Source organism: Ranitomeya variabilis, chromosome 1 (assembly GCF_051348905.1).
Source record: "Ranitomeya variabilis isolate aRanVar5 chromosome 1, aRanVar5.hap1, whole genome shotgun sequence".
Taxonomy (NCBI): Eukaryota; Metazoa; Chordata; class Amphibia; order Anura; family Dendrobatidae; genus Ranitomeya; species Ranitomeya variabilis.
In genome coordinates, this window is record NC_135232.1 from 503,735,534 (window position 1) to 503,879,712 (window position 144,179).

Here is a 144,179-nt window from a genome sequence, read left to right on the forward strand (position 1 = left end):
AAATTTGCCGCTGCGTGCTGCCAACTTTGTCCCTCTTTCCCTTCCTCAAAAATTGGGAGGTATGTCTGTACATGAGGCAGTACATGTTTGATATATTCTCTCCGTTTCTAACTCCTAAAACTAAAGTAAGGACAGTATGCACCTTGTGAATTAGGCTGTCAGCATCGCCTATGTGCCTCCTCAGCAGCACTCACACAAGCATTGCATTTCTTATTCATTAGCTGCATCTGTTTCCCGCCTAAACACAAGGACAATACTTTACAGTAAACGATGTGGTTCTGCTGCCATCTGCTGGCTGCATCCAGTATTAACATGAAGAGACCAGCCAAAGGAACGTCACATGACGACATTCATTCATACTAGATTCGAGGCTTGGAATGCAAAGCCCAATGCTTTACGGCACACTATGCATAGACGTGCTTCACGACAGCAGCATGTGGAGTCGTGTATTTTACGGCAACATGGTGCAGACAGTGTTATGTTCTGAGGTAGTAAGCAGGTGAGTTGTTTGACAGTCTCCTTCTATAGTGTGGTCGGTGAATATTTTTTTTTTTATCTTTAATTCTTCATAAAGTTATATGGAGGTTATGTGATTGCTACGGAAAGAGCTGTGACTGCAGCTCAGTATTGACCAGAATACAGTGCATTGGCCTCCCCATTCTTCCCCCCTGAGGGCTCAGAAATGTCCCTCTTCCTATGGAGTAGGTCCCATGGCAGCTGACCGCTTTCCGCCACCTTTTTTTTGGAGCACATATGGGGAATAATGAGAGCCCCTCAGTGCTTGGTTTTCAGCATTTAATGTGTGGTAAAAATGACCCGGCAGCATGATTCGTCAGTACCATTACAGAGCTATCCAGCTTGTAAGGTTTATTAGCTTTTAGCAGTTTGGGTCCGTTGTACGAAAAGCACTTCTGACAAAGTGGGCAGAACTGGGACAGGGCATGGCAACCCCTGCTTGGCAAATTTGTGATGAGTGGCGGAGTTCCTTATGCGACAAATCTTACTTCACTCTCTTATTGGAGTGCGATTAGTGGTGAGGCGCTCGCCACTTGTCAGCCATGTTGGCTTCAGTATGAGGTGTCTAATGAATCAGGAGCATCTGACTCCAACACGTCTCCTCATCAAGATTGACAGTTTTTATCAGGGCTCACGTTTTTGAGACGCTTTGTATTTTTGAGGAGGATTTTGAGCGTTTCCAGTTTCTGCTCCAAAAACACTTCACAAAGCTTAGTGTGCACATAGCCTAATAGTGGTTTGTCAGAATTTAGCTGATCAGTTCGTTAAAGCTCTTATAGCTGGGCATACAGATGCGTTTTGTGATATATTGCGCTTTCTGATGGAATTTAGCCTTTAATGTTTGATGCAATAAGGATGATGTGAGGAAAAAAAAAAGGTCCATTTGTTACGGATGTAAAAAAAAAAAAAAAAAGCAAAGGGATACGTGAATGAAGCTTTAGGCAAAGTTCACACTGGGTGTTTGTGCTGCGTTTTTTAATTTTTGTGCAGCAAAACCTGAGTGCTTGGCAGGAAAGAAGCTGGTTTTGCGGCGTTTTTTTTTTTTTTTTTTTCATGCGTTTTTAACATCTAATTTAATGGGTGAAAAATGCTGAAAGAAGTGACATGATCGATGTCCGAAAAACGCAGCAAAGCACAAAATCCTGATGACAAAAACCAATGTGTGTGCATGAGATTTCTGAAATCTCATAGACATAGCTGGTACTGTCAAATGCAGCTGAAAATTAGCATAACAACGTAGCAAAAAACGCCCAGTTTGAATATTTTTATTTATTTATAAAGCGCCATTAATTCCATGGTGCTGTACATGTGAAAAGGGGTTACGTACATGGTTATACTTATCGTTTACAGTAAACAAATTTACAATGACAGACTGTTACAGAGGGGAGAGGACCCTGTCCTTGCAGACTTACATTCTACAGATGAGCTTTTGATGCTGTATAGTTTCGCTTTTTCAATAACGCAGTATCTTACAGTTCCAGAAAAGTGGATGGGCTCTATAAAAATCTCTGGCCCTCTGAGCTCCTTTTGTGCTTGTTGGATGCAGAAAATTTGCACGGACAAACGATTTGTGTGTTTCCGCAGCAAAAATGCATATAATCCGCATATGACTGTATCAATAAAGTTTTGTTACGTCCTAATATTTGTCCTTATCAAAAACAAATCAGCTTTAATTAAAACATGACAACCGACAAGAGATAAAAGCCACAGCAATAAAAATACATGTAAAAAAACCATACGTTATCTAATTTACGTCACGGCTGCAGAAATGGGGCAGAACATCTGTAACTTCAAAAGTTCATTGTGCAAACATAGCCTAAGGCTACGTTCACATTTGCGGTCAGCGCCGCAGCGTCGGGCGCCGCAGCGGCGCCGCATGCGTCATGCGCCCCTATATTTAACATGGGGGCGCATGGACATGCGTTGTGCTGCGTTTAGCGCCGCATGGCCGCAAGCGTTGGACGCAAGAAACGCATCAAGTTGCATTTTTTTTGCGTCCAACTTGCGGCCAAAAACGACGCATGCGGCGCAAAACGCAGCGTTTTAGCGTGCGTTTTGCCGCGTTTTTGTTTGCGTTGTGCGCTGCGGCGCCGACGCTGCGGCGCACAACGCAAATGTGAACGTAGCCTTAGGCCTCTTTCACACTTCAGTTGTTTGGCGTCAGTCTAAATCCGCCATTTTCCTCAAATAACGGATCCGTTTTTTTTGTGACGGATCCGTTATTTTCCCCATAGACTTGCATTAGTGACGGATTGTGACGGATGGTCGTCCATTCCATCCGTCATGCGACGGATCCGTCAAAATTTGGCGGACGTCATCTAGACATTGACGGTCATTGCAACGTTTTTTGTCTGCGTTGAAATGACGGATCGCGACGGATCCGTCGCGTCTGTCATTTCATAGAATGGCCACCTATGGGCAACGGATCCGTCGCGACCGTCATTTCGGCGGATCCGTCGCCCCAATCCGTTTTTTCAATTGCGCATGCTCCAAAAAGTATATACAACCCCCGAGTAACGGATCCGTCAAAAAAATGGATCCGTTACATCCGTTTTTTCAACAATTGTGACGGATCCGTCGATCCGTCACTATGTCGGAAGTGACTGACGCCAAACAACTGAAGTGTGAAAGAAGCCTTAGAAGGGTAGGATAAGAGAAGCAGATAGAATAGTGGGTTCTTGTGGCATTGATCTTATTTTATTTCTTCTTGCAGGGTAAGTTCAGTTCTTCAGCGGGATGTTAAGCAGTTTGGTAAGCAGTTCCTCTTTGACCGTAAGGAAGAAACATGCTGGAACTCTGATCAGGTACAGTCATGTCAGATGTTGTTTGCTGTAGTAGAAAGTAGTCCTTAATATACACATGCTCAGCTCCTTATAAGTAAATGCATCCTTTACTGATTTTGTTGTGAAAAGTTCTGCAGTTGTCCCATTCATTTGAAACAACCCATTCAGATATACTAAACCAATTTTCAGTAGCAGAAATATGTGCAGCAATATCTGCAGTGTAAGACATTAACATAACAGTCATGGAAGGAGTTAGGCCATGTGCACATGTTCAGTATTTTTCGCGTTTTTGCGCTATAAAAACGTGATAAAAACGCAAAAAAAAACGCTAACATATGCCTCCCATTATTTTCAGGGTATTCCGCATTTTTTGTGCAAATGTTGCATTTTTTTCAGCAAAAAAATCGCATAGCGGAAAAAAGCAACATGTTCAATAAATTTGCGGAATTGCGGGGATTCCGCACACCTAGGAGTGCATTGATCTGCTTACTTCCCGCACGGGGCTGTGCACACCATGCGGGAAGTAAGCAGATCATGTGCGGTTGGTACCCAGGGTGGAGGAGAGGAGACTCTCCTCCACGGACTGGGCACCATATAATTGGTCAAAAAAAAAGAATTAAAATAAAAAATAGTCATATACTCACCTTCGATGGCCCCCGGAGTGTTCCCGCCTCTCACCGCTGCATGCTCTCTCTTCCGTTCCTATAGATGCTCTGTGTGAAGGACCTGCGATGACGTCGCTGTCTTGTGATTGGTCGCGTGACCGCTCATGTGACCGCTCACGTGACCGCGATGTCATTGAAGGTCCTTCACACACACCATCTATAGGAACGGACGCCGCTGAGGAGATCGGCTGTCTGCAGAGGGTGAGTATAAAAAAACCTAAACACCAAGGACCCCTAAAATCTAACTTTTATTAGACTACATATAAAAAATCTCTTAACAAAACAGAAGTAAGTAATTAACAAGTTGTGTACCTGTTGGATCCTAGGAAAAACTATACTTAGCCCTACCTAGCAGTAGGGGTTGGCACCCTAATGTACTGCAGTAGGTGCCCCCACTCACCGTAGGCTAACCCTCAAAAAGCCCTAGAATTCCCTAAATAAGGAACCCTGAGATAATACTAGAAAGTCCCTAGAGGGAAACAGACTGCCTAACAGTGGGGGTAGGCGTCCTAATGTGAAGCGGTAGACGCCCCCACTCCGCGGCGACTGTCCCTAGGATCCCTACAAAATCCCTAAATCGGGATAGAATAAAGAAATGTGTCCATAAATCCCAAAAACCCCAAAAAAAGCTTCTATCCCTTTTTTTTGCAGCTACATGTACCCCTGATGAACCCCCGATATACAAAATGGGGGGGAAACGCGTCGGGCATTGTGTTGGGGAGACTGCCGCTCAGCGCTTGTTGTGATTACTATCTTCATGCAGCGGTGCCACATGGTTACAACGAGCCTGTAGATAAGTATAGAAATCTTGGGTATTTTTTCTCTTAAATGGGGATGATTGTGTCCTTCCATAAGCAAATATTGCCTTTTTGGTGGCTGCAGGCTCGTTATTGTTTTTTCTTGTGACATGATAATATATAATCTGAATAGCTAGGGTATGATACATTGCTTTATCTATATGCCCTGTGGATTTTCCGTATGTAATATTTGACATGTCACATTGCAATATGCACTTTAAGTATAGGTATGCTATTTGTATGTCCTGGGCATTTGCTCATTAGTACTGTATAAGAGGTTGCTATAAGCCTATGCATTATTTGACCTGTTACGCTGCAATATGCACTCTAAGTACTGATATGCTATCTATATACATTGCCTTCTGGGGCTTCAGGCTTGTGATTTCATTCTTGATATATTAATATGCAATCTAAAAAGCAAGGGCATTATATATTGTCTCATTCATATGCCCTGGGTATTGGCTTTATTTAAAGTTATACGTGTCACATTGCAATATGCACTTTAGTTAGTATTGGCATGCTATACTCTTTTGAGCACCTGCTACTAATACTGTGCCATTAATGCTATAGGAGCGCTTTTGTTTGACCTTATATGGACAATTTTTGATATCTCTCATTTACCTACACTGAGACCATTTATGTCCCACTTATTTATCTGATCTAATCGCTGTGGGGCATAATTTGCTCCAGTTATAGTTGTTTGCTACATTAGTTTTGGGCATATTTATATAACTGGTGAGATTTTTTCTCACGATATCTGTGCAATTTTTCATATTTTCATTTTTTTGGTCTTCTATTTTTTTGGGTTTTTTTGGGATTTATGGACACATTTCTTTATTCTATCCTGATTTAGGGATTTTGTAGGGATCCTAGGGACAGTCGCCGCGGAGTGGGGGCGTCTACCGCTTCACATTAGGACGCCTACCCCCACTGTTAGGCAGTCTGTTTCCCTCTAGGGACTTTCTAGTATTATCTCAGGGTTCCTTATTTAGGGAATTCTAGGGCTTTTTGAGGGTTAGCCTACGGTGAGTGGGGGCACCTACCGCAGTAAATTAGGGTGCCAACCCCCACTGCTAGGTAGGGCTAAGTATAGTTTTTCCTAGGATCCAACAGGTACACAACTTGTTGTTTAATTACTTACTTCTGTTTTGTTAAGAGATTTTTTATATGTAGTCTAATAAAAGTTAGATTTTAGGGGTCCTTGGTGTTTAGGTTTTTTCATATTTGTCTAGGATTCCGAGGTATCCTGTTTTGTGGTTTACTTGAGGGTGAGTATAACCATTTTTTTAAATTTTTTTAACATTCTATCTTTTACTATTGATGCTGCATAAGCAGCATCTATAGTAAAAAGTTGGTCACACTTGTCAAACAGTATGTTTGACAAGTGTGACCAACCTGTCAGTCAGTTTTCCAAGCGATGCTACAGATCGCTTGGAAAACTTTAGCATTCTGCGAGCTAATTACGCTTGCAAAATGCGAAAAAAACACGAAAAAAACGCAAAAAAAAAATGCGGATTTCTTGCAGAAAATTTCCGGTTCTCTTCAGGAAATTTCTGCAAGAAATCCTGACGTGTGCACATACCCTTAGGGTATGTGGAGCGAATTTGGGACCTAAGCATATAGAGTAGATGCCAGTTGTGTTAAATAGCTGACATTCGCCTCAATTGCTGTTGTAAACCACTTAAATGCCTTTCTCAATCACTGACATTTAAGCGCCACAATCAGGTCCAAGCATTCATTTGGGTGCCCAGCTCCTCTTCCTCTTCAGTTTTAGATTTAAAAACCCTATCCTGGTGCCGCACAGCATCTCTTCATGATGGTGATTGGTGCTATTAGTCAGCGTTGATCACACCTCAAGCTACTATATATCTACAAAAACTTTCCAGTATTAGCCCCAGCGACCCCCAATCGCCATATATGGTATTTATAGACAAGTATAATTACTGGCCATTTAACCTCTTATCTCTGGATGGGCAATACAGCAGAGGTGACAGTGCTATGAGAGCAGGAGAGCTAATTGAAAGGTTTGTAATGTGACACAGCTAAACTCACCTGTGCTGCCCCTTCCACCACACTGATTTTGGACCTTACCTGAAAGCTGTGAGTTATCTGTGCTCCCAGAGCAGTCTAATCATGCAGAACGTTAGACCATAGGATCAGCTGTATTATAACATCTCACAGAGAAATCTGTTCTAAGCTATTGTGGTGGCGTGTTCTTTCTTTTTAAGTTTTGCTGCCTGCTTATGATTGGGCAACATGGTGCAGAAATACGTGCCACCAGTAAAAACTGTCTGATAACACACACTTGTATACTTGTATACTTTGATTGCTAATATCTCTGCAACGGAGTGGCAATTATTTTTCTCAACAATGTATCGCTTAGTTTAGTGGGTGCAGAAATGACACAGAGTTCTTAAATGTAGCAGAGTTCATAAAGCTAACTCTGCCTATGCCACAGCTTTGTATGTATATTGTCTACTGACAGTGACATGCTTATCAGAATAAGTGGTGTGGTTGGTCTAGTGTGAGCTGTATTCTCGACAGTGATAATCTCCTGCTTATGAAACTTTCATTGTAACTAAACAGCACACAACCAGAAAAGTGACACATCACTGAAATCTGTTTCAGACTCTCTTGCTGTCTTCAGATTACATAGCAAAATCCTGCTGACAGATTCCCTTTAAAAAGTTTTACTTTGCTCTGCAGCCACTATTACATGTGCGTCCAGTTAAACATGAAAAATAAATATGGAGAAAGTTCCTGTTTAACTAGCTGAGCCAGTGACATTTAGAATTTGTTTGCTTTCCTGCCCAAGGGATCATCTCAATGGATTACACTGGAGTTCCCGCAGAAAGTCTGCATATCAGAAATCCACATTCAGTTCCAGGGTGGTTTTTCAAGCCGTAGTTGCGTACTAGAAGGTAATAACTTTTCCTATGTAGAGTTATTACTACAGGACAAAGAAATCTTATTTTTATTGTTTTCATTTACAGGATGCCTTAAAGAAGGTGAACTAGTGAAAATTGCAGAATTTTACCCAGAAGACAACAGTGCCCTTCAGATATCCTTTTCAGGATGGTAACCATTAAACTAACAGCTTGTTATGGTCTATTTCCATTAATGCATATTGCCATGACCTTTATCTTTCTCCTGGTGATTACAGTGTACCATTCCTGTCTTTCATAATAGATCTGTATTTTATGGGCACTGTGTGAAGATTGTTCTGTTTTGTATCAGAAAATACTATGGATTCATCATTTGCTGTTTTTTTAACCCCTTCACGAACATGGTTTCCTTTTTTTGCGCCCCTTCTTCCAAGATCCATAACTTTTTATTCTTCGATCAATATGGCCATGTGAGGGCTTGTTTTTGGCGGGACAGGTTGTAGTTTTGAATGACACCATTGGTTTTACTATATCTTGTATTGGAAAATGGGGAAATATCTTCAAGTGCTTTGAAATTGCAAAAAAAAAAGTGCACAATTGCTTTTTATTTTTTGATCTGCCATTATGATTCTCCAGGTCATTACGAGTTCAGATACCTACCATGTCTAGGTTCTTTTTTACTTAAGTGGTGAAAAAAAATCCAAAGTTTGCAACAAAAAGCACGCCATTTTCAGAGATCCATAGTGTCTCCATTTTCCGGGATTTGTGGCTGTCGAGCTGACGTTTTTATTGATACCATTTTGGTGTGAATACGATCTTTTGATAGCCTGTTATTGCACTTTACTGCAATGTTGTGGCGACCACAAAAAAATTAATTCTGGCGTGTTTTAATATTTTTTTTTTCCTTACGCCGTTTAGAAAACTCATAAGATAGACTTTTTAAAAAATGGAGCAAATTAAATGAAGAATTTGGCACAAATTGTTGGTAAATACCCCTCCCCAAAATATACAAAAATGCTCAAATACAATAATAAATCTAGTCATATATCTTACCACCTTGCAATACTACGCAGATCGTAAAAGTACATTTTAATCGTTAGACATTGTTGCCACTGAGAAGTCCAGGGAACCTGCTCAGAATTGCCCAGCTCTGCTCCCAATTACATCATTGGGTACGAGCACATACAGTGGCTTGCAAAAGTATTCACACCTGCACACCCCTCCCCCCTTGGCTTTTTACCTATTTTGTTACAGTGTAACCTGTTTACAAAAATATTTAATCTGATTTGTGTGTGATGTATCAGCAATAAATAGTCTAAGTTGGTGAAGTGAACAAAATACAAGCATAAATTAAGTTTATGGGATCAAATAACTAATAATTGGCATGTGCCTATGTATTCACCTCTTTTGCTATGAAGCCCCTAAAAAACAAATTTTGGTGCAAGGAATAATAAGCCACATTCTTAGTGAAAGGAAGTGTCATGTCATGTGGTCTGTCAGCATATACACACCTTTTCTGAAAGGCCACAGAGGCTGTAACACCATTAAGCAAGAGTCACCACCATCAACACAAAGGAGACCTCCAAACAAGTCGGGGGCAAAGTTGTTGAGAAGTACAAGCCAGGGTTGGGTTATAACAGGAAAAAAAAATCCCAATTCTGAGGATCCTTTGGAGCACCATCAAATCCATTATTCTCATATGAAGAGAACATGGCACCACAACAAACCTGCCAGGAGATCCCAAGCAGGATTATCTGTCCATATGACCACAATAAGTCGTACACTTAGGTAGCCTTTATGCAAGAGTGGGCAGAAAAAAAGCCTTTACACATAAATTGTAAGTCTCATTTTAGTTTGCCAAAAGACATGTAGGAGACTCCACATGTGTGGAGGAAGGTGCTGTGATCAGATGAGACCAAAATTGAACTTTTTGGCCACCAAGGTAAACGCTAATGTCTGGCTCCAAACCAACGAAGCCCATCGCCCCAAGAACACCATCCCGACAGTGAAACATGGTAGCAGCATCGTTCTATAGGCAGCCGGGACAGGGAAAATGGACCGAGTCGAGAGGAAGGTAGATGGTGCGAAATACAGGGATATTTTTGAGCAAAACCTATCTGTCAGTGATTTGAGACTGGGACGGAGGTTCACCTTCCAACAAGACAATGACCTAAAGCAACAATCGAGTGGTTTAAGGGGAAACGTGTAAATGTTTTGGAGTGGCCTAGTCATAGCCCAGGCCTTAATCCAATTGAGAATCTATGGTCAGTCTTGAAGATTGCTGTACACCAGAGGAATCCGTCTAATATGAAGGAACTGGAGCAGTTTTGCCTTGAAGAATGGGCAAAAATCTCACTCAACCACCGGCCACCCCATCAACCACATCTACTGCTTCTTCCGCCTCTGTCACCGTGGTAAGTGTTCTCACACTGGTCTATTGCCACAGAACCTCCTTTACCCGCTACAGTCAGGTTGATAGACAGCCCGTCAGCTGTTACGGAAGTGAACATGACTGCTGTTTTTGACAATCTCAGACACCAAGCACATCACATCTTTCTCAATCCACCATAACATCCCTGCCTTCACCTCTTTCACAGTCCCACAGTTTGTCATGTTCACCCTACTCACCCCTCTCTCAGCACAGCAGCCGGCCCTCGGTCCTACAGTTGTCACGTAAAGGATTGCTTTCTCCTACACAAGACAAAGCTAAGAGCTTGAACTTCACCATCTGCAATCTGTTGGCCACGGAAATCCTGCTTTTCTGCCTGGCTTATACAGACTCTCCGAAAGCTGATGCCCGTCGCACTCCTCCCATTACCAGTTATCTAAGAAAGATGTCCCTGCGCTACACAAGCATGTCGCAGACAACATCACCCGTTCCTTGAAAAAAATCTGTCTGCCTGGATGCATTTCAGCACTGACACCTGGATGAGAAAGCATGGTTAGGGTCATTACATCTCATTGATGGGGTACTGGGTGACTGGTGGCTACTGGTGCAGACAGGGAAAGGGCTGCTTCACAAGTCTTGGAATCCCCAAGGCTTGCAGTGCGCTTGGGGTTGGAGAACTAAACCGATACACACCAAAAGATGGAGAACTAAAGTACCAGACAACAGGGGAGGAGGCTGTACAAAGTACTGACTTTAGGTGGGTGAATAGTCATGCACACTGAAGTTTTCAGTTCTTTTGTCCTATTTGTTGTTAGTTTCACAATAAAAAGAAAACCAAATGTTCACAGTTGTAGGTATAGTCTTTACAATAACTGATGCAAACCCTGAAAAAAATAAACCGAGATATTCCAGGATGTGAGTCAGCAAAACATGAAAAACTTCAAGGGGTGAATACAATTGCAAGCCACTATACCTAGCACAGGACAGGAAATCGTAATGCATTTCTTTTTTGAAGGGGGAAAAAAATCTGAAAGCCCTTACATGTGATGCTGTTATACACATAGATGTCTGCCAACAGTTATCTAATATGTCCTCACGCACGCCACTCAGCCAACTGCTTATGTATTTTCAGTGGCAGGAATGAAGAAAGCCACTGCCAGAAACTTCTGGCAGCGGCTTATCTTGCTTGAAAACTGCCTGATCTCTCTCTCTCTCCACTGACCTCTTCTATCGGAGTAGTAGTGGAAGGCCTTCCTATACACATTAGATGCTCGTCCTTTCCAGCCATAATCAGTAGCTTTGGCCAACTTTTAAACCGTCAATGGGTGCCTTCATTGGGAATTTACACAGCGCGATGATCAGGAATGATATTTGTCCGTTCATTGAATGAAATGATTTTTAGGCTTGATTAAAAAAAATCAAATCATTGTTCTTGGCAGCATGTCATCCTGTGTAAAGACATGCTGCCAAGAACAATGCCAGCCTAAACAATCTATTACTGTACACTGTAAGCATGTCAAAACAGTCTATTTAAGATTGCCAATCGGCAGGTTGTGTAAATAAGCCCTTAGATCTAACTTTCTGCTTTTTTGTCTTCTCGTTATATCCATTCTTCCTTAACTTTCTGAGCTGCACAGATTTGACTTTCCAGAGGAGTATGCTGAAAAGTTGCGTCTATGTTTCCCAAACAGTACAGATTTCTTTGGAAGGATTGTGGTTTACCACCTTGACCTGCTGGGCCGCAAGAACTGAAACTGCACTACAGCTAACCAATAGGTGCAGAGACATGGAATGAAATATGGTTATGTTCTCAGACATTGAAGCTCTGTGCCTTTTTTATGTCGGGCTCATCAAGAACATTATTAACTGTTAAAGAAATATGGTGCAGAAGCTCCATCTAACCATAAAGACAGTTCGCTAGTGTCTTCTGTTGTATAGACTTTTCTACTGAACCTTTACTGAAGCAAATGAGGACTTTGTACATTGAAGACTGTAACGTTCAAAACAAACATTGTCTCTAGCCACCTTCAAACATCAGCATTTTTCATGTACATGATAAAATGGTACTGGTGTCATGGTGTTGTCAGCGTTTTTCATGTATGGATGAATAAATAACCACTCTTCAACTACCCTTTTGCCATGTTAAACATAGACTGCACATGGATGCCATCCTTGTGCTGTTCGTGTTTTCACAGACCCATAGACTTGTATTGGCGCTTTTCATCCTTGCCATCAGACATGTCTCTGTGAGTTTTGCACAGACACATGGTCTGTGTAAAAACATGAAGACGTGAACAGCCACATAGACTATAATGGGTCTGTATTGTATCCATGAAAAACACTGAGAGCACAGCATCTGAATGAGGCCTTATCTTGTTATTCACGATGGCAAAATGTGCTGCAGGTTTGTCTTTGAGAGCAAGGCAGCAATATTATTTTATGGAAATGTAAAACATTTATATAAAAATGGCCAAAAAGCTTTATGGGAGTTTTTGTTTGCAGGGGACTGACTTCTAGGACCCACACAATTTCTAAAGATTGAGATTGTTTTGAGTGACAGCCTGTAACATCACTGGATCTCAAAAGGGTGGATTCGATTGACACAACACAGGACTTCTTGAATCTCCTTTCTTATAGGTTCCTATTTAATGCATTCTCTTACAGAAAAAGTAGAATCCTATGTTGCGAAAAGTGGAAGCCTTCATCTGTTACCTCATTTTCCATTGTGATGTGATCCAATCCCCTGTGCAATAAAAATTAAATTTTCATATATACAAAAGAAATTAAAATCATTGGTAAATATTTTTTTTCTAAGTTTTATTGGCTTTGTTCTTGATTCTCTTTTACAAAAAAAACAATAAGAGAAAAGAAAATGCAATACCATAAAATGGGTTATATAATGTATCTGAAACTGGGATAAAGAAGATGGTGTTCAACATAACTCGTTCACTTGAAACTATATATAAGTATATGTGCTAGTTGATAGATGGAGAAAGAAAGAGAAGCCAAATTAGACTAATGCGACCCATCAGTTCAATAGACAACCTGCAACACACTGTAGGAGGAGAGGGACCAACCAAAAGTCAGAAATGTTTTATTAGTGGGTCAGTCAGCAAAATGAAAAGTGATTGATCAATCTAGAAATCTACCGGTAAATCAAAATTTGGTAAGACACCCCATTTCCCCCTTTGCCTTCAAAACAGCATAATTTCTTCCAGGTACATATTTGACCAAAGTCATAGATTTTGTTATAGCCAGCCGTAGGAGTAACCAAATATATAAAAGAGGTGATAATGATCATCATTTTCATATGTAGGCTGAAATGCAGTGAGAAAAAACTATGCAGCAGGTTTAAAACTGGATTAAAAAAAACAGCCAAATTGCTACAAATGTGAGGTGGTAAAAGGCAATTTCGTGTCACCATACAGCTTGCGTCACATTTCAAAATCAATGGAGGACACGGGCAAAGATTTCAAAATACCGTATAAACTCAAGTATATGTTAAGCGCATTTTCTTTTTGTGCTGAAAACGTCTCCTTCGGCTTATGCTCAAGTCATTATCCCAGAAGATGGAGGGAGAGTGGCTGCGGCGAAGTAGCCGGTCATAGGAGGTAGGAGTCGGCTAGTGCGGCTATCTCCTGTGCCCGCTGTTAAAGAGAAATGAATACTCACTGTGCTGACAGTGAATATTCATTTCTCTGTAATAGCGCGTACAGTGTCAGCCGCAGGCTTCCAGCAGCTGCCTGGCTATCGGGTGTGCACTACTTGAGAAATAAATATTCACCTCTCTCCATTCCCATAGGCGTGGAGTGGAGTGAATATTCATTACTTTAATGACCGGGGGAACAAGATGATGCGAGCCCAGGGACGGTAAAGTAGGATGGCTTATTTTTTTTATGCTTTTCTGATGGGGGCCATACATACAAGGATAGGGATTAAGGTGCCATGCGTACCAGGATAGGGATGAGGAGGCCATGCATACAGGATAGGGATGAGGAACCATGGATACCAGAATAGGCTTGAGATGGCCATGCATACAAGGATGGGGATGAAGTGGCCATGCATACCAGGATAGGGATAAGGGGGCCATGCATACCAGGATAGGGATAAGGGGGCCATGCATACCAGGATAGGGATAAGGGGGCCATGCATACCAGGATAGGGATAAGGGGGTCATGCATACCAGGATAGGTATGAGAGGTGCCATGCATACCAGGATAGGTATGAGGGGACAATGCATACTCGGCTTACAATCGAGTCAATAAGTTTTCCCATTTTTTTGTGGCAAAATTAGGTGCTTTGGCTTATACTCGAGTATATACAGTAGATGGGGGACTTTAGATTATGAGCCCCAATGCGGAAAGTGACGGTACTTCCTGTAAATATCTTTGGAAACTAATGGAACTTTAAAAGCTATTAAAATCAATAAATATGACCCCAACATAACACTTATCTCAACATCATCAAGTCTGTTTGGGATTACATAGAGACAGAAGGATATGCGCAAGCCCTACATCTACAGAAGATCTGCTGTTAGTTCTCCAAGATGTTTGGAACAATCTCCCTGCTGAGTTTCTTTTAAACTACGCAAGTCTACATAGAATTGAGGTAGAGGGTGGTCACATCAAATTTTGAGTTAGATATCTTTTATTTATTCACTTTCCTTTTTGTTAACCCCTTTCTGACATCTGACGTACTATCCCGTCGAGGTGGGGTGGGCCCGTATGACCACCGACGGGATAGTACGTCATACGCGATCGGCCGCACTCACGGGGGGAGCGCGGCCGGGTGTCAGCTGCATATCGCAGCTGACATCCGGCACTATGTGCCAGGAGCGGTCACGGACCGCCCCCGGCACATTAACCCCTGGCACACCGTGATCAAACATGATCACGGTGTACCGGCGGTATAGGGAAGCATCGCGCAGGGAGGGGGCTCCCTGCGGGCTACCCTGAGACCCCGGCAGCAACGCGATGTGATCGCGTTGCTCCGAGGGTCTCCTACCTCCCTCCTCGCTGCAGGTCCCGGATCCAAGATGGCCGCGGCATCCGGGTCCTGCAGGGAGGGAGGTGGCTTACCGAGTGCTGCTCAGAGCAGGCGCTGGTAAGCCTGCAGCCCTGCACAGCAGATCGCCAATCTGACAGAGTGCTGTGCACACTGTCAGATCACCGATCTGTAATGTCCCCCCTGGGACAAAGTAAAAAGAGTAAAAAAAAAAATTTCCACATGTGTAAAAAAATTAAATAAAAAATAAATTCCTAAATAAAGAAAAAAAAAAAAATATTCCCATAAATACATTTCTTTATCTAAATAAAAAAAAAAACAATAAAAGTACACATATTTAGTATCGCCGCGTCCGTAACGACCCAACCTATAAAACTGTCCCACTAGTTAACCCCTTCAGTAAACACCGTGAGAAGAAAAAAAAAAACGAGGCAAAAAACGCTTTATTACCATACCGCCGAACAAAAAGTGGAATAACGCGATCAAAAAGACAGATATAAATAACCATGGTACCGCTGAAAACGTCATCTTGTCCCGCAAAAAACGAGCCGCCATACAGCATCATCAGCAAAAAAATAAAAAAGTTATAGTCCTGAGAATAAAGCGATACCAAAATAATTATTTTTTCTATAAAATAGTTTTTATCGTATAAAAGCGCCAAAACATAAAAAAATGATATAAATGAGGTATCGCTGTAATCGTACTGACCCGAAGAATAAAACCGCTTTATCAATTTTACCAAACGCGGAACGGTATAAACGCCTCCCCCAAAAGAAATTCATGAATAGCTGGTTTTTGATCATTCTGCCTCACAAAAATCGGAATAAAAAGTGATCAAAAAATGTCATGTGCCCGAAAATGTTACCAATAAAAACGTCAACTCGTCCCGCAAAAAACAAGACCTCATATGACTCTGTGGACTCAAATATGGAAAAATTATAGCTTTCAAAATGTGGTAACGCAAAAAATATTTTTTGCAATAAAAAGCATCTTTCAGTGTGTGACGGCTGCCAATCATAAAAATCCGCTAAATAACCCGCTATAAAAGTAAATCAAACCCCCCTTCATCACCCCCTTAGTTAGGGAAAAATAAAAAAATGAAAAAAATATATTTATTTCCATTTTCCCATTAGGGTTAGGGCTAGGGTTATTGCTATAGTTAGGGCTAGGGTTATTGCTAGGGTTAGGGCTAGGGTTAGGGCTAGGGTTATTGCTAGGGTTAGGGCTAGGGTTAGGGTTATTGCTAGGGTTAGGGCTAGGGTTAAGGCTACAGGTGTGTCAGGGTTAGGGGTGTGGTTAGGGTTACCGTTTGGATTAGGGTAAGGGATGTGTTTGGATTAGGGTTTCAGTTATAATTGGGGGGTTTCCACTGTTTAGGCACATCAGGGGCTCTCCAAACGGGACATGGCATCCGATCTCAATTCCAGACAATTCTGCGTTGAAAAAGTAAAACAGTGCTCCTTCCCTTCAGAGCTCTCCCGTGTACCCAAACGGGTTTACCATAACATATGGGGTATCGGCGTACTCAGGACAAATTGGACAACATCTTTTGGGGTCCAATTTCTCCTGTTACCCTTGGGAAAATACAAAACTGGGGGCTAAAAAATAAGTTTTGTGGGAAAAAAAAGATTTTTTATTTTCACGGCTCTGCGTTGTAAACTGTAGTGAAACACTTGGGGGTTCAAAGTTTTCACAACACATCTAGATAAGTTCCTTGGGGGGTCTAATTTCCAATATGGGGTCACTTGTGGGGGGTTTCTACTGTTTAGGTACATCAGGGGCTCTGCAAATGCAACGTGACGCCTGCAGACCAATCCATTTAAGTCTGCATTCCAAATGGCGCTCCTTCCCTTCCGAGCTCTGTCATGCGCCCAAACAGTGCTTCCCCCCCACATATGGGGTATCAGCGTACTCAGGACAAATTGGACAACAACTTTTGGGGTCCAATTTATTATGTTACCCTTGTAAAAATACAAAGCTGGGGGCTAAAAAATCATTTCTGTGAAAAAAAAGAGGAATTTTTATTTTCACGGCTCTGCGTTATAAACTGTAGTGAAACACTTGGGGGTTCAAAGTTCTCACAACACATCTAGATAAGTTCCTTGGGAGGTCTAGTTTCCAATTTGGGGTCACTTTTGGGGGGTTTCTACTGTTTGGGTACATCAGGGGCTCTGGAAATGCAACATAACGCCTGCAGACCAATCCATTTAAGTCTGCATTCCAAATGGCGCTCCTTCCCTTCCGAGCTCTGTCATGCGCCCAAACAGTGCTTCCCCCCACATATGGGGTATCAGCGTACTCAGGACAAATTGGACAACAACTTTTGGGGTCCAATTTATTATGTTACCCTTGTAAAAATACAAAGCTGGGGGCTAAAAAGTCATTTCTGTGAAAAAAAAGGAATTTTTATTTTCATGGCTCTGCGTTATAAACTGTAGTGAAACACTTGGGGGTTCAAAGCTCTCAAAACACATCTAGATAAGTTCCTTAGGGGGTCTACTTTCCAAAATGGTGTCACTTGTGGGGGGTTTTAATGTTTAGGCACATCAGGGGCTCTCCAAACGCAACATGGCGTCCCATCTTAATTCCAGTCAATTTTGCATTGAAAAGTAAAATAGCGCTCCTTCCCTTCTGAGCTCTGCTATGCGCCCAAACAGTGGTTTACCCCTACATATGGGGTATCGTCGTACTCCGGACAAATTGCACAACAACTTTTGTGGTCTAATTTCTTTTCTTACCCTTGGGAAAATAAAAAAATGGGGGCGAAAAGATCATTTTTGTGAACAAATATGATTTTTTATTTTTACGGCTCTGCATTATAAACTTCTGTGAAGCACTTGTTGGGTCAAAGTGCTCAACACACATCTAGATAAGTTCCTTAAGGGGTCTACTTTCCAAAATGGTGTCAGTTGTGGGGGGTTTCAATGTTTAGGCACATCAGGGGCTCTCCAAACGCAACATGGCGTCCCATGTCAATTCCAGTCAATTTTGCATTGAAAAGTCAAATGGCGCTCCTTTCCTTCCGAGCTCTGCCATGCGCCCAAACAGTGGTTTACCCCCACATATGGGGTATTAGCGTACTCAGGACAAATTGTACAACAACTTTTAGGGTCCATTTTCTCCTGTTACCCTTGGTAAAATAAAACAAATTGGAGCTGAAATAAATTTTGTGTAAATAAAAATGAACATTTAACTTTTTTTCAAACATTCCAAAAATTCCTGTGAAACACCTGAAGGGTTAATAAATTTCTTGAATGTGGTTTTGAGCACCTTGAGGGGTGCAGTTTTTAGAATGGTGTCACACTTGGGTATTTTCTGTCATATAGACCCCTCAAAATGACTTCAAATGAGATGTGGTCCCTGAAAAAAAATGGTGTTGTAAAAATGAGAAATTGCTGGTCAATTTTTAACCCTTATAACTCAATAACAAAAAAAAAATTTGGTTCCAAAATTGTGCTGATGTAAAGTAGACATGTGGGAAATGTTACTTATTAAGTATTTTGCGTGACATATGTCTGTGATTTAAGGGCATAAAAATTAAAAGTTGGAAAATTGCGAAATTTTCAAAATTTTCGCCAAATATCCGTTTTTTTAACAAATAAACGCAAGTTATATCGAAGAAATGTTACCACTATCATGAAGTACAATATGTCACGAGAAAACATTGTCAGAATCGCCAAGATCCATTGAAGCGTTCCAGAGTTATAACCTCATAAAGGGACAGTGGTCAGAATTGTAAAAATTGGCCTGGTCAAGGGGTCAAGGGGTTAATTGTTAAAAAAATAAAATTAACACTTCTATTATTGAAAGCATTCTCACTTTGTAGCATTTTTTCACATCTGCCCAAAATTTTTGCACAGTACTGTTTATCAATACATTTATATTTCCTGGGCAGACATAGCTTGCACTTATATGCTTATATTGTAGCAGGCTTTTCTGGATAGTAATGTCAATGAAAGACAAGTTTTTTGATGAAACATAATATACCTCTCTGGCAGATTCCTGGCCTGGTGCTAAGAAAAGTCACTGGGTATTCTTTATTCCTTCTCTCAAATAGCAAACAGTGACGTCCTATGTCTGTTTAGGTGGCGCTGAGTAGATTAGTAGGTTAAATTACCTTATCTACGCTAAAGTAATGCTTATGAAGCGTTTACTTACTACAGGGTATATGCCATTTTGTTTTTTTCCTAGGTCTTGTCTGTGACATGGCTACAATATGAACGTGCTTTTGTACATTGCATGTATACCAACTTATGCGCCGACTTATGTCTTTGGTTTTGCTACTCTTAGCGACCGCTGATATGCCTTTTAACAGCAGCATTTGAGTACTTATTCCTCAGTGCTGCTTTTTAAGAGATGAGAAATGCGTATAGTTTCCCCCAGCGTCGGAAAATCTCCGGGGTCTCGGCTACGGGGGGTAGTCGACACCACAGAGAACATGATTCGGGTCAGTTTTACCATCCCCAGTCTTGTGATCACTGTTATTCACCGCAAAAAAAAGGCAGATTTCCCATTCATTTCTCCTCTGATATGATCTAGAATACCAGAGGACAGAGAAATGGGGTCCCCCGAGCCCACCAGGTACTTTTGTTATCCTCGGACTCTCCGGCTCCGTCCCCCGGCCCTCTGCATCTTCTTCCAGGAAGAAAATGGCTGGCGCGTGCGCATTGCACCCACCGAGATCCGCCGGCCGTTACCTGGCAACAGTACATTTTTCCTATTGGTTCATTTTGATCACTGTGATAGACCCTAACACAGTGATCAAAATAAAAAAATAGTAAGTCAAACCCCCCCCTTTGTCACCCCCTTAGGTAAAAATTAATGCAGTTAGGGTTGGGGTTAGAGCTATGGTTAGGGTTGGGCTAGAGTTCGGATTGGGGTTAGAGCTAGGGTTGGGGCTAGGGTTAGGGTGTCGAAGTTACGGTTGTCACGGCGCTACATGCCGCCGCGCCTGCCACAGAATCTGCGTGCCGACATACCCGTCCCGGCGCGCTCCAGGGGTGTGCATGCGCCTTCCGGTCTCTTCCGACTCGCCGCTGGTCCCCGGCTCTCGTCGGGTGCGCGTGCGCACCTCTCTCTGCACACGCGCACTTCCTCTCTCTGGTCTGCAGACGCTCCGTTCCTCCACTCTATGATTCTGGAGGATCTTGACCCGGAAGTTCTGCAGCACTCGGTCTATTTAAGGTAACTCCTTCCTCTGCTCCATGCCTGATTGTCATTTGTCCTCACTTGGCCCAGGTCCCTCTGTGATTTGTTTCTCTTCAGTGCGATTCTCTGTCCGTCTTGTGTCTACGCCTTACCCTGTCAGTCCTGTCATCCCCCATATCCTGCCCGTCCTGTGTCTCCGCCATACCCTGTCTGTCCTGGGCGTCTGCCATATCCAGTCTGTCCGCCATATCCTGCCCGTCCTGTGTCTCCGCCATACCCCGTCTGTCCTGGGCGTCCGCCATATCCAGTCCACTCTGTTTCAGTCACTGTCACTGCCCTGTGTCTCCGCCTTAGCCACTTCCGCGTCTTTCCTACTTTCTGTTCCCCGGTATCAGCTTCTGCGGCAATAGTCTCCCTTGGGCCTGCCCCTAACGCTCCCTGTATTGGGGGTGGTCCACCAGGCCAGCTCACCCTTGGGAGGTTCGTTGTCCTGGTTCTGCGGGTTCACTTTTAGGAGATCCAAAAGATCACAGTTGTGGTTAGAGTTGTGTTGGGGTTAGGGTTGTGTTGTGGTTAGGGCTGTGTTAGGGTTGGAGTTAGAATTGGGGGGGGTTCCACTGTTTAGGTACATCAGGCGGTTTCCAAACGCGACATGGCGCCCGCAATTGATTCCAGCCAATTTTGCATTCAAAAAGTCATACGGTGCTCCTTCCCTTCCAAGCTCTGCCATGCGCCCAAACAGTGGTTTCCCCCATATATGAGGTATCAGTGTACTCAGGACAAATTCCACAACAACCTTTGGGGTCCAATTTCTCCTGTTACCCTTGGGAAAATTAAAAATTGGGAGCGAAAAGATCATTTTTGTGGAAGAAAAACAGGATTTTTGGTTGCTTACCGTAAAATCTGTTTCTTGGAGCCTTCATTGGGGGACACAGGAACCATGGGTATATGCTGCTGCCGCTAGGAGGCTGACACTATGCACAAAAAGAGTTAGCTCCTCTGCAGTGTACACCCCACCGACTGGCATTCTGAAACTCAGTTAGTGAGAAAGCAGTAGGAGAAAAACAGTAAAGCCGAAAGAACACAAACAGAAATCTGAACTAGTAACATGGAACATAAAAGAACCAAACATAGGAACAGAACACCAAGGAACTGAACAACATGGGAGGGCGTTGTGTCCCCCAATGAAGGCTCCGAGAAACAGATTTTACGGCAAGCAACCAAAAATCCTGTTTTCTCTATTGCTTCATTGGAATCACAGGAACCATGGGACGTCCCAAAGCAGTCCCTGGGAGGGAAAAACAGGTCAGAGGACTCACCTCTGCCACCAGCAAGATCCTTCTGCCTAGGCTGGCGTCCGCCGAAGCGGAGGTATGGACCTTGTAAAATTGGGCGAAAGTGTGGATGAAAGACCAGGTTGCCGCTTTGCAAAGCCGTAGGGCGGAAGCCCTGTGGTGCACCGCACAGGAGGCACCGACCGCTCGTGTAGAGTGAGCCTTAACCCCAGGAGGGGGCACTCTGTTCTTTACCCGGTAAGCCTCCAAAATTGCTGTTCTGATCCAGCGAGCAATGATCGCCTTGGAAGCCGGCAGGCCTCTACGCATGCCATCAGGAATGATGAAGAGAGAGTCCGTCTTCCGAAAAGAGGCCATTCTAGCCAGGTAGACCCTCACTGCCCTGACAAGGTCTAGGTTGTTCAAAGAACGCTCCAGAGGATGAGTCGGAGCTGGGCAAATAGGAGGGTAGGACGATGTCCTCATTGAGGTGGAAGGTGGATACCACCTTAGCAAGAAAGGAAGGCGGAGGTCTCAGGACCACCTTGTCCTGGTGGATAACCAAGAAAGGAGGTCGACAAGAAAGGGCCGCCAAGGACCACGCCAGATAGAGAAAAGTGACCTTCCAGGATAGAACTGACAGGGAAACCTAACCTCCTGAGAGGTTCAAAGGGGGGGACCCCTTAGGAATTCTAGAACAAGATTGAGATCCCATGAATCCACAGGAGCCCTGTACGGAGGAGCAGAATGCGCTACTCCCTGAAAGAAGGTCTTAACCTGCGGTCGGGATGATAATGTCCTCTGGAAAAGGATGGAAAGCGCTGACCCTTTAGGGAACTAAGGGCAAGACCCGCATCCAGTCCTGCCTGGAGAAAATCCAAGATAGAAGGCAGAGAAAAGGACATAGGTGAGACGTGATTGGACTCGCACCAAAGGAAATAGGCCCTCCAGGTTCGATAGTAGATCCTGGAAGATGACCGCTTCCTAGCCTGGATCATAGTGTGGATCACCCGATCTGAAAAGCCGGACGCTTTTAGAACCGCGGTCTCAACAGCCACGCCGTCAAACTGAGCGGCTGAGAATTCGGGTGGAAGATCGGCGTGAGAAGGTTGACGATCTCCGCAAACCAAGATCTTCTGGGCCAATCCGGAGCGATCAGAATGACCAGCACCCCTTCCGCCGTGATCTTTTTCAACAACTTGGAAAGAAGAGGAAGGGGTGGAAAAAGATAGCGGAGCACGAACTGCAACCAAGGAAGGGCCAGAGCATCGGCGCCCACCGTGAGAGGATCGCGGGACCTGGAGACGAACAGAGAGACCTTCCTGTTCAGTCGGGATGCCATGAGGTCCACATCTGGAGTCCCCCGGACTGGGGAAGCAGGGAACTTGTGCCCCCAGTGGCATCCTTAATGATTTCGTCAAGCTTGGAACCGAAGAGATGCAATCCCTGAAAAGGCAGGTTAGTAAGACTTTTTTGAGGACAAGTCTGCCTGCCAGGCCTTGAGCCAAACGGTCCAACGGATGGCAATGACATTACTGGATGCCTGAGCCGCACAAGAAGCGGCATCCAGGGAGGCGGAAACCAAATACTCTCCTGCATGAGAAATCTGGTTGGCAAGATCCTCCAGCTGTTGTGGCGGAGCCCCAGCCAGAATGCCCCGACAAAGTTGTTTGGCCCATTTGGCTATAGACTTAGAGACCCAAGTGGAAGCAAAAGCCGGACAAAGAGTGGACGAAGCCGCTTCGAAGGCTGACTTAGCAAAGGATTCTATAATTCTATCATTAGAATCTTTCAGGGATGCTGCGCCAGAGAACGAGAGGACCGTGTTAGTAGATAGTCTAGAGACTGGCGGGTCCACCGAGGGAGATGCTGTCCAGTTGGTGGTGAGCTCTGGGGAAAAAAGATATAGCACGCCAAGACGTTTCCCTCTTTGAAAGCATCTGGTTGGATTCTCTCTTTCTCTGGCCAGAAGTTCCTCGAATTCAGGATGAGGAGCAAAAACTTGGAAGGTGGTTTAGAGCGTCTAATCAAAACCGCCTGATTTGCGTGTTCCGTAGAAGAATCTTTGATGCCACAGGTCTGATTGATCGCTCCATTGAGACTCTGAACCATATCCCTCAAGCTAGCGATTTGGTTCGAATCCAGCTCCAAAACATCCTCCGAAGGCGCATATGAGAACACTTCCCTGACTCGGGGGAGGAAGATCGGGAAGAAGCAGACCGCTGAGAAGGACCGAGGGGTGAGATGGAATGGGAAGAGGACTCCAACCGGCATTCCTGTCTGAATCTCTGGTGGCTTAAATTGGAAGGCTTGGACGGAGCTTCCTGCGACCCGCTGGCTACTACAGGAGTCTGCAGGGGCAACCGATCAAGTACAGACACCAGGGTCTGAAACACCCTTGTCAGATCCGCTACCGATTGTGACAGCGAGGCCAAACCTGGGGTAGAGGCGTCACTCTCAAGCGGAGCAGCAGGGGGATCCTGGGCGTTGGGCACAGTGGGGTTGCTGCAGGCCTGACAGAGGGGAGGACTGACCAGAGGGAAGCCTGCCGTTACAAGAAGAACATACGAAGTGTTTGACTAGGGCAGAGGAAGTAGAGGAGGAAGCAGGGGGACAAGAACGACCTCCCTTAGAGTTAGACATGGTGAGCAAACCCACTAAGTGATGCCAGAAGGTTAGGGGACAGAGAAGCAGAGCAGGGCTACTCACAGTATTGTGCAGTCCTGTTTCAGCATCCAGGTGCAGGGCTGCTAGCAGGAAGAGGGTCTTCAGAAGAAGGCACGGTCAGGCTCCAGGAAAAAGCTGCCACAAAGGAATGCACAGGGGAGACAAAGCGCGCTGAAAAGCCCGCTCTTGAAGACAGGAAGAAGAGGGAGGCGGCGCCACAATGCTGTAACAGAGCAGGCTCCGGAGGGGGGCAGAACTAACCGCCATCAGGAAGGAGCTAAGAGACAGGCGGGAGAAAAGCCTGCCCAAAGAGCAGGAAAAAAGGGGGCGGAGCCAACGCTGCAGCTAGGCCCAGGAAAAGCTGGGACCTAAATTTGCAGCTGGTGCCCGCCGGAGTATGGGGGAACGGCGCGGTACAAGCTGGAGCGCCGAAAACAGGGCAATCGGGTCCCCAAAACCCCCCAGATCAAAAGGGGGAAGAAATAATCACTAAACACTGCAGCCAGGTCCCGGGGAAACCAGGACCCAGGCTACAGCTGACTGCCGGAGTATGGGAGAGTGGATCCGGAATCCCCCTGTGCAAGCCTCCAGGCACCGAAGGTAACTGAAATATAGAGAAGACCCCTAAGGCCCTGAATAAAGGAATTCCCTCTTTTTTTTTTCCTCTCTCTAAGGTTAAAGTTCCCATCTTCTTTCTTCTTTTCTTCACCACACCTGGGGGAGAAAAGGGAAAAATACCTCCCCGTCCAGGAAAGATCAGACGTCCGAAGATCTTGCGATGTGGGACGTCCTCGTCTCCTTCAACATAGGCTCTGTTGGGCGATTGGGTGGGAGACGGAGGCAGGACCGGGTCCGGATCACCTCAACACGCTGCTGTGTTAGGGGCCTCTGGTCCTGCCGAGTAGACGTATGAGGATACGGGGTGGCAGTACACACCGTACTCATAGCCTCTTTGTTTTCATGGCTCTACGTTATAAACTTCTGTGAAGCATTTGGGGGTTCAAAGTGCTCACCACACATCTAGATAAGTTCTTTGGGGGTCTAGTTTCCAAAATGGGGTCTCCACTGTTTAGATACATCAGGGGCTCTCCAAATGTGACATGGCGTCCGATCTCAATTCCAGCCAATTTTGTGACAGTGGTCAGAATTGTAAAGATTGGCTTTTTCATTAAGTACAAAATTGTCTCTGTCACTAAGGGATTAAGGTCTGTTTACGCTCAGTGGCATGATACGACCGCCAACTAGTAAACTTTTACTGATCTGCAATTGTTTGAATGCCTGTTTATAAAGTCAGACCAAAGTAAACGATCCATAAGGAGCAATCTATACTGGATCGCTCGGTGCGCATACTCTGTCATTGTTCTCAGCAGTCCGAGTCCCGTTTACACAGGATCACGCACCGCCAAGAATAATGATCTTTGGTGCTGCATAAAAGATCATTTTACCCAGTGAGCGATCATTTTTTGATATTCATTGTGTGAAATGACAAAAAAATGATGAAATGCAAATCTGCTGCACATTTTAAGGCTGAGGGTGAAAGCTGCAGTATAAATTGACATGCTGCAGATCTGAAATCCACATTGCAACTGTAATATGTAGCAGAATTTTGCATATAATCCCTGACTGCACTTACCCTTATAGGATATCTAAATGATGTTCTAGTAACTCAGGTTCCCTTTACCAATGAAACAAATTAAACATATTTGCAGACTTAGAAAACCATTTCCCATATTCAACCTATAAGTGTACATTAGAAATGCAAAAGAGGGATTTTTGGTACTTACCATAAAATCTTTCTTGGAGCCTTCATTGGGGGACACAGGACAACCATGGGTGTATGCTGCTGCTGCTATGAGGCTGACACTATGCAAAAAAGGAAAAAGGCGTAGCTCCTCCCCGGCAGTATACACCCACCGACAGGCACCAAGCACCTCAGTTAGTGCAAAAAGCAGTAGGAGAAGCGACAGAACTCATAACAGTAAAAGTACCAACTCAACTAGGGTCTCCAGGCCCCAAACACGGTACCAGAACAAACCAGTAGGGAGGGTACTGTGTCCCCCAATGAAGGCTCCAAGAAAGAGATTTTACGGTAAGTACCAAAAATCCCTCTTTCTTTATCGCTTCATTGGGGGACACAGGACAACCATGGGACGTCCAAAAGCAGTCCCGGAAAAGAGTGGGTAGAAAGGAAAAGAGAAAAAGGTCTCAGGTCGGCCGGTGTGCGACCGCCGCCTGCAGTACCTTCCTACCAAGACCTGCATCGGACGAGGCTTGTGTATGAACCCGATAGAACCTCGTAAACGTGTGCAAAGACGACCAGGTTGCGGCCTTGCAAACTTGTAAGGTGGAGGCCTGGTGGCGAACAGCCCAAGAAGCTCCGACAGCTCTGGTGGAGTGAGCTCGCACCCCCGGGGGAGGACGTGCCTCATGAACACGGTACGATTCTGAAATTGCCGAGCGAATCCAGCGCGAAATGGTGGATTTAGACGCTTGTAAGCCCTTCCGACGACCTTCAGAAACGACAAGGAGAGAATCGGATTGACGGAAGGGAGCGGTTCTAGAAAGATAGACCCGAATGGCCCTGACCACGTCAAGCTTGTGAAGAGACTTCTCCAAAGGATGAGCCGGAGAAGGGCAAAATGATGGAAGGACAATGTCTTCGTTGATGTGGAAAGCCGAGACCACCTTGGGAAGGAATTCAGGAACCGGTCGAAGAACGACCTTATCCTGATGAAGAATCAGGAAAGGGGAACGACATGACAGGGCTGCCAACTCGAAGACCCTCCTGATGGATGTAATGGCAATGAGGAAGGCGACCTTCCAAGAAAAGAAGGGAAAAGGGCACGTCATGAAGAGGCTCAAAGGGAGCAGCCTGAAGAGCGCCAAGGACCAGGTTAAGGTCCCAAGGTTCCAAGGGAGGACGGAAAGGAGCGGCGATATGCGCAACTCCCTGTAGAAAAGTCCGAACCTGGTGAATGGAGGAAAGGTCACTCTGGAAGAGAATCGACAGAGCGGACACTTGTCCCTTGAGTGTGCTGAGGGATAAGCCCGAATCGAGACCTGACTGGAGGAAACCGAGAAGATCCGGAAGAGAAAAGGACATTGCAAAAATTTCATTGGTTTCGCACCAGCGAAAGAACGCTTTCCAGTACCTATGGTAGATACGGGAAGAAGCCAGTTTTCTGGCTCTGATCATGGTCTGTATGACCTGGGAAGAGAGACCAGAGTTTTTCAAGACTGCGGCCTCAACGGCCATGCCATTAAACTCAGCGACTGAGAACTCTGGTGGTAGAGAGGTCCCTGCGAGAGGAGATCTGGCCGATCTGGGAGTCTCCAAGGAGTGTCCGCGAGCATGTTTACGAGCTCGGCGTACCACGGCCGCCTTGGCCAGTCCGGCGCTATCAGTATGACTGGAATCCCTTCCAACTTGATCTTCTTTACCACCCTTGGAATCAAGGGGAGGGGTGGGAACAGGTAGGGGAACTGAAACTGGGACTATGGAATTACCAGGGCGTCGTGGCCGACGGCAAGAGGATCCCGGGACCTGGCGACAAACTGAGGGACCTTGTGGTTCATCCGGGACGCCATAAGAGCGACGTCTGGCTTACCCCAGCGGAGGCAAATTTGATTGAAGACTGCGGGGTGGAGAGACCACTCGCCCACTGCTAGGCCCTGGCGACTGAGAAAGTCGGCTGCCCAGTTTTCGACCCCAGGGATATGAACGGCTGATATGGCCGGAACGTGACGTTCCGCCCACCGAAGAATCTTTGCCACTTCTGCCATTACTTGGCTGCTGCGAGTCCCGCCCTGGTGGTTTAAGTACGCCACGGCCGTGACGTTGTCCGACTGGATGCGGACAGGAAGATTCGACAGAAGAGACTGCCAGCGGATTAACGCAAGGAAGATTGCCCTGATCTCCAGAAGGTTGATGGGAAGGAGAGCTTCATGGGTGGTCCAACGGCCCTGAGCCATGTGTTGTCTGAAGACTGCTCCCCACCCGAGAAGGCTGGCATCTGTGGTGATGATCTGCCACTGAAGGGGTAGAAATGATCTTCCTCTCAGGAGAGAGGAGGACAGCGTCCACCAGGTTAGGGACTGACGGACCTGGAGAGGAAGGTGGACGGGACGGTCCAGGGAGTCCAAGGACCTGTTCCAGGTGGATAGGAGGAATAGTTGGAGGGGGCGGGTGTGGAACTGGGCGAAAGGAACAGCCTCCATGGAGGCCACCATCTTTCCTAGGACTCCCATGCAGAAACGAAGTGACTGAGGGGCTGTGCGTTTGAGAAGGCAAACCGCCTTGAGGAGTACTGAGAACTTGTCCTCTGGGAGGAAGACCCGAGCTAAGTTCGTGTCGAACACCATGCCCAGGAAGGACAGTCGTTGGGATGGAATCAGAGGACTTGGTCCGGTTGATAATCCAGCCGAGATGGGTCAGGGTGTCCAGGGAGACCTGGAGACTGTGGGCACAGTCTAGACTAGAGGACCCCTTGATCAACAGATCGTCCAGGTAGGGGATAACGAGGATCCCCCTGGAATGAAGGAGGGCCATGACCGTCGCCATGATTTTGGTGAAGACTCTGGGGGCAGACGCTAAACCGAAGGGGAGAGCCGTGAACTGGTAGTGATTGTCCCCGACAGCAAACCGAAGGAATCTCTGATGCCGTACGCAGATGGGGACATGAAGGTACGCATCTTGGATGTCGACAGAGCAGAGGAACTCCTCGGGTTCCATGGCGGCGATCACTGACCGCAGGGATTCCATTCTGAAGTGGCGAGGTCGGACGTGGCGGTTCAGAAGTTTCAAATCCAGGATAGGGCGAAGACGGTCTTCGGAAGGAATGGGAATTACGACTCCGGCGGCGACCAGAGACGTTACGGCTTAAAGCAAGCCGGGTAAATGGGTCGGTTGCTTTGGGGGGCGAGAGAGAAAGAAGCGATTTTCTGGGAGGGTAGAAAATTCGATCTTGTACCCGGAGGTGATAATCTCTCTGACCCAGGCGTCGCTGATTACTGACAGCCAGGTGTCTTTGAAGAGAAGAAGCCTGCCTCCCACCCTGGAAAGACTCCCAGGTGGGGGCGACCCGTCACTTGGAACGGTATCTGTTGGAACGAGGTCCGGAAGACCTGGGAGGTGGAGCCCTCGATCTCCACATGGGAGCTGGCTTGTAAGAGGGTTTTCTACGTTCACCCGTGGTAGCGGGTCGCTCTTGTTGCGAAGAGGAATCTGAGGCTGCAAACGGACGAAAGGGGCGAAATGTGCGAGGAGCCTTTGGGTTAAGGAAGCGTTTTGGCTTGGACTAGGGGAGAGAGGTACTCTTGCCCCCAGTCGCGTCTGAGATAATTTGATCCAGACGAGCGCCAAAAAGCCTGGAACCTTGAAACGCCAAGATGGTGAGAGACTTTTTGGAAGTAGCATCTGCATTCCATGCTTTGAGCCAAAGAATGCGGCGCATAGCGACAATGTTGATGCTTGCCCTGGCTGAACAGGCTGCTGCATCTAAGGAGGCAGTGAGAAGGTATTTCCCTGCGTGGTTAATCTGGTCGGCGAGGTCAGCCAGCTCGGTAGGGGAGGCCGAAGCCAAAATGCCTCGGCGGAGAATCTTGGCCCAGGCAGATATGGCCTTAGCCACCCATGTGGAAGCAAAGCTGGGGCAGAGGGAAGCACCCGTTGCCTCAAAAGCTGATTTGGCCAGCGCCTCAATTTGTCTGTCCGATGCGTCCTTAAGAGACGCGCCGTCCGGTAAGGAGAGAACAGTCTTGGAGGAAAGACGGGAGATCGGTGGATCGACCTTGGGAGATTCAGCCCACTTGGGAGAGAAGATCGGCGCTAAAGGGATAGAGCACATCCAGATGTTTTCTACCCGAAAAACGTTTTTCAGGATGTTCCCAGTGTTTAGACAGGGTAGACTCAAACTCCTCATGGGTAGGAAAGGAGCGAGAGGGACGCTTCACCCGCTTAAAGGAGACAGAGGAATCCTGGGGGGAAACCTCGTCTTGTTTTAGTTTGAGGGTTAGCGATATAGCCGAAATAAGACTATCTACGACAGCCTGCATGCTAGAAGCCTGGTCTGAATCGGAGTCAGAACCGGACTTGGAATCCACATCAGACCCAATGTCGTCCTCCGAAGAGGGGAATTGGGAGGAGAGCAGCTTGAGCGCTGCGGAGGGACCTGGAGAACCAGACGAAGAGCCAGACAGAGTCCTCTTTCTAGAGCGGCTGGCTGATTTGTCTCCCTGTGGTTCAGGGTCAGGTGCAGCCGACTCGCCATGGAAGACGGTCGGAGCGCTGGTGGCTGAAGGAGGCTGTGGAAGACGTTCAAGCGCCTGGACCAGGGACTGAGATACCTTAGTCAAATCAGACACCGACTGCGAGATAGCAACGGCCCACTCAGGGGGAGGGGGAGCGCCCCCATCCCGAGAGTCAGAAGCTTCCTGCGGGGCAGACATGGCAGGAGGACTGCAGGACTGGCACAGAGGCGACGATTGGCCTACAGACCACTTTATCTTACAACGAGCACAGGCGTAGTGAGTTATGGTTGGTTTGGTAAAGAAGGCTCCAGAAGAGTTGGACATAAGGATATTCTGCAGCACTATACTACAGGAAAGGCTAAAGGGCCTACAGTGGTAAGGATAATACCAGGGAGGGGCCAATATAGCGTCCCAATCCTACCGCACCGCAGAGCAGAGTTGTCCGTGTCCCCCAACACACGATGTCTCCTGTGCACGGAGCTGCTGAAGCAGGAAGTGCCAGCGGAGAAGAAGGGGCGGTGCTGTACTGAGAGGAATAAGCCAAGGCTCCTGATTGGGCCGCACCGAAAGGGAAGGGTGTGCCCGGGATGTAAAAACCCCTCTGAGTGGAGGAGGAAAAGAGCGCCGAAAAAGGAGGGGGTGTGGCCTATCGGAGGGGGCATGGCCGGCCGCAGCGGTGAAAGTGAAAGTAAAAACGGCCGTGACTGTGTGAAAGCACTGTACATTTAGACAGGGAAATACTGCTGAGGGGGAGCGGCTGCTGAAGCGCTGGTACCTTCATGTTCCGGTTCCACCGGTAGAGGGAGAGAGGATCGACCAGGGGCCCGATGAGAGAGGGGTCGCTGGAACAGAATCCTTCGTCCAGAAGACGGCCTCGACCCCAAAACAAGGGGGAGGGTCACCGCTGGTGACCACCGTCTTCCTCTCAGCCCTCTCCGTGGAGAGGGGTGAGGGGGACTGTTTGGCAAGGACCGCCACCATAAAGACCCTGGAGCACCTGGGAGGGTGACAGGGGATAATGTCCTGCCGGCGGTCTGAGAGCTGCGATGCGGACGACACCACACTGCTCGCTCAGCCGCCCTCCTGGGGAGCCAGGGTGAAAGATTGCACCCTGAATCCCTGAATGTTGTATCTGAAAAAGAAAAGCCAAAACGTTAATAAAAACAACAAAACCTGTAAAGGAATCAAGGTTAGCAGCGGATCTGAAGATCCAGGTCCGCCTCCTACAGACACTAAGCACAAACTGAGGTGCTTGGTGCCTGTCGGTGGGTGTATACTGCCAGGGAGGAGCTACGCCTTTTTCCTTTTTTGCATAGTGTCTGCCTCCTAGCAGCAGCAGCATACACCCATGGTTGTCCTGTGTCCCCCAATGAAGCGATAAAGAAATTCATTTTAAACTAATCAAATTAATTTACAACGCCCCAAATTTCATGGATGCAGGTGATTCCAAATTTTGGGCAATTCTATTTTACTGAATTTGTGTGAATAGAGGCTTGTGTACTCATCTTGGCCTTTCCCACAGCCACTCCCCACCCAATCCTCCAAACGGCTCCTCTTCTCCTGGGTCTTCGATCGTTAACTGGGATGCAACGAATGGAGAGGACCAAGTTTGAGGCTGCAGCAGAACAGGTATGGGAATGTGGTCAGCAAGTGGTGACTAAGAATTTATATTTTTTAACCCCTTGTGGACAGATTCAAAATTTATTCAATACCAAATCCCCCCCCGAATTGTGAAATTCTGCTAGAAATTTGGGAGATTCAGTCAACGGAAATGTAAACCTGTAATTTCGTTCATGATCCAAAATGGAGACACAGCTTTTGTGCAAAACAATTACTTTATTCTTAAAAGCAGAAAATAATTCTTTATTTTTCAGGGACGAAAGAGAATCTAAATCCCATTTTAGTGATATCCTCTCTTACAAACTATACAGTACATAAAACTTGATTTTCAATGTAATTGGAATACCTGGTTTCCATGTGATTATACAATGTTCAGCAGTAAACCTTGTGAAAAAGGCTGTGGCAAATAATAGAGGTACCTCCCTGAATTGTGCAATATGAAATATGGGTCCATAAAAGAAAATATATTTTTGGGATTTTCAAACTTTATGCTCATTTTAATTTAAATTTAAAATTATAAAAATACAACTTACCGGTAAGTTTCTATTACTCCATATTTAAAATCCGTGCTTTCTGTCAGTGAATAGAAGCAACTATTGTTTCTCTCTAGAGGCTGGCATGAACAGATTCACACAGAATCTGTTCACACTTACAATGATAGATTTCTATCAGGGCTTCCAGGATTTTAGACACCAAGAAAAAAAATGTCTGTAGTCAAAATAGCAAATCTACAAAGAAAGCCTAAGGCTATGTTCATACGTTGAGTATTTGTAGTAGATATTTCTGCACAAAAATAATGTTGACAGGAAAAAGGTTGGGTACAATAAGTGCGTTTATGATGCATTTTTCCCACATTTATTTGAATTGGGGAAACACTCGGCTTAAACTTTGTCACAATTTGATCTCAGTGTCATCTTTACTTGCAGATTTGCTGCATCTAATGCAAGTCTATAAAAAAAATCTGCACGAGATTTCTCTTGTGGGTACCCAAAGTTTTAACATGTTGTGGATTTGAAACTCGCACTGCCATCAGTTTATGCTGAGTAAATAAAAAAAAAAAAACACAGAGGGCATGAGATTTCTATAAATCCCATCCACTTTGCTGGAACAGTAAGTAAGACGGTGCGTTTTTGACGCAGCATCAAATACTAATCATGGGCACACAGCCTTACAGACCATTAAAGGGCCACTGTCACCCCCTCCAGCCGTCATAAACTAAAAGAGCCACCTTGTGCAGCAGTAATGCTGCAGTCTAACAAGGTGGCTCTTTTAGTTTTTGATTCATTTATTACCTCAATAAAGCGTTTTAAAAATTGGCCACACATACCAGATATTGTACCAGGAGGCGGTCCGAATCGTCCTGTATGAATCCCCCAACTGCCGTCACTCTTCTCTTCAGGGGCGATGGTCGCCGCCCCCTTCGCGCTGTTGCTTCTTAAATCCGGCGCCTGCGCTGTGCGTGCCTGCCTGGGGCCTGCGCAGTCTTCATCGTCAGTCACATCTCAGATGCCGGGTGCCTGACTGCGCCTGTGCGGGCAGTGCGGCCGCCCTGTTACTGAATCCCCGCTCCGCACTGTGTTATTCATTATGCACAGTGCGGGGCTGGCATTCCTGGGCATGCGCACTGCGCTGTTCAGGTGCTCCCCCATCTCGGATGCTCTCCCATCTCTGACGCTCCCCCGCCTTCCCAGGAACCCCAGCCCCGCACTGTGCATAATGAATAACACAGTGCGGGGCGGGGATTCAGTAACAGGGCGCAGTCAGGCACCCGGCATCTGAGATGTGACTGACAAAGAACACTGCGCAGGCCCCAGGCAGGCACGCACAGCGCAGGCGCCAGATTTAAGAAGCAACAACGCGAAGGGGGCGGGTACCATCGGCCCTGAAGAGAAGAGTGACGGCAGTTGGAAGATTGATAAGAGGACGATTCGGACCGCCTCCTGGTACAATATCTGGTATGTGTGGCCAATTTTTAAAACGCTTTATTGAGGTAATAAATGAATCAAAAACTAAAAGAGCCACCTTGTTAGACTGCAGCATTACTGCTGCACAAGGTGGCTCTTTTAGTTTATAACGGCTGGGGGGGGGGGTGACAGTGGCCCTTTAAGAGTCAATATGTTCCATCAAGATTCACTGGGATCTATGTAACATTTGGGTCTGGCAGAGCGGTCATAGCCTGATACTTAGGACATGTTCCCCAGTGCACAAACTGCTTCCCCCCTGCGTTTTTTCTGCAGGTATCCGAAACAAACTACAGAATATTCTGCTCTGATTATTGCAATTGTGCTTCGCCTTTTTATGAGTTTTGCCTTTTTATGCATTTTTTTTTGCAGATTTGAAGCAACCTTTCTTAACATGCGGTTTGTGGTGAAGAACTGCTGGTATTCTGCATTTAAAAATGCAACAGATTTTTTATAAGTGTTTCTTTTCCCACAACAAAAACTACTGAACACCGTAGGAAAACTGCTGCCACCAAGTAAGCCAATAAGGGTTGTAAACTGAGATTAGACAACCTAAAGCTGCACCAAATTTATCATCTCATTTCATGTTTTAGAGAAATTTTCTCTTAAAATACCAGCTGCCAAAATACATTCAAATATCATAGTCAAAGCAAGCAGCTATTTAAATTTTAAGGGAAAATCCTTGAATATACACAGTTCAAATAGTATTCCCCAAATTGCAAGACTGAGACAACCTGTTACCTTCAGATCTGGACTTAACCTGTTAAAATGACACATGATATGCAAATGTTATGAAATGTCTTGCTTTTAATACTATAACCCTTCAGACTCAAACGCTGGAGATTCTAATTTCCCACTCATAAAAGCCCTAACCTTCCTGGTTGGGCAAGGCACATTTAAAAAGGAAAATGGCAATAATTGGCTACTGCGCCTTCAAGCAGAATAAAAAGATTGATTTTTTGCTTATATGTCTAAAGCATTTTCGCTCTGCTTGAATTATTTCTCTGCAAAAGAGGCTTAAATAAAGTTCTTGATAGCGTTATTAGAAATCCGGCATTAGTTTAGTTCTGTGCGCTACAGAAACGGTCCTGTTTCCGTCAACTTTCTCTTAGTCTTCTCTCGTTCACCGATTATGATTGATTCTGAAACAGTTTTAGGATATGATGCTCAATTACCTGTTGAACTAAAGAAAGAAAAGAATATTTTTAATAAAACTATATAAACATTCCAAGGCAAAAACACCCCATTAAGAAAGCATTGCTTCAGTATAGCAGACTAGTCATAAGCGAGTATACTTGTTGTTCGGGTTTTCCCGAGCATGCTCGGGTGATCTTCAAGTATTTTCTTAGTGTTCGGAGATTTAGTTTTCATTGCGGCAGCTGAATGATTTACAGCTACTAGCCAGGCTTAGTACATGTGGGGATTCCCCAGCAACCAGGCAACCTCCACATGTACTCAGTCTGGCTAATAGCTGTAAATCATTCAACTGCCGCGATGAAAACTAAATCTCCGAACACTAACAATATACTCGGAGATCACCCGAGCATGCTCGGGAAAACCCGAGCAATGAGTATACTCGCTCATCACTATAGCAGACCTCTTATCCACTTCTTGGAAAATACAAGATGACTGGGAAAAAAAAGAAAATTACAAATTCAATTAACAAAACAGAAGAAAATGTCTAGATGATGGACAGGATTCCCTTAAAGGTTTATTCCCATCTTCAACTTTTGTGGCCAAGGCTCCCAGATGCCAGAGGTCCTGCTATGAAAACATCTGAGGTCAGCTGTGCTATACTGCTTGCGTAATACTCACAGAAATTAATGGGAGTTAGAAAAAGCTCTGGTACAATGTCATTTCTATGGAAGTGACGCAAATGGCGTTAACACAGCTGCACTTGGCAGACTTTATATACCCCCATAGTTGGGACTTAGAAGCAGTCACTCCTATCTTGGTCTATGAAATATTAAGATGGGGATATCCCTTTAGTATGGAATACTGATGGGCAAACATGTTCGAGTCTTCGTGGGCCCCGTGCAGCCGCAGTGACTCGGACATATTTTTCAAGCATGAAATATTTTGAGCATGGGAACATTTTCCATAACGTTTGGGATCACGATTATCCGGTGCTCTACGCTGATCACTTACTTTGGGGTTTCCATCTAAATCTCTGAGGTTCAGCTGAAACCCGAGGAATCCATTCACAATAATGAGGCAGCAAAGTTACTCTGGACTCTGTCTGGCCTCTGTTCAGCAGTGTCCTTTTCAGAAATGCACAAAACTGTGGCCGACGGCACTTTTATGCAATCCTAAAAAGACGGACACAACCAGATCACAGGTCCTATGGCGTCCACAGTGCCTCCATCTGCTTCAAATATAGGGAATCTTCCCCCAGAGGTTCCGTCTGAATCACGTATTTCAGAGATTTACACAGAAACCACGGTGTAAAAGAGTGCAGGATAAATGTGCGCCAAACCTGACTGCGATCTTTGAATGGCAGAATTACAAAAATCAACAGCAGGTGAAGAACTGGTTTTATTTATTTTTTACACTGTTCCTCGTGCAGTATAAGTGATTACAGCGAAACCAGATTCATATCGGGTTTTTATGTTTATCTGCTGTCACACACTAAAAGACGCTTTTTATTGCAAAAAAATAGTTTTTGCATCACCGCATTTTGAGAGCTATAATTTTTCCTTATTTTGGCCCACAGAGTCATGTGAGGGCTTGTTTTTTGTGGGACGAGTTAATGTTTTTATTGGTACCATTTTTGAGAGGCAGAGTGAACAAAAGACAGCAATTCAGGAATTTTTCTTTGGAGGGGGGTTTATACTGATCCACGTGTGGTAAAATTGATAAGGCAGTACTATTCTTCAGGTCAGTACGATTACAGCGATACATCATTTGTATCTTTTTTATGTTTTGGCACTTTTACACAATAAAAACAATTTTATAGACAAAATACCGTACTAATTTTTGCATTGCTTTATTCTGAGAGCTATAACTTTTTTATTTTTCTGCTGATGGAGCTGTATGGTGGCTTGTTTTTAGCGGGACAAGATGACGTTTTCAGCGAGACCATGTTTATTTATATCTGTCCTTTTGATTGCGTTTTATTCCACTTTTTGATCGGTGGTATAATGATAAAGCCTTGTTTTTTGCCTTGTTTTTTATTTATGGTGTTCACTAGAGGGATTAACTAGTGGGACAGTTTTATAAGTCAGGTCGTTGCGAACGTGGCAATACCAAATATGTGTACTTTCATTGTTTATCATTTTTGTCATACAAATATATATATATATAGATACAATATCTTGATTTTTTTAATTTTTTATATTTTTGCAATTATTCAAAAAATTGGACTATCATTTTTTGCAAGCAGATCACTTGTACAGCATGGGGATGCAGCAGCATACCAATGGTGTATAAACTGTCATCTCTGCACTGACAGGGAAAGTTGCTGATCATGCACATGATCAGGAAGTTACCTAGCTCTGATGACCCGGATGACGACTTCGGGTCACCATTCAAACAATTTATAAAAAAGAAAAAAAAAGAAAAAAGGAAAAAAGCCATATTCACAGGGATCACCTAAAATACACTAATATTTTATTTGGCATTACAAAAAAAACGAAAACCACATAAAAACAATTACAATTCATAAAATGACACAAATAATGTACATTTAGCCCACAATAGAGCCATAGTATGTCAGTTCATTGAGAGCTGTGGCTCTATTGTGGGCCAAATGTATATTATTTGTGTCATTTTATGGCATTTAAATGTATTTATGTGGTTTTTGTTTTTTGTAGTACCAAATATAATATTAGTGTATTTTAGGTGATCCCTGTGTTTCTTTTTTCTTGATTGTTTTACTGTTGGTCTTTGACATGCCTCAGGTGTATCCCCTTCATTTAGTGGTGCTCTCCAATTTTTAGAAGACATCGGTTCACCACGGCAACGATAGGGACCCCGCGTCATGCCACGAGGTCTCCGATCTAACGGCAGAGGGGCTGTCAGCCCTCTGACGGCTCCCGGAATGCTGCAATCGCATTAGTTTGCAGCATTTTGGGGATTAAAGTGCCGGGAGCGGTGCGTGTCCACTCCTGGCACTTAGTACCAGGTGTCATGTGTCAGAATCAGTTTACACCCGGCAAGCGATCGAAATGACGTAATAATCCGTCCCTAGTCAAGTAGACCCAAGGCAGATGGACGGATTATTACATCTGATGTCAGAAAGGGGTTAAGGCAAAACTGCTCCAGCTCCTTCAAGTTAGATTGTTTCTTCGGGTGAACAGCAATTTTCAAGTCTGACCACAGATTCTTAATTGGCTTTAAGGTCTGGGCCTTGACTAGGCCATTCCAAAGCATTTACATTTTTCCCCTTAAACCACTCGAGTGTTGCTGTAGCCGTATGCTTTTGGTAATGGTCTCGTTGGAAGGTGAACCTCCGTCCCAGTCTCAAATCACTGACAAACAGGTTTTGATCAAGAATATACCTGTATTTTGCACCATCCATCTTCCTCTCTACTCAGACTATTTTTCCTGTCCCTGCTGCAGAACACATCCCCACAGCATAATGCTGCTGCCACCACCATGTCTCACTGTGGCGATGATGTTCTTGGGGTGATCTGTGCTGTTGGTTTGGCACCAGACATAGTGTTTACCTTATTGGCCAAAAAGTTAAATTTTGGTCTCGTCTTCCTCCATACATTTTGGGGAATTAAAAAGAGCCTTATTTTTGTGTGTAAGTAAAACTTTTTTTGTGGCAACTCTCCCATAAATGCCACCTCTGTGGAGTGTATGGTTTATTGTCGTCGTATGGACGGACAGATACTCCAGTCTCTGCTTGTAAACTCTGCAGTTCCTTCAGGGTTACCTTTGGTCTATGTGCTGCCTCTCTGATTTATGCCCTCCTTGCCCGGGCTGACCGTTTTAGTGGGCAGCCCTCTCTTGGCAGGTTTGTTGTGGTACCATGTTCTTTCCATTGGATGATAAAAGATTTTGTGGTGGTCCAGGGGATCATCAGAGATTGAGATTTTTTTTTTTTATAACCCAAAACCATTAACTTTGTCACTGACTTGTTTGGGGATCTCCTTGGCCTTCATAGTGTTATTTGGTTAGGGGTGTCTCTTGCTTTATAGTGTAAGGCTATGTGCACACGATGCGGATTTGCTGCGGATCCGCAGCGGATTTTTTCCGCGCAGAAACGCTGCAGATCCGCACTGTGATGTACAGTACAATGTAAATCAATGGGGTTAAAAAATAGCTGTGCAGATGGTGAGGAAAAATCAGTGCGAAATTGCTGCGGATTTCAAAGAAGTGCATGTCACTTCTTTTGTGCGGATCTGCAGCGTTTCTGCACTCCTCCATGTTAAAAATCCGCAGTGGCAAAAACCACACAAAATCCGCATCAATTCCGCATAAAAACCGCACAAAATCTGCATAAAAACCGCGGCAAATCCGCGGCTGCGGATTCTGCCAGGAGATGCGGATTTTGTGCAGAAAATTCTGCACCTCTTTTCTTACGTGTGCAAATAGTAGCCTTACAGCCTCTGTGGCCTTTCAGAAAAGGTGTGTATATACTGACATACCATGTGACACTTGCACACAGGTGGACTTCCTTTCACGAAGCATGTGGCTTATGGAGGTAATTGCTTAAACCAGAAATTTTGAGGTGATTCATAGAAAATTGCTTGTACAAGAAATGTTTAGGGGATTCATGGCAAAATACATATGCACATGACAATTTTTAGTTATTTGATCCCATAAATTTAATTTATCCCTATATTTTTCTCACTTCACCAACTTTAGACTATTTAGTGCTGATTAGTGTTGAGTAGTGTTGAGCATTCCGATACCGCAAGTATCGGGTATCGGCCGATATTTGCTGTATCGGAATTCCGATACCGAGATCCGATACTTTTGTGGTATCGGGTATCGGTATCGAAACAACATTAATGTGTAAAATAAAGAATTAAAATAAAAAATATTGCTATACTCACCTCTCCGACGCAGCCTGGACCTCACCGAGGGAACCGGCAGCGTTCTTTGCTTAAAATGCGCGCTTTTCCTTCCTTCCGTGACGTCACGGCTTCTGATTGGTCGCGTGCCGCCCATGTGGCCGTGACGCGACCAATCACAGCAAGCCGTGACGTAATTTTCAGGTCCTTCTAGGCATTCAGTATTTTAAAATTACGTTCCGGCTTTGTGATTGGTCGCGTCGCGGTCACATGGGCGACGCGACCAATCACAAGCCATGACGTCACGGGAGGCAGGAGACGCGCGCATTTTTAAAATTACGTCACGGCTTGTGATTGGTTGCGTGCCGCCCATGTGACCGCGACGCGACCAATCACAGCAAGCCGTGACGTAATTTCAGGTCCTGAATGCAGAAATAGGCATCAGGACCTGAAATTACGTCACGGCTTGCTGTGATTGGTCGCGTCGCGGTCACATGGGCGGCACGCAACCAATCACAAGCCGTGACGTAATTTTAAAAATGCGCGCGTCTCCTGCCTCCCGTGACGTCACTGCTTGTGATTGGTCGCGTCGCCCATGTGACCGCGACGCGACCAATCACAAAGCCGGAACGTAATTTTAAAATACTGAATGCCTAGAAGGACCTGAAAATTACGTCACGGCTTGCTGTGATTGGTCGCGTCGCGGCCACATGGGCGGCACGCGACCAATCAGAAGAGGTGACGTCACGGAAGGAAGGAAAAGCGCGCATTTTAAGCAAAGAACGCTGCCGGTTCCCTCGGTGAGGTCCAGGCTGCGTCGGAGAGGTGAGTATAGCAATATTTTTTATTTTAATTCTTTATTTTACACATTAATGTTGTTTCGATACCGATACCCGATACCACAAAAGTATCGGATCTCGGTATCGGAATTCCGATACAGCAAATATCGGCCGATACCCGATACTTGCGGTATCGGAATGCTCAACACTAGTGCTGATGCATCACACACAAATCTACAAAAATATTTAAACATAGGTTGAAATGTAACAACACACATAAAAATCCAAGGAGGTAAATACTTTTGCAAGCCACTGTTTATATACTCAACACTGAAATTACAACACCAAGAAGGGAAGGGTGAAATTAGAATCATAGAATGGTAGTTGGTAGGGACCTCCAGGGTCATCGTGTGCAAACCCCTGCTCAATGCAGGATTCACTAAACCATATCAGACAGATATCTGTCCAGCCTCTGTTTAAAGACTTCAATTGTAGGAGAATGCACCACCTCTCATGGCAGCCACTCATTGATCACCCTCAAAAAGTTTTTTTAATATCTAATCTTTATGCTCTCCCTTTCATTCCATTGCTTCTCGTGTTTCCATGTACAAATGAGAATAATGATCATCCCTCTACACTGTGACATCCCTTCCCTTCAGATATTTGTAGACAGCTATTAATTCTCCTCTTAGTCTTCTTTTTTACAAGCTAAACATTCGCAGATCCTTTAACTGTTCCTTGTAAGACATATTTTACAGTCCACTCACCATCCTGGTAGCTCTTCTCTGAACTTGCTCAAGTTTTTCAATGTCTTTTTTAAAATGTGGTGCCCAGAACTGGACACAATATTCCAGATACAGCCTGACCAAAGAGGAGTAGAGTAGGATACTTCACGTGATCTAGACTCTATGCTTCTATGAATACATCCTAGAACTACATTGGCTTTTTTTGCTGCTGCATCACACTGTTGACTCAGGTGCAGTCTGTGATATATTAGTATACCAAAGTCTTTTTCACAAATGCTGTTGCTTAGTTCTGTTCCTCCCATTCTGTAGATGTAATTTTAGTTTTTATTGCCCAGATGTAGAATCTTGCATTTCACCCTGTTAAATACCATTCTATTAGTCTCTGCCCATTGTTCAAACTTATCTAGATCCTTCTGAATCCTTTGTCTTCTCTAGTGTTATCTATCCCTCTTAGCTTTGCATCATCTGCAAATTTGATCAGTTTACCTTCAGTTCCCTTATCTAGATCAATATTAAAAATGTTGAACAACATTGGGGCTAGGACAGAGCCTTGTGGTACCCCACTTGAAACACTCTTACAATTGGATGTGCAACCATTTATTATCACTCTTTGAGTCAGTTATGAATCCACCTAACCGTAGCCTTGCCAATCCCATACTTTGTAATTTCTTCAATAATTTTAGTATGAGATACTTTATCAAATTCTTTTATTAAAGTCAAGATATACTAGACCTACCGCATTTCCCGAATCCACCCAGTCAGTGATTCCATTATAGAAGGAAATTAATTAGTCTGGCATGACTTGTTTGCTACAAACCCATGCTGACTCTGCTTAATTACTGTATTCTTATCCAGGTACTTACATACATGTTGTTTAATAATTTCAAAGATTTTTCCTGCATAGGAACAAGGCTCACTGGCCTGAAATTTCCTTTTTTCCTTTTTTGAAGACAGGGACAATATTTGCCCTATTTCTCCTATTTTTCAGAATTTTTCAAAGATTTTGGCTAGTGGTTCTGCAATTTCCTGTGCTAATCACAGGATGGATAGACATGTTAATGATATGCAAATGATGGAAAAATGGAAACACAGTTTTCAAAGCATCTGAATTTATTCAGTATCAAGTATGAGCATCACATGCAGAAATAAATGCCTTAACATGTATCAGTAAAGTTATTAATGGTAATCTGGGGACTGTCCTGAATGCATTTGGGCACACATCACTAAGATCTGCTGCTGGCAGCCTCCTTTGCAATTGCTGATCAATGGCATCCCAAATATGATCTATGGGAGAAAAGGTAGGTGATACTACAGCCCATGTAGCCACATTTAAATCACAAAGCCTGCTCACAGTACTAAAAGCCACATGCGGCCTGGCGCTGACGTGAAGAAAAATGGCTGTTGGGAAACTTTGGAGAAAAGCATGTAAGTGTGTATTACTTCACATGGCATTCATACTCTATACTAAATAAATAGAGATGTTTTGTAAATGTTTCCCTTTTTTCACCATTTGCATATCATTAACATGTCTATTCACCCTGTCATTTTATTAATACCATAACTTTTTCATTTTGGTACTGCAATTTCAATGTTGGGGAGTGTATCTGTAAGCCAGGAGTGGGTGCAAATCTTTCTAGTATAATTTTCTTTGTGTAAGGCCAGATGCACACCACCATTTTCTATCCAAGTGCGATCCAACAAAACATTGGATTGCATTCGGACCAATGTTATTCTATGGGGCTGTGCATGTCCGAATCAGTCTGAGGGAAAAAAAATGTCAGCATGTCAGAGTTTGATCCAATATTCAGATCACACTCAGCCATGCAGGTCAATGATTGCATGGAAATCATCGGACTGCAATTGGATGCAGAAGAAAAAAAAAAAAAGTTCTCAATCTTCTCATTAGTGTGCTCCGATTCTATCATTCCAGAGAATCGGATCACACTCATGTGACACTCTAATCAAACTGTGATCATAGTTTGATCAGAGTATCATTTGCATATTTGGTCCAATTCTCTCAGATGAGAGAATCTATGACTATCTAACCCAAGCCCAAGTTCTACTCAGACCAAAAAATTACATTTTGAATGAGGCCTCCAAAGTTTCTATGTTCCCCAATTCCCAAACATTATTACAATTTATGAAAAACATGGACACCCTTGTACACAACTCCTATGGTGGTACATGTCATTGCTTTTTATCCACAGAGCTCACCTATGAAATAACATTATGCTCTTGTCAGAGGGACCTATAATAATACCTTTTTTATGTCCAAGTGCAACAGCAAGATCCATTGGGGTGTATCCAGAGTCTGCCTCCATTGTTAAATCAGCTCCTCGCTCTATAGATATAGAAGGTACAATTAATTATTAATTAATTTGTTTATCCTTTTTCCAAGTGGCTTTTTTAAGCTACTTTACCAAATATAGTAAAACCTCTTCCAGACAACCAGCCACAATTGAATGCAAAGTGGTTGCCTAAGAGGGTGGTATCTCAAAGATGCCAAGTATGGATAATACATGGTAGAAGGGAAAATCTGGTCTGGGAAGGGGGGTGGTCCTTCACTGTTTAAAACTTGCCTAAAAAGCCAGATATTTTTGCATCTTTAGGTCTATTGATATAAGGCACAACCAAACTCGCTTTTCCCTCAGTGTTTTTTCTTTCCGCTTCCATTTACTTAAATACATCTATAATATAGCAAATACGAATGTGTATGTACCTAGTAACACCTCTACACATTTCACATGATTCCCTCTCACGGCATACAATAATGGTGTCCCTCCATTCTGCAAAAACAAAAGCAAGACATGAATCATTTCTATGAATTATTTTAATGCATTTTCTGCTAACACACACTGGGCAGTATAATGTATCTCACTGTAACAATGCAGGAAAGAATATCAGTGTAGGAGTGACTGCCCAATACGGTGTTATTTCACAGTGATAATAATGTGCAGCTTTAGAACTGGTCAGTATTATGCCTAAAAGGCATAGTACAGATAACACCGGATTTAAAGGGGTTGCCCAGGCTTCTAATATCAGTTAATTCTTTTTAGTATACAGGTCCTTCTCAAAAAATTAGCATATAGTGTTAAATTTCATTATTTACCATAATGTAATGATTACAATTAAACTTTCATATATTATAGATTCATTATCCACCAACTGAAATTTGTCAGGTCTTTTATTGTTTTAATACTGATGATTTTGGCCTACAACTCCTGATAACCCAAAAAACCTGTCTCAATAAATTAGCATATTTCACCCGTCCAATCAAACAAAAGTGTTTTTTAATAACAAACAAAAAAACCATCAAATAATAATGTTCAGTTATGCACTCAATACTTTGTCGGGAATCCTTTGGCAGAAATGACTGCTTCAATGCGGCGTGGCATGGAGGCAATCAGCCTGTGACACTGCTGAGATGTTATGGAGGCCCAGGATGCTTCAATAGCGGCCTTAAGCTCATCCAGAGTGTTGGGTCTTGCGTCTCTCAACTTTCTCTTCACAATATCCCACAGATTCTCTATGGGGTTCAGGTCAGGAGAGTTGGCAGGCCAATTGAGCACAGTAATACCATGGTCAGTAAACCATTTACCAGTGGTTTTGGCACTGTGAGCAGGTGCCAGGTCGTGCTGGAAAATGAAATCTTCATCTCCATAAAGCATTTCAGCCGAGGGAAGCATGAAGTGCTCCAAAATCTCCTGATAGCTAGCTGCATTGACCCTGCCCTTGATGAAACACAGTGGACCAACACCAGCAGCTGACATGGCACCCCACACCATCACTGACTGTGGGTACTTGACACTGGACTTCAGGCATTTTGGCATTTCCTTCTCCCCAGTCTTCCTCCAGACTCTGGCACCTTGATTTCCGAATGACATGCAAAATTTGCTTTCATCAGAAAAAAGTACTTGGGACCACTTAGCAACAGTCCAGTGCTGCTTCTCTGTAGCCCAGGTCAGGCGCTTCTGCCGCTGTTTATGGTTCAAAAGTGGCTTTACCTGGGGAATGCGGCACCTGTAGCCCATTTCCTGCACACGCCTTTCCACACCAGACTCAGTCCACTGCTTCCTCAGGTTCCCCAAGGTCTGGAATCGGTCCTTCTCCACAATCTTCCTCAGGGTCCGGTCACCTCTTCTCGTTGTACAGCGTTTTCTGCCACATTGTTTCCTTCCAACAGACTTACCATTGAGGTGCCTTGATACAGCACTCTGGGAACAGCCTATTTGTTGAGAACTTTCTGGGTCTTACCCTCTTGCTTGAGGGTGTCAATGATGGCCTTCTTGACATCTGTCAGGTCGCTAGTCTTACCCATGATGGGGGTTTTGAGTAATGAACCAGGCAGGGAGTTTTTAAAAGCCTCAGGTATCTTTTGCATGTGTTTAGAGTTAATTAGTTGATTCAGAAGATTAGGGTAATAGGTCATTTAGAGAACCTTTTCTTGATATGCTAATTTATTGAGACAGGTTTTTTGGGTTATCAGGAGTTGTATGCCAAAATCATCAGTATTAAAACAATAAAAGACCTGACAAATTTCAGTTGGTGGATAATGAATCTATAATATATGAAAGTTTAATTGTAATCATTACATTATGGTAAATAATGAAATTTAACACTATATGCTAATTTTTTGAGAAGGACCTGTAGGTCACCAATATCAGATCAGAGGGGGTCTGACACCGGCAACTCCACTGATCAGCTGCTTTCAGTTCTGGTGGCTGGATGCAAACAATGAATGAAGCCAGAACACCACAATAGAGCAAAGTAGGGCACTTCTGACACCTCAGCTCGCCACCCAACCTCCCCTTCACTAATCAAAACTTTTGTCTCTATGAAATGTCAACATTTTTTGAAGTGGCAGTCACACTATTAGGACTGGAGAAATATTTTCATATTTCATCTGTTAGACTATGTAGATAAGTGAAATCATATTTTATATAAATCATTATGGAATACATATAGTATGAATCAGTGTTTATGACATTAATAACCACAGAATGTATAAAGAAGCAATACATATTATATTACCGTGCAACTTTTACATTAAATGACAAAGTCATTACTGCATGCTAACAACACGTTGTCTTAGGCTTCTTTCACACTTGCGTTGTCTGCTGTACGTCGTTGTGCAGTAAAATGACTCTGTCGACAGACGTTACGAAAATTGTGAAAAATGTGTGTGACGCATCAAGTGTAATGATGGATGCGTCGTTTGTGCTGTTGACACAATTTCAATGGAGAAATTGCTGGGATCATATGTCCGGGGATGAGAGGGAGAGGGAGAAGGGGAGAGAGAGACCTTTTCCCGGATTTGAAAATCCTTCCGGGCATGCTCAGAGGGGAAAAACGTGATACGTTGCTGGATTCCTGTGTGTGACGGTCAGCGACGGATCCTGCGTCCATAGGCTTCCATTATAGCCGACGACGGGCAGCGCAGGATGGACGGATTGTGACGGAAGCTGAAAAACGCAAGTGTAAAAGTAGCCTTACCCAGTCATAAATATTAATATCCACTTTCGTATTCAAGAGTAAAGTCACAATATCAGAATATCCTCCAGTGCTCGCCAGGGACAAGGCACTTTCTCGTTCCTTAGCCAGAATGTGAGGGTCTGCTCCCTGCGGACAGATATTATGAATTAACACATTGCTTTAATATAAATAACAAGTATCCCCAAAAAACCCAAGGTAGTATTATGATAAATTTGTCTTCATCGCATGTTCAGGATAGGTTTTTCTTCTTTTTGTAATCATACATGTGACATTACGGCACACGCTCATCTACTATATAATTGTCTAAGGGTCACTTCCGTCTGTCTGTCTGTCTGTCGCAGATATTCATTGGTCGCGGCCTCTGTCTGTCATGGAATCCAAGTTGCTGATTGGTCTCGCCAGCTGCCTGTCATGGCTGCCGCGACCAATCAGCGACGGCCACAGTCCGATTAGTCCCTCCCTACTCCCCTGCAGTCAGTGCCCGGCGCCCGCTCCATACTCCCCGCAGTCACCACTCACACAGGGTTAATGCCAGCGGTAACGGACCGCGGTATGCCGCGGGTAACTCACTCCGTTACCGCCGCTATTAACCCTGTGTGACCAAGTTTTTACTATTGAGGCAGCCTATGCAGCCTCAATAGTAAAAACATCTAATGTTAAAAATAATAAAAAAAATAACAAATCATTATATACTCACCTTCCGCCGCCTTTCCCACTCCTCGCGACGCTCCAGTGACCGGTACATGCAAGCGGCAGGTTCCGGTGCTAAGGATTGTATGCGACGAGGACCTGCCATGACGTCACGGTCATGTGACCGCGACGTCATCGTAGGCCCTGTGCACCTGCGCGAGAAGGACCTGCCATGACGTCACGGTCATGTGACCGCGACGTCATCACACCCTGGGACTGGAAGCTGCCGCCTGCACCGCACACAGGCGACAGAACTACTACAAGGCGCCCTCGGAAGGTGAGTATGTGTTTATTTTTTAACCTGTGACATACGTGGCTGGGCAATATACTACGTAGCTGGGCAATATACTACATCACTGGGCAATATACTACGTCACTGGGCAATATACTACGTGGCTCTGTGCTGTATACTACGTCACTGGGCAATATACTACGTGGCTCTGTGCTGTTTACTACGTCACTGGGCAATATACTACGTGGCTCTGTGCTGTATACTACGTCACTGGGCAATATACTACGTGGCTCTGTGCTATATACGTCACTGGGCAATATACTATGTGGCTCTGTGCTGTATACTACGTCACTGGGCAATATACTACGTGGCTCTGTGCTGTATACTATGTCGCTGTGCAATATACTACGTGGCTCTGTGCTGTATACGTCACTGGGCAATATACTATGTGGCTCTGTGCTGTATACTACGTCACTGGGCAATATACTACGTGGCTCTGTGCTGTATACTATGTCGCTGTGCAATATACTACGTGGCTCTGTGCTGTATACTACATAACTGGGCAATATACTACATGGCTGTTGAGCAATATACTACGTCACTGGGCAATATACTACATAACTGTGCAATATACTACGTGGCTCTGTGCTGTATACTACGTCACTGGGCAATATACTACGTAACTGGGCAATATACTACGTAACTGGGCAATATACTACGTGGCTGGGCAATATACTACGTGGCTGGGCAATATACTACGTCACTGGGCAATATACTACGTAACTGGGCAATATACTACGTGGCTGGGCAATATACTACGTGGGCTGGGCAATATACTACGTCGGCTGGGCAATATACTACGTCACTGGGCAATATACTACGTCGCTGTGCAATATACTACGTGGCTGGGCAATATACTACGTGGCTGGGCAATATACTACGTGGCTGGGCAATATACTACGTGGCTCTGTGCTGTATACTATGTCGCTGTGCAATATACTACGTGGCTCTGTGCTATATACGTCACTGGGCAATATACTATGTGGCTCTGTGCTGTATACTACGTCACTGGGCAATATACTACGTGGCTCTGTGCTGTATACTATGTCGCTGTGCAATATACTACGTGGCTCTGTGCTGTATACTACATAACTGGGCAATATACTACATGGCTGTTGAGCAATATACTACGTCACTGGGCAATATACTACATAACTGTGCAATATACTACGTGGCTCTGTGCTGTATACTACGTCACTGGGCAATATACTACGTAACTGGGCAATATACTACGTAACTGGGCAATATACTACGTGGCTGGGCAATATACTACGTGGCTGGGCAATATACTACGTCACTGGGCAATATACTACGTAACTGGGCAATATACTACGTGGCTGGGCAATATACTACGTGGGCTGGGCAATATACTACGTCGGCTGGGCAATATACTACGTCACTGGGCAATATACTACGTCGCTGTGCAATATACTACGTGGCTGGGCAATATACTACGTGGCTGGGCAATATACTACGTGGCTGGGCAATATACTACGTGGCTGGGCAATATACTACGTGGCTGGGCAATATACTACGTGGGCTGGGCAATATACTACGTCACTGGGCAATATACTATGTAACTGGGCAATATACTACGTGGCTGGGCAATATACTACGTCACTGGGCAATATACTACGTCACTGGGCAATATACTACGTCACTGTGCAATATACTACGTGGCTGGGCAATATACTACGTGGCTGGGCAATATACTACGTGGGCTGGGCAATATACTACGTGGGCTGGGCAATATACTACGTGGGCTGGGCAATATACTACGTGGGCTGGACAATATACTACGTGGGCTGGACAATATACTACGTGGGCTGGGCAATATACTACGTGGGCTGGGCAATATACTACGTGGGCTGGGCAATATACTACGTAGCTGGGCAATATACTACATCACTGGGCAATATACTACGTCACTGGGCAATATACTACGTGGCTCTGTGCTGTATACTACGTCACTGGGCAATATACTACGTGGCTCTGTGCTGTTTACTACGTCACTGGGCAATATACTACGTGGCTCTGTGCTGTATACTACGTCACTGGGCAATATACTACGTGGCTCTGTGCTATATACGTCACTGGGCAATATACTATGTGGCTCTGTGCTGTATACTACGTCACTGGGCAATATACTACGTGGCTCTGTGCTGTATACTATGTCGCTGTGCAATATACTACGTGGCTCTGTGCTGTATACTACATAACTGGGCAATATACTACATGGCTGTTGAGCAATATACTACGTCACTGGGCAATATACTACATAACTGTGCAATATACTACGTGGCTCTGTGCTGTATACTACGTCACTGGGCAATATACTACGTAACTGGGCAATATACTACGTAACTGGGCAATATACTACGTAACTGGGCAATATACTACGTAACTGGGCAATATACTACGTGGCTGGGCAATATACTACGTGGCTGGGCAATATACTACGTCACTGGGCAATATACTACGTAACTGGGCAATATACTACGTGGCTGGGCAATATACTACGTGGCTGGGCAATATACTACGTGGGCTGGGCAATATACTACGTCACTGGGCAATATACTACGTCACTGGGCAATATACTACGTAACTGGGCAATATACTACGTGGCTGGGCAATATACTACGTGGCTGGGCAATATACTACGTCACTGGGCAATATACTACGTAACTGGGCAATATACTACGTGGCTGGGCAATATACTACGTGGCTGGGCAATATACTACGTGGGCTGGGCAATATACTACGTCACTGGGCAATATACTACGTCACTGGGCAATATACTACGTCGCTGTGCAATATACTACGTGGCTGGGCAATATACTACGTGGCTGGGCAATATACTACGTGGCTGGGCAATATACTACGTGGCTGGGCAATATACTACGTGGCTGGGCAATATACTACGTGGGCTGGGCAATATACTACGTCACTGGGCAATATACTACGTGGCTGGGCAATATACTACGTCACTGGGCAATATACTACGTCACTGGGCAATATACTACGTCGCTGTGCAATATACTACGTGGCTGGGCAATATACTACGTGGCTGGGCAATATACTACGTGGGCTGGGCAATATACTACGTGGGCTGGGCAATATACTACGTGGGCTGGGCAATATACTACGTGGGCTGGGCAATATACTACGTGGGCTGGACAATATACTACGTGGGCTGGACAATATACTACGTGGGCTGGGCAATATACTACGTGGGCTGGGCAATATACTACGTGGGCTGGGCAATATACTACGTTGACATGCATATTCTAGAATACCCGATGCGTTAGAATCGGGACACCATCTAGTTCTTTTTATTAAAAGGAGTTGTCCAGTTAAAGGATAGGTGATAACTTGCTGATTGGTGGGTGTCCCATTGCTGGCACCTGCACCAATTAGCAAATCAAGGAACTTTTATCCCCATTACAAGATGGCACAGCAGGTTGGACATCATACAGCACATGTCAAGCCTGCACAATGCAGCTCCATTTTAATGAGACAACCCATTTAACAAAAATTCTGCAAAACAAAATTCTAAAATATATGTCATAGAAGATAATGACTTTACAAGGGTCACAGTGTTAGGTCAGCTTCACATGTCCTACTTTCATGGTCCGTGTACCGATCACGATTTCTGGACTGACCTGAATTCAGCAGTCTCCTTTATCTCTAAGGCTTGTTATGGCATATGAAGATATACTGGAATGAAACTTATATGGACGCTTTGCTGAACATTAGATTCATGTCACTTTAAGGTTTTCTAATTCACTGTTATAAGACTAAATTCTGTTTGTTACTCTGTACCAGGATGTACCAAGATCCGTGTAAATCCCCTAGTCTTATCGAGAGTAAATGTACCTGCACGTAGGTGAATTGATCCCCAATAAACCAAAGATAAGTAGAATGCGTGCATAGACAGATGTCAGCTTGACCCAAAACAGCCATTAGGGCGATAGCGGTACAGAATTAGACTAAAAGCAATAATCATTAGAATAATGATATTATAGTAATAAAGATAATAACATAGAACATGTAAGATCAAAAGAGTTTTGTAATAATTGACAAGTTGGAAAAACCCATGATGTAATGTGCTGAGACCGCCCGATTTCTCTTATAAAAAGAGCGGTCCGACCATTAAAAGACCGGGAAATCTTTAGAGACAATTGCTTGCATTTGTGTCCTGATTCCTCTGGCCGTAACATCTCACATTCAATTTGGCAGCAGACAACTAAGATGAGAACACACGCATCCGGTGTGCCCTAACATTTGGCGCCCAACGTGGGGCTAGGACGAAAGTTCGAACCTGACCAGCCGCAAGGAAGACCTCCAATCTTGGACCGGACCACTCGAGGGTGGAGAAGTGCACCTCCTACTAGGTAAGAAAATCATTCATCTTACCTATAACCCTCCAGTGTTTCCGTGCTGAGATAAAGGTCAGTCGGCTGTCAGACTCGGACACAGTGACCGTTCTGACAAGTCCTAGCACCAAAAAACCCACCCTGGTCACGATTTCCTTAATTGTCTGCCCTATCTGTTTTTGCTTTTGCCTCTCTGCTTTGCTGTTTTGGTTGTTTGCATATGTGGTGCTAACTCAGCCAGCCTGAAAAAGATAGGGAGACGTACTGAGCAATTTCACTGTCACTCTGGTTCCGGTCCTGCTCTCAGGCTTGACCGATGGTCGCAGAAGTCTGAACTGTGTCTCTCCCAGTGGAAGTGGGAGTAGCGGCTTGATTACTCTGAGTGATTTTACAACCTCTAAGTGGTTGGTGACTTCTTGCGGATGCCCACCGGAGATCACCTGGTTATGGTGATGATGTTTTGGCTGCAGCGTAAGTTCATAGGTTTTATTCTATAAGGGTGGAAGGGTAATTACAATTACCGTATTGATGTGACTGAGTGATTGCTCTCTCCCTGTCTACCTAAAGTGTGTTTTGCCCAGGTATAGACTTTTTATCTCTACCGATCAGGCTGGCATATAGATTGGTAGATTGTGAAGTGTTTTGCTGTCAGGGATTCACAGTATCTGACATCAGTGCCAGTTTAAGCTGTCTTTTGTCTGTTTGTATAGTGTATGGTTTGCCGGCAGGAGGCGTACTAGCATATGGTTAAAGGTTTGAATTCATTCTATATATATATATATATGTTGTGAGATTAGAGAATTAGTTAACCGGTTTTGTTTTGCATACTTTAGAATTATAAAGTTAGTTGTTACAATGTGTTCATGTAGGAAGAGAATTCCTTGAATGGTAATTGCTTTCACTTGTACAGATATCTCTGGTAGTGTGAGATCCAAAGTCCATTGTTACTCTTTAGTTAATGTTTGACTAACGTCACTGCATTTTTCTGTGAATTATTGTTGAAGTGAAAGTGTTGTGGAAGCAGATATTCTAGCAGTTTATCTGGTGTTTTTTAGACTATGCATTTTCTAGGTATACGAGAATTGTTAAATACCCTGGTGGTAATTGTTAGCTAACTTCCTATATCACTGTGTTCAAAATACTAGACATCACAATATCACTAAAGACCCCTTTCCTTTGATGTAAGGAGTACATACAGCTTTCACAGTCACATATATCCAACTGTTCAAAACCCCGTGGGAACTTGTCTCAAGAGATAGAAACACATGTCCCTCAGGCGCACTCAGAATTCAGATGATAGAATGGGTGGGAGTAGTCAGTCAACACACATAAGACAGACCCGACCCATAGGGGAGCAAGGAAAGAAAATGCATGTTAAGAAGAACCCTCTGACCCCAAAGGGGGGAGGATTAGATAGGAAGGTATGGAAGAATGTGTTAATGAGTAGAGAGCAGGGTCTTAGGCTTAGGTACTATGAAATCCTACAGAACCCTGAAGAATTTTATAAGATGGTAAAGGAAGTTAGAAGACAGGTATGGAGAGAGGAATATGATAAGGATACTGAATTTTATGCCAAACAGGCGCCTACGGAAAATGTATCAGTTACAACATCTGCATTACAGTCATTGATACCGCCCATATACATTCCCGACGACTGGACATGTACCATCTGTCAGACACAGAATGCAGAATACCGTGAGACTTGTTCTGACTGTCAGATGACCAACCCAAATAGCCCTACTTTCTATCCAACTATATATGTAGATGGAATACCTTATGCTACATCCTGTCCAGCATCCACTATAGCTCCATTAATTAATGCAGTCTATAAAAAGAATAATGAAGGAGAAGATGAACATGACATGGAGGTACATAATCAAGCAGAAGAGGGAAGACAGGAATCAACAGCTGGCGCCATTGATAATCCACAGCATCCACCAATATATGGTGGGAGTACATTATCATCATCTTCTAAACCTCAAAGCTCGCACTCTCGCATACAACCTACTCCACACAAGAACCCCTGGAAATACCAGGACACAGACACCCTACTGAGCAGCTTGCCAGACCCAGTGCAACATCCCATGCCATTTTATAAAAGGATGCGTCAAATACAGAAGGCACACTCTGCCTCATGGGCAGATTTAGAAAGGCTCACTCAAATTACAGCAGGATATTCCCTTTGGCCAAGGATGCGACTAGCCCTTGAGCCTGACAACTTCGATGTAGAATGGCTTGAGTCACGTGTATCCGGAGAATATTTCCTCCGTAAGCTTTACGTCTGGGCTAAGAACCGCCTGCCAGCCCAGACCCCCACTCTCCAGGATGTCATGCAGGGGAAAGGAGAACCTGTGGATAGTTTCTTCCATCGATGTAATCAAAAGTTTCAGAATCTCAGATTTGAAATGCAAGTTAGTCAATTAGAAGAAACTTTGACACCCACCACTACCGAGCTCCAGACCCTAATAGGGTATTGGCATACTGAATCTACAACCCATGAAAGTACGTATACTCTTACAGTCCACAAAAATACCAGAGAGAAGCAACACCTCTCACCCATATAGAGGTTAAGGGTATACCCTCCAATTTCCAGGTGAGGACCTGAAGCAGCTAGAAACGTAATCAGGAACATTGACTTACCCGACCCAGACTTTCTCACGGATGCAGTAGTGCCTTTTGTAGGGGTGAATGGTAACACACGGTACACTCCAAGGATCAGACCCCTACACAAAGGCCTACAACCTACAGAGTATGCTGTCTCAATTAGTTGTCTCATCTACCTACTAGGATCAAATCCACTACCAAAAACTTAAAGCCAGCAGTCTGTTTCATAAGGACAAACTGTCACTTTCACAGGAGCAGTCTGCAGAAGTGTACGGTCTCTTCTCTCTACAGGACACACCTGTAGATCATGTGGACTTGAACTGATGGCATTGATCCCAGACTCACTGCGGACACGAGGCTCAGAAGAAATTAGCAGGCTCAAAGTCCAGCCTATGAAGATGGAACTGGTCAGGAGCCCTGCTGCCATGGAAACTGCAGCCGTCACCGGAAAGATGACACATCCCACTGCCACTCTGGCTGAAGACAGGAAAACAGGAAAGCAGCATACCTCTGGCAGCCAAGCCAACACAGTTACAGTCCTTCATCCCTGTATGATTGCCTCAAGGACACGCCTTTCAGTTCAACTAAGGAAGCCATTGATTGGTTTGACATGCTAATCTGCACGCACATCCTCTCCTGGGTACTACTATCAAACCAGTGACCCGGGGAGTCCAAACCTTCATGAGAGCCAGTCACAAGTTGAAGATCCTGGCCCAAAAAGCCCTATTCTGCTGTCCTATGTCTGCAATGCCCTATTCTGCTCCCGGACAACGTCACCATCTCCAGATGTGCTGTCCATAACCTAGCTACTCTCCTACCTCTGCCAAAGGGGGAGAGGGTGAAGATCACATCTTCTTACACATCAGTGGAAGAGGTAGTCGACTCTGACATGTCGTGAGACAAGAAAACCTCTGGAAGATCCTGACCTGAAGCTCTTTGTGGTTTGACCAAGGTATGCAGACCAAGAAGGCCATTCACACATTGGCATAGCAGTAGCTACAGAAGATACCTGCTGCCAGCAAAACCACTGCCTCCACCCAGAAGGCAGGACTGCGGGCCTTGACAGAAGCATGCAAGAGGTCTACTCAACCCGAAGCTATGACCAATCTGGAGGGAAAGAGACTTCATCATGGCTAAAAGAATGCCGGTCAGACGACCCCACAAAGCCATACAAGAGTTAATGGAGTCCTTGTTGATGCCAGGAAGAGTTGCGGTGGTAAAAGGTGAAGACACACACACACTGGAGACACCTCAAGGGAAGCAGTGGGCAGCAGACTAACTGAAGCAACAGCAAAAGAAGCAGCAATGATACTACTTGACACAGAAACATCTCATCTGTACTCTAATATGGATCCAGAAACAGAGGAAAAAAGGACTAACCCTGAAAAAAGATGTCCCAACATTCCAGAAGCAAGCATCCAAAGAAGAGAAGAAGAAAAGGAACCAAGATGGAGCCACACCGAAAAAAACACGCCTATGGATGAACAAGGGAAATTGAAGGCCTTGAACAAAAGACCCTACATACTTAATGCTAGACAGGAAACAGTGGAGCTATAGCATAAGGAGTTTTAGTTTTTCCCTTGGGTCTCACATACGCATGTACACACACACACGCTAGCAGGTCCTACAAACTCAGCACTATAGGATCCTACTAATATTCCCAGTTTAGGGTTATACCTTTTCTAACTACAGCTGTCTATATGCAGACTAAGTTTATTGTTAAATAAGACATGTGACTAAATTTGTTCTCAAGTTCCATCCATCCCAGATCCTGAGGACCTAGAAGGTGCCCACCAGATCCTGGCTGATGACTGATTCCTCATCACCAAGAGGTTCAACAGACGTACCCTCAAGCCTAGAGATGACAGCCCGTTCCAAGTCCTGTCTACTACCACAGCAGTCCATGGGTCCACGCTTCCCACTGCAAGGAGATGCCAGATCCAGAGTCCAGTGGCGGCTGCCACTCTTCATCCGTCTGACACTTATCCTTCACCTAGTCCAAGGGGTAGCCAGTCACCAAGGGGTAGTCACTCATGAGGAGGGTATAGTGACATTTTGGTATAATATCTCCACCCCAAGAGTTGGGCTTAAACCTATCATTCCCATAAATAAGAACATACAGTGGATAAACTACCTATACTATAACCAACAACGGTTTATAGAATACACTGGTGATGCCATAAAGGCACTTATTGACCCATTAAGTTTTTAATAACTATTCTATCTGCTTTAACTGTATTAGCCTTAATTCTTTACCAGCATAACTACATGCCTTAAGAAAATGATGATGAGGACCATGGAAACCAAAGTGATGACCATACATGCTGATTTCAAAGATCCCCTAGATGAAAGATGCTGCTGTGAAACCATGAGAGGAATGTCATATCCACATCCCCCGGAATATGTCTGCCTGAAACACACCGATGAGGGAAAGACCAGGATCTGACTTCCTCCTGTGCAAAGTCCGTTAGGAGGGGGTCCATCTACTAGAGATGGGTCGTCTCGTCTATACGGTGAAGGTTAGCTAGTTAGATAGGCTTCAGATTAGGCCAGGAGGACAGATCGATAAGCTCGACGAGATCAGAGTTTGATTTTGCATATCTCCAAAGGGGGGACTGTTAAGGGGAGAATGTATGGCATATGAAGATATACTGGAATCAAACTTATATGGACGCTTTGCTGAACATTAGATTCATGTCACTTTAAGGTTTTCTAATTCACTGTTATAAGACTAAATTCTGTTTGTTACTCTGTACCAGGATGTACCAAGATCCGTGTAAATCCCCTAGTCTTATCGAGAGTAAATGTACCTGCACGTAGGTGAATTGATCCCCAATAAACCAAAGATAAGTAGAATGCGTGCATAGACAGATGTCAGCTTGACCCAAAACAGCCATTAGGGCAATAGCGGTACAGAATTAGACTAAAAGCAATAATCATTAGAATAATGATATTATAGTAATAAAGATAATAACATAGAACATGTAAGATCAAAAGAGTTTTGTAATAATTGACAAGTTGGAAAAACCCATGATGTAATGTGCTGAGACCGCCCGATTTCTCTTATAAAAAGAGCGGTCCGACCATTAAAAGACCGGGAAATCTTTAGAGACAATTGCTTGCATTTGTGTCCTGATTCCTCCGGCCGTAACATCTCACATTCAATTTGGCAGCAGACAACTAAGATGAGAACACACGCATCCGGTGTGCCCTAACAGGCTAAGTTCACACTATGCGTTTTGTGGGAGTCTTTTTTTCTGCAGCAAAAATGAATGCTTGGCAGGAAAAAAGCTGTGGGTTTGGTGCATTTTTTCATTCAATTCAATGGGTGAAAAAAGCTGAAAAAATTGGAGAAATCATTGTTTATCTCCAGAGGATGAATCAGTCGAGGTCATAGGATGGACACAAGGAACGATATTTGTTCCTGTATAGTAATTAGAGCTGTTTTGACCAGTACTTACATTTCCATTTATAAAAAATATTTATATCCACTGAAAGCAAATAATGATGAAGCCAAATCAAAACCAGCAACCAGAGATCTTCCAAATATAACCTTATGCATAAAAAATGGCTTGAACATGTGGTTGTCGCATTCATTCAAACCAGAGATTACTTTTCTTAACCAAACTAGAAAAATATTAAGTTCAACTCTACTTTGTTACTGTGATCAACAAAACCCCCTTCATCTTAGAAATTGTTTTGATCATTGAGCCCCATAGTTTACTTTTTTTGTAGCTTTTTGACTTTCCGTGGCTAATATAAAAAACATTAGTAAGACAAGAGGACCTTTCACCAAATTTTTCATGTTGAAATGGACACATGAATTAATAATGGCTGCAAAGCAGAATACAACTTTTTTTTTCATCTCTCCATTGCAGAGATATTAGCAATCAATGTAGGAGTTAACTTTAGCTTGTACTTCTCCCTGTATAAGTTCCTATAACTGGGGGTGTGTACTTCTTCTCTCTGTATAAGTTGCTATCACTTCGGGCCTGTACTACTTCTTCCTGTATAAGTTGCTATCATTGGGGACATTTACTTATTCTCCCTGTATAAGTTCCTATAACTGAGGGCTTGTACTTCTTCTCTCGGTATAAGTTCCTATCACTGGGGGCTTGTACTTCTTCTCCCTGTATAAGTTCCTATAACTGGGGGGGTGTACTTCTTCTCCCTGTATAAGTTCCTATCACGGGGGGCCTGTACTTCTTCTCCCTGTATAAGTTCCTATAACTGGGGGGGTGTACTTTTTCTCCCTGTATAAGTTCCTATCACGGGGGGCCTGTACTTCTTCTCCCTGTATAAGTTGCTATCACTGGGGGCCTGTACTTCTTCTCCCTGTATAAGTTCCTATAACTGGGGGTGTGTACTTCTTCTCCCTGTATAAGTTGCTATCACTGGGGGCCTGTACTTCTTCTCCCTGTATAAGTTCCTATAACTGGGGGTGTGTACTTCTTCTCCCTGTATAAGTTGCTATCACTGGGGGCCTGTACTTCTTCTCCCTGTATAAGTTCCTATAACTGGGGGTGTGTACTTCTTCTCCCTGTATAAGTTGCTATCACTGGGGGCATGTACTTCTTCTCCCCGTATAAGTTGCAATCACTTCGGGCCTGTACTTCTTCTCCCTGTAGTAGTTGCTATCATTGGGGACATTTACTTCTTCTCCCTGTATAAGTTCCTATAACTGGGGGCTTGTACTTCTTCTCCCTGTATAAGTTCCTATAACTGGGGGTGTGTACTTCTTCTCCCTGTATAAGTTCCTATCACGGGGGGCCTGTACTTCTTCTCCCTGTATAAGTTCCTATAACTGGGGGGGTGTACTTTTTCTCCCTGTATAAGTTCCTATCACGGGGGGCCTGTACTTCTTCTCCCTGTATAAGTTGCTATCACTGGGGGCCTGTACTTCTTCTCCCTGTATAAGTTCCTATAACTGGGGGTGTGTACTTCTTCTCCCTGTATAAGTTGCTATCACTGGGGGGCATGTACTTCTTCTCCCTGTATAAGTTGCAATCACTTCGGGCCTGTACTTCTTCTCCCTGTATAAGTTGCAATCACTTCGGGCCTGTACTTCTTCTCCCCGTATAAGTTGCAATCACTTCGGGCCTGTACTTCTTCTCCCTGTATAAGTTGCTATCATTGGGGACATTTACTTCTTCTCCCTGTATAAGTTCCTATAACTGGGGGCTTGTACTTCTTCTCCCTGTATAAGTTCCTATCACTGGGGGCTTGTACTTCTCCCTGTATGAGTTGCTATCACTTCGGGCCTATACTATTTCTCCCTGTATAAGTTTCTATCATTGGGGACATTTACTTATTATCCCTGTATAAGTTTCTATAACTGGGGGTGTGTACTTCTTCTCTCTGTATAAGTTCCTATAACTGGGGGGCGTGTACTTCTTCTCCTTGTATAAGTTCCTATAACTGGGGCATGTACTTCTTCTCCCCGTATAAGTTGCTATCATTGGGGACATTTACTTATTCTCCCTGTATAAGTTCCTATAACTGGGGGTGTGTACTTCTTCTCCCTGTATAAGTTGCTATCACTGGGGGCATGTACTTCTTCTCCCTGTATAAGTTGCAATCACTTCGGGCCTGTACTTCTTCTCCCTGTATAAGTTGCAATCACTTCGGGCCTGTACTTCTTCTCCCCGTATAAGTTGCAATCACTTCGGGCCTGTACTTCTTCTCCCTGTATAAGTTGCTATCATTGGGGACATTTACTTCTTCTCCCTGTATAAGTTCCTATAACTGGGGGCTTGTACTTCTTCTCCCTGTATAAGTTCCTATCACTGGGGGCTTGTACTTCTCCCTGTATGAGTTGCTATCACTTCGGACCTATACTATTTCTCCCTGTATAAGTTTCTATCATTGGGGACATTTACTTATTATCCCTGTATAAGTTTCTATAACTGGGGGTGTGTACTTCTTCTCTCTGTATAAGTTCCTATAACTGGGGGGCGTGTACTTCTTCTCCTTGTATAAGTTCCTATAACTGGGGCATGTACTTCTTCTCCCCGTATAAGTTGCTATCATTGGGGACATTTACTTATTCTCCCTGTATAAGTTCCTATAACTGGGGGCGTGTACTTCTTCTCTCCGTATAATTTGCTATCACTGGAGGCGTGTACTTCTTATCCCTGTATGAGTTGCTATCACTGGGGCATGTACTTCATCTCCCTGTATAAGTTGCTATCACTGGGGGCATGTACTTCATCTCCCTGTATAAGTTGCTATCACTGGGGCATGTACTTCATCTCCCTGTATAAGTTGCTATCACTGGGGGCATGTACTTCATCTCCCTGTGTGAGTTGCTATCACTGGGGGCATGTACTTCTTCTCCCTGTATGAGTTCCTATCACTTCGGGCATGTACTTCTCCCTGTATAAGTTGCTCTAACTGGGGGCTTGTACTTCTTCTCCCTGTATAAGTTGCTATCACTGGGGGCATGTACTTCTTCTCCCTGTATAAGCTGCTATCACTGGAGGCATGTACTTCTTCTCCCTGTATGAGTTCCTATCACTGGGGTGTGTACTTCTTCTCCCTGTATGAGTTCCTATCACTGGGGGCTTGTACTTCTCCCTGTATAAGTTGATATCACTGGAGGCGTGTACTTCTTCTCCCTGTATAAGCTGCTATCACTGGAGGCACGTACTTCTTCTCCCTGTATAAGTTCCTATCACTGGGGGCATGTACTTCTTCTCTCTGTATAAGTTCCTATCACTTGGGGCATGTACTTCTCCCTGTATACGTTGCTATCACTGGAGGCGTATACTTCTTCTCCCTGTATGAGTTGTTATCACTGGGGGCATGTACTTCTTCTCCCTGTATAAGTTGCTATCACAGGAGGCGTATACTTCTTCTCCTTGTATAAGTTATCACTGGGGGTGTGTACTTCTTCTCCCTGTATGAGTTGCTATCACTGGGGGCGTGTACTTCATCTCCCTGTATGAGTTCCTATCACTGGGGCATGTACTTCTTCTCCCTGTATGAGTTGCTATCACTAGGGCATGTACTTCATCTCCCTGTATGAGTTCCTATCACTGGGGCATGTACTTCTTCTCCCTGTATGAGTTGCTATCACTGGGGCATGTACTTCATCTCCCTGTATGAGTTCCTATCACTGGGGCATGTACTTCTTCTCCCTGTATGAGTTGCTATCACTGGGGCATGTACTTCATCTCCCTGTATGAGTTCCTATCACTGGGGCATGTACTTCTTCTCCCTGTATGAGTTGCTATCACTGGGGGCTTGTACTTCTTCTCCCTGTATAAGTTGCTATCACTGGGGCATGTACTTCTTCTCCCTGTATGAGTTGCTATCACTGGAGGCGTGTACTTCTTCTCCCTGTATGAGTTCCTATCACTTGGGGCATGTACTTCTCCCTGTATAATTTGCTATCACTGGGGGCCTGTACTTCTTCTCCCTGTATAAGCTGCTATCACTGGAGGCATGTACTTCTTCTCCCTGTATGAGTTGCTATCACTGGAGGCGTGTACTTCTTCTCCCTGTATGAGTTCCTATCACTTGGGGCATGTACTTCTCCCTGTATAATTTGCTATCACTGGGGGCATGTACTTCTTCTCCCTGTATGAGTTCCTATCACTTGGGGCATGTACTTCTCCCTGTATAATTTGCTATCACTGGGGGCCTGTACTTCTTCTCCCTGTATAAGCTGCTATCACTGGAGGCATGTACTTTTTCTCCCTGTATGAGTTGCTATCACTGGGGGCCTGTACTTCTTCTCCCTGTATACGTTCCTATCACTGGGGGCTTGTACTTCTCCCTGTATAAGTTGCTATCACGGGAGGCGTATACTTCTTCTCCTTGTATAAGTTCCTATCACTTGGGGCATGTACTTCTCCCTGTATAAGTTGCTATCACTGGAGGCGTGTACTTCTTCTCCTTGTATAAGTTCCTATCACTTGGGGCATGTACTTCTCCCTGTATAAGTTGCTATCACTGGAGGCGTGTACTTCTTCTCCCTGTATAAGTTGCTATCACTGGGGGCTTGTACTTCTTCTCCCTGTATAAGTTGCTATCACTGGGGCTTGTACTTCTTCTCCCTGTATAAGCTACTATCACTGGGGGCATGTACTTCTCCCTGTATGAGTTGCTATCACTGGGGGCATGTACTTCTTCTCCCTGTATAAGTTGCTATCACTGGATGCGTGTACTTCTTCTCCCTGTATAAGTTGTTATCACTGGGGGCGTGTTCTTCTTCTCCCTGTATAAGTTGCTATCACTGGGGGTGTGTTCTTCTTCTCCCTGTATGAGTTGCTATCACTGGGGGTGTGTACTTCTTCTCCCTGTATAAGTTGCTATCACGGGGCATGTGTACTTCTTCTCCCTGTATAAGTTGCTATCACTGGGGGTGTGTACTTCTTCTCCCTGTATAAGTTGCTATCACGGGGCATGTGTACTTCTTCTCCCTGTATAAGCTGCTATCACTGGGGGCGTGTACTTCTTCTCCCTGTATAAGTTGCTATCACTGGGGGTGTGTACTTCTTCTCCCTGTATGAGTTGCTATCACTGGGGGTGTGTACTTCTCCCTGTATAAGTTCCTATCACTGAGGCCGTGTACTTATTCTCCCTGTAGAAGTTCCTATCACTGGGGTGTGTACTTTTTCTCTCTGTATAAGTTCCTATCACTGGGGGCGTGTAGTTCTTCCTGTGTGATTTGCTATCACTGGGGACGTGTAGTTTTTACTGTGTGAGTTTCTATAACTGGACGCATGTACTTGTTCTCCCTGTACGAGTTGCAATCATTGAAGGCGTGTACTGTAATTTTCCCTATATGAGTTGCTATTACTGGGGGGGTGTGCTTCTTCTCCTTGAATGAGTTGCTATCACTGTAGGCTTGTACTTCTTCTTTCTGTATGAGTAGCTATTACAGGGAGTGTGTGTGTCACGGGTTTACCGTGACAGAGAGAAGCCAGAAGACCGCATGTAACAGGTTTGTATCTGCATTATAGAAAATAAGCGATAGAAACTTCTTATATTTACCATTTCCAGTAGGTACCGGACAGTCTCGATCTCACCAAAAGCAGAAGCCCACATTAAAGGAGTAAAGCCTCGCTCATCCGGCCGGTTTAAAAATGTATCATCTGGAAAGAAATCAAACAATTTATTAGGAAAGGAGTTTGTCCATATAAACTATACACGTGTGAATAGATTACACAGCTTACCTTTTTGCAGATATTCTTTTAATTGGCTTAACTCCCCCTGGGCTGCGAGTTGCTGTACAGACAGGGCTAGGGAGAGTCAACAGACATCATTAAAGGGGTTGTCCAGTCACAACATATTGATGACTTTAGCCATAGGCTACATCATGAATTGCCTGGTAGGGATGTAACAACTGGCACCGAACTGATCTGCCGTTATTTGCTCCGATGGCTGCCTGATGTAAACATGTGGAACAGAGCAGCAAAGCCCAGCTACACTGAATATGCAGCGGCTGCTGCCGGGTACAGCACAACAGTTCCTTACAAGCTGTGTGCAGTACCCATCAGCAGGCATTGTGCACTTAATGCAGTTGCACTTTGCAGCTCCGTTACATCTTGCGGCTCCCATAGCAAGCAACAGCTGATTATGGGGGTGCTGGGTGTCTGACAGTTCTATCTGTTCATTAGAAATATACATTGAAATATTATAGGGCATTCTGCACAAGGACTGCAGAATTTAGAGCATTTGTCTGTTGTTTAACCCCCTTTCTTTAAAGGAAGTGCTTCATGGAGGTAATCATTTCTAAGTGACCTGCAGAAACTAGCTAATCTGAGCTGTAGCTGTTCACTATGTACTAAACTGGAATCCATTTACAGCAGCACACCATCACATAGATACTCAGACTTCTTAACAGGTTTAACTCACAAACTCGGTGATAATTGAAAGGGCTAAACAAAATAGTGTTAGTTCAAAAGAAAGTTCTAATAATGCATTAGTTATCATATGAAGCATTGTGACTTCGTTTCCTTTGGGGTCCTTACCTACACAGTGGTTAGTGCTATAGAGGTGGTAAAGAGTTTAAGAAGGTTTTACATTTCTCATAAATGTAAATAACAATGTGACGTAAAAGAATAAAACCCTTGGAATATAAAACATAAAATTTACACTTTTGATTATATGTAAACAGAAATCCAAATACTACAGGGTTGATATTTTACCAGTGTATGATCACAGCCAGCAGTGTTCTGACTGTGGGCCTATAGCTAGTAGCAGCAAAATAATGGTTATATCTCTTTCTGTATTGCTCTGCCATTTATTTCTATATTCTCCTGCAGTTTAGGAGTAGAAAAACAAGGCCGTTCATTTCCAAATACGGCTCCACAACTCTCCAAAGGCTGTGTGTGGTACTGCAACAAAGCTCCATTCTGCACATTTGTGATATTGCAGCTCAGCTCCATGGATGTGAATGCAGTTGAGCAGAAATTATAGGTACAATCCACAGACACTTGTGATGGTGGTTCTACAAGATAGCAGCCATGTTTTTCTAATCCGGTAAAACCAGAAGAACAGTCTCTACCATGGGACAAATAAGCAGTAGATTTGTAACTCACAGTCCAAAGTTGCTGGTAATACAGATACCATGTTTCCTCGTTGCCTGTTGGTTAGGGTTGTGGAATATTTCAACGGGCCAACTAGGAGGAAAGAACACAGTATTCAGATCAAATACAAAGCTACACATATCAGGTTTAACATTTAAAAAACACCATTTCTGAGTATCTCCGAGAAGTGTCTTCAAATCCAATACCCAGTCTGCCATATTGGCTGCATATTTTTCCAGATTCCCAGCTAATTTCCTCCAGTGTTATGTAAAGAATGGGTTCCACATATAATTCCGTGGAAACACTCTCATGTCAAGCTGATTTTGCTGCAGATTTCAGGCCACTGTAAAGAATGAACTGCACTTTGTGCTCACACACTAAAGGTCCCTCATACACATCAGAGTACACTGATTGTGGCAGGATCGGCTAACCATCTAATGTGTGTGGACCACCAACTCATTGTTGAAATCAAACATGCCAGATCTTAATTGCCGCAGGAGCTATGCTGCTACCACAGATGTCTGACAGTAGCTTGTTCTCCTCTCTCTCAAACGTGCATGAATATGGGTTACAAGGAATAGCTGTTGGGCAAGTGATCTTTCATCCGACAGCTAAGGGGTAATGCCACCTTAAGAGATACCTCCAATTAACCCCCAATTAACCCCTTAACTCCCAAGGGTGGTTTGCACGTTAATGACGGGGCCAATGTTGCGTTTGGAGAGCCCCTGATGTGCCTAAACATTGAAACCCCCCACAAGTCACACCATTTTGGAAAGTAGACCCTCTAAGGATCTAAGGAACTTATCTAGATGTGTAATGAGCACTTTGACCCACCAAGTGCTTCACAGAAGTTTATAATGTAGAGCCGTAAAAATAAAAAATAATATTTTTTCACAAATATGAACTTTTCGCCCCCAATTTTGTATTTTCCCAAGGTTACCAGAATAAATTGTACCCCAAACATTGTTGTGCAATTTGTCCGGAGTACGCTGATACCCCATATGTGAGGGTAAACCACTGTTTGGGTCCATGGCAGAGCTCGGAAGGGAAGGAGCGCCGTTTGACTTTTCAATGCAAAATTGACTGGAATTGAGATGGGACGCCATGTTGCGTTTGGAGAGCCCCTGATGTGCCTAAACATTGAAACCCCCCACAAGTGACACCATTTTGGAAAATAGACCCCCTAAGGAACTTATCTAGATGTGTGGTGAGCACTTTGACCCACCAAGTGCTTCACAGAAGTTTATAATGCAGAGCCGTAAAAATAAAAAATAATATTTTCTCACAAAAATGAACTTTTCGCCCCAATTTTTTATTTTCCCAAGGTTAACAGTAGAAACCCCCCACAAGTGACCCCATATTGGAACCTAGACCCCCCAAGGAACTTATCTAGATGTGTTGTGAGAACTTTGAACCACAAGTATTTCACTACAGTTTATAACGCAGAGCCGTGAAAATAAAAAAATCATTTTTTTCCTACAAAAATGTTTTTTTAGCCCAAATTTTTATTTTTCCAAGGGTAAAAAGAAAAATTGGACCCCAGAAGTTGTTGTCCAATTTGTCCTGAGTACGCCGATACCCCATATGTTGGGGTAAACCACTGTTTGGGCACACGGGAGAGCTCGGAAGGGAAGGAGCACTGTTTTACTTTTTCAATGCAGTATTGGCTGGAATTGAGATCGGACGCCATGTTGCGTTTGGAGAGCCCTGATGTGCCTAAACAGTGGAAACCCCCAATTCTAACTGAAACCCAAACCCTAACCCAACCATAACCCTAACCACACCCCTAACCCCGACACACCCCTAACCCTAATCCCAACCATAAATATCCAAACCCTAACCCTAGCCCCAACCCTAACCCTAGCCCTAACCCTAATGGGAAAATGGAAATAAATACATTTTTTTATTTTTTTAATTTTTCCCTAACTAAGGGGGTGATGAAGCGGGGGTTGATTGTTATGATCCGGTGACTTTGGAGCCGCATGAACTTTCTCTGGAGTAGGTGGAAACTGTACTGACCGCAAAACCTGAACTAACACCGCAACTAGAAGTAGCCGTGGGGTGTGCCTAACAAACCCTAGACACCTCGACACAGCCGGAGGACTAAATACCCCTATAGATGGAAATAGGAATACTACCTTGCCTCTGAGCAGAACCCCAAAGGATAGGCAGCCCCCCACGAATATTGACTGTGAGTAGGAGAGGAAAGACACACGCAGGCAGAAAACAGGATTCAGCAAAAGAGGCCACTCTAGCTAAATAGGGAAAGATAGGACAGAATACTAAGCGGTCAGTATTAAAACCCTTCCAAAAATATCCACAGCAGATAATACAAAAAGTTCCACAATCTAACTAAAGACATGGAATGTATATCTGCCACTCCAGAGAATCCAACAAGACTGAGAAAATACTGAATAGCACAGAATTATTAAGCACACAGCATGTGTGCCACAGAAACAAAACCAGACACTTATCTTTGCTGATTTGGCAGAAAGCAGAAGGAACCAGACCAGGACCAAAACCTCCCAACAACCATGGACAACTGGCAAGGACTAATGAATCCTGCACGCCTAAATACCCCAGTCAGAACTGCAATCAGCAGATACACCTGACCAGGACTGCAACTCAGGGACAACTGCATTACCACCTACAACCACCGGAGGGAGCCCAAAAGCAGAATTCACAACAGTAACCCCCACTTAAGGAGGGGTCACCGAACCCTCACCAGAGCCCCCAGGCCGATCAGGACGAGCCAGATGAAAAGCATGAACCAAATCAGCAGCATGGATATCAGAGGCAAAAACCCAAGAATTATCCTCCTGGCCATAACCCTTCCATTTGACAAGATACTGAAGCCTCCGCCTCGAAAAACGAGAATCCAAAATCTTCTCAACCACATACTCCAACTCCCCATCAACCAACACAGGGGCCGGAGGATCAACAGAGGGAACAACGGGTACCACATATTTCCGCAATAAAGATCTATGGAAGACATTATGGATAGCAAAAGAGGCAGGAAGCGCCAATCGAAAAGACACCGGATTAATAATCCCAGAAATCCTATGAGGACCAATAAACCGAGGCTTAAACTTAGGAGAAGAAACCTTCATAGGAACATGACGGGAAGACAACCAGACCAGATCCCCAACCTGAAGCCGGGAACCAACACACGGACGACGGTTAGCAAACCGTTGAGCCTCCTCCTGAGACAACACCAAATTGTCCACCACATGAGCCCAAATCTGCTGTAACCTGTCAACCACCGAATCCACACCAGGACAGTCAGAAGGCTCAACCTGCCCAGAAGAAAAACGAGGATGAAAACCAAAATTACAAAAAAAAGGCGAAACCAAGGTAGCCGAACTAGCCCGATTATTAAGGGCAAACTCGGCCAATGGCAAAAAGGCCACCCAATCATCCTGATCAGCAGACACAAAGCATCTCAAATAAGTCTCCAAGGTCTGATTAGTTCGCTCGGTTTGGCCATTTGTCTGAGGATGACATGCAGAGGAAAAAGATAAATCAATGCCCAGCCTAGCACAAAAGGCCCGCCAAAACCTAGAAACAAACTGGGAACCTCTGTCAGACACAATATTCTCCGGAATACTATGCAAACGAACCACATGCTGAAAAAACAACGAAACTAAATCTGAAGAGGAAGGCAATTTAGGCAAAGGCACCAAATGAACCATCTTAGAAAACCGGTCACAAACAACCCAGATAACCGACATCCTCTGGGAAACTGGAAGATCAGAAATAAAATCCATAGAAATATGCGTCCAGGGCCTCTCAGGGACCAGCAATGGCAAAAGCAACCCACTAGCACGGGAACAACAAGGCTTGGCCCGCGCACAAGTCCCACAGGACTGCACAAAAGAACGCACATCACGTGATAAAGAAGGCCACCAAAAGGACCTACCAACCAAGTCTCTGGTACCAAAAATACCAGGATGAGCAGCCAACACAGAACAGTGAATCTCAGAAATCACTCTACTAGTCCATCTGTCAGGAACAAACAGTTTCCCCACTGGACAACGATCAGGTCTGTCAGCCTGAAATTCCTGAAGAACCCGTCGTAAATCAGGGGAAATAGCAGAAAGAACCACCCCTTCTTTCAGAATGCCGAACGGTTCAAGGACCTCAGGAGAATCAGGCAAAAAACTCCTAGAAAGGGCATCAGCCTTAATATTCTTAGAACCCGGAAGATACGAGACCACAAAATCAAAACGGGAAAAAAACAAGGACCATCGAGCCTGTCTAGGATTCAGCCGCTTGGCAGACTCGAGGTAAATCAAATTCTTATGATCGGTCAAGATCACAATACGGTGCTTAGCTCCCTCCAGCCAATGTCGCCACTCCTCAAATGCCCACTTCATAGCCAACAACTCCCGATTGCCGACATCATAATTGCGTTCAGCAGGCGAAAATTTACAGGAAAAGAATGCACACGGTTTCATCAAGGAACCAACATGATCCCTCTGGGACAAAACGGCCCCTGCGCCAATCTCAGAAGCGTCAATCTCAACCTGAAACGGAAGGGAAACATCCGGTTGGCGCAACACCGGAGCAGAAGTAAATTGACGTTTAAGCTCCTGAAAGGCAGAAACAGCCGCAGAGGACCAATTCGCCACATCAGCGCCTTTTTTTGTCAAATCGGTCAAGAGTTTAACCACACTGGAAAAGTTAGCAATGAAACGGCGATAAAAATTTGCAAAACCCAAAAATTTCTGAAGGCTCTTTACGGACGTGGGTTGAATCCAATCATGAATGGCCTGAACCTTAAGCGGATCCATCTCAATAGATGAAGGAGAGAAAATAAAACCCAAAAAAGAAACCTTCTGCACCCCAAAGAGACACTTAGACCCCTTCACAAACAAAGCATTGTCACGAAGGATCTGAAATACCATCCTGACCTGTTCCACATGAGACTCCCAATCATCAGAAAAAATCAAAATATCGTCCAAATATACAATCAAGAATTTATCAATATAAGTCCGGAAGATATCATGCATGAAAGATTGAAAAACAGATGGAGCACTAGTGAGCCCGAACGGCATCACAAGGTATTCAAAATGGCCCTCGGGGGTATTGAACGCAGTTTTCCATTCATCACCCTGCTTAATACGAACAAGATTATACGCCCTCCGAAGGTCAATCTTCGTAAACCAACTAGCCCCCTTAATCCTAGCAAACAAATCGGAAAGCAAAGGTAAAGGGTATTGAAACTTGACCGTGATCTTATTCAAGAGGCGATAATCAATACAGGGTCTCAAGGAGCCATCCTTCTTAGCAACAAAAAAAAATCCCGTTCCCATCGGTGAAGAAGATGGCCGAATATGCCCTTTCTCCAAAGACTCCTTAACATAACTCCGCATAGCGGTATGTTCAGGCACAGACAGATTGAAGAGTCGGCCCTTAGGAAACTTACAGCCTGGAATCAAATCAATAGCACAATCACAGTCCCTGTGCGGTGGAAGAGAACTGGACTTGGGCTCATCGAATACATCCTGAAAATCAGACAAAAACTCTGGAATTTCGGAAGAGGAAGAAGAGGAGATGGACATTAAAGGAACATCATTATGAACCCCCTGACAACCCCAACTAGTCACAGACATAGACTTCCAATCCAACACAGGATTATGTACCTGCAACCACGGAAAACCCAACACGATAGCATCATGTAAATTATGCAATACCAGAAATCGACAATCTTCCTGATGGGCTGGCGCCATGCGCATGGTCACCTGTGTCCAAAACTGGGGCTTATTTTTAGCCAAAGGTGTAGCATCAATGCCCCTTAAAGGAATAAGGTTCTGCAAGGGCTGCAAGGGGAAACCACAACGCCTGGCAAACTCAAGGTCCATTAAGTTCAAAGCGGCGCCTGAATCCACAAACGCCAAGACAGAAAATGATGACAATGAGCAGATCAAGGACACCGATAACAGAAATTTAGGTTGTACAGTACTGATGGTAAATGAACTAGCGATCCTCTTTGTCCGTTTAGGGCAGACTGAAATGACATGAGAAGCGTCGCCACAATAATAACACAACCTATTCTGATGTCTGAGTCCTTGTCGTTCTGTCCTAGACAGAATCCTATCACACTGCATTGGCTCAGGACTCTGCTCTGAGGACAACGCCACAGCGCGCACAGTTCTGCGCTCCCACAAGCGCCGATCAATCTGAATGGCCAAAGACATAGAATCACTCAGACCGACAGGCGTGGGAAACCCCACCATAACATCTTTAACGGATTCAGAAAGACCCTTTCTGAAAATTGCAGCCAAAGCATCATCATTCCATTTAGTCAACACAGACCATTTTCTAAATTTCTGACAAAACAATTCTCCCGCTTCTTGACCCTGAGATAAGGCCAACAAGATCTTCTCCGCTTGATCCACAGAATTAGGTTCATCATATAATAGTCCTAAAGCCTGAAAAAAGGAATCTACATTAAGCAAAGCCGGATTCCCAGATTCCAGGGAAAATGCCCAATCCTGTGGATCACCACGCAGCAGGGAAATGACGATTTTAACCTGCTGAATAGAATCCCCAGAGGATCGAGGTCTCAAAGCAAAAAACAGTTTACAGTTGTTTTTAAAACTCAAAAATTTGGACCTGTCACCAAAAAACAAATCAGGAGTAGGAATCTTCGGCTCTAAAACAGGAGTCTGAACAATATAATCAGAAATTCCCTGTACCCTAGCAGCAAGCTGGTCTACATGAGAAGCTAATTCCTGAACATCCATGCTAACACAAGACTCCTTAGCCACCCAAAGAAAAAGAGGGAAGAAAAGGCAAAGCAAACTGCAGAAAAAAAAATGACTCAACACCTTTCTTCCCTTCTTCTCAGATGCATTTAACTCCTAGTGGGCCAGTTGTACTGTTATGATCCGGTGACTTTGGAGCCGCATGAACTTTCTCTGGAGTAGGTGGAAACTGTACTGACCGCAAAACCTGAACTAACACCGCAACTAGAAGTAGCCGTGGGGTGTGCCTAACAAACCCTAGACACCTCGACACAGACGGAGGACTAAATACCCCTATAGATGGAAATAGGAATACTACCTTGCCTCTGAGCAGAACCCCAAAGGATAGGAAGCCCCCCCACGAATATTGACTGTGAGTAGGAGAGGAAAGACACACGCAGGCAGAAAACAGGATTCAGCAAAAGAGGCCACTCTAGCTAAATAGGGAAAGATAGGACAGAATACTAAGCGGTCAGTATTAAAACCCTTCCAAAAATATCCACAGCAGATAATACAAAAAGTTCCACAATCTAACTAAAGACATGGAATGTATATCTGCCACTCCAGAGAATCCAACAAGACGGAGAAAATACTGAATAGCACAGAATTATTAAGCACACAGCATGTGTGCCACAGAAACAAAAACAGACACTTATCTTTGCTGATTTGGCAGAAGGCAGAAGGAACCAAACCAGGACCAAAACCTCCCAACAACAATGGACAACTGGCAAGGACTAATGAATCCTGCACGCCTAAATACCCCAGTCAGAACTGCAATCAGCAGATACACCTGACCAGGACTGCAACTCAGGGACAACTGCATTACCACCTACAACCACCGGAGGGAGCCCAAAAGCAGAATTCACAACAATTGATTTACTTTTATAGTGGGTTTTTAGCGGATTTTTATGACTGGCAGCCGTTACACACTAAAAGATGCTTTTTATTACAAAAAATATTTTTTGCGTTACCACATTTTGAGAGCTATAATTTTTCCATATTTTGGTCCACAGAGTCATGTGAGGTCTTGTTTTTTGCGGGACGAGTTGACGTTTTTTGATCGCTTTTTAGTCCGATTTTTGTGAGGCAGTATGACCAAAAAACAGCTATTCATAAATTTCTTTGGGGGGGGGGGGGGGGCGTTTATACTTTTCCGCGTTTGGTAAAATGGATAAAGCAGTTTTATTCTTCGGGTCAGTACGATTACAGCGATACCTCATTTATATCACCTGAGCAGGCGCTTGGTAAGCCACCTCCCTGCAGGACCCGGATGCAGCCCTGCGGCCATTTTCGATCCGGGGCCTGCAGGGAGGAGGTAAGGGACCCTCGGAGCAACACGATCACATCGTGTTGCTCCGAGGGTCTCAGGGAAGCACGCAGGGAGCCCCCTCCCGGCGCTATGCTTCCCTATGCCCCTGGTACGCTGCGATCATGTTTGATCGTAGTGTGTCGGGGGTTAATGTGCCGGGGGCGGTCTGTGACCGCTCCTGGCACATAGTGCCGGATAGTCAGCTGACATCCGGCCGCGATCGGCCGCGCTCCCCCCGTGAGCGCAGCTGATCACGCTGGACGTTCTATCCCGTCACTGGGAATTAAGTCCCAGGTCACCTTGACGGGATAGTACGTCCAATGGGATTAAGGGGTTAAAGTCTTTGTGTAACATCGTATACCCATACTAACGGCTAATGCTATCATCAGCGATTCTTCTGGAATGCATAAAGCATACATAATTTCTTCAAGGTTTGCGATCCGAGTGTCAGTTTTTACCATCAGTGTTTCATGAGTGATTTTTCTTTTATTAAAAAAATAAATAAATGACAAAGCTTCTCCTATACATTACAATGTTAATCACAGACAGCACACGGTATAATTCTCCATCTGTTGGGTCTGGTATTGCAGTTCAGTGCCCAGAATTGAATGCAGCTGAGCTGTATTACTTGACCCATGCCAAGGCATGACACAAATTCTAGAAATAAAGTAGACCCTTATTCCTAATCCTGGAAACCCTAGCATTATTTGTTGGCTTTTGGTCATGCATTAGTTAATCGTAATTTTTGATATGGGTCAATACCGCCTGTTATATTTGCATATATTTGTTACCGTTTAGCTGGGTGGCCTCTTCCTCTGTGTCGGAGCCATTCTGGGTGTCAGGATAAAAATTTAGGATGACTATGCTCTCATCAATAGTCGGGCAGGATGCAGGATCTGCCATTGCTGGAAAAGAAGAGATTATACATTCCTTTCAGATTAGATTATTATACAGGGGATCTTACATTCCTTATAGATTACTGTAGAATATTATTATGCAGGGGATTTCAATTCCTTATTTATATACAAATTGGGATAATTGTGGTAAATTTCTGCGCTGCTGAATCACTAGAATTCCAGAATTATTAGTACATGTGGCTTTATTATTCTACGTGTTTCAGAGCTCAAGACTCCTTCATCAGGAAACACCACCCTGTGTAAACTGTATTGACATGTTCCTGTGGTGACTCCTGATGTACAGTGAAGGAAACAATTATTTGATCCCTTGCTGATTTTGTAAGTTTGTCCACTGACAAAGACATGAACAGTCTATAATTTTAAGGGTAGCATAATTTTAACATTGAGAAATAGAATATCAAAAATAAAATCCAGAAAATCGCATTGTATAAATTATATAAATTTATTTGCATTTTGCAGCGAGAAATAATTATTTGATCCCCTATCAACCATTAAGAGTTCTGGCTCCTACAGACCAGTTAGACGCTCCTAATCTACTCGTTACCTGCATTAAAGACGGCTCTCTTACATAGTCATCTTTATAAAAGACTCCTGTCCACAGACTCAATTAGTCAGATTCTAACCTCTACAACATGGGCAAGACCAAAGAGCTTTATAAGGATGTCAGGGACAAGATCATAGACCTGCACAAAGCAGGAATGGGCTACAAAACCATAAGTAAGACGCTGGGTGAGAAGACAACTATGGGTGCAAAATCTCACCTTGTGGGGTATCCTTGATCATGAGGAAGGTGAGACATCAGCCTAAAACTACACAGGGGGAACTTGTTAATGATGTCAAGGCAGCTGGGACCACAGTCACCAAGAAAACCACTGGTAACACATTACGCTGTAAAGGTTTAAAATCCTGCAGCGCCCACAAGGCCCCCCGCTCAATAAGGCACATGTGCAGGCCCATCTCGTTTGCCAATGAACATCTGGATGATTCTGGGAGTGATCGGGAGAAGTGCTGTGATCAGATGAGACAAAAATTGAGGTCTCTGTCACTAACTCAACTTGCCGTGTTTGGAGGAAGAGAAATGCTACCTATGACCCAAAGAACACCATCCCCACTGTCAAGCATGGAGGTGGAAACATTGTGTTTTGGGGGTGTTTCTTGCTAAGGGCACAAGACTACTTCACATCCATGGGAGAATGGATGGAGCCATGCACCGTAAAATCCTGAGTGACAACCTCCTTCCCTCTACCAGGACGTTAAAAATGGGTCGTGGCTGGGTCTTCCAGCAAGACAATGACCCAAAACATACTGCCAAGGCAACAAAGGAGTGGCTCAAAAAGAAGCACATTAAGGCCAGGTTCACATTAGTGTTCGGGGGTTTGCGGCGGGCTGCGTAAGTCCTCCATTAAGCCACGCCTACTTCCGCATACTTCTGCATTCTCCAGGAGGACTTGGCACCTGTCCACACTGCCAAAAGTACCAATATCAGGTTTAAAAACAACAGTATAACTGCTTGGATGGCCAGCAAACCTGCCTGACCTTAACCACATAGATGGGGTATTGTCAAGTGGAAGATGAGAGACATCAGACCCAATAATGCAGACATTTCAGATTTTAAAATCATTTTTCAAGCTGGTGTTATAAAAGTATTCTAATTTTCTGAGATAATGACTTTTCGGTTTTCATTGGCTGTAGGCCATAATCATCAACATTAACAGTAATAAACACCTGAAATAGATCACTCTGTAATTACTCTATATAATATACAAGTTTCACTTTTTGTATTGAAGAACTGAAATAAATTAACTTTTTGTTGATATTCTAATTTTGTGAGAAGCACTTCTATATGAAATTATTATTATACAGGAGATCTTACATTCCTTATACAGTGGGGAAAATAAGTATTTGATACACTGCCGATTTTTCAAGTTTTCTCGTCTACAAAGAATGGAGAGGTCTGTAATTTTTATAGTATGTACACTAACTGTGAGAGAAAGAATCTAAAAATAATAATAAAATAAAAAAATAGAAAATCACATTGTATGATTTTTGCATAATTAATTTGCATTGTATTGCATGAAATAAGTATTTGATACAATAGAAAACCAGACCTTAATATTTGGTACAGAAACCTTTATTTGTAATTACAGAGGTCAGATGTTTCTTGTAGTTCTTGACCAAGTTTGCACTCACTGCAGCAGGAATTTTGGCCCACTCCTCCTTGCAGATCTTCTCCAGATCTTCCAGGTTTTGGGGCTCTTGCTGGGCAACATTGAGTTTCAGCTCCCTCCAAAGATTTTCTATTGGGTTCAGGTCTAGAGACTGGCTAGGCCACTCTAGGACCTGAAATGTTTCTAACAGAGCCACTCCTTAGTTGCCCTGTCTGTGTGTCACGTTATTGTCATGCTGGAAGACCCAGCCACAACCCATCTTCATTGCTCGTACTGAGGAAAGAAGGTTGTTGGCCAAAATCTTGTGATATGTAACCCTATCCATTCTCCCTTCAATATGGTGCACTCATCCTATCCCATTTGCAGAAAAGAACCCTCAAAGTAAGATGTTTCCCCCACCATGCTTGACAGTTGGGACGGTGTTCTTGGGGTTGAACTCGTCATTCTTCTTCCTCCAAACATGGTGAGTACAGTCGAAACCAAAAAGTTCTATTTTGGTCTCATCTGACCACATGACCTTTTCCCATGTCTCCTCTGGATTTTCCAAATGGTCACTGTGAAAGCTTCAAATTGGCCTGGACATTTACTGGGGTGAGCAGGGGGACCTTGCTAGCCCTGCAGGATTTTAATCCATGATAGCATAGTGTATTACTAATGGTAATGTTTGACACTGTGGTCCCAGCTCTCTTCAGGTCATTGATCAGGTCCTCCCATGCAGTTCTGGGCTGATTCCTGACCTTTCTCAGAATCAGCCTTACCCCACAAGGCGATATCTTGCATGGAGCCCCAGAACAAGGAAGATTGACCGTCATCTTGTGTTTCCACTTTCTAAGAATTGTTGCCAACAGTTGTTGCTTCTGTCCATAGTGTCCTTAGGCCGGTTTCACACGTCAGTGGCTCCAATACGTGTGGTGACAGTTTTCTCACGTACCGGAGACAATGACTCACGTATACACATTAAAATCAATGTGTCTCTGCAAATGTCAGCGTGTTTTCACGGACCGTGTGTCCGTTTGAAAAACACGGAGACATGTCAGTGTTCGTGGGAGCGCACGAACCCATTAAAGTCAATGGGTCCGTGTAAACACGTACCGCACACGGATGCTGTCCGTGTGCCGACTGAGTACCACACGGACCGTGCAGGAGACAGAGCTACAGTAAGCGCTGTCCCCCCAGTGTCTGGTGCTGAAGCCGCCATTCATTCCTTCTCTCCAGCAGTGTTCACTGGAGAGAAGGAATGAAAAATCAATGTTTTTTTTAATTATTTTTGTGTTTAAAATAAAGATCCTTGTCACCTGCCGCCTCCCACCCCCTATGCGCCCACCCGCTGGCATTAAAATACTCACCCAGCTCCCGCGATGATTCCTCTCAGCGCCAGCAGCTTGTCCTGTATGAGCGGTCACGCGGTGCCGCTCATTTCAGTGATGAATATGTGGCTCCACCTCCGATAGGGGTGGAGCCGCATATTCATCACTGAAATGAGTGGCACCATTTTATTGATGAATTCTACTACAACATCAGCATAGCAGTGGGTACATGTGGGCCGTTGTCATTATCCCTATGGCCGGCATGTGCGCATATCGCGATATCTGGCGCCATTTTGTTGAAGACCCTGTATAACTGTACCAATAACACTGCCCCCCCCCCCGGGGCAGAACAGGTGCAGTACCTAGCACTATGTTCTGTAGCAGTGGTGGCGCTCACATCCCACCACCACCATCAGAGGTCTTCCTAGTAGCATGGAGCACAGGAGTCACAAGCATGCCTGCTAAGCTACGCGTCAGGGGCCCAGGCACCAAGGGCCACAGATGAGCTATGGCACTATAGTAGGAATCACTGCAGCAGAACACGTTCTGCTCTTCCCCCGAATTAAGGTAACAGCCATCCTTCTCACAACGCCAGCATGGCTGATAACAGAGGACAATAGTATGGATTCACCCACATAACAATGCACTGGAGTGCCCCATTCCAGTCCATGCACATTACAATATTCATGAACCCCCCAACAAGCTGCGGTAATCCACACCACCCACCGGGGTAAAGAAATGGCCAGCATTCGTCTTGTCCGGTTTCTTAAAGGCACAGCTCCCTCCTGTCGTGCGGCATGGCAAGAGTTAAACGAGCCAGCTACCTCGCAGACAAGCAGCGCGCACTTCCTAGTGGGTTGATGTGAGGCGGTTTCCGATTGGACAGCACCGTGTTTCTCCTGATTGGTCGAGAGTAAGGTCTGTGCTGTGATTCGCCAGAGGGCAGTCACATGCTCGGTCCTGTAGCGTATACTTAGTCGTCCTGTGTCTGACTCCTGATGCTGTAGGTGCACTGAACTGCTGGGATTTGTAGTGCCACTGTCGCGGAGACTAGTGAGTACGCGTGGCTGCTTTCATACAGGCGGAACCTCTCAGCCCGTGCTGTGCCCGGACGGCTGTTGGTGACGGACCGGAGCTGTCCCTCCAGGAGCTGGTTATGGAGGAGCAGGAGATGCAGATACGGGTGAAGAAAGGTAAGTGGCGGAGAGCTGTGGAAGCCGGTGTGGGCTGCCGGCCGGCCCCGTGTGTCTGGCGCCCCTCCCACGCCTTAGTGTTGCCTGTGCTTCCTGGTGCATGGTAATGAGTTGCTTAGCGACCATTGGTTTTTTTTCCTCCCCTTTTTCTCATTATCTTCTGCCGCCATAGAAAATGCTTTTTAAATGAGACAATTTGTTTTACCATACAGTTCGCTGGCAAGGTGAAAAAATAGGCAACTGTGCCATTCACTGTCCATTATAATTGACATGTCTGCTGCAGCTCCGCATGCCCACCGCCTGCCAAGCCTGTGTCTGGGGTGTTTACATGTCGCTGCGTTTACCAATGAACACCCGTAATAAAACTTGGGTCGCAATCTTCCGATACCCACAATTATTTTTCCTCTTCCTTGGTTGGCGCTGTATTGGTCTTTTTGAACTGTTTTTTTTTTTTTTTTTTTTGAGGGGGGAGAGCTTTGTTAGGAGTAGGTGTGTTTCTTTATGAACAGCTTCTACCATACAGAATACATCATATACTAATGTTTTATAAGTGTAAATAGTTTTTTTTGTCTAATCAGGGGGGAGGTTATAACAAATGGAGAACAGGTGTGATTTTCATAAATATTTGGACAGTGACAGAGTTGGTATATTAGCTGTTTACCAAAACACATTCAAGATACAGTTATTTAATCAATATGGGCTCATGTGCAGACTCTCAGGTTTACTTTGAGGGTGTTCATATCCTAATTCGAGTAATGTGTAGCTGTCCCTTTTTAAAGAGATCAGAAGTAATTGGACAATTTTCTCAAAAGCTGTATAATGAGCGGCATGGGCTTTTCCCTCGTTAATCCATCATCAATTAAAGGGAATCTGTCACCCCATTTTAGGCCTATCAGCTAAGGCCACCGCCATCAGGGGCTTATCTACAGCATTCTGTAATGCTGTAGATAAGCCCCTTATGTAACCTGAAAGATGAGAAAAACAAGTTAGATTATACTCACCCAAGGGCGGTCCGGTCTGATGGGCGTCGCGGTCCGGGGCCTCCTATCTTCTTACGATGAAAAAAATTAATACAACTTGTATGTGCAGCACAGACCTCTGAATGAGGCCTTAGAAATAGACAAGCAAGCATGCTTGTCTGTTTCTGTGACATCTTTGAGTGATAATTTCTTCACTTTCAGTCCTTCCTACACATTGACCAGACAGTAGTTATACATGTTTGCATACCCAGGTGTATAAAGTCCTAGAACACACATTATACCTTTTATGGAATTTTATTGCATTTGGATTCTCTAATTGTTTCTAAATATGTATGTAATGTTGTGTGTAAGTGTATTAAAATCCCATCTGCCCCAGTTTCAAGCTGCCCACAGGGGTTTCTGAGTGAACCATGAGATGCTTTCTCAATTTGCGGAGCTGCGTTCTGAGTCTCATAGACAAGGATAGCAGCTAATGCTCCACATGGTAGAAATTTGTGTGTTCCTAGCGAAGTTGGATGGCAATCGTGTGCTGTAAACTGGGGTTGTTAGCAGTAGGCGAGTATTTAATTCACTTGCACTACTTTACATTCACATTTAGAAAATATTATGGGACACTATTGTTTGACAGAGCTTGTTTAACAATCTGTTTTCTTTCAGTAACGGACAAGTTTACAGAGAGCATGTACGTCCTCGCCAATGAGCCTTCTGTTGCTTTATATAGGCTTCAAGAACATGTCCGCAGGTCTCTTCCGGAGTTGGCTCAGCACAAGGTGGGTAAGCTTCTTCAGTAGAATAAAATCATGTATGTCAATGTGCCTCTGGCCGTGCGTTATACAACATTAGCAGAATTCCAGTTAAAGGGAACCTGACAGCTGATATGTGCTGCCCAATCCACCAGCAGCATGTATGATGCACTGGCTGTACAATCTCAGCGAGGTATGTTTCAGCCTGAAGCACTGCAGCATTTCAGAGGAAGACCTAATATCAAAGCCATCGGGGCTCTAGCCATGCTGGAGACTATCCGTCACTTGAGGAGAGACCTGTCAATCCAGGCCAGCAGACAGGGAGAAGTCACCAGGGACCTGCATGTTTAACTAGTCTCCAGCACGAGTTGGTCACTGGCAACTTCTACAGTTTACTGGCTGAGATTATACAGTTAGTGTCTAATACTGCCTGATCCAGGGCAGTATGTGTGTATCAGCTGCAAGATTCACTTTAAACCATTAGTGACTGAGCCATATTTTTTAAATCTGGTGACGTGGCAATAACTGTGGAATGCTTCAACATATCCCATTGATTTTTGAGGTGTTTTTTTTTTTTTTTCATGACATATTGTGCTTTATCATAATGGTAAATTTAGGTCAACATGCTTTCCATTCGTCTATAATAATGTCAAATTTTACAAAAAATTCCACAACCCCCCCATCCCCCATAATACTCATGCCCTCCCGTCGTGGTCTCCGCACGTCCCTGCTTCTCAGATGGTCGCCTGCAGCTCTTCCTGTGTTCAGCAGTCACGTGGTACCGCTCATTAAAGTAATGAATATGCACTCCACGCCTACATGAGTGGAGGCTCGTCCATATTCATTACTTTAATGAGCGGTACCACATGACTGCTGAACACAGGAAGAGCTGCTGGCGACCATCTGAGAAGCAGGGACATGCAGAGACCGCGCCAGGAGGGGGCGAATATGATGTGACAGCCACCGGCTCCTGCCGCTCCCCCACCGTCCCCCTGGGACAATGACTCGAGTATAAGCCGAGAGGGGCTCTTTCAGCCTAAAAAAAAAATGGGCTGAAAATCTCAGCTTATACTAGAGTATATACGGTAATAAACTAACATTTCCCTCATGTCTGCTTTACATCAACACTTTGTGAAATGTTTTATTTTGTTATCATTTTAGGAGATTTAACAATGTAGCAATAAAGAGAGCCCCACACTTTTAACCACCTAGATGCTGTAGTCATTATTGACAGCAGCATTAAGGGGTTAAATTGCTATAGTCAGTACCAACACGGATCGTGGCTGATGCAGCAAGTTGTCAGCTATAGTGTGCAGCCAACAGCTGCTGGATTGTCTCCCGTCAGGGGTTGCTAGTCTTTTATATTGCAGGTCAGTAAAAAGACGTATTGGTGTTCACTAAGGGGTTAAAGGTTCCAAAAATTATATTTGCGCAACTACCTGTTAAATAATCTTTCACAGATCAGAATGATATGGTAGCTTCTGGAAAACTGCCATAACATTTTTATGCAATCCGGCACGTAATCCCTTTTTAAGGGACTGTAATACACTGTATATGAAATGCCACTGAACTGATCAGTTCTCTGTTGAATGCCTATAATAGGAACGTATACAAAAAATTGGATATAAAGTGAAAAAAAAAAAACAGAATGGCACTAAAAAACGTTTATACTCACTGGTGGAGAAGGTAATTTCTGAGTCAGCGTCACCTTGCCCGGTGAATCCACGGTAGTGGGTGTGCTTGCTTGGAGACACATGTGCAAAGATCCAAAGGAGAAAAAAAAAAAAAAAGCTGCACCACTCCAACTTTCCGTATAGTTAAAAAAACCTTTGTCCTTTATTTCTTTTAAGTATACGGAAAGTTGGAGTGGTGCGGCTTTTTTTTTTATTCTTTAAAATGCAGCTAGCTGTTATATCCAATTTTTTTTTAAAGAATGTGCAGAAGAAAAGTATAAATCGATCCAAAAAAAAAAAGTTTGGCACACACAATGTGAAGTCTGGTGCTTTATTTCTCAATCACAGAAATGTCTCAACGTTGGGGCCTTCAAGTTTTATCTGCATCGTGATAACAAAATAACTATAAGGTTTATATGATTCAATACAAATTAAAATATAATGGACATCAAAATCATGTTTATGGAATGTTGTTGTGCCGACGATTTTTAGGATTGATTTATATCAGGAATGTGTCATACTAATAACTATGCCTGAAATCCGCTGTAAGATGTGTACTTAGGTATTTTGCAGCAGAACTTAATGCATATCTCCCTCATGACATCAGTGTCCATTTTCTTCCTTTTTCTGCATAGAATTTGATAAACCCTATTCACATAAATTCTACTTTGGTTGCAGATTATAAGTGAGGCAACATGCACGCAGCTAGTCAGTTAGTATGTACTAAATATTCTTGATGTTGTAGGCAGATATGCAGAATTGGGAAGAGCAAAGTCAAGGATCTATCTATACTGTGGAATACGCATGCAGGTATGTTTTTTTTTTTTGCAGCTTTTTCAGTTGTTGTGTTTTGTTTTTTTCTTATTACTGGAGTTGTTTCAAGTTCTTAAATGGGTAAAATTGCAAAGTACTTGTAAAATCAACCAACGTTGCATTATATTTTAGTAAAAACTTCTTCTCTGCTCACAAGAATGAAGGGATGTGTTATCCCAGAGTGCAGCCTGTTGCCAAGATTACTGGTCATTCTACAGTCAGTGGTTGATTACTTAGGCAAGGAGCATGTGCCGCTTGGTCTATTCTTTACAGCCTGTTTATGCCCCTCTGAATCTGTTTTGTTTATTCGGCCTCCCTAAAATCAGAACAGAAAGCGATCAAAAAATGTAATGTGCTCAAATATGGTACCAATAAAAATGTCAAGTCATCCTGCAAATAACAAGCCGCACATGACTGTCAGCCGAAATAAAGAAAAATTATAGCTCTCAAGATATGGTGCTGCAAAGACTGTTTTGGAACAAAAAGCGGTTTAGTGTGAGGACAGCCAAAAAAAGATATGAATCTGTGGTCGCACCAAGCTGAAGAACAAAGTCATCTAATAATCACTTATACCACACAAGGAACGGCGTAAAAAAAATAAACAAATTATTCACCTGCTGTTGACTTGTTCATTCTGCTTCCCAAAGATAGCAGTAAGGCTCCGCTGACATCTATCCTGAGCTCTGCTCTGAGAGCTCACACCGAAGCAGGGTTTCCCCCCCCCCCCCCCTTCCCGCGGAAGAGTCCCTCCAGTATGGCAGATGGAGACACTGAATGCTGTCTGGCCTATGATCTAGGGGTTTTTTTTTTGTTTGTTTTTTCTTTCGTTTGTGTGCATAAAATAGTGGTCTGACAGTTTTATGCACATCTGAAACGGACACTGCTGAACAGAGGCCAGATGGAGTACAGAGTAACTTCGCTGCCTCATTATAGTGAGTGGATCTCTCGGGAGGGGGGGCTTCATCTTTATCACGCTATTTGGATATTTAGATGGAAGCCCCATTGTAAGTGCTCAGTGTAGATCACAAGATAAATGTGATCTAAAAAGTTCCCTACAAGACCTTCAACTCAATCCACAAACAAAGCAAGTCTCCACTCAGGCACTATGGATTCTCACTCCCAAAAAGAATTCCGTCAAATTCTATGTTTCCAAATTCAAATGCCCCCTCTCTTCTGAGTCCCACAGTGTGCTTGAACCACATTTAACATCCATGTTTGGCATTTCCGTTGTGGTGAGAGCCCACTGATTTATGGGGTCCATGTCTCCAGAGAAGCACAAGCTGGGCACTACAAATGTAGACACTACCAGGGTTGTGTTGGTAAGCCAAACCTCCGACAACTCAATTTCCCTGACTCTACAGCACTGTCACTATATTGAGCATGTACATAAACAGCAGCACATCTCAACTAACAGCCTAGATTCTTCTTTGGATCATGAGTGGAACAGACATTTGTAGGACATTTCATAACTGTCACAACTCCATCTGGTATCCCTGGACCAGGGGCTCTTTCCCTGTTACTAACTCAAGGGGCGTCCTATATCAGGCTCTTCGCCCGTTTATTTCTGATGGTGAAGACGCCGGATCCACATACCTTTCCTTAGTTCCTGAATTTACCCTCAGTCTACACCCTTCCTGCCCCACTCAGGGAAGAGGGGAGCAGCAGTGTACCATAATACACCAACCAGACTAATAAGGTAATACAAACAGGGATAAAGAAAAATGGTAATCATACAAATATACTCACACAAACAGGTGACCAAGGTAGGAGAAGGGGAATTAACACATACGTGCGCGCAACAGTCAGATAAATCCACCAAACTCCTTCTGCATTAACAGCCAACAACCTCCAGCCATGCTATCTCTGACAATGGGTACTTGCCAGGGTCCAGATCATATACCAGATGGGAGTGGCTAACAGTGCACAGCTGAGCCTTAATATAGGAAAGCTTCCAGGAGCTCTCAAGTGAGCAGATTAACCCCTGCACTGGTAAAAGAAACTTGCACCGTTTAATATGAAGGTGCTTCTAATCCGTGCAGGAGTAGGAGAAATCGGGTGCTGCTATTTCCTTGCTCCTCTGTCATGGTAAACCTGTGATAACTTTCCCAAGTTCTTATGAAAAACAATTATAGCACATACTACATTGAACCACTACCCAATTTATTATGTATTTTAGGAGTCTGAGTCTTTCCGACTTCACCAAAATGGACACAGACTCCATGAATCCAACTCCACAGCCCTGGGCATTACAACGGCAGACTTAAGTTTTCACTCTTCAACATTCACTGCTGATTGTTCCTGGCAAACACCCATGGAGACAAAATCATTACTACAACTGCAGATAAATTCCCAGAGTGGTGTAAATTCCAAAATGGGGTCACTGGGAAGGGGGGGGATTCTGCTCTTCTGGCGCTTAAGGCCTGTGTATATGGTCCACAAACTATTCTATGATAATATGCTCTCCCAAGAGTCAAATAGCGCTCCGTCCCTCCCGAGTCTCGCTGTGTGGCTAAGCAGTACTGTGCAGCCACATATGGGGTATTTCTACATTCAGCAGAAATTGTGGGACTAATTTTGGTACAATTTTTAAAATGTGAAACCTTCACTGCCCAATTGTATAAAATTCGGTTACACACCTGTCTTGTCAATATGATCACTACACCTCTCAATTCATCTAAGGGTGGAGTCTGTAAAATGAAGTCACTTATGTGGGGGGGATTCTACTGTTCTTGCACCTCCAGGGTCTTTGCTAGTGTGACATGGCACCCGCACACCAGAAAGGTAAAATCTGCAACATATGTGGCTCCTTCCCTTCTGAGCTTTGAGCTGTGCCTCCAAAATTAGTTTTTGACCACATATGAGGTATAGGCGTTTTCAGGAGGAATTGCACTGTTAATTTTCTCCTATTTATCCATATTGAAAACTAGGGGCCAAAACATTTTAAGGGAAAAATGGTAACTTTCCATTGATGCATCCCAATGTTAGAGTTATGTGACTCGCCTGAGGGTTAAAATGTTCACTACACCTTTAGATAAATTCCTCAAGAGGTGTGATTTCCAAAATGGGGTCACTTATAGGGGTTTCTGTTCTTTTGGCATGTCAGGGGCTCTTCAAATGTGACATGGCTTCTGCAATCTATTCCAGCCAAAATTGCACTCCAGAATTCAGTTGGCGCTCCTTCTCTAACAAGCATTGCCATATGACCAAACAGCAGGGCATCTGCGTACTCGAGAGTAAATGCACAACAAATTGTATGGTTCATTTTCATGGCTCAATGTTATAAAATTCTGTGAAGCATCTGTGTTGAAGGAGCTCTCAACACCTCTAGAGAAGTTCCTTGAGGGGTGTAGTTTCCAAAATGTAGTCACTTGTGGTCCGAACTGTGGAGTCTGTAAGCCAAACCTCTGACTCCTCAATTTTCCTAACTTGGACTCCCTCATACATGCCTCATGTTTAAGTGATCAATTTACTGTAGTAAAACGATAACCTCGGGCTTTGCCTCACCATTAAGATACAATAATCAAGCTATTGAGATAGAACATAAAATAAATACTTGTTCACTCTAGCAGCTGTGAGATGAGTGCAGGTATTCCTTCCCAGTGCCTCTCCCCTCAGATCTGTAGAGGAGGCCCTTCACTACTGAGCATGTACATAAAGTGCAGCACAGATCAATCTCCACTAAAAGCAGAGATCCTTAGATCAGGAAAAGAATAGACCTTTATAGAACATTTCATAACTTTCCCATATTCTTATGAAAAAATATTCAGCACATACTGCGTTGTACTACTGTACCCAATTTATTATATATTGTCGGAGTCAGTCCATCTTATACCGACTCTACCAAAATAGGCACCGACTCCTCTCCCGAGTATATAAATAAGTTTGCCCTAAATTTTACCACTAACCTAAACAGTGTGACAAATCATTTTCAATATCTGAGATTCATTGAAGCATTCCAGAGTTATTGCCACATAAAGTGACACTGGTCAGAATTGTAAAAACTTCGCCTTTTCAGTAAGGTGAAAACAGGCTCGGGGTTAAGAGTTTTAATGGTTCTTTGCATTTTCATAAATGTGTAAAATTGCACAGGGCCTAGAAAAGCAAGCAAATCTGCAATTCACTTATTAACTATCAGGTCCGTTTTATAGAACTAGATTTTTTTTTTTTTTTTTTTTTTTTTTCTAGTTTATTTCTCATTGCTTAGGTCCCTAGGGCAAGCAGAGCAGCGTTTACAAGCTCTTTGCTATAGCACTTACAAGTGTTGCTCTGAAGCTGGCCTGATTGCAGGATGCAGTTTCCCTTAGAGCCCATAAATAGGTTTTGGTAACAGTGTGTAACGTCCTATTCAGCGCACTGTTTGCATGTCATTCCCTGTATATTTTTTTTTTTTTTTTTTTTTGCATGTTTCTCTGTGTTTTTGAGTTGGCAGAACAGCAAAAATGTGAATGTGTAAAATGTTATATTCTTTCCTCCATCAGTGCGGTTAGAAGTATGACGTTCAGCAGTGTGCACTTCAAGAGTATTGACGGCCTCCTGAAGCAAGCTATCAATCTCAAGCATCAAATGAATACGGTCCAGAGCCGTAGGTAGCCAATTGGCACTGCCAAAGTCATGTCTGCCTGCTCCGCATCAGAGGGCTCCAGAAGGATTCCATGCTCTCTGATTATGCTCCAGTATGCATGTGCCATAGACTTGTCACTATATGAAGGGTCATACTAATTTATGATGGTGTAATAATTCCAAAACAAGGTGATGAACTGTGCACCAATTTGTGTTGTATATGGATTTTTTTTTTTATTCTGTTACTACATATGTTGAGAATATTAAACAATATGAAGAGCGGTTATGAGTAACACTTGGGCATCTTCAATTGGTCCTAGAGTAAAGAATACATTGTAGGAGATAGTGCTTGCTTGAAACCTCTGCCTGGGCGTTTAGGTGAGGGTCAAAGCCAGGAGTGAGTTTCTTACTGGAAGAACTTTTTTTTTTTTTTTTGGTCCAGTCCTTGTTTGGGGGGAGGGAAAGAAAATACATCATAAACTTAATTATTGGTGATGAGCGAACATGCTGGGATAAGATGTTATCCAAGCATGCTTGGGTGCTAACCGAATTACTTTGGCGAGCTCGAATAATATGTTTGAGTCACCACACCTGCATGTTCCATGGCTGTTCAAGGGCTGCAACACTTGCAGGGTTTGCATAACAAACAACTGTGAGACATGCAGCCGAGGGGACTCTAACATATTTTTGGAGCACACCGAAGACACTCGATTAGCACACGAGGATGCTCGACTAAGACCTTATCCGAGCACTTTCACTAATTATGTGAACTTGGCCTGCTGGATTCTAACATGGGTGGTGATTTATTTGATGGCTGGATGTAACGTTACAACTCTGTGCTGATCAATGCAGTTAAAAAGAAGCTTTATATTAGAGAAATCCACTTTTAAAGACTTTTAGTATAATTTTTAATTCTTCTGTGATCCCCTTAGTAAATGATATAGTGCTAGTTACTTGCTGTATAACCCTGTACAAAATAAGATGTTCATATTAGCAATTGCCAATATGAATACTGTAGGCAGCCTAATAGACTAACAGTGCACATTTACACCTACTGGTATAGTATACATCATTTCTTGTAAATCCATTGACGTCTAGATCTCTACAGTGTGCGCATCATGCGCAGTCCGGATTCTCTGGTATTGTTGGTGAGTGTGTTGTCTCATGACCACAAGTATGCAATTTGCGTACTACCAGACACATTCCAACTAGACGTGCCTGGCCTTCAGGTTGAAATGTAAGTCAGAAGTATGCAAAGGTCATGTGATGCTCTTGCCAGTAATAATAGAGAATCCTGACTGCTTGTGGTATGCACGCTGTAAGGATTCAGATTTATCAGAAGACAGCACAACCCCTTTAATGTTGCATATCTGATTTTATTTTTTTTTATTTTATATATATATATTTTTTTTAAAGACTGCAATCATGTGGACATACTGTAATTTCATAATGCTCAGTGGTTATTTTTACATTTACGTGAATGATTATTTCCCGCCAATAAGCATTTAATTGCTAGTCATTTAGATACTTCACCTATTTACATTAAATGGGCACTATACTTTCAAATAACATGATACATTACATCCAAATATTATGGTTTCTTTATTTTTGATCCTCCTATTAAATGCCCCTCTAAAATGCTGACATCTACTACCCGAAATGCTGAAAAGAACTGTAAGAAGCGAAGTAGGACAGCGAGTTGGTTTTGTTTGTCTTTTCTGGGGAGGGGGGGGACGGGTTGCAAACAGCAAATTTTTAACGTTCTATCAAATGTTATTTGAAAGTACAGTGTCATTAAAGTAATTATATGCTTATTTAAATGGCCTGTTGGTGATAAGTTTGTGTCTTTGTTTTCTCTTGTTTTTGTTTATCTCCTTGTCAGCTGTAAAGCAATTTGTGGAACCAACTCAAATAAAATCAATTTTTATTTTTAAAACTTGCCTGCGAATGAAATATATTTATTTTTATTTACAAAAGTAAGACTGAATAATGCAAAAGAAAATCCAATAGTGTAGAAAAGAAGCCTTAAATGAATCTTATTTCTTCTGGCAGCTTGCTATTGTGTTTCCTGTATGGCTGTTCAGTCACAGTTGCTTTCTGTGAAACACAAATATTCATATATACATACAAGTACTACAGCTCATTCAAACTCACTATTTATACATTACACTAAAAAAAATAACAGTAGTGGAGTCCGCCATTAACATAGAAATATATATTGTGACTAAGTAAGCAGCAGATCACTGCAGTATTTAATGATGGTTAAGGGCTCATTTCCACTGGCGAGAGACAAATCGGTCCGTAATCTGGACCGAAAAAAGGGATGTAGAGTATGTGATTGTCATGCGAGTGCAATGCGATTTTTAATCGCACCATCCGTTTTACATCCGTATGCAATCCGTTTTTTTTTCTCTGCAACTATTTTTAGACAGTCATTTACAGGATCATGGACAGTGTTCTAGGCCACAGAATGGTGATGTATCTGTAAAAAACGGACAGAATACGGATGGGCCGTATTCCGTACGTTTTTTTTCTCGCACCCATTGACTTGCATTGGCGAGTCTCGTCCGAGACTCGCAGCAAATCGCAGCATGCTGCGACTTTTTTTTTATCATCGGATTGCACTCATCCGTTTTCCTCGCCAATGGAAATGAGCCCTAAAGGGGTTATCTTCTACTGGGAAAATCCTTTCTTAAAGGAGTTGTCCACTACAAGAACCACTCCTTCTCAATCTGAATATTTACCCCCATGAGAAAAAAAATCACTTATTCTCACTCACCTCTTGTGTTGGTGGGGTGTCGGCATTCTGGGTTCCCGGTGCCCACATGAGGTTGTTTATTTGAACCCGGAACAAGAGTGCCGATACGGAAGGCGAGTATTAATTTTTTTTTAAATTATATATATTTATATATATATATATATTATATTTTTTTTTTTTTTTTTCTTTAATTTTCCCAGGGGCAAACATTCCGATTTGAGAAGAGCTTGTCCTGGTAGTGGACGGCCCCTTTTTAATTGCTTAAGAGCACCGCATAATATAAATAACATACTTTCCTCCTAATTGACTGCAGCTCTCACAATTCTGAAATGAAAAGTTCACTGCACACTCGGTTGGTAAAGTGGTAGTGATGGAGCTTTATTTATAATAAGGCCTGCATATCTACTCACCCTGTGACAATGTTGATAGTGACTCACAAATCGAAGCGTCAATACAGTATTGTCGCAATCAAACAAAGAAATTTTCACAAATGCATGCACTTAACTGTACCCTTATGCCGGCTTTTGTACGCGCTGTGATTCCGCACGTGTTCATTGAACACGTGCGGAATCATCGCATCTTATACATAGAACGCTGCTATTTATCTTATGGGACACTGCACGTCTCCTCAAGATAGACATGCTGCAGTCTATAAAGACGAGCCGCATGTGCGTATATCCAGGTCTGCCGTTTGCGTCTTTATACACATAGTGGAGATGGCATTTCATAAAATCCCCTCAACTATGCTGTAACATCTGTACACAGCGTCCAATCCACAGCAAATACGCCACGTGGAAATATACCCTCAAAGAATCACTAAGTTTGCATTCTGAATATATACTACTGCTCTCGCAAATCTCAGGGGGGGCAGTTCTGATGGAAGTATGAGGGCAGCAGCTGACCAACGCCCACGGACCTCCAGTCAGGGCACTAAGTATCAAAAATTTGACAAATGTGCAATTTTCAAACTTTGGTTATCCCTTTAATCCAGATAGTCATACCACAGAAAAGCATGAATAAATAACATTTCCCTGATGTCTGCCTTACATCAGCACCATTTGTAAAATGTTGTTTTATTTTGTTAGCATTTCAGGAGGTTTAAAAATGTAGTAGTAATTTTCTTTTTTTTATTTTTGTGTGTTGACATATCCAAGTTTGAAACGACTTTGCGGTTCCTATATATTGGAAAACCCCCAAAAGTGATCCCATTTTAAAAACTGCACCCCTCAGCATATTGAAAACTGCTGTCAGGTAGTTTATTAACCCTTCAGGTGATTTTCAGGAATTAATGCAAAGTGGCATAACAAACAGAAAAGTGTATGTTTGTTTGTTTTTTTTACCACCTAAATGTCGTTAACTTCTGACCAGGCTGTTATAGCCAGCAGAGCCTAAAGGTACCATCACACTAAGCGACGCTGCAGCGATAGCGACAGCAATGCCGATCGCTGCAGCGTCGCTGTGTGGTCGCTGGAGAGCTGTCACACAGACCGCTCTCCAGCGACCAGCGATGCCGAGGTCCCCGGGTAACCAGGGTAAACATCGGGTTGCTAAGCGCAGGGCCGCGCTTAGTAACCCGATGTTTACCCTGGTTACCAGCGTAAAAGTTAAAAAAACAAACAGTACATGCTCACCTGCGCGTCCCCCAGCCTCTGCATCCTGACGCTGACTGAGCTCCGGCCCTAACAGCAGAGCGGTGACGTCACCGCTGTTGCTTTCACTTTCAGTTTAGTGCCGGCGCTCAGTCAGTGTCAGGAAGCAGACGCTGGGGGACGCGCAGGTGAGTATGTACTGTTTGTTTTTTTTAACTTTTACGCTGGTAACCAGGGTAAACATCGGGTTACTAAGCGCGGCCCTGCGCTTAGTAACCCGATGTTTACCCTGGTTACCAGTGTAAAATATCGCTGGTATCGTCGCTTTTGCTGTCAAACACGGCGATACACGGCGACCTAGCGACCAAATAATGTGCAGACCTTCTAGCAGCGACCAGCAATTTCACAGCGGGATCCAGATCGCTGCTGCGGGTCAAATACAGCGATATCGCCATCCAGGTCGCTGCAACGTCACGGATTGCTGGCGATATCGCCTAGTGTGACGGTACCTTAAGACCGCTATTTGACTGTGAATTGCCATGGCAAACATCAGGACCATACAATCATGATCTCTGCGTGCCGATGAGGTTAGGTTGGAAGCCCCCACATTCTGTTAACCATTTATAGTCCATTTTGACAGCAGCATCTAAGGGGTTAAACAGATATAGACAGTGCCAACACTGATCATGGCTGATGCAGCATGTTAGCTGTAGTGTACAACAGACAGCTGCTGGATTGTCACCTGTAAGGCGATGCTATTCTCTCACGTCTTTTTACTGACCTGAGATATATTAGCGGTCATTAAGGTGTTAGTCTTATTCCGGCTTCATATTTTTCTTAATAGGGAGTGGAATGGGTTCATTTGTTTGGTGAGTAAAAGTTTATGAAGTGGTGACAGGTCCATTGTACTAGAATGTGCTGCACTTATTAATGTCAAAACCCTTGTAAACTGATGTGTTGTGTTCAGAGATACACATATTCAAGATCCAATTCATTTGTACATCTCAAAGCCCCATACACATTAGACTATTGTTGGCCGCCGATATCTGCAATAATGTTTATGGGGCGTTGGCTAACTCTCTTGGCTAAATGTTGATCAGGCACGTCAGATTTCAAACTGCTGATTGGTGATGGGTGAAAGTTCTCAGATAATATGTACGTGTCCCCATGGTTGCATGATTAGCGTTTGTTAGACAGCACTAAGGGTACCGTTACACAAAACGATTTACCAACGATCACGACCAGCGATGCGACCTGGCCGTGATCGTTGGTAAGTCGTTGTGTGGTTGCTGGAGAGCTGTCACACAGAGAGCTCTCCAGCGACCAACGATGCCGAGGTCCTCGGGTAACCAGGGTAAACATCGGTTACTAAGCGCAGAGCCGCACTTAGTAACCCGATGTTTACCCTGGTTACCATTGTAAATGTTAAAAAAAAAAAAAAAAAAAAACAGTACATGCTTACATTCCGGTGTCTGTCACACGTCCCCCGCCGTCTGCTTCCCGCACTGACTGTGTCAGTGCCGGCCGTAAAGCACAGTGGTGACGTCACCGCTGTGCTCTGCTTTTACTTTACGGCCGGCGCTCAGTCAGTGCGGGAAGCGGACGGCAGGGGACGTGTGACAGACACCGGAATGTGAGTATGTACTGTTTGTTTGTTTTTTTACATCTACAATGGTAACCAGGGTAAACATCGGGTTACTAAGCGCGGCCCTGCGCTTAGTAACCTGATGTTTTCCCTGGTTACAAGCGAATGCATCGCTGGATCGGTGTCACACACACCGATCCAGCGATGACAGCGGGAGATCCAGCGACGAAATAAAGTTTCAAACGATCTGCTACGACGTACGATTCTCAGCGGGGTCCCTGATCGCAGTAGCGTGTCAGACACAGCGAGATCGTACGTATATCGCTGGAACGTCACGGATCGTGCCGTCGTAGCGACCAAGTGCCACTGTGAGACGGTACCCTAATACATGCAGGGATTGCCTCTTTGTTAGACAGCCTGAACACGTGGGGATTCCCTAACAATGGCAAATCATTCAGCCACGGGGAGGCGAACATATTATACGAGCACACCCAAGATACTCATCTTATCCGAGCATGCTCAGGTGTTATCCAAGCACGTTCGCCCATCACTACTACTAATGCTTTGTTCTCCCTGACATAAGCCGCTGTCAGAGATGTCTGTTATTAGCTTTTTCATAGAGCGCACAGGTGCTCAGCATGTTCCTGTGTATGAGGAAAGATGGTTGTTGGCCGAACAATAGGTCAAAGCATCTTTTGGCCAGAAGCGATCTAATATGTATGCAGGTCTGGCAGGTTTCCTGGCAGTATGAGGACAATGGCAGTGTTTTTAGTTTCCTATCAATATCACTGCATCATGTCTCTGCTTGTAATAACAAAGACTAGTAATATTCCACCTACACTTTTAAAAAGTAAGACCCTGAAAGCTGAAATTTTAAGGCCCAAATACATGTTGGGCTAAAGTAGTCCGAATCCCCCTATATCTGCAGATTCGGACAAGTAATGTTTCTCGGGAGGCCTTCTTACTCTTAACTGACTGATGTCAGGTGAGAGAAGGATGTGACAAGTTGTATTTCCAGTGGCCGATTTCTTTTGTCCTCCAGAGGATAAGCCCGCTACAAGAGTCTGGCAGCGGCTCTCTCGTGGAGTACAGTAGCGCTTGTCCTGCCGAGCTGTCCTTTTATATGGGGGTAGATGGTGGTCGTCTGGCATACGACGATCTGTGTCTGGGGAATTTACCGGTATAGAGTAGACATTATTGGTTTGGAGTATTTGTTTCTTTGTAATTTTATAATGGTCTTCATAGTTCCAATAGGGAATAGAATCTTACAAAAGCCCCTCACTGTAAGAACTTCAGTGACGTCTTTGGTTGAACATCTTCATAGTCTTAGACTATATTTCGTGAGTATTCTTCCTTCTGCAATAGTTTGATCATATCCGCTTCAAGTTTAGTATGTTTTGCACTCTTCTGACGGTGGTATAGAGAGATCATACTAGTGTGGAGTCCTTCCCAATCACTCCTGGTTTCCTTAATATCATAGTTCTCATCTCTTGCGTTCCGCCATTCCAGGATCTAGTGTTCGGCTGCGTGAGTCCAGACTCTACAGAAAGCGTACGTTGCATTCTGGGAATGTTGTAGCGCTCATCCCTGTTGCTGTTGCACATACTCTCGCTCTGCTTCACTACACAATGTGCATTGTTAAATAGTGGAGAAAGTGTTTGTGGTTTGTGTTGCTGCTGTTGTTGTTGTTGCTGCTGCTGTACAAATGGAGGATAGGAAAATTCACGGTGGATCTCCGGATGTGGCCGCACTGGTGTCATTTCTTTATCATGGAGGTCTGACGAGGGTGTAGAATCATTAAGGTCTGCTTCATGGGCTGAATCATTTTCATACAGTGTACTTGCTGCCTGGTCGTGGTTTTGGCAGGTAACCTGTGAGGCTTTGTGTAGTGTATGAGCCACAGTGACTATCATAAAAATGGAGCCCATACTGAGAATACAGGAACTAGCTATTCCTGTTTCTATTTCAAACAGGATTAACATGTAGAGTGAGAGTGCTGTAGAGAGAATAAAAAGGTCACAATGTTACTTGCATTAATATGGAGGATATGCATAGTTACATTAGCTTTAAAAATGCTTCCTGTGATAAATGGCTAATGGAAACACACTGAAGTCTGTTTAACCCTCCAGTCTTTGAGGCATATAATGAATTAAAGGAAACCCGTCAGCAGGATTTTAAGTAACCTACAGGTATTGTCAGGTTGGCAGCATTAAACTGATTAAAATGATACCTGGGGTGAAGAAATCCGTTTTGTGTAATCATGGTTAGAAGTTTTCAGTTAATGATATATGCCCATTCTCCAGGTTGGGACTGTAGGCAGAGTCTTCTCTTAGTGCTCAAGGCCAGAGAAACCAAGAAGAGACTTGCCCACAGGCCGCCCAGGAGCACAAACAGTCTGTCTCTATCTCTGATGAGGAACATGTGCAGGTAAGAAGTGGTAATTGGTGATCGAATTTACTTGTTACTGGAGATTTCCCGAGCACGCTCAGGTGTCCTCTGAGTATTTTTTTTTAGTTCTTGGAAATTTAGTTTTTATTGCCGCAGCTGAGTGATTTACATCTGTTAGCCAGCATAAGTACATGTGGGGGTTGCCTGGTTGCTAGGGAATCCCCACATGTACTTATGCTGACTAACAGATGTAAAACATTCAGCTGCGGCAATAAAAACTAAATCTCCGAGCACTAAAAAATACTCGGAGGATCCCCAAGCATGCTCGAAATCTCGAGTAACGAGCATATTAGTTCATCACTAGTGGTAATCTCACCACTGTCCTTGCCAATGGAATGAGTCATAATAATCGATTTGCACAGATTTTAGTGAGTATGCATTTTGTTTGCTGCATGCTCAGGTCTTATTTAAAAGGAACCAGACAGCCTGTATCTGACACTGTCTTTTACTGTGGGGTAAGAAAAATGAACATTTTGGCTAACTAGTGATTATATGGCTCCCATGATTAGTCTGAGGCCGTTCTCTGGTGGCTTCTATGTTCCTTGCCTTCCTTGTTCCTTGACTATCAGGTCTCTCAATATACAGATACATAATGAGAGTCCTGTCAGTTTCAGGGAGCCGAGTGCAAGGAGTCCGCTGGAGAACTGTCTTGGACAAATCATCCTAGTCACGGTCACCGGCCAGTTTTTTTAAAGTGTGTTTTCTCTGAAACCCATGGCTGCAAAACAAACCGTTCAATGATTTTCCTAACAGGTTCCCTTTGATAGTGTGTCAGTTTATAAGCTATAACCATGGACAATCTAATGTCTTATGGATGGGTGCAAATTAAGGCAGACCTGGACAAAGGGCAGCCCTCTGGCCATCATGCACCAAGCCAGCTGCAGAGCTACAAACTGTGGTCTAGGCTATTTCCTGCCTGCATCCTGATGTCACTGCCATCTGCAACCTCAAGATGCAGATAGCTGTGAATACAGTGGTGGAAGTAGAAGCTGCCAGCTCCTCCTTCGACCATTCAGCATGTCTGACTGAGAGAACAGAAGACTTGATGTCATCATTACATCAGGTCTGCTATGCGGAGCCTTACTGCACACAGCAAAGCCCGGAGCTGAGTGCCGGAGGAATAGGAGCGAGGTAAGTATTTGTGTGGATGGGCTCCTACTATGTATAAGGGAGCTGTGTGTGGACTCCTACTACACATAGTGTAGGCTGTGTGTGGGGTCTCTCACTGTATATATGGGGGACTGTGTGTGTGTGTGTGTGTGGCTCATACTTGTATACAAGGAGGGGGATCGGTGGGGGGCTCAGGCTATACAGTTAGGTCCATATATATTTGGACAGAGACAACATTTTTCTAATTTTGGTTATAGACATTACCACAATGAATTTTAAACAAAACAATTCAGATGCAGTTGAAGTTCAGACTTTCAGCTTTCATTTGAGGGTATCCACATTAAAATTGGATGAAGGGTTTAGGAGTTTCAGCTCCTTAACATGTGCCACCCTGTTTTTAAAGGGACCAAAAGTAATTGGACAGATTCAATAATTTTAAATAAAATGTTCATTTCTAGTACTTGGTTGAAAACCCTTTGTTGGCAATGACTGCCTGAAGTCTTGAACTCATGGACATCACCAGACGCTGTGTTTCCTCCTTTTTGATGCTCTGCCAGGCCTTCACTGCGGTGGTTTTCAGTTGCTGTTTGTTTGTGGGCCTTTCTGTCTGAAGTTTAGTCTTTAACAAGTGAAATGCATGCTCAATTGGGTTGAGATCAGGTGACTGACTTGGCCATTCAAGAATATTCCACTTCTTTGCTTTAATAGACTCCTGGGTTGCTTTGGCTTTATGTTTTGGGCCATTGTCCATCTGTAGTATGAAACGACGACCAATCAGTTTTGCTGCATTTGGCTGGATCTGAGCACACAGTATGGCTCTGAATACCTCAGAATTCATTTGGCTGCTTCTGTCCCGTGTCACATCATCAATAAACACTAGTGACCCAGTGCCACTGGCAGCCATGCATGCCCAAGCCATCACACTGCCTCCGCCGTGTTTTACAGATGATGTGGTATGCTTTGGATCATGAGCTGCACCAAGCCTTCGCCATACATTTCTCTTTCCATCATTCTGGTAGAGGTTGATCATGGTTTCATCTGTCCAAAGAATGTTCTTCCAGAACTGTGCTGGCTTTTTTAGATGTTTTTTTAGCAAAGTCCAGTCTAGCCTTTTTATTCTTCATGCTTATGAGTGGCTTGCACCGTGCAGTGAACCCTCTGTATTTACTTTCATGCAGTCTTCTCTTTATGATAGATTTGGATATTGATACGCCGACCTCCGGGAGAGTGTTGGTCACTTGGTTGGCTGTTACATAGTTACATAGTTATTAAGGTTGAAGGAAGACTGTAAGTCCATCTAGTTCAACCCATAGCCTAACCTAACATGCCCCAACATGTTGATCCAGAGGAAGGCAAAAAAAAACCATGTGGCAAAGAGTAACTCCACCATGGGGAAAAAAATTCCTTCCCGACTCCACATACGGCAATCAGACTAGTTCCCTGGATCAACGCCTTATCAAGGAATCTAGTGTATATACCCTGTAACACTATACTTTTCCAGAAAGGTATCCAGTCCCCTCTTAAATTTAATTAATGAATCACTCATTACAACATCAAACGGCAGAGAGTTCCATAGTCTCACTGCTCTTACAGTAAAGAATCCGCGTCTGTTATTATGCTTAAACCTTCTTTCCTCCAGACGTAGAAGATGCCCCCTTGTCCCTGTCTCAGGTCTATGATTAAAAAGATCATCAGAAAGGTCTTTGTACTGTCCCCTCATATATTTATACATTAAAATAAGATCACCCCTTAGTCTTCGTTTTTCCAAACTAAATAGCCCCAAGTGTAATAACCTATCTTGGTATTGCAGACCCCCCAGTCCTCTAATAACCTTGGTCGCTCTTCTCTGCACCCGCTCCAGTTCAGCTATGTCTTTCTTATACACCGGAGACCAGGGGTGAAGGGGTTTCTCTTCACCATGGAGATTATTCTGCGATCACCCACCACTGTTGTCTTCCGTGGGCGCCCAGGTCTTTTTGCATTGATGAGATCACCAGTGCTTTCTTTCCTTCTCAGGATGTACCAAACTGTACGTTTTGCCACTCCTAATATTGTAGCAATTTCTCGGATGGGTTTTTTCTCTGTTTTCACAGCTTAAGAATGGCTTGTTTCACCTTCATGGAGAGCACTTTTGACCGCATGTTTACTTCATAGGAAAACCTTCCAAATGCAAGCACCACACCTCAAATCAACTCCAGGCCTTTTATCTGCTTAGTTGAGAATGACATAATGAAGGGATTGCCCACACCTGTCCATGAAATAGCCTTGGAGTCAATTGTCCAATTACTTTTGGTCCCTTTAAAAAACAGGGTGGCACAGGTTAAGGAGCTGAAACTCCTAAACTCTTCATCCAATTTTAATATGGATACCCTCAAATGAAAGCTAAAAGTCTGAACTTCAACTGCATCTGAATTGTTTTGTTTAAAATTAAATTGTGGTAATGTCTATAACCAAAATGAGAAAAATGTTGTCTCTGTCCAAATATATATGGACCTAACTGTATATAGGGAATCATGCTGTGTATAGGAGGCCTGAGAAATCCATCATACCATGTGTGGGGAGGGCCATCACATTCTGTGAAGGGGGGGAGCTATCATTCTGTGTTAGAGGCAGTTTGTGAGGGACTATGAGATTCATCATACTTTACAGGGAGCTGTGGGGACATCATACTATGTAGGTGGAGCTGTTGATCAAGGTACAAGAACAGCAGAATAGGAGCATATGATTTATGAAAGGTACTAAACTATATGGTTTTGATTTGCTGCTACTGGTAAGATACAGTGGGTATGGAAAGTATTCAGACCCCTTTACATTTTTCACTCTGTTTCATTGCAGCTATTAGGTCATTTCAAAAAAGTTCATTTTTTTTCTCATTAATGTAAACTCTGCACCCCATCTTGACTGAAAAATTGTAGTTACTTACCGATAACGGTATTTCTCTGATCCCACGACGGCACCACGGAGAGAGGGGATCTGCCCCACAGGGACAGGAAACCTACAGATAAAAAGGCGGTACCTCTCTCCCGCATCAGTTGGTTTACAGAGCATCAACAGAACTTCAGACTGCAATTTAAATGGTTAACCAAGAAATTATTTAACATTAATTTAAACTTAATAGAGGCACCACGTGGATATTTGTCCAATCGACTGACTAATTTCAGTGTGCACACCCACACGTGAAGAGCGGGAATGTACGGGTGCCGTCATGGGATCAGAGAAATACCGTTATCGGTAAGTAACTACGATTTTCATTCTCCCCCATGACTGCACCACAGAGAGAATTACATAGATTGTACATTAGGGCGGAGACTACTGCCTCCAGAACCCTTCTCCTAAAGGTAAGATTTGAAGAGGCCAGGTCTAGCCAATAATGGTTAAAGAATGTAGATGCTCTCTCTGCCCAGGAAGTCGCCACCGCTCTGGTCGAATGGGCTCTGACCTCCGGAACGGCTGCCCTACATGAGGAATATGATAGGATGATAGCTTCTCTTATCCACCTTTCCAATGTGGCTTTTGATGCTTTTTGTCCTCTCCTTGGACCCTGGAAGCATACAAAAAGAGACCTAACCTTCCCACGCTCCCTCGTAGCTACCAGATACTGGATCAGGCATCTTCTCACGTCTAACGTGTCTAGGGCTTCTTGCCCCCCCCCCCCTATTTTTGGCATTGGGGAAGAAGGAACGCGAGGAGATTTCTTGCGCCCTGTGGAACTGCGATGCTACTTTCGGAAGATAGACTGGGTCGGTTTTAAGGGCAACTCTATCGTCCAGTATCTGTGTGAAAGGTGGGTATGCTGATAAAGCTTGTATATTGCTAACTGCGTGCTGATGTTAACCCCTTCACCCCCGGAGCTTTTTCCGTTTTCGTTTTTCGCTCCCCTCCTTCCCAGAGCCATAACTTTTTTATTTTTCCGTCAATTTGGCCATGTGAGGGCTTATTTTTTGCGGGACGAGTTGTACTTTTGAACGACATCATTGGTTTTAGCATGTCGTGTACTAGAAAACGGGAAAAAAATTCCAAGTGCAGTGAAATTGCAAAAAAAGTGCAATCCCACACTTGTTTTTTGCTTGCCTATTTTGCTAGGTTCACTAAATGCTAAAACTGACCTGCCATTATGATTCTCCAGGTCACTACGAGTTCATAGACACCTAACATGACTAGGTTATTTTTCACCTAAGTGGTGAAAAAAAATTCCAAACTTTGCAAAAAACAAAACAAAACAAAATTGCGCCATTTTCCGATACTCGTAGCGTCTCCATTTTTCGTGATCTGGGGTCAGGTGAGGGCTTATTTTTTGCGTGCCAAGCTGGCGTTTTTAATGATAGCATTTTGGTGTAGATACGTTTTTTTGATCGCCCGTTATTGCATTTTAATGCAATGTCGTGGCGACCAAAAAAACGTAAATCTGGCGTTTCGAATTTTTTTCTCATTACGCCATTTAGCGATCAGGTTAATGCTTTTTTTTAGTTGATAGATCGGGCGATTCTGAACGCGGCGATACCAAATATGTGTAGGTTTTTTGTTTTTTTTTATTGATTTATTTTGATTGGGGCGAAAGGGGGGTGATTTAAACTTTTATGTTTTTTTTTATTTTTTTCACATTTTTAAAAACTTTTTTTTTTTACTTTTGCCATGCTTCTATAGCCTCCATGGGAGGCTAGAAGCAGGCACAGCCCGATCGGCTCTGCTACATAACAGCGATCATCAGATCGCTGTTATGTAGCTAAAATGCAGGTGTGCTGTGAGCGCCGACCACAGGGGGGCGCTCACAGCCACCGGCAATCAGTAACCATAGAGGTCTCAAGGACCTCTATGGTTACAATGGAGGAGCATCGCCGACCCCCGATCATGTGACAGGGGTCGGCGATGCGCTCATATCCGGCCGCACGGCCGGATGCGGTAGTTAAATGCCGCTGTCTGCGTTTGACAGCGGCATTTAACTAGTTAATAGCGGCGGGTGATCGCGATTTCACCCGCCGCTATTGCGCGCACATGTCAGCTGTAAAAAACAGCTGACATGTCGCGACTTTGATGTGCGCTCACCGCCGGAGCGCACATCAAAGCGGGGGTCCCGACATGTGACGTACTATACCGTCACATGTCGGGAAGGGGTTAAAGCTATGAGTAGAGATGTTTTGAGGGATATGATTTTTAGCGGGGCTTCTGACCAACAGAGGTTCAAAGGGAGCTTTGGTTAAAGCGGTAAGTACTAAGTTCAAGTCCCAGGGTGGAGTAGTATGAAGGGAAATGGGTCTAGATCTACTTGAGGCCTTAATAAACCTTGCTACCCAACAGTTCCCGGCCAGGTCGCAGTTGTACAAGGCCCCTAGTGCTGCAGCTTGAACTTTTAATGTACTTGTGGCTAGGCCCTGTTCCAAACCCTTCTTTAGGAACTCTAGGATTTTGTTTACTGGAACTTCCCCGGCTAGGTTGGTACCTGAGACTGAAATAAATGTTCTCCAAACCCTCCCATACGCCCTGATAGTTACAGGTTTCCTACTTTGAAGTAGAGTGGCGACTAAGTTTGAAGAGAACCCCCTATTGCTCAGAAGTTCCCTTTCAAATTCCAAGCTGTCATATGCAAGTTTTCTACCTGCGGATGAACCACCGGCCCCTGGGACAACAAGTTCGGGATGTCCGGAAGAACCCAAGTGTTTGAGATGGACACCACCCTCAGCCACGAAAACCATGTCCTCTTTGGCCAAAAGGGGGCTATTACAATCACGCTTGCGTTGTCCTCCTGAATTCTCCTCAGTACTAAGGGAATCAGGGCTATTGGTGGGAAGGCGTAAGCTAGCTGGTAATTCCAGGGAATCGTAAAGACGTCTAAAGCCACTGGGCTCCCCCAGGGATCGATTGAGCAGAAAGCCTCTATTTTCCGGTTTTGGCTGTTTGCGAACAAGTCTTTTGGCCTTTCGGGGGTTTCGAATGGGCCATCTAGGACAGGCTGGGAAACCCTGGAAAGGCTTTTTTTCTTATCTCCTGCCTTGTTAAGAATATCATCTAACGTTGGACCAAATAGGAACTCTCCCTCACAGAGAATGGAGCATAATTTTGATTTTGTTTGCAGGTCCTCTGTCCAACATTTGAGCCATAGGGCCCGCCTTGCAGCATTTGAAAAGGAAGCCGACCTGGCCGCTAACCTGACTGAGTTTACAGAAGCCTTTGCTAGAAACGCTGCTGCTCCTCTCATTACAGAAACTGAATCCAGAATTTTCTCTGGGGGATTTATCTTTCAGTTGAGATTCCAAGTGGTCCAGCCATACCATTAAGGCTCGGGCTGTGCATGTGGCGGCTATGACTGGTTTTAATCCCCTCCCCCCCACACACACACCAACTGCCTCCCAGGAGCCCTTTAAAAAAAAATTCTGTATCTTTATCCATGGGGTCTTTCAGTGTCCCCATGTCTTCAAAAGGTAGGGCAAATTTTTGGGAAGCTTTTGCTATCGCCACATCCAGTTTTGGTGCTTTCCCCCAAAAAGAGTATACAGGGTCATCAAAGGGGTACTTTCTCTTTGGGGTTAGAAGAACTTTTTTATCTGGTCTCTTCCACTCTTTTGATTAGGGACTCGATTTTTTTCATTTATTGGAAATTACCTTCGCTTCCTTTTGTTCTAGTCCACTAAACATTAAGTCCTGGGCTGTTCTCTTAGATTGCGAGTTTACTAGCCCCATGGTTGTTCTGACGGCTTTCACATGGGCGTCTGTCTCTTTGATCGGGAAGCAGCTGCAACCCCCTTCTGAGGATGATGAGGAAGAAGGCGAAGATTGCGAACTGCTTAAGTTGGATAAGTCGCTCTCTCCCTAGCTGACACTTGATTCAGGGGACCTATGCCTGGATTTGCATTTTTTTCTTTGAACTTTTAAGACCTTTTGAGAGCATCTTCTACCTGATTTTTAATTAGCCCTCTCATGTCTGATGCAAATGTCAGGGATTCTTCACAAATTGTCTGTTCTATGCATGCAGCACAGAGCCTTTTCCCCCACGTGGTGGGTAGCTCTTCTGTGCAGATTGCACATGTCCTATGTTTGGATTTTGCTACACATTTCTTTCCTTATGAAAGAGATAACAGACCCTAATTAAAGGGTGGACTTTAACGAAGGTCACTTACCCTGCTGTTGAAAGATAGATACCGGCTCTGGCCTAGGGATTATTTCCACAGCTGGATCCACTTTTGGCCCCCCGGTTCTGCCAGAGCCTCTGCTGCGCTGAGATCCTGAATGGCTGCCACCACTGCGATGCTAGGAAGAAGCTTCTCCCTGTTGCTGTTGTCGCTGAAGGTGCTGACGCTGCTGCCGGTGCTTTTGCTGAGGGGACTGCTCCCGCAGGATCTGCTCCTCCGGTTGCTTCTGATCACTCATAGTGATTCTGAGCGCTGATTCTGCAAATCTGCCACTTTTTAAAGCCTCTTCCGGGCCCTCCGGTGCTGCGGCATCCAGGATCACTGATTTCCCAGTGATGCACCGCGCTGACCCCGAGATTGCCCCTGCGGATGTGCACTACCGATTTCCCAGTAGTGCATAGCGCCCCACTCACTTCCGGCATCTTGGCGTCCCTGGAGAGACCGGTGGGATCGCCGTGAGGTAACCGGCATTACCTTCCCCTGGATTGTCCGGCGGCGATTCCCATAAGGCACCGCCGTCACCCTGACGTCGGCATTCTCGCTATGGATGGCCCGGCGGTGGACCCCCAAGGCGACCGCTGTCACCTATCCGCCGGGCTTGTGATTATTTCAGGAGAGGCAGACTTGGACCTTTCTTCACTGCCTCTCCCCGCACACCCACAAGGTCCACTGACCCCGGTGGTGGCGCTTCAGGGAAGAAAAACCACCCCAGCCTAGGCAGGGACCCCCGCTGCCTGGATCGGACTTGTCGACCCCTGGCATCCCACAATGATCTACAGGTATGTTATGCTGACTGTAGGTTCCCCATCAGGGACAGGAAACCAACTGATGAGGTACCGCCTTTTTATCTGTAGGTTTCCTGTCCCTGTGGGGCAGATCCCCTCTCTCCATGGTGCCGTCATAGGGGAAAGAGAATAAAAAATGTAGAAATTTTTGCATATTTATTAAAAAGAAAAACTGAAATATCACATGGTCATAAGTATTCAGACCCTTTGCTCAGTATTGAGTATAAGCACCCTTTTGAGCTATTACAGCCATGAGTCTTCTTGGGAATGATGGAGCAAGTTTTTCACACTTGGATTTGTGGATCCTCTGCCATTCTTCCTTGCAGATCCTCTCCAGTTCAGTCAGATTGGATGGTGAATGTTGGTGGACAGCCATTTTCAGGTCTCTCTAGAGATGCTCAATTGGGTTTGGTCAGGGCTCTGGCTGGGCCAGTCAAGAATGGTCACAGAGTTGTTCTGAAGCTACTCCTTTGTTGTTTTAGCTGTGTGCTTAGGGTCATTGTCTTGTTGGAAGGTGAACCTTCGGCCAAGAATGAGGTCCAGAGTACTCTGGAAAAGGTTTTCATCTAGGATATATCTTTACTTGGCCGCATTCATGTTTCCTTCAATGACAACCAGTCCTCCTATCTCTGCAGCTGAAAAACACCCCCATAGCATGATGCTGCCACCACCATGTTTCACTGTTGGGATTGTATTGGGCAGATGATCAGCAGTGCCTGGTTTTCTCCACACATACCTCTTAGAATTATCATCAAAAAGACCTATCTTTGTCTCATCAGACCAGAGAATCTGATTTTTCATAGTCTGGGAGTCCTTCATGTGTTTTTTAGCAAACTCTATGCGGGCTTTCATATGTCTTTCACTGAGGAGAGGCTTCAGTCGGGCCATACTGCCATAAAGGCCCTGACTGGTGGAAGGCTGCAGTGATAGGAGAAAGTTCCACAAAGTCAACTATCTCCCTACTACATCTCTGGATCTCAGCCACAGTGATCTTGGGGGTTCTTCTTTACCTCTCTCACCAAGGCTCTTCTCCCACGGTTGCTCAGTTTGGCTGGACAGCCACTGGTGGTCCCAAACTTCTTCTTATGGAGGCTACTGTGCTCTTAAGAACCTTGAGTACTGCAGAAATTCTTTTGTAACCTTGGCCTGATCTGTGCCTTGACACAATTTTGTCTCGGAGCTCCTTGGCCAGTTCCTTTGACCTCTTGACTCTCATTTGGTCTGACATGCACTGTGAGCTTTGAGGTCTTATAGACAGGTGTGTGCCTTTCCAAATCAAGTCCTATCAGTTTGATTAAACACAGCTGGCCTCCATTGAAGGAGTAGAACAATCTCAAGGAGGATCACAAAAAGAAATGGACAGCATGTGACTTAAATATGAGTGTCTGAGCAAAGGGTCTGAATACTTATGACCGTGATATTTAAATTTTTCTTTTTTAATAAATATGCAAAAATTTCTGTTTTTGGTTTTTCAGTCAAGATGGGGTGCAGAGTGTACATTAATGAGAACAATGAACTTTTTTGAATTTCCCAAATGGCTCAATGAAACAGTGAAAAATTTAAAGGGGTCTGAATACTTTCTGTACTCACTGTACATGTTGCAATCAGACCTATGGTAACATGTATTAGTAGAAGCAGTGAGTCACAATGCTTGTTTCTGCTCAATATTAGGTTATACAGTTAATATCAATATAAAATTATATTTAATATTGAGTAGAAGTAATTTCAGTTCACTGAGTCGGTCTTCCACAACTCATACGGTCCTCTCATGTGGCCCCTCAAGAAAATGAATTGCCTACCCTGAACTAAGGTATACGAAAAAATTCTTACCTGCCAAGTACAGTGAAAGCCCAAGGCAGAAGAGGCAGACTGCTGATTGCCGTATACTCCGGTTATCTATCAGAAACCATTCACACCTACATAGAGAAGAATATATATTATTATGTGACCTCAAGAGATATGATGGATTTGGTGTGACACTGAAAGGTCCCCTTTTACCTGAAGCCATGTGGTTGCAGTAGCTGTCTCCAGTAGTGACTTCTCAAACTGACTCAATGTGATGTATATTGCCTTTAAAATCGTATTGCCTTACCACATTGCCCTTTATATAAATGGCATACTATAATCAAAGCTTAATGGCAATATGCACCTTTTGTAAACAATGCTTTTTCTTTTTCCTTTTCACCTCCAATATATAAAAAAAAAGAATTGCCTTGCAAAAATTTCCTAATTTTGTGACTATAGCTCCCACTCTGACCCCTCTGTGGAAAACAAACCCAGAAAAGGACTCCAGGTGCTGGGAAAGGTCAAAGAGCCCTGGCGCATGCGCACTGCAATACTATACCTGCAAAGGAGCGCGATGCTGAGGAGACTGTGTGGATAATGTAGGGAAGCATCGTCTACACAAAGCAAGTAGTAGGGCGATGATCGTAAGATGAAGGGAGGTGCCGGGCCAAAACATCGACACCCCTCAGACCGGACCGCCTCGCAGGTGTGTATTGTAAAAGTTATTTTTCTTCTCTTACAGGTCGGGTTGTGGGCAGATATACAGCCTGAAAGTAGTGGCCGTATCTCGTATCGGCCAAACCCGGTGACCGGTTCCCTTTTAAGAGCAATTTCAAATAGCTTAATAGAAAATGCAGAAAATAAGTTCCCCTCCTGGACCACTCAGGTCCACTTTTGGATTTGCTTTCTCTCCTTACAATTTGCATCTGGAACTGCCACTACTTCATATCAATGTATACCACCAGTTGTTCACTGCTAAGTGACACTCCGATTTCCATAGATCCAGCTGTGTATTTTCTTTGTGGTACTATATATATTCCTGCCCAAACATATTTGCCCCACTGTTTAGTAAATATCATGGATGGATTTTTTTAAGTCAAACCTCCCCTTTAAGTCATCACACAACAGATTACCTTGGTGAGTTGCATTACCAGTAAAATAGAAATAAATATCTTGAAATGTAAGAAATTATTTAATTGTATAATATGGATTGTTAGAAGTTATATTAACTGGGCATATGCCATACTTTTGAAATGAGTTTGACTTCCTTTTAAACAGGTTTTGATGGGACTATTCCCAACTCTTGGCTGTGAGGTGTTAATGGTCATGTGTCAGCCTAACAAGCTGAAAGCAGTTCTTTGTTGGGACATTGTTTTCAGGAACAAAGAGTGAGGATCTGAAAACTGGAGCAGAGGCTATGGAGGCAAACAGGAGGTTATTGAAATGCATGGTTAGAGTGTGAGCTACATGTAAGGAGGAGGTTGATGGAGGCCACAGTGCTGGGAGACTGTTGATGTATCATTAGAATAGGGTTGTAATAGGTCTTCCAGTGCATTTTACATGTTACTGAATGAATGTACTCACCTCCTGGAATCTGGGTCCTCACGACAAACCTCAGCAGTGAAATACGAGTGGAGCAGACACAGCAAGAGGCAACTGGTATTGAGGGCAAGACACAAGGCAGCCAGTACTGCGGAAGCTGGCAGTAGGATCCTACCCGCTGCAGGGCCTAGTCCCGCCGTGAGCTCCCCTTGTTTTGTAGCCATTTGAACTTGGAATATTAGGATGACTGAAAGAGAGGCCATAATGGCCGCCAAAATGCCAAAAAGTGCAAGGACTATAATGGACTGATGGCTGTAGTGTGAAGGCATTTTGATCTCCTTGCTGAAGGGTGTTAGGATCTACTTTACAGTGTGTTCTCCCTATTACCACCAAATAGAGCAACCAGCTAAAACAACTAAGGAAATTCTGCAAACCAATACTATATGCAGAACAATCAAACAGTGCAAGATAATCCCTAAAATGCCAATACCTCTTACAAAAGAAGTGTGTAATACATTAGATTATCAATGAATAGTAAAATAGACAACAGTAACTGTCTTCCAGTCATTGCTATGCCATGTCACAGCAGCAGCATGAAATACCGAGCAACTTTATATTGTTACACTATACAAGCAGTCATTCGGGAGTGCAGTCTTCTCTAACCTTTCATGTACACACTATTACCATAAATCAGGACTACTTTTGTGTAATAAAAAAATAATTTGCAAGAGCAGATTCAAGCAAGAGTCAAAAAACTTATACACATAAAAGTACAAAAAAGACAATCTGCTTACAGAATAACACCCTTGGTAAAACTAATGTGCACAAATTATATAGCTTCATATAAAATAACTAAATAATTGCACTACATAAAATCAAGCCTTATAAATCTCTGCACCTGCAATCAGAAATTGTCTGGGAACATCTAAAAGCCCCTCCAAATACAGAAAGTTGTTAAACATACTATGCCACCATATCAACTTCTACAAGATAAGTCACAATTCCTTATTTTTACCTTACTCCCTGCAAGGAACCTGCCTTTTAATCTCTTGCTGGTCTCCTGAAAATAAGCTCCTGGGATTGTTTGACCATTTACAGAGAGAAAAATAAATAAAATTTGGACCAAAAAAAAGAGCGTTCTGAAAAGATTGCCTCCTTTCTCTGAATCTTGGAAACTCTGGGGTTTCCAACAGGATAAAAGAAGGAATCTCTGAATTGTTTGGTCCAGGCACAGAAGGAGGGGGCATGGGCGGGAATTTCAACCGTCTTTTTAACCTCTTCCCTAACTAGAAATCATTGTGGTGACAGGGGGGTTAAAGCTATCATTGATTGGGACATGGAGCATTTTCAATTCATTTTATAAATATTTCAGAACGTTCTGAATGGGAAATAAGTTATTTTGTATGTTTAATTTTCAGAAACTAGTTTCTTTCTAGAATTCTATTAGCATTTTTTACTAATATAAAAATGTTTTGGAACATATGTAACAATTTTATACAGCAAATATGCGCACCCAAAATGATGTATGCAGTCCTGTATGTATATATGCAGTATGTAGTCCTGTTCAAGTGTTGAAGTTGTAGGTTATTATATGCAGATCCACATTTTTAAATTCTGACAGCTTCTATCAATGTTGCTACGTGTCACAAAAGAAATACATTTTTTCGAATATACATGACCCTCTGACTGACAGTAGTAAAGAATTTTTAGGACATCTGGATAATTTTCTAATTATAATTCTTAAAAACAAACATACTCTTTTATGTAGAAATGATTGGATGATATAGAATAGACTATTCAAAAGGAAGATGGAGTAGCAGGCCAGCACTCCATGTCAGCTACCCATCTGCTATCTTTTCTTCTCTTTTCAAAAGTCCTGTTTTGACCTATCCATCACACTGCTTTTCAGACAAAGATGTGGATTATGTTCACTTCAAGGGTGGTAAAAGTGAATTAGCTATTAGCAGTGATTATAAATGGAACTCAAGCATTTTGTATTTTAAGAAGCATTAATGCTACATCATTTCAGAAATCTGCTTTTTAGTAACATTGCTTAAGCAAGTAAAGATTTCTATTTAATAAAACCTTATACTGTTTCCTATATGTTTTGAGTGTAAAGAAATCAAAAGTAATCCATATTGTTGACTTCCAATTGTTAAAAATCTGTCCTGGTCATGTAATTTTGGCAAAGGTGTTCATCTCAGTGCGTTATATAATTCTGACCACCTATCTGACAATTCAGATGGACCATTACTGGCAGTGGGCTGCATGGGGACAGGAGTGGAAGGGGCCTGCACCACTTTAAAAGTATTTGCAACTAAATGATAGATTAGATTGTAAGCTTGCGAGCAGGGCCCTCATTCCTCTTGGTATCCATTTTGAACTGTGATTTCTGTTATGCTGTAATGTCTATTGTCTGTACAAGTCCCCTTCATAATTTGTAAAGCGCTGCGGAATATGTTGGCGTTATATAAATAAAATTATTATTATTATTATTATTAAATGACACACGCTGTTACAAACTGTGGCGGAGCAGGGGAGTCTTTGGCTTCCTGCACCACTACTAACACTGACACGAGGCTACTTTATGCTTTTGGCCTGCTGATTGAAGTCTGGACCACTCTCTGGTTGTCAAGTGATGTGATGACGTCACTTCAACGTATTGACCGCAGAGAGGACTGGCTGGGAAAAGAGAATTACTACTGTATGAAAAGAATACAGGGGGAAAAATGACGATATAGAATGAAAGATGGGGCACTATCGCTATATGGAGGGACAGAAGGGGTCACTAGGACTATATAAAAGCACAGAGAAGTGCACTATTACAATAGAGAGGCACCGGTAGTGGCATTACTAATATATGGAGGCACTATTACTACCTGGCGTAAAGAGGTCATTATTACTATGGGGATGCACAGAAGGGGGCATATTACTATGAAGAGGCACAACGGGACATTATTACTATGAATAGGCATGGAGATACAGGCAAACTATTACTTTGCGCATAGGGCTGCAAAATTACTGTGTGTAAGCACAATAGAAGCAATTTACTGTTTGGGGGTACAGCATAAAAAGGGAATTTTTTTTTAAGGCACCAAGAGGTATTATTACTGTCTAGTGCACTATGGGTAATTGTAGCACAATGTGGTCTGTGCAGAGGTGGGGAAAGGTAGGGAAGGTGCTGGAAAAGCAATGATACAATGATGTCTCTGCGTTACATTCATTCATGGTTAAAACATGTATTGATGGTCTGGTCCAAATGGAGAAGAAAAACGAAAGTGAATGAACATGGCATATGAACAGGCTTGGACTGCCCCACAGGGCAACAGGTGACTTCCCGGAAGACCCCTGTGCAGGAATGTATCTAGCACATCCTCATATGCGTAATTTGCACAGTAACCTTGATTCACTATATGCAAACAATTTTAGAATCTCATTATTCATTTTACAAATTGCCCAGGTTATTATATATAAGCACAAGTAAATTAGTGATTTTTTATAGTTTTTTTTTTAATAGGGTAAATTTGCATTCCCTCCAATCAGACAGGGCTTTATTTGTAAGAGACTTCCATCCAGGGAAGCAGGTTGTGGGAGAGTGAAAAAGGGGCCTGGGTGCATCTTTGTCCAAGATGTGGGACTGGAGAGGCACATTTGTTACACATGTTCTAGGAGTGCAGTAGATTGGGTTCTTACTAAAAAAACACACTCTCTTTAATAAAAAGGGTATTTGGTGTGCAAATCCAAGCAGACCCCAAAATATGCATATTGAGATATTTGTGAGAATTGGTCAATGTTGAATCCCCAAAGGCTATAGGTCTTTCGTGAACATTGTATCAAAGCACAAACTTATTGCACAACATTGGCAAAGTGGTATATAAAAAGGAAAAAAAATCCAGAAATTTGACAACATCTGGGGACCCTGGATGAATGTTCCAAACCTGCCATCTGGAGTAATCCTCATAGATAATAACAACAACATATGGCAATTTTTTGGTTTCATGAACACTTGTGGAATGATCATCACAGGTTAAATGATATGGGTAGGGTCATTACACATGCAAACTAATTATAAATGAATGGTAGATATTCTAATATATATACATCATTTAATAAAAAAAAGTATGAATACATATTTCTCTGGAGTGTTATTAGGGGGAAGAGTGGTTGTATGTATTTGTTTGAATGGGATAAAAAAAAAACCCTAATCTTTGGAAGAAGATAACAATGTCATTGTATTTTTTTAGATTGTGAGCCCCAACGGGGACAGCGACGATAATGTGTGCAACCTGTAAAGCGCTGCGGAATATGTTAGCGCTATATAAAAATAAAAAATAAAGATAAATAACCATAATATAGAATGATACCATGTAGCATTGTGTTAAATATGAATTATTAATTGAATTATTCATATTCTCAATTCTGTACTAAGCACATTGCCTCTCACTGACATTACAAAAGTTATTTCTGTATATGTAGCTCAGAGTATAAGTCAACACCATATAGAGGGAACACGTGGTCTGTGGGACATATAAATAACGTCTCTTAGGAGGGTGGGGGGCTTGTCACGTGGGAGCTGTCACCTCCTGCCTTCATCATCATTCTCCATGGACATCAGACAAGTCACACAAGGAAGGAACAGCTGGTATTCATGACTCTACTCCATGAAAGAAATATGACTTCTATTCCATCTCAGAAACGAAGAGGAACAAGCGCTGAATTTTACAAATGGACAATCTGTTCGTAACTATTTCCTCTATTTTTATGTTTTGCTGCAATGTGGTTTTTCTGTGGACAATTCAATAAACCACTAAATTTTTTATGAAAATATCATGACATTTTTTCTTTAAGAGTAACGCACCTGGTAAAAAGTCTTGATTAAATAAATGTGCGAAATAAGCATATTTAACACATTGAAAATCTGTGTTCTACTGATCTCTTTGTAAAAACGTCATTGTGTAATTTTCTTAATAAAAATTATCTGATTGAAAAAGTCTTGCCCTGAGGGTATGTGCACACGCTGCGGATTACTCTGCAGATTTTTCCGGACTGATTTTGGTAAATCCGCAGATAAACCGCACTGTGGATTTACCACGGAATTACCGCGGATTTACCACAAATTTTTTGTGGATTTTGTGCTGATTCCACTTGCGAGTTCCTATTATGGAGCAGGTGTAAACCGCTGCGGAATAAACAACGCTACGTTTTCGCACGTTTTTTTCCGCAGCATGTGCACTGCGGATTTTGTTTTCCATAGGTTTACATGGTACAGTAAACTCATGGAAAACTGCTGCGAATCCAGAGCGGCCAATCCGCTGTGGGTCCACAGCAAAATCCGCAACGTGTGCACATCCCCTAAATGTTTCTACAATCACTATGTGTCCATGACATGGCCAAGACTGATTTTTTACCTTATATATAAATAGTGGGGCATGGCAATGAATATATTTGTGCAGAGGCCTTGAGAAAACATTTGTCTACCTTTTATGCCTTATTTAAAGGGATTGTCTGGGACCTTTACATTGATGGTCTACCCTTAGCTCAATATTTGATGGGGGGTGGTGTGACACCCAGCACCCCATGCCGATCACCAATCACCTGTTCCCGGTGCCAATGGTGGTTGGAAATGCTCAGTTGTGGAACTGCACAGCTATGTCAACTGTACAGTTGCCTCCTATTCAAATCAGTAGGGTGCGGATATGCAGTACCAAGCCTCGGGCAATGTATAGTTGATAGAGCTGTGCTGTGCAGTGCAGCTCCGCAACTGAGCACTTCTGGCCGGCACTGATAACAGCTGATCGGCGGGGATTCTCAGTTGCGGAACTGCAACTGTCTATTCAAACAATAGGGGGCGGATGTGCAGTACCCAGCCTCAGACACTATACAGTTGATGGAGCTGTGCAGTTCACCTAAGAACTTCCGGCCAGCTACGGGAACATCTGATCAGTGTGGGTGCCAGGTGTCACACCCCCATCAATCAGATATTGATGACTTATCTTAAAAGGATTGTCCAGTTCAAATTGATACTGTAAGTCTGCAATCACTGTGTGACCACAGACTTATGGATCCCCCAGCGGTTTCTAAGCCGGGACCAGAGGGTATGTATGAGGTATGCATACTCCCAGGCAGTGATCGCAACCTCGCTCACATACACTTATATTGAGCTAGGCCATGCCCAGACTAGTGACGCGGCTGTTCAGTGGGCATGGCCTCGCTTCATACAAGTGTATGGGAGCGAAGCCATGCCTACTGCCCTGGAGTAAGTGTAACTCATACATACCCTCTGTTTCCAGCTCAGAAACTGGTGAATCCCTGCAGCCCACAGTACGTGCGCTGAGGCGATTCAAAAGTCTGCAGTCACACACAGTGATTGCAGTTTTATCGATTTGGACCAGACAACAACCCCTTTAAGGCTAGGCCATCAATATAAATGTGTTGGACAACTCTTTATTAAAGGCATGTGGCTCAGACGAAATGGTGTGGCTGTAAACACGCCAACATGTGCCAAGCTATGCCAAAATACAGATGAAAAAAGTAGCACAAATGAAGACAATCAAAAGATTAGGCAAGTGTCTATAGATACTCGAAATTATTTTATCCAGTGTAAACCATGGTGATAAATATGGTGCATTTTGAGATGTATAATCCTGTTCAATAGTTAGACTATCTGCTCCAATAGAGATTACTACCCAATAACAGTAAGCAAAGGCCTTAAAGAAGTGCAACGCTGATACAATGTAAGGAAACGGCGGAACTTTACATTTCATTATACAACTGTTTGCGGAAATTAGAATGAACTTCCAATAGCTTGTCACTTTCATCATTTACCTGGTAATACATCAGCACATAGGTTGTTAATAAGTGATTAATGAGGAATAAGGGCCGACATTAATAAACATCACCTGTAATTATGCACAGGACATGTAAGAGAAAGTTATTGATAAACTAGAAATGCTGTGGTGAAGAGGTCAGATGAAAGTCACAAAGCGGCACAGGTTCAGAACTGCTACCTTTTCACCCAGTTGCAACAGTCTTTATGATCCTGTTGAGTTTTACTGAAAATTTAACATTCAGGCTATGTGCACACGTTGCAGAATGTTTGCAGAATTTTCCTGAGCAAAACCGGATTCCTTTCGCAGGAAATCCGCTCGTGTTTTTTTCCGGAGCGTCCCAATACAATTATATAGCCGCAAAATCGTGGAAATTCCGCAAAATGAATGAACATGCTGCGTTTTTTTCCGCAACCCTTTTTTTTATGGAAAAAAACGCAGCATGTGCACAACAATACGGAATTCCATTAAAAATAATGGAATGCATTATGTAAGCATTTTTTAAGCATTTTCACAGTGAAAAAATGTGGAAAAAAGCAATGTGTGCACATAGCCTTACCGTAGTCATCATTTCCATTCCTTTACACTATGTTCCAAATTATGCAAATTACATTTTTCTCGGATTTTCCTTAATGCTCAGTGCAAATGAAAGTCAGTCTAATAAAAGTCATCACCCGTTAGAGTATACATCGAATTTTATTGAAGAGACCTCCCAATCATAACAGTATAATCTCCAAAATGAATAAAAACTCCAAATGCACTGTTCCAAATTATTAGGCACAGTAGAATTTCTAAACATTTGACATGTTTTAAAGAAATTAAAATGCTCATTTGTTGAATTTGCAGCATTAGGCGGTTACATTCACTGAACAAAAAGCTATTTAACTCCAAAACATCCTAACAGGCCAAGTTACATGTTACCATAGGAGCCCTTCTTTGATATCACCTTCACAATTCTTGCATCAATTGAACTTGTGAGTTTTTGGAGAGTTTCTGCTTGTATTTCTTTGCATGAAGTCAGAATAACCTCCCAGAGCTGCTGTTTTGATGTGGACTGCCTCCCACCCTCATAGATCTTTTGTTTGATGATACTCCAAAGATTCTCTGTAGGGTTGAGGTCAGGGGAAAATGGTGGCCACACCATGAGTTTATCTCCTTTTATGCCCATAGCAGCCAATGACTCAGAGGTATTCTTCGCCACATGAGATGTGCATTGTCATGCATGATGATGATTTAGCTCCTGAAGGCACATTTCTGCTTTTTATACCATGGAAGAAAGTTGTCAGTCAGAAACTATATACTTTGCAGAGGTCATTTTCACACTTTCAGGAACCTTAAAGGGCCCTACCAGCTGTTTCCCTATGATTCTGGACCAAAACATGACTCCACCTCCTTGCTGACGTCGCAGCCTTGTTAGGACATGGTGGCCATCCACCAACCATCCACTACTCCATCCATCTGGACCATCCAGGGTTCCTCGACACACATCAGTAAACAAGACTGTTTGAAAATTAGTCTTCATATATGTCTGGGCCCACTGCAACCATTTCTGCTTGTGAACACTCTTTAGGGGTGACCGAATAGTAGGTTTATGCACCACAGCAAGCCTTTGAAGGATCCTACACCTTGAGATTTGAGGGACTCCAGAGGCACCAGCAGCTTCAAATAACTGTTTGCTGCTTTTCCAAGATGGCATCTTTGGTCTCATGTGCACTGTGTCTTCCTGCTATAAAACTCCACCCCAGCCTTCAGTCTGTGCTAGAGTATTCTGCCTTGCATCCAGCTCCTGACCTCTGATTACTCCCTGGCTATACACCTGCTCCTGTGAACCTGTGTGGTGATCCTGCTACTCGGCTCTGAGTTCCTGCTGCATACACAAGTTTCCAGTAATCCTCCTTCATCTGCTGTTCGTGTTTACTTCCATCTGCATTTGCTGGACATGTAAGCTGTTTCTGCTTTGCAATAACCTGAGACAGGCCTCCCTGGTTGAGCTAAGATATGATTTGAACTGCCTAATAAGCATATCTATCTGTGCCTGGACTAAGACAAGGATTTATTCGTGTCAAGTATCCTCAAGAATAACTGTGCTTCATAGACTTTCTGCTTGATTGCATTTTCCTCTGAAGTTTCCTATAGACTGCTAAGCTGCATTTATTATTTGCACCAAGTGTTGTAGACTTGAGTTTCTCTCTGCACCTGTTTGAATCACCGTGTGATAATATACACTTTACCACTTATAAAACTGTGTCCTGTAGTTGTCTTGTTCCACGCAAAGAGTCTCCTGAGTTATCCCCTATAATTATTACAGGATACTCTAGCCTAAAAAAAAAGGAGACTGCTGGAACAATGACTGCAGAAAGCAAATTAGAGCAGGTGTTTTCCATAATTAGATCACTGCAGAAAGATGTGGAAGGTCTGCAAAAGACGTTTGGAAGCTTTGAACACAATCAACAAGTGTTTGGACAAACTTTGCAGGACTTGAGCAACCGCATGGCAGCCCAGAAAAACAAACTTGCTGGCATAGAGTCCCAGTATGGACGGGGTTTTCAGGACATAAGCACGCAAATTGCTGCACAAGTGACTTTACCCTCTGGGCAACCGCCACCAGCTGGCCCACCTAAGTTGCCCCCATTCAGATTTAATGGTGATTGCGACAAATTTCGTGGCTTTGTGAATCAATGTATGCTATATTTTGATGTGCATGCTGACCGTTTTCCTACTGATAGATCCAAAGTATTGTGTGTAATAATGCAACTGACCTCACGAGCGCTCGCCTGGGCGAATCCGATGATTGAGTCTCGTGACCCACGGTTAAATGACTTGGATGATTTCTTGGCCGCTATGGCATTGATGTTTGATGACCCTAATCGCCGTGCAACCGCTGAATCTGCTTTTTTGTCTTTACGTCAGGCTAAACATTCTGTTATTGAGTATGCCACTGAATTCAGGAGATTGGCGGTAGATACCAATTGGGACAGTTATGCACAATTGCCTATTTTTAAAAGGGGTCTGTCTAGTATTGTAAAAGATGAACTAGCCCGCTCTGAGTCACCACAAGAGCTAGAGACATTTATACAGCATTGTGTAAAGTGTTGTGGACTTGAGTTTCTCTCTGCACCTGTTTGAATCACCGTGTGATAATATAGACTTTACCACTTATAAAACTGTGTCCTGTAGTTGTCTTGTTCCACGCAAAGAGTCTCCTGAGTTATCCCCTATAATTATTACAGGTATTTTCGCAGCTGCTCTCTTAATCCAATGAATTTGTCTGGCAGAAACCTTCCTCATTATGCCTTTATCTGCATGAACTCTGTCTGCGCTCTGTTTCAGTCACAAATCTCTTCACAGTATGATAATCACTCTTAAGTTTTTGTGAAATAGCTAATGTTTTCATGCCTTGTCCAAGGCCTTGCACTATTTAACACTTTTCAGCAGCAGAAAGATCCTTTTTATTTTCCACATTGTTTGAAACCTGTGGCCTGCTTAATAATGTGGAACATCATTTTTAAGTAGTTTTCCTTTAATTTGAATAACCTGGAAAAATAATTATCACATGTGTTTAAGATTGATTTCAGTGATCTATTGAGCCCTGAGACACAATACCATCTATGAGTTTATTTGAAAAGCAAAGCAATTAAATCTTTGACACTTAAATGCAATTTGCATAATAATTTGGAACACAGTGTAGTTTGTCCTAAGCTCAGTGTATCTATAGGATTGTAGATACAGAAGACCGAGGCTAGTCGGAGCATGCTTGAAGAGGTTATTCCTTAGAAATAGTTATGAAAAGTGAAATAACTCCTAAGCATTAGTCATTTCACAATGTGTTGTGTGCAGAAAAACCTCACATTGTTGGTGGTAGCTACCACTAGTGTTTGTCCTGTGTCCTGATACGTGCATTCATCTTCTACATTCGGCACTAGTGGACTCCTATGTGCTTTTGTTGTCCTCCTTCCACCTTGAGCTTGGCACTGTCTAGTGAGCGCTCCTTGTTAATAGCTTGAATTAATTACAGTATAGCTATGCCTTTTTTCTACTTGTCAGAGGAGAAGCAGAGCATGTGCAGTTGCATCCTCCTCTGCCTACAAGGGCAGAAAAATATTTTTTGGGTGCCAATGGGAGGGAGACTACGAAATTAAGCTCCTATTCAGGGACGTTAAAAACATACTGGGAGAGTTGTAAGGTTGTCATGCAATGCAGCCACAAACCACTAGTGGAGCAGAGGATAAAGAAATGAGAAACAAACCAAAGAAAACTATAATAATAATAATAATAATCATTTTTATTTATATAGTGCCAACATATTCCGCAGCGCTTTACAAATTATAGAGGGGACTTGTACAGACAATAGACATTACAGCATAACAGAAATCACAGTTCAAAACAGATACCAGGAGGAATGAGGGCCCTGCTCGCAAGCTTACAAACTATGAGGAAAAGGGGAGACACGAGAGGTGGATGGTAACAATTGCTTTAGTTATTTGGACCAGCCATAGTGTAAGGTTCAAGTGTTCATGTAAAGCTGCATGAACCAGTTAACTGCCTAAGTATGTAGCATAACATAACTATATATTTTAAAGTTTAAAATTAATATTAGGAATTATTAAATTAGACTATAGATGAGTGGAGTTTTATTGTCAACAAAGTTACGTTCCCACAACCTGGATGTAGCAGCGCTTTGGACGCAGCGTATTTTCACTGTGTCCAGACCGCTGCATTCGATTGAACGCAGGTGAATCTGCTGTGATCACTGAACCATCTATTGAGATGCAATTTCTGTTGTGAAGACTAGCATCGTCCTGCTACGGTCCTGAAAGACGTGCTGCATGTCAGTGTCTGCAGATGATCCACAGGCATACATGCATGCATAGTGGACATGGGATTTCTAGAAATCTATCCACTAGGCTGTAACATGTGGCCGCTGCGGGTTTGATGCTGCATAAATACACAGCATCAAAATCACAGCAATTCCTGAACGTTGGAACGTGCCCCAAGAGTTTGTGTGATTGTAACTTCTGATGATGTTGCATGAAAAGCCATCATATGAAGCAGTAAAAAATGAAATACCAAAGGCATTGCAGAGAAACTGCTAAATAAAGCACCACTCCAGAATTTTTTAAATTTAATTTTAAGGTTGGAGTGGGGCTGCTAATTAAGTTTCCAGCATACAGTATCATACTCGCCGGCTGCAGTCTTCTGCAGGTTTTGACCTATTGGATTGCTCCGGTGCTTGCTGGGTGAGTCGGAAGTCACAACTCAATGTACAGGTGCTTCTCACAAAATTAGAATATCAAACAGTTAATTTATTTCAGTTCTTCAATACAAAAACTGAAACTCGTATATTAGAGTCATTACAAACAGTGATCTATTTCAAGTGTTTATTTCTGTTAATGTTGATGATTATGGCTTACAGACAATGAAAACTCAAAAGTAATTTTCTCAGTAAATTAGATTAATTAACAAAAAACACCTGCAAAGGCTTCCTAAGCGTTTAAAAAGGTCGCTTAGCCTGTTGCAGTAGGCTCAACAATCATTGACACACACCACAAGGACGGTAAGCCACAAAAGCTCATTGCTAAATAAGCTGGCTGTTCACAGAATGCTGTATCCAAGCATATTAATGGATAGTTGAGTGGAAGGAAAAAGTGTGATAGAAAAAGGTGCAGAAGCAACCGGGATAACTGCAGCCTTGAAAGGATTCTTAAGGTAAGGCCATTTAAAAATTTTGGGGGGATTCACAAGGATTGGACTGCTGCTGGAGGCATTGCTTCAAGCGCCACCACACACAGACATATCCAGGACATGGGCTTCAAGTGTCACATTCCTTGTGTCAAGCCACTCATGACCAATAGACTTGGCCCGGTGTCTTACCTGGGCCAAGGAGAAAAAGAACTGGACTGTTGCTCAGTGGTCCAAGGTGTTGTTTTCAGATGAAAATAAATTTTGTATTTCATTTGGAAATCAAGGTCCCAGAGTCTGGAGGAAGAGTGGAGAGGCCACAATCCAAGTTGCTTAAGGTCTAATGTGAAGTTTCCACAATCAGTGATAGTTTGGGGAGCCATGTCATCTGCTGGTGTAGGTCCACTGTGTTTTATCAAGACCAAGGTCAGCGCAGCCGTCTACCAGGAAATCTTAAGAGCACTTCATGCTTCCCTCTGCCGACAAGCTTTTTGGAGATGGAAATGTCATTCTCCAGCAGGACTTGCCACCTGTCCACACTGCCAAAAGTACCAATACCTGGTTTAAAAACAACAGTATCACTGTGCTTGGTTGGCCAGCAAACTCGTCTGACCTTAACCCTACAGAGAATCTATGGAGTATTGTCAAGAGGAAGATGAGAGACACCAGACCCAACAATGCAGACGAGCTGAAGGCTGTTATCAAAGCAACCTGGGCTTCCATAACACCTCAGCAGTGCCACAGGCTGATCGCCTCCATGCCACTCCGCATCGATGCAGTAATTGATGCAAAAGGAGACCTGACGAAGTATTGAGTGCATGTACTGAACATACATTTCAGTAGGCCAACATTATGGATTTTAAAATCATTTTTTAAACTGGTGTTATAATGTATTCTAATTTTACTGAGATAATGACTTTTGGGTTTTCATTGGCTATAAGCCATAATCATCAACATTAACAGAAATAAAGATTTGAAATACATCACTCTGTTTGTAATGACTGTATAGAATATACGAGTTTCACTTTTTGTATTGAAGAACTGAAATAAATTGACTTTTTTATGATATTCTAATTTTGTGAGAGGCACTTGTATATGAAATTATTAATATACAGGAGATCTTACATTCCTTCTACAGTGGGGAAAATAAGTATTTGATACACTACCGATTTTTCAAGTTTAAGTCTATGGGAGCCAAAATGAGGCCAGAACAAGGCTCTCATAGACTTGAGTGAGAGCTTGTGACTGATATATATGACTTCCAGGCAGTCAGAAGTTGCGGTCACAAGAGGATGAACCGAAGCGGCACAGCTCTGATAAGAGATGAAGACGGGGGCTGGTAAGTATAATACTAGGAGCAGCCAGCTTACATTAGTGACACCACTCCAGCGCTGAAATAAAAAACAAAGTTGGAGTTAATTCCTGTTTAGCACCTGAAGGGTTAATAAGCTTCTTGAATGTGGTTTTGAGTACCTTTGAGGGGTGCAGTTTTCAGAATGGGGTCACTTTTGGGTATTTTCTGTCATATAGGCCCCTCAAAGTCACTTCAAATGTGATGTGGTCTCTAAAAAATAAAGTAGACATTGGAAATATTATTTATTAACTATTTTGTGTGACATAACTGATTTAAGTAAATAAAAAGCAGCATTTTGAAAATTGCAAAAATTTTCACCAAACTTCATTTTTTTTCACAATTAAAAAAAGTCATATCAAAGAGACTACCACTATCATGAAGTACAATATTTTCTGAAAAAAACAGTCTTAGAATCAGTTCCATAGTTATTACCCCATAAAGTGACACTGGTCAGAATTGTAAAATTTGGCCTGGTCAGGAAGGTGAAAACAAGCTCGGGGGCTAAAATGTTTAAAGGGATGAATGCATGAAGTATATACCATTAATTCACGGTTGCAGAGATTAAAAGGAGAATGCAGGCTTTAAAGGGATGAATGCAGGATATGAATGAAATATCTGTTTGAAGACAAGGCGATACTCTTGGCTGCAGTTTCTTAGAGGTACTGCTTCAGGGTACCCGGTCGCATAATCCATGACTACTAAGATGTAAGGAGGTTGCTTTCCCTGCTCCTTGCCTGGAACCACTTAGCCAGACAGCTGGGTTGCTGGGGGGAAGACTTTCTGCCCTGGACAGAGGGGACGTGGTGACTGCTGGGAAAAGAGAGGGGAGTGGTCAGAAAAGAGCGGGAGAGCAGACAGAAGGCAGCGCGCCAAAGAGAGGGCAGACTGCAGCGCCGCGCTCCCCATGACAGAGTGCTCCCCGTGAGGGCACTAAGGCTGGAGTGAGAGTGGGGACTTGGAAGCCTCCATAATCTGAGAAGACTCTTCCCCTGACAGTGCAGAGACAGTGACTCAGTGCAGCCCTGGTGACCGCAGTCACAAGCAAAGATCTCTGAGTGTGATAAGTAACTGCCCAGTGTGTGTGTGACAATCGTTATTACAGAGAAGCTGCCAGGCTTACGGAGACTCCTGCAGCAGTGACGGAGAGACTGTTATTTCCTGGTTCCAGTTTCACTTTGAGAAGAACAGGCTGCAGAGACTTAACCCCGGATTTTCCAGGAGACACAGAAAAGACCAGAATCTCAAGCCCTGCTGGTGACTGTATCCACGTTGGTAAAAGGACCCTCCAGTCAGGATCTCCCTGGGCTAATAAGTTACAAGAACACTCGTTAACCCTTTTGATTCCGCTTAACTGTTTACTGTTTTTTACTTGACTCTATTAACCCCCGTTTACTCCCTGCGAGGAGAATTTTACCCGTTATTAAATCCCCTTCAACAGTTGGTCTGTCTGTTCCATGGTGACATACGCAACCCTGCACTCTATTACACTTGGCGTAGTCGGCAGGATGTCACACGGTAGCGCGGAAGGGGCAGACCAAGCAGTTGATGGAGGTCCCAGGTCTAGCATCTCCCTGGGAGCCATGTTAGCTAACCTGCCAAGATTTTCAGGGAGTAATGTCATGTTGTGGGGTTGGACGGAGCGCATCCGAGGGATGATGCGGATGCATCCTATGACACCGGCTCTGCAGGGGGAAATAGCTGTGATGGCCCTAGAGGGGGATGCACGGGACTCTGTTATGCTCAGACCCCCCCAGGCGAGAGATACCCTGGACAAAGTATTATGTATACTTGAGGAGACGCATGGGGACCCCACTGACGTAGGGGAGCTGCGCATGCGACTGTTCCGCCGGGTACAAAGAGAGGGGGAGACCGTGACGCAATATATGAACGCACTGCAGGAGCTTCATACTGCCATTATACGGAAGGACGGCATAGGTGTGGGGTCAATTGACGTTGTACTGCGAGACCAACTGGTGACAGGCTTGCGAGATGTGTTAGTGAAACAGGCCCTGCGAGAGCGCATGCGCGTAAAGCTAGATATGACTTTCTCTGAGGTCGGGAGTGAGGCACGCATGCGCGAGCAAGAGCAAGGGGTGGTAGGGCCAGTGAGAAAGGTATGGAGCAGGGAGGTAACAGCCCCTCAATGGGTAGAAGACTTGAAGACGGAGGTTAAGCGAGTCCGTGAGGAGGTGGCTGAATATAAGAAGATCCCTGCTGCAGAGTACAGCCCTCTAGTGCGAGAAAGAGAGACCGCCCCCCAAAGTGAGACTAGTGCCGCTCGGCGAAACGACTGCCTAGATGCTACAACTGCGGAGCACCCAGTCACAATGAAGAGGAGGCGATGTGGACCCGAGATTCCCAGCTGAAGATAAGAAGAATCTGGGAGGAGATTGAGAGTCTGGGGAAAGCCCTTACTGCCGTTTTGGGGACCAGCGGCATACCCCGAGGTAACGTGCGGAAGCCGCCAGAAAGAGATAGAGGAGAGGTGCGCAGCATGAAGATGGCTTCAGTGGGGGCCCCAGAGTGTAACTCCAGATCCTGGGGTGAAGAGCAACCACAGATGAGAGATGTCCCCCGCCGAGGTCGACAATCCAGACTGAAGCGCCCTCCAGACCGACGCAGACGTGAGTGCTGGTCGTGCAGAAAGGTGGGACACATGTCCAGAAATTGCCCTACCCGAGAAGAGCGGTGGCAGAGATCCGCTCACCCCTCTGAGGGTCCTGCTAACTGGAGGGAACGTCGCCCCTGGAGGGAATGGTACGGCAGGAAGAGAAGAGTTCCACCTAGGACAAGACAGTATCACAATGTCGGACACCAAGGAGAGGTGGAGAAGGTGTCAAGCATCTCTGGTGAAATGACTGCGCTGTCCCAACGCGTAAAGGCGAACCTGGTGGATCTACAGCCTGGGTCTGAAGGTTTTGTTGGTGAGACTCAGTCCGGAGGAAAGAAAGTGGTGTTCACTCAAGAAGACCACCGAAGTGTTTTACTACCTTGCCCAGCACGAGTTCCCGAAGAAGGAGAGAAAGTGCCAAGTGTTCCTGCGACACTCATTTTCAAGGTCCGAGCCAATGAGAAGGAGAAACCACTGATGTCATCCCCTGAGGTGAAGAATGTGCTGGCTGTCAGCTCACCAGTTCCTGATCGGACAGGGGAAATGGAACAGCTGTGTGAGACAGGGCGTGTGGTTGAGAAGCCCTGGGTAGTGATGTCCGCAGAGCCCGGCGCAGATGACAAAGAGTCCGGCCTGCATGGTCTTAATTCATCTGACTCAAGCTTCGACGAGAATGCTCCTGTCAAAGAGAGGGGGAGCTATGGAGAAGAATTGCTTGTACTAAGCCCCCAGACTGAGGAACCCGAGCAAGAAGCCCCTACGCAAACACCTGCTACCGGCAAGGCTAAGAAGAAGAAGAAAAAGAAGAAGAGGACAGCAGTTGTTGATGAAGCAGAGAAAGCATATCTCAACCTGACTGATGAGCAGCTCCTAAACCATTTAGTCTGGGAGTATGTACAAGAAGAAAGGCAGAAGGAGATGCGAGAATCGCAGGTATCTGACTCCCCTCCAAAGAACAAAGAGAAGCACGAAGAGTCCTCGCCCGTGTAATGGTGAGCTTTAAGAGAGGGGGAATGTAAGGAGGTTGCTTTCCCTGCTCCTTGCCTGGAACCACTTAGCCAGACAGCTGGGTTGCTGGGGGGAAGACTTTCTGCCCTGGACAGAGGGGACGTGGTGACTGCTGGGAAAAGAGAGGGGAGTGGTCAGAAAAGAGCGGGAGAGCAGAGAGAAGGCAGCACGCCAAAGAGAGGGCAGACTGCAGCGCCGCGCTCCCCATGACAGAGTGCTCCCCGTGAGGGCACTAAGGCTGGAGTGAGAGTGGGGACTTGGAAGCCTCCATAATCTGAGAAGACTCTTCCCCTGACAGTGCAGAGACAGTGACTCAGTGCAGCCCTGGTGACCGCAGTCACAAGCAAAGATCTCTGAGTGTGATAAGTAACTGCCCAGTGTGTGTGTGACAATCGTTATTACAGAGAAGCTGCCAGGCTTACGGAGACTCCTGCAGCAGTGACGGAGAGACTGTTATTTCCTGGTTCCAGTTTCACTTTGAGAAGAACAGGCTGCAGAGACTTAACCCCGGATTTTCCAGGAGACACAGAAAAGACCAGAATCTCAAGCCCTGCTGGTGACTGTATCCACGTTGGTAAAAGGACCCTCCAGTCAGGATCTCCCTGGGCTGATAAGTTACAAGAACACTCGTTAACCCTTTTGATTCCGCTTAACTGTTTACTGTTTTTACTTGACTCTATTAACCCCGTTTACTCCCTGCGAGGAGAATTTTACCCGTTATTAAATCCCCTTCAACAGTTGGTCTGTCTGTTCCGTGGTGACATACGCAACCCTGCACTCTATTACAAAGATGTATTGCTACCCTTGTGCAGATTTAACTACAGGACCCACTAGATCCAAGGCAATCCTCTCAAATGGGACCTCTATCACAGGTAATGGAACTAGGGGACTTCGGCAGTGAGTTGAGGAAGCGGTTATCTGGCAGGTGGGGCAGGACCTACAATAATTTAGGATCTCCTGGTAACACCCTAGCCAATAGAAACTCTGCATTATTCTTTCCTGCATTTTCTCTACCCCCAGATATCCCCCAAAACGTGAATGGGCCATGTCTAAAACCTACCGGTATGGACCTGGAACGAACAGCTGATCCACTATCTCCCCTCCCCTCAGTGTGGTCACCTGATTCAGTAACTCGCCATTAATTGCAAAGTTTGGGAATCTGGTGTCAGCCCCTGGCTCTTGAGCAACCCCATCTATCACAGATATGTTGTCGAATGTCCCATTTAGGGTAAGATCCTGCATTTGAGCAGAGCCTAAATTTTCCCCAGAAACCCACAGATCAGGAACTTCAGCCTCAGTGGCCACTGTCTCATCCTTGTCACTCGCCAGGACACACAAGGGGAATGCCTCCACCTCCTGCTGCAATGGGGATTTATCAGGGTTGAGTTTGCTTCTGGCTGAGTCACTTAGCATCCCCGTCTTTTCCCACCTTTCCCCACAAGTCCCAAAACAGGCTGAAGTCCCACCTGATTATCACGGGGTGTAGTAAGTCTTTCACAACCCCAACCTCATAGGTTTGAGTATCCCGGCTTGTCTTTATCGACACTCTGGTGATGGGTTAGTCCTTGGTTTCCCCTTTGATACAGCTGACGCCCATGTGTTTTCCCCTGTTTTCAGGGTTACCAAACTCCCTGAGTCCAACAGTCCTGACACTAGCACCCCATTAAGGTCACGGGACATGACTGCGACCCCTCTATGGCCTGATAGTCCACACTGCAAGCGTGATAAACATAGTATAAATAAATATTTTTTATTTATATAGCGCCAATATATTCCGCAGCACTTTACAATTAAGCGGGGACATGTACAGACAAATTCAATACAAGTTAAGACAATTTAAACAGTGACATTGGGAGTGAGGTCCCTGCTTGCAAGCTTACAATCTACAAGGAAATGGGGGGACACAATAGGTGAAAAGTGCTTGTTATTTCAGGTCTGGCAATTATAATAAATAGGGATTTTCATATAAAGCTGCATGATCCGGTCATCAGCCCGTGTGTTTAAGTGCAATAGTCAAGTATCAAGTGCAGTTATCATATGCATGGAGGGTGTGGAGACAGATGAATAGTAGGGTGCAGATTTAGAATAATATTTGGAAGGAGGGAACAGGGCAAAGTTAGTTTACTGAGTAGTAATAGTACAAGCAGCGCCTGCATAGGTTACAATCCATCTACACGAAAGTCAAAGGACAACGGGCCGCTATGTGTTCAGGACCATGACACCACCAGCAGATCAGATCTTTACCAGCAGCCTTTTGCAACCCCTCAATGGCTCCTTGGGACCTCGGACTCCCCCCAGTGGTGGCTCTGCTACTCCCACTGGGTACCCCAATATGGAGATGCACCACTCCCCAGCTTCCTTAGGGACGTCTCGACCACCTGGTACCTTTCTACTAGGCCGACCAGGTCATCTGCATTTCGGGGATCCCCCTACGCAACCCATGTTTGCACCGGCCTTGAAAGGGAGTGGATAAATCTGTCCATTACAACCAACTCCACTATCTTGGCTGGGGTGGAGGACTCCGGCCACAACCATTTCAGCACCAGATGCAGCAAATTGAACTTTTGGGAGCGAGGAGGTTTATCACCGCAATACGCCCAGTGATGAACCCTTTGTGCTCGGACAGATATAGTCATCTCTGAGCATGCCACTATCTCAGTTTTTATTTGGCATATTCCCAGGCATCTTCTGGGGCTCACCAGTTAGATAGGGCGCCAGCACATCCGCCCACTGGTCTGATGGCAGTCTCTCTCGCTCCGCTACTCGCTCAAAACCAGAAATGTCTGTACATCATCACACGGCGTCATTTTCTGCCTCGCTTGTCTTACCGCCTTCCGGACGTGCGTGTCGTCACCGGGACTTGTGGAATGGGCTTCTAGTCTCCCACTAACCACCTCGGCAAGCAACTTAATATGTTGCTTGTTGTGAATTCTGTTTGTGGGCTCCCCCGGTGGTGTTTTATGGTATTGCCACTTATTTGCCTTCTTCTATCCTTGATCACCTGTTTACACTTATTAGGGGAGTTTCCTATTTAAGGCTGCTTGGCTGCTGGTCCGATGCCGGCCAACAATGTATCAGTAGCATTCTGTTGCATTCTCCTGCCTCAAGTTCCAGTTCAGCTAAGTTGAATTTTGTTCCTAGTTAATGTTATTTTTTGTCCAGCTATCTGCAATGTGACTCTCTGCAGCTGGAAGCTCTCGTGGACTGAAATTGCCACTCCAGTGGCATGAGTTGTCACTGGAGTTTTAAAGTAATTTCAGGATGGTGTTTTTGAGTAGTGTTTTGAAGTTGACCGTGAAGTAACTCTTTCCTGTACTTCTGCTATCTAGTAAGCGGACCTCACTGTGCTAAATCTGCTGTTCATCCTACGTATGTCTTTTCCTCTTGACTCACCGTCAATATTTGTGGGGGCCTGCTATCTCCTTTTGGGGTTCATCTCTGGAGGTAAGGCAGGCCTGTATATTCCTCTGATAGGGGTAGTTAGATCTCCGGCTGGCGCGTGGTGTCTAGGGCATCGTAGGAAACACTCCCCGGCTACTTCCAGTGTTGTGTCAGGTTCAGGTCACGGTCACTTTAGTTTCCATCACCCGAGAGCTAGTCCGTTTGTTATTTTTGATTTCCCTGCCATTGGGAAAATCATAACAGTTGCTGCTGTTGTCTGAACTGGTCCTATTGGTATTGCTGCTGTTGTATCTGCTGTTGTTGGAGCTGCTGCTGTTGCATCTGCTGGATGAGCAACTTACTCCTAATGTGCCAGCTGTTGCTACTGCTGCTGCACATTCACCTGGTACATGAGCAAGACCTCCATTTTGCCTGATGTTCTCTGGCTTGTGGCTTTCTTTACCCAGGACATGCAGCTTGACCACAGCTGTTATTGGTGTTCCTAGAATGTTGCCCTCATTCGAAACGCTACTTGCGGTAGTTCAACTCACCCGACGGTACACGGAGGTAGAAAACAGGAACTCTTTAAATCTTCGGTGGGTTTATTATATGGCAGCATAAACCAACAAGAAAGGGAAAGTAAACACGGACCTTCAGGAAAATAACAAAGAAAACAAAATGCTGTAACAGAGTCCATACATTTATGGGTAGGAGCCCGCTCTGCAGCAACACAGGTTCAGTCTTTCCTCCTCAGGACACAAGCAACTGGAGGTCCTCCCTCCAGTCCTGCTAAACAAAGACTGTCTCTGGAGCCCAGCTATTTAAGCTGCAGAACATGTGACTCCTCCTCATGTGACTGAACACATGACTGTGACATCACATAGGTCCTGTCAGCACACAGTGATGCACTGCAAGTGGAGATAATGTGGACATCCTCCCACCCACTCTATGGATGTCCACATCAAAACCAGTCCATTTAAGCAACTTAGCTTAATCCTCACAACACTTAGTGTGCTGGAGGAATACACTCTTGGTTTCACATCACTGCGCTATTAAGCAAAGTGACACATATCTCCCCTCCAGTACTTTACCAGTGACTTTGTCACAACATATTCATATATGTTTTAGAAAAATAATAATAATGTATCTAATAGGATACACACCTGTGCTATGCAATGAAACATCTTTGTATTTTCCATGAACATTGGTTGGTTAGATTGTGCTTGTTATGTGCCTGGAATGCATTATAAACTTCTGAGTAATAAGAATAAGATATATTAAAAGGTGATTAAACTGAAGCAAGGCATAGCATACATTCATTTAGATTGAGAATGTTCAAATTTGGGCATTGAAATGATAAGTATTTGTTGCCTTTATTACAATATTGATACTTAGGCATAACATACTGTATATATAAGCAGCTATGGTCCCCTGGCTCTGTGCGCCCTTGGTGCAGTCATGCAATTGTGCGGTGTTTTGTACTTAGTGTGGCACTGTGTCCTCACCTGTTTCCTATACTATATTTAATAAAGATGGATTATATTTTATTATCTGTGGAATTTATGGTTGTTCTTTTGGGTTCCTTTTGACCCATTTCCCTCTTTTCTCCTAGTAAATTAGCGACCGGTCCATATGCTCTATCCAGTATTGTTATCAGCGGATATCTATCCTCATTTCTACCTTCAGTAATAATTTTAAAGTTGGTAGTTATGCTGATTAAAGTCGTGATTTTGTGTATACTGATATACTAAACATTTACATTCCACACTTTCCTAAGTAACTCTTTACTGCACACATGCTGTATATTGTACTGCTGTATAATACACACATGCATTGCATACATGCCCACATTGCACACACATTACAAATATATATACTGTACATACACAATAATCATACACATGCATACACGTGAACGTTTCTATATACTTATTACACACATACATATGCATAACACAACATACATCATTTATGCACATTACATATACATGTACACATGTTGCACACATATACTTAAATAACCATTATTCACACATAGTTACACACATTGCACATCAATACACACATTATGCATATACATATATATCTCAGTCCTTATACATACTGTGAGGGATCAGCTGTGATGTAGATGCTGGTTCACACATGGGACTTAGTTCACTGGTTCTAACCAACATGCGGTTTATTAACCCATTATCTACCAATGTCCTTTTTTTGGGACGCCTAATCTTTAGCTTCTAGCAACTAAGATTTTATAATTTTTATAATTAGGTCCAATTTTTTGTGTTGTGTTTGTAAAATGAATGTTTTCAAAATAGGAAATCATGTCATTGTCATTTTTAATTGAATATTGGGACGCCCTTTTCTGAAAAATCTGTACTTGGAAAAATGTTCATTTGGCAAGTAATGGGTTAAAACAGTCCATAAACCATCAGGGTTAAAAACTAAACAGCCTCTTCCAGGTAAACAAAGGTATAACAGAGCAAAACAGAAAATAACAAGTCCATATAACACATGGCTCGGTCGTTTAAATGTGAGTTTTTTCCTCTCAGACTCCACTAGAGTCCGAGCAACACATGCAGGGCTTCCTCACCTTGCAAAACTGACCAAGCGAGGCAGCCTGAGCTGCCTTAAATCACACCATCCAAGACCTGGACTGGAGGTAAGTGAGTGGCTGATCCCACCCAGTTCTTTCAGCTGCTCGTAAAAACCCAGACCCATAATCTGAGCTCATAAAAACACCTCTCAGCACTATGTATGCTGGAGCCTGCTTCTCCGGGTCCTACGTCACCGAGGTTTGGCACCTGGGGGACACATACGTCCCATCCACGACCTGTCCAGCTGCCACCTTACATACCCCCCTCTGCCCAATGCCGGGGGGGGGCTTGGCACCTTCTGCCATGGACCCTTGATAGGGCATCTGCATTTTTTTTCCCAGGCCTATGCTTCACTTCAAGTTAAAATCTTGTAGGGCTAGGAACCACCTAATTACTCAGGCATTGTTTCCCTTCTCTCACATCCACTTTAGTGGTGCATGGTCCAACATTAACCTTCTACCTAACAGGTGATATCTCTGAGTTTCCAATGCCCACTTGATGGTCAAACATTCTTTTTCCACTACGGAGTAGTTCTTCTCACATGTGGACAGCTTCCGACTGAGGTACATGACAGGGTGTTCTTTGTTAATCTCCTGGGACAAAACTGCTCCCAGCCCGACATGTGATGCGTCCGTCTGGACCACAAACTTTTTGGAGAAATTGGGTGCCACCAAAACTGGCTGTTTACAGAGGACCAATTTCAGTTCTTGGAAGTACTCAAAAAACACTTGGCACTCAGAAGAATATTTTGCAAGTTGATTGTTCCATTTATTTGTGCATCCAGTTTAGAAAATGAACGTTTTCGGTCCATACATCAGACCTTCATCAGAAATGCCTTTTTTAACAAACTGGTAGATTTAATGTGGAAGGGTATATCAAGGCCTAAACAGGCCAAAGCTGGGTGACCCGGGATAAGGCAGAGAGGCTGACAGCCAGGTTGCCTCACTATGCCTGAAGAAGTGCTGCTGGGTGAAGGCGCCAATCCGCTGCTATGGGTAGCGCTTGAAGCGCCGGCTACGTGGCGTGAAGACTGGCACCGGGATTTTCAGTCTTCACGCCACGTAGCCGGCGCTTCAAGCGCTACCCATAGCAGCGGATTGGCGCCTTCACCCAGCAGCACTTCTTCAGGCATAGTGAGGCAACCTGGCTGTCAGCCTCTCTGCCTTATCCCGGGTCACCCAGCTTTGGCCTGTTTAGGCCTTGATATACCCTTCCACATTAAATCTACCAGTTTGTTAAAAAAGGCATTTCTGATGAAGGTCTGATGTATGGACCGAAAACGTTCATTTTCTAAACTGGATGCACAAATAAATGGAATAATCAACTTGCAAAATATTCTTCTGAGTGCCAAGTGTTTTTTGAGTATTGGATTGAGGGGCTGGAAACCCGACTTGAGCACCACACAGGAACCTTGAGTGCCGTGTGCATTTTTCATTATCCTCAGTTCTTGGAAGGTCACCTCCACCACTTCCGGGGACCACTTAACCATTGTCGCCTTCATCCCTTTCAGAAGATCCGTCAGCGGGGCTGCTATCAGGGCAAAATTAGGGACAAATCTTCTATAGTAGCCCACGATGCCTATAAATTCTATGACCTGCTTCTTCGAGAGGGGCTATAGCCAGCTCTGGATTGCTTCTACCTTATCTGTTTGAGGTTTTATTTCATCTCTACCTACTACTTAGCCCAGATACTTGGCTTCCTCCATCCCCATAGCATTTTTTGGGGGGGTTGCTGGTAAAGCCTGCCTTTCTCAGGGTGTCAAGTATGGCCTGAATTTGACCAAGATGACTTCCCCAGTCCTGGCTGAATATGATGATATGATCATCAGCATCAGTAGTGTGCAAAATTTTTGAGAGCATTATAAGAGATGATCTGCAGAAATATATTGCAGAGAATAATATAATAACTGACAACCAGCATGGATTCATGAAGAATAAGTTGTGTCTAACTAACATGTTGAGTTTCCATGAGGAGGCGAGTGCAAATCTGGACATAGGTAATACGGCTGATGTGATGTGATGCAAAGGCATTTGATACAGTTCCACATAATAGACTTATACTTAAGCTACAGAAGTAAGTACTGGGGTAAACTATATGCAGATGGGTAAGGAATTGGCTAAATGACTGGAAACAGAGTTGTCATAAATGGAACGGTCTCTAAATGGGATATAGTCAGGAGTGGGGTACCACAGGGATCTGTGCTAGGACTGATTCTTTTTGACCTCTTTATTAATTACCTTGTGGATGTGATTGAGAGTAAAGTGTCAGTCTTTGCTGATTACACCAAACTATGTAGGATATTAAAATCTGACCTTGACATTACAATATTGCAAAACAATTTGAATAAGATAACTGAATGGGCAAACATTTGGCAAATGAGATTTAATATAGATAAATGTAAAGTAATGCACCTAAGATGGAGTAATCCTGTTGCTGCATATACATTATATGGAAGTATACTCGGGACTACAGATCATGAGAAGTACTTGGGTATTCTGGCTACAAGTAAGCTGAGCAGCAGTACTCAATGTCAAGCAGCAGCTGCAAAAGCAAACAAGATTTTAGGATGTATAAAAAGAGAGATAAAATCCCACAATCCCAATAAATTATTACCCCTTTATAAATCACTGATGAGGCCACATCTTGAATATGGGATCCAGTTTTGGGCTCCACATTTTAAAAAGGATATTCAGAAGTTAGAATCAATTTAACTGGCAACTAGATTATTACAAGGGATGGAAGGCCTCTCATATGAGGAGAGGTTGGAAAAGTTGGGCTTGTTTAGCTTAGAAAAAAAGATGCTTCAGAGGGGATCTCATCTACATGTATAAATATATGTGTGGCCAGTACAAAACACTGGCACATGACTTGTTCCTTACAAGGACTGTCCTGAGGACTAGGGGGCACTTATTACTGGTGGAAGAAAGGCGATTCCAACTGCTAAATAGGAAAGGGTTCTTTACAGTTGGAGCAGTCAGACTGTGGAATGCCCTACCACAGGAGGTAGTAATGGCAGACACTATAACAGCTGTTAGAAAAGGGCTGGACGATTTCCTTGATACACATAACATTGCGGGTTATAGCTAGATTAGTGACTAAATGTACAATTGGTGGAAAAAGGTTGAATTGATGCACCTAGGTCTTTATTCAACCTACATAACTATGTTATTATGTAAAATCTAGGTAGGACACTGCATACTTTTTGAGGGGTGCTAAGATCCTCTCTGGAAAGTGGCCGGAGCTCCCTGCAACCCAAACGGCACCCTGACATACTGATAACATCCATCTGGCATCGAGAAGGCCGTCTTTTCCTTCGCCTCTTTGGACAGGGGAAATTGCCAGTATCCTTTAGTGAGGTCCAGGGTGGTGATGTATCGAACTGGTCATAGCCTCTTAATGAGCTCATCTACCCTAGGCATTGGGTAGGTGTCAAACTTCGAGACCTCATTGAGTTTCCAGTAATCATTACAGAGCTGCCACTCCCCATCTGGTTTTGGCACCAACACTATGGGACTGGACCAGCCACTCTTGGATTCTTCAATGACGCCTAGATTCAACATCAGCATCACCTTTTTATAGATCACCTCTCTGCGGGCCTCTGGAATCCGATACGGTTTCAGATTGACGCAAGCATGATGCTCTGTAAGTACCTCATGCTCAATATCCTGAGTGACTCCTGACAATTAAGAAAATAGGTCTTTATTCCACTGCAACAGCTACCAACATTGCTGTGCCTGTGGGCGGGACAAGGTGTCCGTTACCTTAACATCATCCATGCTGACATCGGACTTGACCACAAGATAAGGAGCTTCCACGGGTAATCAGGTTAGCATGGTACACCTTGTAGGGCTTCCTCTTTCCAGGTTGGTGGATTTTATAGTTGACATCACCAACTTTCTCTACCACCTCATAGGGACCCTGCCACTTTGCCAGGAATTTGCTCTCCACTGTGAGCACCAGCATAAGCACTCGATCCCCTGGGTTGAACTGTCTCACCCTGGCCAACCTATTATACACTCTGGACTGTGCTTCCTGTGCCTGGAGGAAGTGCTCCTTCACGATTGGCATCACGTTGGCTATCCTCTCTTGCATCTGAGTAATGTGCTGCACTACACTTCTAGGCGGTGTGGTCTCAGCTTTCCAGGACTCCTTCTCCACATCCAGAAGTCCTTGAGGATGTCGGCCATAGAGTAGTTGCAATGGGGAGAAGCTTGTGGAAACTTGGGGAACAACAGGTAAGGAAGCAGACAGTCCCAGTCTCAGCCGTCCTTCTCTACTGCTTTATTTAACATAGCCTCCAAGGTTTTGTTAAACCTCTCCACCAGTCCATCAGTCTGGGGATGGTATACTGAGGTTCTGAGCTGCAAAATCTGCAGAGTCTTGCACAATTCCCTCATGACCTTCGACATGAATGAGGTCCCTTGGTCCATCAGTATCTCCTTCGGCAGACCAGTTCGAGAGACGATATGGATCAGCTCCCGAGAGATACATTTTGCTGAGAAATTTCTTAAGGGTACCGCCTCTGGGTACCTGGTAGCATAATCCAGGACCACCAATATACACTGCTCAAAAAAATAAAGGGAACATATAAAAAACAGAATACAACTCCAAGTAAATCAAACTTCTGTGAAATCAAACTGTCCACTTAGGAAGCAACACTGTTTGACAATCAATTTCACATGCTGTTGTGCAAATGGAATAGACAACCGATGGAAATTATTGGCAATTAACAAGACACACTCAATAAAGGAGTGGGTGGGGACTGCAGACTACATCTCAGTACCAATGCTTTCTGGCTGATGTTTTGGTCACTTTTGATTGTTGGTTGTGCTTTCACACTCATGGTAGGTAGTGCAGCTCATCCAGGATGACACATCAATGCGAGCTGTGGCGAGAAGATTTGCTCTGTCTGTCAGCGTGTCCAGAGGCTGGAGGCGCTACCAGGAGACAGGCTAATACATTGGGAGACGTGGAGGGGGGCCGTAGGAGGGCAACAACCCAGCAGCAGGACCGCTACCTCAGCCTGTGTGCAAGGAGGAACAGGAGGAGCACTGCCAGAGCCCTGCAAAATGACCTCCAGCAGGCCACAAATGTGCATGTGTCTGCACTAGGGTTGAGCGACTTTCATTTTTTTAAGATCGAGTAGGGTTTTGGGAAACCCGATTTTGTCCAGAGTCGAGTCGAGTGCAGTCGGCCGATTATCGCTAAAAGTCGGGGATCGACCGAAACACGAAACCCAATGCAAGTCAATGGGGAAGCATAGTCGGCAGTGAGTGGAGGCCAGGAAAACACCTACAGTGCCCATTTTAATGCCAAAAACATCCATTCTTGTTTCTGAAGCTTGCCAATCTTAATTAACTGTATAATAATAGTTGGGCATAGGGAATTGGGGGAAAGTTGTGGGGGGAGTAGGGCTGGCTCAAGTTTTTCGTGGGCCCAGGAAATGCGGACTACGTCACGGCGGTGTTGCAGGGAAAGGTAAGTATTTAAACGTTGCAAGTGCTGTGATCCTGAGCAAGCAGGGGGGGGCCCACTCGTTCGCATTGCCACTGGCACAGGGCCCCTCAAAGTACGGCGGTGTGTTTGCATGGCGGGGGCGCCTCCCACCAGCAGCGACACTTTTGCGTACTCTGAGGGGCCCTGTGCCAGTGACGTCGCCAACGAGTATGCCCCCCCACCTGATGAAGGAACCTGCACTTTCATCTGCACCTTCCTCTTTGTCCCTGTGTAAGGTGGTATAACATGCGGGAAGGGGAACCTTACTTTCAGCAGGGTCAGATTCTGGCTGTGTAGAGTACAAGGGGAATGTAGTGGTCTAGGTCAATGTACCAGCAGACTCATTTAGCAGTGGCTGGGCAATGGGCAGGATGAGGAGGAAACAGATATAGGGCCAAAGAATAAAGTAGGCTACATGCAGTTCAAAATTGGTAACAGGACTAAACAGGCGGCATTGCTTTGTTCAGTGGAGTAGCAAACCCAAGAGCAGCAGACACTGTTTCAAGGGCCTAACCACACTAGTAGGCCAAATGCAGTTTAATATCTGATAGTATAGGGCGAAAGCCAGAATGTGGAAGCTCAGCTTTGTTCAGTTAAGGACAACACCAGGGAGGGGCAGACACCTTTAGTAGGCCGGAAAAGCCTATTGCATTTTTTAAAATGGTAATTTGGAGCAGAAGGTTGAAGCTCAGCTTTATTTAGTTGAGGGCAACACCAGGCAGGGGCACACAGACAGACACCTTTAGTAGGCCGGAAAAGCCTATTGCATTTTTTAAAATGGTAATTTGGAGCAGAAGGTTGAAGCTCAGCTTTATTTAGTTGAGGGCAACACCAGGGAGGGGCAGAAGCCGTTAGTAGGCCCTAACCACCATTTTTTTTTTTTAAAACCACTTAATGAGAGCCGGAAGGTTGAAGCTCAGCTTTATTTAGTTGAGGACAACACCAGGCAGGGGCACACAGACAGACACCTTTAGTAGGCCGGAAAAGCCTATTGCATTTTTTAAAATGGTAATTTGGAGCAGAAGGTTGAAGCTCAGCTTTATTTAGTTGAGGACAACACCAGGCAGGGGCACACAGACAGACACCTTTAGTAGGCCGGAAAAGCCTATTGCATTTTTTAAAATGGTAATTTGGAGCAGAAGGTTGAAGCTCAGCTTTATTTAGTTGAGGACAACACCAGGCAGGGGCACACAGACAGACACCTTTAGTAGGCCGGAAAAGCCTATTGCATTTTTTAAAATGGTAATTTGGAGCAGAAGGTTGAAGCTCAGCTTCATTTAGTTGAGGACAACACCAGGCAGGGGCACACAGACAGACACCTTTAGTAGGCCGGAAAAGCCTATTGCATTTTTTAAAATGGTAATTTGGAGCAGAAGGTTGAAGCTCAGCTTTATTTAGTTGAGGACAACACCAGGCAGGGGCACACAGACAGACACCTTTAGTAGGCCGGAAAAGCCTATTGCATTTTTTAAAATGGTAATTTGGAGCAGAAGGTTGAAGCTCAGCTTTATTTAGTTGAGGACAACACCAGGCAGGGGCACACAGACAGACACCTTTAGTAGGCCGGAAAAGCCTATTGCATTTTTTAAAATGGTAATTTGGAGCAGAAGGTTGAAGCTCAGCTTTATTTAGTTGAGGACAACACCAGGCAGGGGCACACAGACAGACACCTTTAGTAGGCCGGAAAAGCCTATTGCATTTTTTAAAATGGTAATTTGGAGCAGAAGGTTGAAGCTCAGCTTTATTTAGTTGAGGACAACACCAGGCAGGGGCACACAGACAGACACCTTTAGTAGGCCGGAAAAGCCTATTGCATTTTTTAAAATGGTAATTTGGAGCAGAAGGTTGAAGCTCAGCTTTATTTAGTTGAGGGCAACACCAGGGAGGGGCAGAAGCCGTTAGTAGGCCCTAACCACCATTTTTTTTTTTTAAAACCACTTAATGAGAGCCGGAAGGTTGAAGCTCAGCTTTATTTAGTTGAGGACAACACCAGGCAGGGGCACACAGACAGACACCTTTAGTAGGCCGGAAAAGCCTATTGCATTTTTTAAAATGGTAATTTGGAGCAGAAGGTTGAAGCTCAGCTTTATTTAGTTGAGGACAACACCAGGCAGGGGCACACAGACAGACACCTTTAGTAGGCCGGAAAAGCCTATTGCATTTTTTAAAATGGTAATTTGGAGCAGAAGGTTGAAGCTCAGCTTTATTTAGTTGAGGACAACACCAGGCAGGGGCACACAGACAGACACCTTTAGTAGGCCGGAAAAGCCTATTGCATTTTTTAAAATGGTAATTTGGAGCAGAAGGTTGAAGCTCAGCTTTATTTAGTTGAGGACAACACCAGGCAGGGGCACACAGACAGACACCTTTAGTAGGCCGGAAAAGCCTATTGCATTTTTTAAAATGGTAATTTGGAGCAGAAGGTTGAAGCTCAGCTTTATTTAGTTGAGGGCAACACCAGGGAGGGGCAGAAGCCGTTAGTAGGCCCTAACCACCATTTTTTTTTTTTAAAACCACTTAATGAGAGCCGGAAGGTTGAAGCTCAGCTTTATTTAGTTGAGGACAACACCAGGCAGGGGCACACAGACAGACACCTTTAGTAGGCCGGAAAAGCCTATTGCATTTTTTAAAATGGTAATTTGGAGCAGAAGGTTGAAGCTCAGCTTTATTTAGTTGAGGACAACACCAGGCAGGGGCACACAGACAGACACCTTTAGTAGGCCGGAAAAGCCTATTGCATTTTTTAAAATGGTAATTTGGAGCAGAAGGTTGAAGCTCAGCTTTATTTAGTTGAGGACAACACCAGGCAGGGGCACACAGACAGACACCTTTAGTAGGCCGGAAAAGCCTATTGCATTTTTTAAAATGGTAATTTGGAGCAGAAGGTTGAAGCTCAGCTTTATTTAGTTGAGGGCAACACCAGGGAGGGGCAGAAGCCGTTAGTAGGCCCTAACCACCATTTTTTTTTTTTAAAACCACTTAATGAGAGCCGGAAGGTTGAAGCTCAGCTTTATTTAGTTGAGGACAACACCAGGCAGAGGCACACAGACAGACACCTTTAGTAGGCCGGAAAAGCCTATTGCATTTTTTAAAATGGTAATTTGGAGCAGAAGGTTGAAGCTCAGCTTTATTTAGTTGAGGACAACACCAGGCAGGGGCACACAGACAGACACCTTTAGTAGGCCGGAAAAGCCTATTGCATTTTTTAAAATGGTAATTTGGAGCAGAAGGTTGAAGCTCAGCTTCATTTAGTTGAGGACAACACCAGGCAGGGGCACACAGACAGACACCTTTAGTAGGCCGGAAAAGCCTATTGCATTTTTTAAAATGGTAATTTGGAGCAGAAGGTTGAAGCTCAGCTTTATTTAGTTGAGGACAACACCAGGCAGGGGCACACAGACAGACACCTTTAGTAGGCCGGAAAAGCCTATTGCATTTTTTAAAATGGTAATTTGGAGCAGAAGGTTGAAGCTCAGCTTTATTTAGTTGAGGACAACACCAGGCAGGGGCACACAGACAGACACCTTTAGTAGGCCGGAAAAGCCTATTGCATTTTTTAAAATGGTAATTTGGAGCAGAAGGTTGAAGCTCAGCTTTATTTAGTTGAGGACAACACCAGGCAGGGGCACACAGACAGACACCTTTAGTAGGCCGGAAAAGCCTATTGCATTTTTTAAAATGGTAATTTGGAGCAGAAGGTTGAAGCTCAGCTTTATTTAGTTGAGGGCAACACCAGGGAGGGGCAGAAGCCGTTAGTAGGCCCTAACCACCATTTTTTTTTTTTAAAACCACTTAATGAGAGCCGGAAGGTTGAAGCTCAGCTTTATTTAGTTGAGGACAACACCAGGCAGGGGCACACAGACAGACACCTTTAGTAGGCCGGAAAAGCCTATTGCATTTTTTAAAATGGTAATTTGGAGCAGAAGGTTGAAGCTCAGCTTTATTTAGTTGAGGACAACACCAGGCAGGGGCACACAGACAGACACCTTTAGTAGGCCGGAAAAGCCTATTGCATTTTTTAAAATGGTAATTTGGAGCAGAAGGTTGAAGCTCAGCTTTATTTAGTTGAGGACAACACCAGGCAGGGGCACACAGACAGACACCTTTAGTAGGCCGGAAAAGCCTATTGCATTTTTTAAAATGGTAATTTGGAGCAGAAGGTTGAAGCTCAGCTTTATTTAGTTGAGGGCAACACCAGGGAGGGGCAGAAGCCGTTAGTAGGCCCTAACCACCATTTTTTTTTTTTAAAACCACTTAATGAGAGCCGGAAGGTTGAAGCTCAGCTTTATTTAGTTGAGGACAACACCAGGCAGAGGCACACAGACAGACACCTTTAGTAGGCCGGAAAAGCCTATTGCATTTTTTAAAATGGTAATTTGGAGCAGAAGGTTGAAGCTCAGCTTTATTTAGTTGAGGACAACACCAGGCAGGGGCACACAGACAGACACCTTTAGTAGGCCGGAAAAGCCTATTGCATTTTTTAAAATGGTAATTTGGAGCAGAAGGTTGAAGCTCAGCTTCATTTAGTTGAGGACAACACCAGGCAGGGGCACACAGACAGACACCTTTAGTAGGCCGGAAAAGCCTATTGCATTTTTTAAAATGGTAATTTGGAGCAGAAGGTTGAAGCTCAGCTTTATTTAGTTGAGGACAACACCAGGCAGGGGCACACAGACAGACACCTTTAGTAGGCCGGAAAAGCCTATTGCATTTTTTAAAATGGTAATTTGGAGCAGAAGGTTGAAGCTCAGCTTTATTTAGTTGAGGACAACACCAGGCAGGGGCACACAGACAGACACCTTTAGTAGGCCGGAAAAGCCTATTGCATTTTTTAAAATGGTAATTTGGAGCAGAAGGTTGAAGCTCAGCTTTATTTAGTTGAGGACAACACCAGGCAGGGGCACACAGACAGACACCTTTAGTAGGCCGGAAAAGCCTATTGCATTTTTTAAAATGGTAATTTGGAGCAGAAGGTTGAAGCTCAGCTTTATTTAGTTGAGGGCAACACCAGGCAGGGGCACACAGACAGACACCTTTAGTAGGCCGGAAAAGCCTATTGCATTTTTTAAAATGGTAATTTGGAGCAGAAGGTTGAAGCTCAGCTTTATTTAGTTGAGGGCAACACCAGGGAGGGGCAGAAGCCGTTAGTAGGCCCTAACCACCATTTTTTTTTTTTAAAACCACTTAATGAGAGCCGGAAGGTTGAAGCTCAGCTTTATTTAGTTGAGGACAACACCAGGCAGGGGCACACAGACAGACACCTTTAGTAGGCCGGAAAAGCCTATTGCATTTTTTAAAATGGTAATTTGGAGCAGAAGGTTGAAGCTCAGCTTTATTTAGTTGAGGACAACACCAGGCAGGGGCACACAGACAGACACCTTTAGTAGGCCGGAAAAGCCTATTGCATTTTTTAAAATGGTAATTTGGAGCAGAAGGTTGAAGCTCAGCTTTATTTAGTTGAGGACAACACCAGGCAGGGGCACACAGACAGACACCTTTAGTAGGCCGGAAAAGCCTATTGCATTTTTTAAAATGGTAATTTGGAGCAGAAGGTTGAAGCTCAGCTTTATTTAGTTGAGGGCAACACCAGGGAGGGGCAGAAGCCGTTAGTAGGCCCTAACCAAAGTTGAAGGCCAAATGCAGTTTAATTTCTGATACTATAGGCCGAAAGCCAGAAGGTGGAAGCTCCGATTTAGACAGTGGAGGACAATTTGAATTAGGGACTGCAGACAGACTTAGTAGGCTGTCCCCTGTGGACCATGCATCCACCACATTAACCCATTGCGCCGTAATGGACACGTAATCTTCCGTGGCCATGCCTACAGGTCCATGCGTCTGTTGTCAGGTGCACCTTTGTACTCACAGATTGCCAGAGTGTATGGACAATGCGGTCTTCTACATGCTGGTGGAGGGTTGGGATGGCTTTTCTCGCAAAAGAAGTGTCGACTGGTTAGCTTGTAGCGTGGTACAGCGTAGTCCATCATGGCCTTATTAATAGTAAATAAAATATATAACTAGGCTCTATGAACTTTTAAATAGGTTCCAGGGGTACACGGGCAGCATTGGTGTGGTCAGTGGAGGAGTATTGCAAGTAGGGGCTGCAGACAGGCTATCAAAGGCCTAAAATAACAAACAGTAGGCAGTCATGGCAGTTTTACATCGGTTACATGGATACACAGGCAGGCACTCCAGGCAGCATTGTGGTCAGTGGAGGAGTATTGCAAGTAGGGGCCGCAGACAGGCTATCAAAGGCCTAAAATAACAAACAGTAGGCAGTCATGGCAGTTTTACATCGGTTACATGGATACACAGGCAGGCACTCCAGGCAGCATTGTGGTCAGTGGAGGAGTATTGCAAGTAGGGGCCGCAGACAGGCTATCAAAGGCCTAAAATAACAAACAGTAGGCAGTCATGGCAGTTTTACATCGGTTACATGGATACACAGGCAGGCACTCCAGGCAGCATTGTGGTCAGTGGAGGAGTATTGCAAGTAGGGGCCGCAGACAGGCTATCAAAGGCCTAAAATAACAAACAATAGGCTCATTGCAGTTTTACAGCGGTTACATGGATACACGGGCAGGCAGCTTGGTGGTCAGTGGAGGAGTATTTAAAGTAGGGACCGCAGACAGGCTTCAAAGGCCTAACATAAGAA

General features: G+C 44.0%; 4 protein-coding genes across 4 annotated transcripts; 2 read left to right on the forward strand and 2 right to left on the reverse strand.

Moving 5' to 3' along the window:
• The first annotated feature begins 341 nt into the window (after positions 1 to 341).
• NR2C2AP (nuclear receptor 2C2 associated protein) lies at positions 342 to 11,850 on the forward strand. Its single transcript, XM_077252521.1, has 5 exons — positions 342 to 499; positions 3,230 to 3,320; positions 7,577 to 7,682; positions 7,755 to 7,822; positions 11,671 to 11,850. Exons 1-5 carry the CDS (start codon positions 378 to 380, stop codon positions 11,785 to 11,787), a joined length of 504 nt encoding a protein of 167 aa, XP_077108636.1. The 5' UTR covers positions 342 to 377; the 3' UTR covers positions 11,788 to 11,850.
• Positions 11,851 to 34,326: 22,476 nt separating this feature from the next.
• RFXANK (regulatory factor X associated ankyrin containing protein) lies at positions 34,327 to 78,895 on the reverse strand. The gene is made up of 9 exons (XM_077252535.1): positions 78,616 to 78,895; positions 74,289 to 74,402; positions 65,452 to 65,532; positions 64,084 to 64,149; positions 63,902 to 64,002; positions 46,940 to 47,065; positions 44,166 to 44,232; positions 43,707 to 43,787; positions 34,327 to 35,141 (listed from the first exon to the last, which is right to left on the reverse strand). Exons 2-9 carry the CDS (start codon positions 74,398 to 74,400, stop codon positions 35,089 to 35,091), a joined length of 687 nt encoding a protein of 228 aa, XP_077108650.1. The 5' UTR covers positions 74,401 to 74,402; positions 78,616 to 78,895; the 3' UTR covers positions 34,327 to 35,088.
• A 53-nt stretch (positions 78,896 to 78,948) lies between these two features.
• On the forward strand, positions 78,949 to 89,791 carry BORCS8 (BLOC-1 related complex subunit 8). Its single transcript, XM_077252547.1, has 4 exons — positions 78,949 to 79,082; positions 80,720 to 80,832; positions 83,224 to 83,288; positions 87,770 to 89,791. The coding sequence occupies exons 1-4, from the start codon at positions 79,046 to 79,048 to the stop codon at positions 87,879 to 87,881; spliced, it is 327 nt and encodes a 108-aa protein (XP_077108662.1). The 5' UTR covers positions 78,949 to 79,045; the 3' UTR covers positions 87,882 to 89,791.
• Positions 89,792 to 94,108: 4,317 nt separating this feature from the next.
• TMEM221 (transmembrane protein 221) lies at positions 94,109 to 109,730 on the reverse strand. The gene is made up of 3 exons (XM_077281033.1): positions 108,620 to 109,730; positions 107,081 to 107,166; positions 94,109 to 95,779 (listed from the first exon to the last, which is right to left on the reverse strand). The coding sequence occupies exons 1-3, from the start codon at positions 108,904 to 108,906 to the stop codon at positions 95,211 to 95,213; spliced, it is 942 nt and encodes a 313-aa protein (XP_077137148.1). The 5' UTR covers positions 108,907 to 109,730; the 3' UTR covers positions 94,109 to 95,210.
• Between the last annotated feature and the right edge of the window lie 34,449 nt (positions 109,731 to 144,179).

Excerpts from the sequence above, each read along its gene's own strand:
- NR2C2AP (XM_077252521.1), top strand. The coding sequence starts at position 378 with ATGCAAAGCCCAATGCTTTACGGCACACTATGCATAGACGTGCTTCAC. Across the intron at positions 7,683-7,754 it reads CCGTAGTTGCGTACTAGAAG|GATGCCTTAAAGAAGGTGAA; the intron begins GTAATAACTTTT and ends TTTCATTTACAG. Across the intron at positions 7,823-11,670 it reads AAGACAACAGTGCCCTTCAG|AGATTTGACTTTCCAGAGGA; the intron begins ATATCCTTTTCA and ends TCTGAGCTGCAC.
- RFXANK (XM_077252535.1), bottom strand. The coding sequence starts at position 74,400 with ATGGCAGATCCTGCATCCTGCCCGACTATTGATGAGAGCATAGTCATC. Across the intron at positions 65,533-74,288 it reads AGAGGCCACCCAGCTAAACG|TTGGCCCGTTGAAATATTCC; the intron begins GTAACAAATATA and ends CTTTCCTCCTAG. Across the intron at positions 43,788-44,165 it reads ATGTGTAGAGGTGTTACTAG|AGCGAGGAGCTGATTTAACA; the intron begins GTACATACACAT and ends CTATATCTATAG.
- BORCS8 (XM_077252547.1), top strand. The coding sequence starts at position 79,046 with ATGGAGGAGCAGGAGATGCAGATACGGGTGAAGAAAG. Across the intron at positions 80,833-83,223 it reads CGGAGTTGGCTCAGCACAAG|GCAGATATGCAGAATTGGGA; the intron begins GTGGGTAAGCTT and ends TTGATGTTGTAG. Across the intron at positions 83,289-87,769 it reads ACTGTGGAATACGCATGCAG|TGCGGTTAGAAGTATGACGT; the intron begins GTATGTTTTTTT and ends TTCCTCCATCAG.
- TMEM221 (XM_077281033.1), bottom strand. The coding sequence starts at position 108,906 with ATGCCTTCACACTACAGCCATCAGTCCATTATAGTCCTTGCACTTTTT. Across the intron at positions 107,167-108,619 it reads GAGGACCCAGATTCCAGGAG|GTGTGAATGGTTTCTGATAG; the intron begins GTGAGTACATTC and ends TTCTCTATGTAG. Across the intron at positions 95,780-107,080 it reads GCTTTCACTGTACTTGGCAG|CACTCTCACTCTACATGTTA; the intron begins GTAAGAATTTTT and ends TTCTCTCTACAG.